This window comes from Bactrocera dorsalis, chromosome 4, assembly GCF_023373825.1.
Source record: "Bactrocera dorsalis isolate Fly_Bdor chromosome 4, ASM2337382v1, whole genome shotgun sequence".
Classification (NCBI taxonomy): Eukaryota; Metazoa; Arthropoda; class Insecta; order Diptera; family Tephritidae; genus Bactrocera; species Bactrocera dorsalis.
In genome coordinates this window covers 69,465,170-69,609,348 of record NC_064306.1, presented here as the reverse complement: position 1 = coordinate 69,609,348, position 144,179 = coordinate 69,465,170, and the positions used below count along the sequence as shown (strand labels likewise).

Sequence of the window (144,179 nt, the reverse complement as noted above, 5' to 3'; positions counted from 1 at the left end):
ATTATAAATATTATATAACCACTTCAAGCGATAATAAATATGTGAAACTGTGTAGATTTATTTCCATGTGGACACTTGCGGTGACCCTATAGGGAAAGCTGGTCGTTCAGAAAATTAACAAGCATAAAAATATGACTACTTGTTACAACTGAAAAGTACAGAAAAATAATTGTATAAATCTTAGTTAATTTTGATAGGTACGGTAATAGGAATTATAGGCCTTATGTTGCTGTACGTATATAAGGAAAAGGTGGGTGTTTTGGAGATACGAAACCTTAGTCAAGCCCAATGTTCCATATTTTCCCTTTGTGGGGAGTGCTCGAATCTTACTTGTTAAGAAGCTTGAATGAGTCTAAAAGACGGCTCTCATCAGCCTTTCTGATGCATTAAAGACTTCCCTAACAATAGCACTGAATGCCATTTTACGCATCGCACATGTGGACATTGCCAAATGCGCTCAGGGAAGCTGAGTATGTGAAGGGATACGAACAAAAACCACCGAAATTCTTACCTCTTTCAACTGTAATTCCCGAAAAAAGATATCACAGCCTCACAGAGACTAATCGTGACGACTTTTTCTCGTGGCATTAAGCTTAAGCAGGTTGGAAGGGCAGTTTTCTGTAAGGGGGTCATCTTAATTTTGGACTACTGGAACACTATATTGTTTTTCAGGAAGAAGTGGACTTTAGGTAGATGTAGACGTACTGCTTTTAAGGAGGTGAATATTTACTCCGACAACAGAGGAGCAATACTAGCGCTGAGCCCGCTAGATGTGTGCTCAAAGGTAGTCAACAAGTGTCTACCCTTACTAGAAATGATATAAAGCTACTTTATCATCAGAATCGCTAGTTACTGCCGAGGAGATAGCTAGAGAGTTTACATCGGAATCGGACCGAGTTGAATCTCCAATGTCAAGTTGGATCAACGGACATTGCGTATGTTTACCAGGCGCCGGTCGACAAACCGTTTCTATGCAACTGCAAGCTCATTTAAGCCTAGAGCAGAACACAGGAGATCTACTGAACTACTTGCCCTCAGCAAAGTATATCTTTCCCCAATCTTAAAGGTTTTTACTGAACTAAAAGTCTTAAGTTATAAAGGTGAGGTGGACCTTTGATGAACCGGGAGGCATAGCCGACACTGGCATTACCAGTCTAAACAGATTTATGATTGGCTCAAAACACTTCCAAGTCCAAGTGAGGTTCCTGTTAGGATCACTCTCTGAAAATATCTAAGAATATAGGAATAGTGTTCCCTTGAAACACAAACCGTCAAAGTTTGAAGGTGTTCCTGCAGGGTCGCTGTGTTCTACAACATAACATCTGCACTCGAATTTCTACAACATAACCGCAATCTCAGCAATAAATCGGCACTTGAAATCGTAATTACATACGAAAAGTTTCAGCATTGAATGGCAGTAACACACACATATACACTTGTTTTTGGACTTGCTTAGTATATAGCCCTTTATCAGCAAAAACACTAATGCACACACACGGACACACGCGCTGGCGCAGAAACATGTAACATACCGTCGTAAAGCAATAAAAAATGCAATCAGTGAACAAGTGCACAACAAAATGAAATAAACTGATAAGCAACAACAAGAACGCATGAAATCAAACGCCACTATAATGGAAAAGCCAACAACAAAAGCAAAAGCAACAGCAAAGCCAAAAAGAAAAAGACACAGCACAGTCTGAATGCAATAAAAATGTTTATGATGCACATTATGAGTAATACGGCAATGCGTTGCGGCCAATAGCTGCCACGTTGATGCATGTGATGAACCCAACGCACGGCTGGTTGGGCAGATGGATGAGCAGCTGTGGCTGACTCCGTTGCTGTTGTTGCACAAATAGACAAAGCGCCAAACACTTGACGACACGACGCCACAGGCTATGCTGTTGCCCGTTGCCGATGCCATAAAGCGTTTGTTGCAAGTATGTTTTAATGAATTTATCTGCATGTTAAAGCACACACACCACTCCTATGTATGTGTGGATGTGCGGCACGACATTGGCGCGTTTGTGTGTTGCCGTTGCGCCCATCATTAGAGATCATTAAATGTTTGCAGCGGCCATAAATAAATGCAATAGCCGCCGCGGCGCAATCGAATGCCTGAAATTGCGAGTACATATTGAAATAATAAAACGAAAGTTATCAACTGACAATGCCGCAGACAGCTAACAACATTCATCACACACAGCACCAGCAACACCCAAGTCACAATGGGCGGCGGCGCGGTGCATGCAACAAAGCGGCATGCGGTTCTAATGCCCTGGTGGGGTGGGGTGCAAACAAAACGCTCAACGCGTCATCAACAAAATCACCAACACCATCATTGACAGCGACATTAACGGCAGCTAGCAAAAATAGCAGTGCCACCAATAGCAACAACAACAATGACACTGCTATTGGCCATAATATTATTATGGCTGCCGATGTGACTCAACGTTCGGTTGCTGGACTTATCGCATATCGCTGTTTGTTGGCAGGCATTGTTGTTGTTGTTGTTGCTATTGGCCTCATCAAATGAGAATAGCAACAATTGTGCTGTCATCACAACATCACTTCGAAACAATACAAATGCCAATAACTATGGCAGCAACAACATTGGCACTTGGAGGTCATTGTTAAGCCAACGGCTGTGCTTAGCAGCAGCTTCACAAGCTGATAGGGTTAATTTCCATTCGAGTACACTGAAAAAAATTGTCACATATCGGATGTACATGTATTTGAGAATATTTTCGGAAAAATTTGTGTTCTTTCGACGCATAGTTCTAGAGATATGAGCTTATTAGTATGAATTATTTAACTTCGGGTAATCGGCGCCTTAATTTGAAATGCGTTTGTTTGAAACCGACTAGTTTTGGTAGAGGCCGTTCCTAGCTAACGAACGAGCGGCCAGTAATCTCAGAGCACCTGGAGAGTCAGGATAAACATTTTCGCGCGACGTGTTTCTGTGAGTGGTGCAAGCCGAAAATGCAGCGTTCGTTAGAGCAGAGGTACGCGATTAAATTTTGTGTGAAACTCGGTAAATCTGCAACAGAGACGTTTGATATGATCAAGCAGGCTTACCCAGATGTTGCTTTAGCAAGAAGTGGTGTGTTTCGGTGGTCGAGGTCGCTGTTGAAGACCGGAAGAATGAGCAAATCCAAAGTGAAAACGATGCTAATTTTCTTTTTTTTCATCAAAGGCATCGTCCACCAAGAATTTATTCCTCCTGGACAAACCGTCAACGCCAAGTTTTAGAAGGAAGTCCTCAATAGACTCAAGCGAAGAATCAATCGGATCCAAAAAGACATCACAGCCGATTAGAAGTTGCACCGCGACAACTCCCCGGCTCACACCGCCTTTCTTGTGAACAGCTACCTAACCAAGGCCGGCAACCTAACACTTCCGCAGCCGCCCTACAGCGCAGATGTAGCCTTTCGGACTTTTACTTTGCTTCCATGCCTGAAAGAGGATCCAAGCAGCATGCACCTAGGCTCTCAAGGCTATTCCGGAGAATGCCTATCGTGACGTCTTCAATGCTTGTATATCGCTTTTAAAGAAATGTAATGATTGGTTCAATAATTTTTTTATAAACCGACTCAGTTCTATTACTTTACGGTCAACCCACGTACTTGATTTGAGTAAGCGTGGTTCAGGTGAAGCCCTCCCTCTTACATTTCTTCTTCCGACACTCCATCCATATGTTCAATGAAAAACTAAAAGGACATTAATTGGTTTTAAATTAGAATATATGTGCGTCCGATCTTTAGGTCCTAAAACATTGTTATGACATTGATCCCAATTTGTCACGAAGTATTTGTTTGCGAGGTCCAAATGTCTTCTCCTAAAAATTTCTTCACTGATCAGAAATCCCACCTATGGTACCCGAGATCCAGAAAAAGGTTTTAATTTATTACGAGAGGTCGTGTTGAGAAGCTTCTGTCTTTAAAAGGACTATCAAGCGAGCACTACGGTGGCTTTTCTTTAAAAGAGAAGCCTAGTGACCTCGAAAATAAGTACAAAAATACAACATGGAATAACAAAGCTCTTGTTTCCCCCATAACTCTCAATTCTCTCAGTGTATCCCCAGTGGATTGCTGCGCCACCATCTTGACACATTCCGACAGACGCAACATTACTTGGCTTATTGCTTGGAATAATGATGAAAATTAAATCTTGCCATAAAATTCTATGCGAAAATGTATACAAAATGCTTTTTACACATTCACACATATACACACACACATACCAAATAGCTAAATGCCACATTCCACGTTCCAATATTAGCACGCACTTTTGGGCAACAGCGAACCTGCCACCGCATGCCACTTGAGCCTTTTATAAGAGTTTATGACGCATGATAATATTCGCCACATTGGCTGTGCTGACACTTACGGCTGTCATAAAATGCCGGAGAATCAAAAATTAATACAACGAAAGGGTTAATATTTACACTGCGCGCAATGGATAAGTATTTTGTGCAATAATTGCGTTCAAGCAGAAGGCTGAGCTGCGCAAAAAGGAATGAGTTTGATTACCGGCGGTGATGTGGGGGAGAAATTTGACAGCAGCAATATATATAGTGTGTGGCAAGGACTTAAAGTATTGCTTATTACGTGCTGATGTAACTAGCTCTCAATTATTTGGGTAACTCCCACTGGAGACCAAATATTCAAGCCAGTTAGCTCCCTCTTCAAGCATACAGTTTAAGAATACATACATACAAACTTATATATTGTTCACCCACACATTCCATCACACGAAAGCCTCGTAAAGCTCTGCTTTTATGACAAATAAAGTCCGCGAAAATTAAATTTTCCTTTAACCATGCTGCTGCCGTGTGAGAGAAGTGGGTGTGAAATCAAATCGCTTGCTTACGAAACCAATCGTTTTTGGATAGCAAATTTTGTGGGCCATAAAGGACCTGATTATATCCCACTCCGCAGTGTTGCTCATGCTGCAAGCGTTGTTAGACTTAAACTTTATTAACTATAATGGCCAATAATAATAATGTGTGGCAGCTAGCCCAATAAAACTTACGACATTCCTTCTTCGTCGGCTATAAAGTCCAACAAGGAAGCAAATAAATTGGGGTCTATGGCGAAAGAAATAAAGTTTAATCAGTTGTGACGATATGAAAATGTTGCTTTAAATAGCACGAGAAATATGAAAACAAATCAAGAAGACTGTAAAAGTACAGTTATAAACAATTATTGAAGCGATTGTTACATTTTGGGAGTTAAAAGTAAGAAAAAATTGCCTTGGGTTTTATTGACTACAGAAATAATTGAGGCAAATAAGGTAATGAGACATGGGACATGCTCTTAGATGGATCAGAGGCTTGCAACATCTACTACAAAACTAGTTGTTGTGGATAAAATGCGAATTAAAACTGAATAATTAAGGATTTTACCCGGCACCCAGATAAAAATGGCTCTGTGTACAGAGTCGATCGGACTTTTCCACTCACTTTATCATGTTTCCACTTTCATTGCGTAGAAAGGATGTGGGTTATAACTATATGTTTATATTGTGTACAAAGACTGGTCAGACCTACACGCCCGACGTTCCGATCACATTACTTCATTTTTTGTCCAATTGATAGTGAATAACAGTTTGAGTGTTTCTTGGGACTAGCTATTCTATGTGGAGTGAAGGACTGCCGACTGTAAATAGTATGAAACATTCAAAACATTCAGGTTGTTGACAGACGGATATTTTAAAAAAGTCAGCTTGTATGGTTTGTACTAAGGAATTGTACGGTGCTTACTAGTTAGTTCTCAAGTAAAAACGATTGTAGAAGAATATTCCCTGAAATTTTTTAACACAAGAAGAGTGTGTATTTCCCTCAGCTAAATGAGAGAATCATTGAGTAGATATACCACTCCCCAAAACTCGACTTAATTTTCCTTAGTTTGGTAATGGCGACTCACGACTGCTTGGATAATATAATAATATTTCCTAGTTTTTTTAATTTTTTTCAAATAGTTGTAATCGAAAAAAACCGTCGTTCAAATTTTCGAGAATTGTATCTCAAGGACCTGTGTAAAATTTCATGAAGTTCGGTTAAGTAGTTGTCAAAAAATCATGCCAACTGACTTCAAGAACAGAGTTTCGAGAAAAATGCAAGGGCGCACTTAGCTAGCCTCGAGCGCACAAGTTCTCAAGTCTGTATCTCCAAAACTATTACGGATCAAATTAAAAATTTAAGACACTATTCTAAGGGTGTTGGGGAATTTAATATGACAATAAAAAATTCGATTTTTGAAACCCGTAACCTCTTAAGAAAATCATTTTCCCCAATGAGAAGAAACTATCGATTTTGGTGTCAAGAATATCCACAAATTATTCATAAGCAACCATTGTACAAGTATTCACCTAATATGACAGTTTGGTGCCTGTGTTTGGTCTGGTGGAATCATCGGTTCGTTCTTCCTTCGAAATGTAGCTGGTGACTGTCAATGTAGAGCTGTATAGATCGATGATAGCCAACTTTTTGTAGCCGTAATTGGAAGAAGTTGATCTTGACAACATCTGGTTCCAATAAGACGGCTCTACGTGCCACACAGCACGTGCAACAACCAAATTATTGAAAGAAAAGTTTGGAGATTGGATTATTTCAAGAAAATGTCACATTAAACTGCCTCCAAGAAGTTGTGATTTAACACCATTAGACTACGTGTTGTGGGGTTCTTTGAAGCCATTGGTCTTTAGCAATAAACCAGACTCTCTTCAAGCTTTAAATACAATAAACTCGAATTTTAACCAATCAATGGCTGTTTTTTTGACAATCTCTTTAAGTCGGGAGCTAATTTTGGAGGAAAATTGCTTTAATTGAGAACAAAAATGGACCACATAGATAGAGGTTATACCCTGGGAAATTTGATCATCTTTTAAACTCAACACTCCATACATATTTACTATTGTAAATATGCGAATTTTTGATTCTTTAGCCCTTTGGTGTGCTTAGCTCGAATAATTAATAACAGGGTAAATGACGTAACTTTCAATTATGAAATGGAAAAGCCGAAGCCAATCAGCCCAGATTGAAGTATTTTATTACGCATTTTGCCTAGCGCAAATTTGAGATCACTTAATTATATATATTGACATAAATGAAATACTCATAAAAATATATATAAACGAGGGAATCAGTGTATTAGTACGACTGAAGCCAATGAATTCGTAAATTCGTTCCGTAAAAATAGGTTCACATATCAAAGCACAAAATTGCCGACGGCCAAGGCTCATTAGCTGGAACAGTGCCAACAATGAGCACACACACACAGAGCCATACACTCAGCTGGTGAACATAAAATGGGAGTAAAAAGGCCGTGCTGTAATGGAAACCGTTTGGCAACAACCCTTTCAGCGAAAATGAAGGCAGAATATTATTTGTGTTTTTTGCTTTTTTGTTGTTTTTTTTTCATTCTCCTTTATATTGCATTCAATTTCATTTCATTATTTTGAGACTTTGCTTTTTATTAAATCGCCATACGTGGAAGGTATGTAAGAGAACACACACACATATGTAGTTGTGTGTGTGCGCGTGTGTGTGTGTGTGTATTCTTGCCTGTACGTACCGGTATTTATCCCTCGCTGATATTTCAATTGAGCCTCTCGCCCGAGGTGCACCAGGCAATGGAGCTGGGCAACCGGTATCGAGCGGCAGGCTGCATAGCATATGCCCGGAGGGTTGACACCACTACAATAAATACAATTGGAAACCGCCTGTCACTACTGTTTGGTGCTTTTTATTTAAATTTTTTTGCTTGCCGGATATACTGTGTTTGTCACACGCTTGCATGCCACATATGCACATATCGATGTACATATGTGCAACCCCAACTACTACAACGCACGACTAATAAGGGCAAATTATGACAGCGGATAGGCCCTTACACATTAATTTTGCTTCGTTTTTTGTGCTTCACAATTTTTTACTCCAATTGCACTCGCCGTTTTGCTGTTTTTTGTCACGGCGCGCAGTGGAAGGGAACGAATTTCATAGTTGCTGTGACAGCGCTGAGGCAAGAAGTCGCTGTGGCATGGCGTTGCACGTAGCCCTTCCCCTACACACACGCCTGTTGGCAGTGTCAACTGCTCGCGAATATATAGTGTACATATGTGAGCTGCAAACTTTATATTTATATGCGCTTAGTGTGTGTTATTTCGTTTGTAAATACACATTACGCCATGTCCCTCTTGAGCCGGTGACTATTCGCATGTAATTCGAGCCGCCCGCCTATTTGCGCCGCGCCGTGCCAATCGTGCCGGCCCGTGAGGTTTTTGTGTGCCTCGCTGATGGCTTTGATGGGCGTGTTCTCGGCGGCCGGGACCCATTGCAATTCGCAGCTTGCAATGTTGCACACGTCACACTTGGCGGTAATGAGCGGAGCGGGCGCGGTGGCAGGCGCTGCAAATGGAATTATTAAAACGGCAAAAAAATGCTGCTTTTATTAGGAATTTATTTCCGACTTAAAATATCGGAATTCCTGTGCGCTGCAAAGTGCAACACTAAGCGCATGTATGTATGTGTGCGTGGCTGAGTAAGCGCCTAGCACTTGCGCCCTGCCTCTTTCGTCTCTTACTGCAAAGATCTTCTTCGGCCGCCGCATCGCTGGATTGGCTGTACGTCTGCCCTGCCTTTTTGTCACTTTTTAGCTTTTGTTGTTGTTTTTGTTGTCGTCGTCGTGGCTTTGACTGCAGCTTTGGCTTGTCCATCTCATTGTCGACGTTTGTCCTTTGTCGCTTTCCCTTGATGGTCGCTTTGAACCAGGTATCGCTTAAGTGTTTATGTGTATGTGCATGTGTGTGCGTGTGTTTGTTTAACTAGCAGAGCTTCGTCGTGTCAAGTTCAAAGCATTAAATAACTTGGCACATTGCATGACAATGCTACGGAGCCAGTTGAGGCAAGCTCTACATACAATATATACTTTTATATACGCGTGCGTGTGTGTGTGGATAAATGCAAGCGCACATCCCCAACCACACACAGTCAGCTTTTATCCACTAATCGTCCCGCTTCGCTGCGGCTGAAACAAAGGCAAAAGGAGAAGCAATGACACTGACGAAGCCAGCAAGCGAAGCAAAGGCCAACAACCAAGAGGAAATCATTCACACACACACGCATATCAACGAATGTATGTATGTGTGTACATGCCACCTTTTATGGCAATGATATAGAGGTCTATATGTTGCACATTCATAAGCGCAAACTTCAGCTCTCAAACACACACACACACCGACTGAAGTGAGCAACTACTTTCGCAAGTCTCTATTAGCTCATTCTGCTTTTACATATGTATGTACCCTCGAGTGTATACTTTGTTCAGCTTGTCAATGACAATGCCCTCCACTATTCACTCGCACACAAATAATCATATATACTATATATAGCATAAATATCTGTTTTCACTCGGTTATTCGAGTACTTCTGTGCTTTATTCTTATTTGCACGGCAATTGCAAGTGAATACACGCGCAGGTAAACAGTCAAACACACACACATGTACATATGCATGTGAACTCCTCACCTAAGCACATACACACATATATACATATGTAAGTACATATGTGCGGAGCAGCGCAAATAAAGTGCAGAAAGCGCAAAAATTAATGTAATAAATAATAACAAAAATGGCTGCCATAATGGCGCATTGTAAGCTGATATGCCATGCCACAACTGCTTAGTCACTAAGTAGCACTCACTTATGTTTACATACATATGCACATATAACTACAACTATTTACTTTTGCTTGGCAAACAACAAAGGCATATTTACTATTCTATTCCTCTGCCGCGTTACATTGTTGCCGATGGAGAAAGTCACTTCACTAAAGCTGGAGCTTAATTCTAATATTTCATAAAGCTCAAATTTTGTAATTTTAGTAGAACCATTATTTTTCAATAAAATTTTGTGTTTTATAAATTTGACATAAAAATTAAAACTAGAAACCCTCAGATACACATAAAAACGAAAAAAAAAAATATTTTATGATTGCAGAAGAGTTCAAATAATTAAAAAAAAAATTCTTGGACAAAGTTCGATTTAATAATTTCGCATAATTGCCATTCATTTTGTTAATGGGCCACTTATATTGTTTAAAACTTTTGATACCAACTTCACACTAAAACACCGGTCTCAACGATAAACTCTGCAATGTCACTAAATTTCGTTTCAGCAAGAATGCTCTTAGATGCCAAGCGAATACTAGGCTGCTATATATATTTCTGGACTAGGCAACACTAAGGGTTGCCAGGGGCAATCTGACATTTCCAATGGAAAGTTTGACATTTTTTAGCATAACATCACTCAGAACGTTTTGTCATTTAATCGGGAATTGTTTTATTTACAGGGAATTAAAAAATTCATCTCGGCCAAAAAATGGAATTAACTCATGAACATTTTCGTGCGATCATTTTTCACAACTTTCGACGTGGATTATCACGACAAGAGTGCATCGATGAACTAAAATATTTGTATGGCTATGAAGCACCATCCTATAGCACTGTGAAAAACTGTTACAACGAATTCAATCGTGGCCGACGCTCGCTCAAAGACGAATTCCGTGAAGGTCGTCCAAAAACAGACGTTGTGCCAGAAAACATCGATGCCGTACGTGAACTGATAATGCAAGTCCCTCATGAAACATACCTTCAGATAGATGCCTATGCATTTCTCCCACCAGCATACATTCGATATTGCATGAACACCTGGCCGTAAAAAAGGTTTGTTCTCGTTGGATCCCGCACAATTTGACAATCGCTCAAAAAAAGGCTCGTGTGGATTGGTGTAAAAAAATGCTGAAAAAATACGATCGCGGTGCTTCAAAAGACGTTTATAAGATCGTCACAGGTTACGAATCATGGATCTATGCGTATGAGCCCGAAACAAAACAGCAATCGACCGTGTGGGTCTTCCAAGACGAGCCAAATCGAACGAAAAAAACCAAAAAAAAACCATTTTCCTAGATAAATATACCTATTTTCATTATTAGGCCAGAAATATATATAGCAGCCCTCGTATATAGTATATCTGTTATCCCAATTATGGCATTTTGAGGCATTTCGAAGGGCATACTTAAAGCGTTGATTTTGAATCTATATACTTTCATATAAATACAATTCCTTTTGTATCAGTCCGAATAATACCTGCACTTCACCGAAAAGCAAAGATCTGAACATTTAATATCGAGAAACATTTATATTAAGGGATATCGTATGCTTTGGGAGGATGTAGTCCTGTGTAGAAGTTCGCGCAGGTGAGAAAAGTTCTCTGATCGCCATTCACTTGGCTGGAAAAAAAACAATTTTTTCTTCGTTTAATAAATGAATTAATTTTTAACAACTTTTGAGCATATCAAAGAGCAAAGCTTAAATAACATTTTGTAAATCTTTCGTAACAATTTTTGGAAATTCAGCCACCAGCAGCTGGAAGCACTGCCCAAAAACGTCTGCTGCGGTTGTCAGCATGACAAACCAAGCATTCATCTGAAATAAAAAAAAAATTGCATTGATTTGTAGATGAGTAGAGGTCGTAAATAATCATATCATTTCGAAAAACAATAAATTTTTAACGAAGTTGAAAACAAAACTGTAAGATTTTAGAAATAATTTTACCAAAAATGGCCTTGAAAAAACTTGTCGTAATCGGGAAAAAAACTCTACAATCAATCTCGTCATCACATTTAGAAGAACTGTGCAAAATTTCAATAAGATCACTTACTAATTTCTGAGAAATCGTGACTACAGGCTTCGAGTTATTTCGAGAAAAACACGGTCAAAGATAAAAGTAGCCAACCGATTTAACCTGCCGCTCCACTAAAGGTTCTATCTCCTACAATTTTATTGTGATTACCTTAAAATTTGGGAATTTGGGAAAATATTGTAGACATATCAGAGTATTAAAAAAAAATTTAACTTCGTTGATATTTCTTAAACAGTTCAGAATTCCACTTTCGAAGAATGAAGAATGTTTATAAGGGCTTGTGTAATTGCTGAACGCAAATATGCATTAGAAGCGCTAAAAATGCGAAAAAAGCTATGGACCCAATTAATGAAAATATTGTCTAAGTCCGATCTGGCAGCATAAACTAATTGACGAAGTTGTCTGATTATTTTATTGCTTAGAAGCCGCTTGCTCAGGCAAGAACTAATAAATCTATTAAAATGTAATGACCTGAGCCAGGCCAATTCGTCTTAAACTCAGAGGTGTGGGGAATGCAGTAAACTACCCCGCCAACAACAACGATTTTAATGTGCACATAAAAGCACGACTTAACTGTGCAGACGCTGTATAATCACAATAACTGCAACGCAAACGCAAACACGGCAAAAGCGAGCCACAGCGATTACTGCGATAAGTACACGAGTGAGTAAGACTTTAAGCCGCGAACGATGATGCGCACATGCCACAACGCGACTTTACATGCACACGACTGCATACCGACATGCTTGCGGTTACCTGACAGCGCGGGGAGGTGATCGCCGGCTCGAGCTTTGTAAGCAATAATTCACGCACTTGGTGGCATGTGTGATTAATCGTTGTTGCACAAATATAAATCATGGTTTGGGGATTTTTTGGAGCACTCACTCACACACATGCACATACACACATATACTAAATCGTTATTGTATGCGCGCCTTAATCGCATTTTGACTGCAGCCGCCCAAACACATTGACAAAGCCAAAGCGCCACACTGCAGGCCGAGTGCGTGTTGCATTTAAATAGCGCGCTGTGGCGGCAACGGTGGCGGTGGCTGTTGGTGGCACTGACAACATCACCGCCGCATTAAATCCTATTAACTGTGAATTTATGGCCGTGCAACCGGCGTGTGCAACACAATAAAACGACGAATGTCTGCGGAAAAAACGTCAAATCCCATAACAACAACAACAACAGTGCCAGCACCAACCAAGCGAGTGTCGCTCGTTGATTGTGGCAATAGTAATAACACTTTTGATTTTTAGCTGCCGCGGCAGCTGTGCGGCAATTAAGGCTCACTAGCTGCCTAATTGTAGTAAATGTTGCAAAAATTATTACAGTTTTTATGATGTTGCAACTATGGCAGGCGCTGCAACGCACGTCATGCTTATGTATTACATTATATATTTCATGTTTACATGTTTGCCGTTGTTTTATGCGCTTGTTGCAATCATTCACGATCGTTAATGTTGCACTTGAAACGTGCAACATGACGCTAAACGCCTTGCCATGCGTGGATTTGTGCGTTGAATTAATTGCTCGTCAGCCAGCGCCAGCCACGAAGCATCCGCAACGCTCTGTGCGCTGCTTGGGTAGTGAACCGGTGTGAAATATATTCATTTGCCGCGCGGTATTTGTTTTGAGCCATTTTTTATGTCCGTCCATAACATATTAACAACATTTCATGCTATGCTGAGCAGGTTAATTAAAGCAGCTTAAAATGTTCGTGTAGCTAAGCAAATACTTAGCAGTGTGTACAAGCGCATTAGGGTGGGCCAGTTTCCAAAAGACAAAAAACAAATTTTGTTGTTGTTGGTTAAGCGAGAATACAAAGTAATGCACTGAAGTATATTTGCAGTTGATAAACATCAATTTTAAAATTTTAAGAAAATTCGAAAAAAAAAATTTTGAAAAAAATAAAAATTGCTCTCCTTTGAAAATTTTCGATCTATATGTTCCCAAAAAGTTGCAAGTCCGGACTTATAATTTCATTATTATATTTTCATATTTCGTAAGTCATGAGACCAAAATTGCTGCCAAACGTCAGCCATCACCTGATTGCTCTAGTGACCTAACCTCAAAACTGCTTTTCAGGTTCCTAATTCAGCTAATATCGGGCGCCTTTTTCATGTCATGTCAAGATACATTTGCTCAATGAATAAGGTACAGTATAATGTGCTATTGACACCTTTAGGCCGCAAAGTTGTTTCCCATACACAAAAATCGTACTACCCTAATGTTAATAGCAATGTGTATAGATTTGCAAATATGCATTAAATATTATTATTAAATAAAATTTTATTTGCGTTAGTCACGCAGTTCATTTATCCAATTTTCGCTAATTTCTGTGTCATTTCATTCGAAATTATTCCACTGAATCGAAATTGGTTTTATGACGCCATAAAGTTTTTTTATAGCACTAGATTTAACTACATAATTAATCCATATATAAAGACTTGCATGTCGGTATGTAAATATGATTATTTAATAATTTGCAGTAATTGATTTACGTTTACTTAAATTCAAGCTGGTTGTATAAATAAAATTATGCCAATGACGATATAAAATGGTGGTATATACCGTTAGTAATTATTGCGGTAGATATAATTAATGCGCTTTCCAAATGTGTGCAACGACTCTATGGCAAGTGATCTCAATTTTTTACACAATTTTATCCATAGCTTGACCTTTTTGATGTTATACAAGTACAAACTCAGAATTTTTTCAAATAAGAGCGCTATTCGTGCTGCTTACAGTAACTCAAAATATGCATCCCGGCCAAAACAGTGACTTAAATCACGAACATTTTCTTGCGGCTATTTTTACAACTTTCAACATGGAGTAACTCAGCAACAGGGCATCGAAGAACTTAATACACTTTTTGTCAATGAAGCTCCCTCAAGGACCAGTATTTATCGAGGGTATGGTGAATTCAATTGAGGTCGTAGATCACTCCAAGACGACATTCGTGATGGTCGTCCAAAACCAGGAAACTAAACAAACTGACACGCAAGATCTTCATGTGACCTAACGTGAGATAGAGACAACTTTAGGCAAAAGTGTGATTAGCACACATTCAATATTGCATTAACATTTAACAGTAAGACAATTTTTCATGTTGAATGCCACACAGTTCTGTCAATAGCTCAAAAAGAAGCTCGCGTCGATTGGTGAAGAGAGATTATTAGAAAATTCAGTAACTGTGATTCAAAATACGTTTTTTTTATAATAGGACAAAGCATCGAAAGCCGGAGTGTGGAATTTAATCATCTAAGCCCAACCTACTCCCAACTCAAGATTCTCCCACGGAACCATCAGATAAGGTATTACTTCGTGGGAGCGTCAACACATTTTACGTCTCCTCTATAGCACGGACGGACTGACGCCTATTCTGCTGTTTCGTCGTGCTGGAAGTTGCCACTTTGCGAATAGTTCTCTACTTCTCAGAGAAGTGACACATAAGTTCAAGCAAATTTCGACTATTAAGCTACCACCTAGTGCTGTTTCTAACTTAATATTTGGGTCAGGTGGAAATCTAGGTCCCCCCCTTTGTTAGTTATCCACGTATGGATGTCAGGTATAAGTCTGTGAGTCCACCGCCCTTTAGTTGAGGTTTGCCACCGTTGTTGAACTCGTGAACTCGTCTCCATGGATGTTTATGGGCGGAATACTAGCTAGTACTTCAGCTGCTTCGCTGAATATAGTTCGGAAAGCACTTGTTACTCTTATTGCTGTGAGTCTATGCACCGCATTCATTGGTCTGGTATAGGCTTTTATGTCCAGTGCCTGTTTCCATACCGAAGCAAAGCATAGTATTAATAAGATCATACCTTTAGCGATTAGAATTCGATGGCTGGAGAGCACGTAGCCTCTATTTGACATCATTCTTGATAGGGTATTGTAAATTTTATATGCGTCTATGCCACCATAATAAGTGATGAATCGTGGATTTATTCGTATGAGCCTGAAAGTAAATAGCAGTCTACCTTGTAGGTGTTTCAAGGTGTGCCGAATACAACAAAATTTTTTTCGCGCACGAAGCATTTCCAAGCAAGCCATCAACCAGAGTAACGCTGAACATTAAATGCTGAATGGTAAACAACCGATTGTTGGCTAGTTGCCTTTCAAGAAATCAGGAAAACGAACGGCTCAAGGCTAGCGCTCAAAATATACTGAAACAACTGCATTTTTGAAAACTCAAAACATCGATTTGATAAGTCATCCACTGTTTGGTCCCGACTGGGCACCGAATAACTCCTTTTTATTCCCGTGTTGGTCAACGTTTGCCGACACCTGAAGAGGCGTTTGATGCGTTCAGAACGAAGTTTTTAAATTGGCAAAAGTGTTTGAAGAATAACGGAGAATATTCTGAAAAACAAAAATCGATTTTCTGTGATTTGTATTTGTTTTTGTTCTCTATACCCTATACAGCCTTCGTGTCATTATAAAATATAATATTTAGGAGTATGTTTTAAAATCAACTCAGCCTAACATAACCTCTTGACAACAAATAATAGACTACGAGATAGAACGACCAGCAACTCAGACATTTCTCTATTATTATCCATTCTATTTTCAGCTATTAGGGTGGCAATAAATTTCTGATTCAAATTTTCAATGTTTCAGAATTTTCGTGTAATTGTTTTTTGGAGATTTATAAACCTGTAAAGCCTTAAAATTTAGTTTCTACCGTATGCTCCCGACACACAAGCGGCGAATTTCTCACAACAAAATAAAAATTATTTGAGAAATTCCCTTAACGGTGAATAAAGAATGTTAAATGCCTACGTTCCAGCTGCTTTTACGCCTGATTGGTAGCCAGCAAAACTTGCAGATCATGGCGTGGAGAATACCCGCTTATATGCTTACAGCATAAATCACATAATCAAAGCCAACAACAGCACCGCGGCCTTGTCTGTGCTTGCCGTTAGATTCGCCACACATATCAGGGAACCTTAACGCATCAGCATCCGACACGGCTGTTGCAAGTTTATTTGTTGGTTGCAAGTTCATGTTGCTGTTGTTGTTATTGTATTGCATGCGTAAGGCGTACGCACGCATGTGACAGCGATTGCGCAACAGCAAAGTCGATATCAAGAAAGGTGGATGCCGCGAGCAGAAGGGTAGCGTGCATCAGCCAAGCGCAGGAAGGAATGATTAACACATATACACGTATATATATATATGTATATATATCCAGTGCATTGAGCGCTGAGGGTCCCGAAAAATCGATGCGACCGAAATCATTCTAATTACGCATGTCCGTGGCCGCGGCATCTCAGCCGCCAGCAAATTATTCAACTTCGCCCCTCGTCATGCGAGTGCTGCGGAGGGCTGTGGCAGCGCATTGAAAGTGTGTGGCGCAACCAATCGCCATTGGTCACACTGAATATTAGACGAATTTTGATGGCATTAATTTGACGGCAATGCACTGAAGCGGCGGACGGACAGCCTGCCTATAACTCATAAGCCGTTCGCAGGAATGAAGCGAGTCAAAATGCGTGGCAGCGCTGTGTGGCAACTATTGGTGGCTGCAGCGTGCGTATGCAGCTAAATCCGGTATTATGTGTTGTTCCTTTAATCCTACATATAGCCACATATAAATACACATATTTATCCCTCGTCGCTCTAAATTGTGCGTCGTTGTCGTTGCAGTCAATTTGAATTCTTCACACTGCACATGCGAAATTTTCACTGATTTGCTATGTGCCACACCCTTCTCGTCCACAAAACTAAATATCTAGTTGAGACATGTTAAATAATATTGTGTGTGTACGCGTGTGTGTTTTTGTGCCGTTGTGTGCGTCGCAGTTAATAAGTGATGATGAAGTTAATAACTGCTGTGACTGAGGCAAAAATTAGTTGTTGCACGTACGGTAAACGTGGCTAATGTGCATTTGATATATTTGCACGTAATGGGTGCACATGTCTGGTGCAGGCACCCTTCTCATCGCAAGTGATTTTCAGTTTGGCTGTGCACTGCAATGAATACACATATGCATGTGTGTGTCGAATTATTGTTATTCCTTTCTGTTAAGCTATTAATGACAGATTATTTGATTTTGAGACAAAAATACGTAGGTATGGACTATTATATAATACTATATCAAATCGTTGAGTCTAACATGCACCATTCCAGCACTGAAATCTTGAAATATCTATACAAAATAGATTGAAAAAACTTGCAAAAAATTTCCTTGTAATCGACATCATACATTAATATTGTCGCCTTCACCATAGTCTCTTTCGACATTATGCACTTAGCGCTTCTCGCAATTGTCAAAACGCTTCTCAAAACGATGAGTTTGAACTCATTTAGCAATTTTCATATACATTAAGAAAAAAAGCATCCGAAAGTTATAATTTAAATTCTTATATTATATTATATATTTCAAAAAATAAGTTGGTAGGACTGTCCTTAATTACTATGTCAAATATAAGCGCGATCTGTCAACCAGTTTGTTTACAGCAACTGCTTAAGTCAGTACAACTCAGGAATTTTTTAATTGATAAAAATATCGAACAACGAATTTTGTATTTCTAACCAAATTTGGTATGCGGAATCATTGCGATTGTTGGAAAAGACTTACGGTGAACCAATTTTATTAAAGGTGAAGGATAAGGATGGTCAGGCAAGTTTAGAGAGATGGTAAAAAAGCTCGATATCTCTCTCGTGTCCGCTCGAATGAATTTGGTGGATATTTTGGATTTGAAACGCTTTCTTGTTCGACTCGTTCCGAAAAAGAAATTTTTTTTTCAAAAAGACATGGGTTTATGAGATTTACATGGAATGGAAGGGAAAAAACGAGCCGAAAACAAAAAAACACACTAAATTCGCTCAAAAATTAAGATGATGCTCATTGTTTTTTTCGAAATTCGTAGTTTCCTGCATCATGAATTTTTCCGGAGGGACAAACGGTCAAAAAGGAGTTATATGTGGCCGTATTGAGACATTTACGTGAGAACAACCGCCGAAAACGGTCGAAATTGTGGAAGAAAAATTCATGGATTTTACACATTAATGATAAAGCATCATCGCATCGGGCCACGATTGTGACCGAAGTTAAAGCCAAAAAGTAATGAATACCATCGATCATCCACCATATTAACTAGACTTGGCTCCGTGCGATTTTTTCTTGTTTCCCAAATTGAAATTGCTACTCCGTGGAATCCGTTTTCAGTCAATCGAAGATATAAAACTAAATTCGTAAAAGAAGTTGAAGGCAAAAAGTGCTTATGAAAAGTATTTCGGGGACTGGAAAAATCATTGGCACTCATGACACCTGGGATCTGGGTGGGAATTATTTTGAAGGCAAAAAATAAATATTGACGGTACTTTTTTGTCAAGTGTATATTGTTAAATGACAGCTCTTCCAGCATCTCTCTATTTTTGAAAATAAAAAAAAGTCACACGGAGCTATGTCTGCTGAATATGGAGGCTGCGGCATCGTTCCAGTATTGTTTTTGGCCAAGAAAGGGCCGAAATGGAACGAAGTGTAAACTTTTATTCAACAAAAAAAGCTTATAAAAAACATTACAACACGTCTAATCTTAGCGGTTGCTACAAAGCAAACAAAGTAAGGAAAGAATACAACTGACTTTAGGATCATGTAAATCAACATAATAAGATTAAAAATTTTGACAATTGGACTCTCTAAACTCGAATCATTTTAAAATTCCAGTTATTTGCTGAACACACCTCGTATATGTATAGTTTCTAGCGTCCCCGTAGTTTTCTTCTGGGGCTCACAAACTTCGTTAAAATTTAATATAATTTGTTCAGGGTATTAAACGAGTTTTTAGGATTGACATTTTCGCTTCAGATTCTTGTGTTTTGCCATTTCAGTAGAACTTTCTCTTGGTCTAGAAGCTTCGACTTCTTTTCGTGGAGACGATGTAGTACTATCTAAAATATTGTTGCTTCTTTGATCATCCTAATCTTTAGTCACCTTTAATAGCCTCCAGTGCTTTCTTGGCTTCATTTTATTTTACTTTGTGGGGTTTCAATACACTGAAGAAATGTGAAAATGCTCCAATTTTCTCAAAACTCATAACGTAAATAGTTCAAATTGAAGTACATTCAAGTCGGAAATTTCGCGCTCAGAATTATTACTTAACGTGAGGGTAACTGGAAACCGAATGAGTTAGCAAATTGGTAAAGCATGGGAATAATTTTGATTTTTTGCGATTTGTAAACGAACAGAAAAGCAAAGAATATATGTAAATCCATATAAATAACCATAGAAAATTCACATCTTCAAAATGTGAGTCGAAAGAGGAATATAAGTCAAGGGAATTTTGCAATATTGGCTAGTTTGATGAAACAAGTTTCATGCAAAGTAAAATATTATTGGGAAAAAGTCCAACCAACTAATGGGATTATACAATATACTCGTCCTAAACATATAATATTTCATATTGAGTGTTTTATCGTCATCTAAAATACAAAATAACGTAGCATCACTTTTCATAAGTTTGCAAGCAAAGATAAAACGAAAATGTGTGTTTTGGTTATAAAATGGTTATATATTGGTTATTTATTGGCTATATATTGATTATATATTGTTCATATCTGAGAGCGGAAGTTGAAAATTTTTCATAAAATAACATGTAATATTTTGTACTGAATCGTCAGCTATAAAAAACTCAACTTTGAATTTTTTTGATGATACGTTGTTTTGCATTTTAATTGACTATAAAGTTAAGTTAAGTTAAAAGTTGTCTGAAAAATTTAATATTAAGCAGATTTTTGCTCTATAAGTTCTTTTATTTTAAAGACTACAGAAAATTAAATATGTGTAAAACATTTCATTTCAGTATTACACAAATATATACAAATAAACAAATATCTATATTTTTTGTAGATTCTTCGAATTAAGCATTTTATTATTTGCGCAAATCTGGAGCGCAAACACGGCAGCGCTCAATATCAACAAAGAGCAATCAAACAATGGTAGCAAATAATAACAAACATATGTACATAACAACAAGAGTACACACACACACACACAATCAAAATAAAAAAAAATAGTAAATCTAAGACGGCTTAAGCAGAAATGAGGCAAAAAATAGAAACAAAAAGAATTGACATTCTAGGAACGGAGTCTCCAAAGGCGTCTGCAGAGCAGCCAAACCAGTTTCGGTCCAATTGTGCGTGTAGTATCTTCTTAATCGGCCGAGTGGAACAGGTAGTTGCGACGTTAACTGCGGCGCAGGCGCAGACACTGATTCGAGGCTCTGTGTTTTGTCAACCTTTTTGGTGTTGTTTCTAAGACACTTCATTTTTGCTTCGGGGATTCTGGAGTAGCTAACGCAGCAAGCAGCAGCAGGTAGTTGAAGCAGATCACAGGCAAACACAACAAAAGAACTATGGGCAGTGGATAAAAATGAGGAAGATGCGTAGGCGAACTCAAATTGCACAAATGACGGATTTCCAACAATAAAAAAATAAAAATGTTTGCTTGAAAGTGTTATTTGTTGCTAAATAGAAAAGAGCAAATGTCAAAAGAAATATGCTATCTTACAAATCAGGGTGTTTACTGTTTGCGGAGGCTTGTTTGCTCCGACTGAATTCATATGAAACGTCTATAGACAAGAAAAAGTTATATAAGACAACTATTTATAGACAATTTTAATGCAACACTGCAGCTGGAATGTCATAATTACAAATTTTTATCAAAACAAAAAACTTCTGTTGACTGCTGATTTGAGCGTTGCATGCCGCCATCTAGCTATACGCGCACATCCGCTTATTTGCAACAATCTGCGCAGCGCCAGAGGCAAACCTTCGACTTGCACGCACACATTGACGCACTCGTTCACCCAAAATGACCTTCAATAACTGCCATCAACAGGAAATGCGTGCGATGTGCGCTTTAGCGTCCATAACAACAATAACAGTGCGTATCTTCAAATGCTGCAACAGCGACATGTCTGTTGTCTGTTCGATTGACAAAAATGTTGCATCGTGCGTAATCAGTTAGGTTGTTTGCTCACCGCGATATCTGCGAGATACATTTGGTTTGAGCGAACCACTTGGCCGTCGCAAGTATACTAACATTTTCGAACTCTAGTATTTCCCCTCGACTGCTTGCTCGAAAAAGTTGCTTGTAGCGAACATGTTGCTAACAGTTGCTGTTGAAAGAGTTATCAGAAATGTTGGTTGACAGCGGTATCGCGTATGATTTTTAGTTAGAGATAACGGTAGAGACATTGAAAAAATAATTCCGCTATTTGTTTGCCTAATTCTCTCGACTTTAACTATTTACGTTTTCATGGTTCGTGATTTGGGTCATAGCGTTATTCCATCACTGATTAGATCTAGTCTCAGTCCTTGTCCCGTCCATCGCACTTCTTGGACGGCGGTATGTGAGCCTTTATTTTCACATCAACCAGCTGAGCTGACCTTCCCAATTAAGGGACCGGACCATCTAGGTGAATGCAATCAAATCGTAATCCTGAATGCGTTTGCCATAGTCGTCATCAAAAGTGGGTTTTCTCATTCGAGGCTGTTGATTAATTTTCATGGGGAACGTTTTTTAGGTGTCGGATCCCAAACTCAGCGCACAACCCTGAGAAGGGATGGTTCGCCTTCTCACTTTGGCTCGACTTTAGACGGATGTTTTTTTGGCTACCCAGAGGATAATTGGTTGAGCTGCTTGAGCCATAGGTAAAACAATAATTTATGGCTACTCCCAAGTGAATGGCGCTCCTTGCGTGAACTACTACATATGACTCCATCCTCCATAGTTTGTGGTAGTTGAAACCGTTCGCTTCTTGATTTTTTTGTCCTACATTTTCCGGAATGAAAAACTTTCGGGGACTCGGCTTGTTTGGGAGAGTGAAGACAGCCTCCGATGAAAGTGCAGAGTACTATCTACTAGGAAAATAATACTTCACTTTCGATATTCTCTTTGGTATAAATTTTTATTTCCGGTATGTCTACTATAGAAACCTACAACAAACTCTTACTCTAAATGCAACAGATTTCAAAAGCTGCTTGGCCACTGTAATGCTTTTAGAATATGTTGTTTAACAGAAGCCAACTTCAATGCGGCGAATTGAGAAAAAATTGCCAGAAAATTTCATTAAAAATACAACCAGCCAACAAACAACCGCAACCAGCATTTGTCACACAACGCTCGCAACATGTTGTGGGCGCTTGTAGCTAGCAACATGTTGTGCGAAAACCGGTTTCTTGCCGTCTCCTCGAACAACCAAGCACATAAATGCTCCAACGTCGTTTATTTGGTCGCCATCGAACACAAAGCTCCACAACAGTGGACGCCAACAAGTAGACGCTACCAACAAGTTCGAAACTTTTTGCTTTTGCTTTACTTTTAGCGCTATACTCGCATGCGAGTAGCGACTACAATTTGCCCGCCATCCACACAAGTTGGCGCCCGCGCTCCACCAACGACCCTGCTATCCACCGCAGCTGCTAACAACAATCCGCGCTGTCCACCAGCTGCTTCTTCAACCGGTCTTCTTCAGCACCAGCGCCAGCTAACCAGCCAACTTCGTTGCATTTTCCAATTCGGTTCGCTACAACGTTTCGGCGCAATTCGCTGCAAGTTCGGTTTTGTATATGTTGCAACATTCGTTGCCTACGCCGACACACACTGTTCGTTCGGCATATCAATTGCGCTTTGCTTGACTGCTTGGCTGACTGGTTGACTGGTGTATTTCGGTTGTTTCGCTGTCGTTTGGCTGACTGGTCGTGGTGGTGTCTTCTCGTATAGAATACATAGTTTTTAAAATGTTTGTCGTTGCAGCCAGTTGCTTCAGTTGGTCGTGAGCGGTCGTTAGTTGATGACGTTGAATTCAGTGAGTTTACGTTTCTCGAATATTTTTGTGTGTGTTCAGCTATTTCATGCTACGGAATTATTTGTCGTCGTATTTTACGTGCCGAGCGTAGAGGAAAAGCGTGTTTTTCCATAGGCAGTCGAGAGACTCACAAAGCTACCAAAGCAATTGCGACGAAATTCGAAGTTATCTGAACGTGCGCGGCAAATGCTTTAGCGACGGCAAAATGTATTTGCGACAAAGTGTTGTTTGAAAACAGTTGACAATTTTCCGATTTCGAAAATTGTAGTTATGAAATTGGTTGAAATACAAAATTGAAGCCTGTAAAATAATTAAAGTGTGTTGTTGTCTGGAATTATTCAAGTAGATAATTTGACAAAGTGAAAATAACCGTTTACGAATTTTAAAAAATATTTTTTTTTTGGAAAACAGTAACAAAAAATTGGTGTAATTAAAACTCGAAAATATAACCAAAACTAATTGGATAAACCAAATTCGAGTATTACAATCAAAGTTATGCCCGATTCAAAGAAGATTTACGAATATTGATGACATAAATTCAAAACAATCTGAAAGAAAATCGTAGATATTTAAATAATATTCAACTTTGAAACTTGAGATTCTAAAACCTCTTTATTTTTGAACGACATTTCATTGAAAATTTGAAAGAAAGTGCGAAGTACAAAAAAGTTCAACAAAAAAGTGCAAAGTGAAAATATTCCGAGTGGTAAAATCTTGTATCCTAAGAAAGCAAAATCAGTTCAAAATCCGATAAAGTGCAAACAAGTAGAATCCGCAAGAGAAACTGCATACAAAGCAAAATAATCAAACCAATTATAAGCAAAGCAAAAATACAAAAGAAAAATAAACAAAATGCCCAGCAAAAAGGAAATCAACTCCACCCTAATGATGGCATTCACTGTCACAACGCTGCTTGGATTTATAAACGCGCAAGCAGTGGGCTCCAAGGATCTCTTCAGATGCCGCCAAAGTTGCTATCAAAAGGTGAGTTCCGCACGACAATGATAGGGCACAAAAAGCAAAACGAAAAAATCAAAGAAAATGCTTTTGTAAAATAGAAAGCGCGATAGCTGAGCTTAAGCGAGCTAAAGGAAATTAGAGTAGAATAGAACTGCAAGGCTGAAAGCAAATTGAAATGGAAAATCGCAGAAAGGGGTTCAAACAAAAGTGCTTTAAAAACACTGAAAGAGAAGAGTTAGTGATTGCGGGGCTTCACTGGAAGGCTTCAACACTTATAGAAAGAAAATGTATATAAAGAAAAATCTATAGCACAGAAGTAGCGCTATGAAGTCCGATTGTTAGAAATATTCATTAAGGAAATCAGTATAGTTTTTGCACTTCGGTGCATTTCTTGCATGAAGGGTATATTCGCAAACATTAGGACTTCAAAAAAAGCCCTTTAAATGTAACCTTAAAGGGAAACAGAACAATTACATAATATGAAGGTATATAATATATAAAACTTGTGGGCACAGAACAGATGACAGATAACAGAAGCAGCTCCAGCGCAGCGCACAGCACCGAGCGAGTGACAAGATGCGCCAAATGGCAGTGTGTAGGATCCGGCCGACAGGCAATTTTTTCACTTTCTTGTTTTTCATTTTGTGCTGCGCACAAGCTTCCTTTTCCTTAGTTAGCTGTCGCCACTGACTGACATGACATTTGACATTTGAATGGGCCGCAATGCGTGGCACGGTCGCTTTTCGCAAGCTTTGTGCCTGCTTGAAGCCAGCTTTCAGCTTTGTGGCGGCAAATCATAAAAGCCTATTTATCAGCGCACCGCAATGGGGCTTAAAGAAATCAATGAGAATCGATGTATGAAGGTATTGTTGCTGCGTTTGTGTCGCGTAGATGAGGTTTGGAATACTTAAGTAAGGAGGCACGTTAAAGACGCTTCATGCTGTGTGGCAGCTTTGGTTATGTATGAGGTATGTGCGTGTTTGTATGTCTCTTGAGAGTATTCTAATTTGATCACATTAAAATGCCTTTGATTGGCATTTGGACAGAGAAAATTTAGAAATTTTTGAGACGAAATTAAAATTTCAAAAACAAAATTCGAAAAAATTTAACTGAATTGGTATGCTAAAATGAGTAATTTAGAGTTATTTTTTCAATAAAACCATAAATAGTTTTATTACAAAGAAAAATTGAATTATTTCGAAGAAAATGTTGTAGGGAAAATCTCTAAGCTTTGACATATCGAAGAAGGGCTTGAATACAGAAAAAAATAAAAATTGAAATTTCATACAAAAAATCTCTCACAAGCTTTAAATTTTATCCAATCCATGGTAAAAGTGAACTTAAATATTTATTTTAGTACAAAAATTCAATTGTTGCAAGTACATCAAACTAAATAATTTTTTTTTAATTTCTGTAAAAACAATAATTGTTTCTTTGTATTGATTTTCGTTTGAAATTTTGTTGCAATAATTTAAAATTTCCTTAACTTGCAAAAAAATGTTAATCATTTGTTGCAACAACCAGCCAACCAATTGTTGGTTGGAAAAGCAGTCAAGCTGTTAACGAGCCTGAAAACAAAATGAATTTCACTGCAAAAACAAATGAAAATAAAGCAAGCCACACCTACACACACCGTTACATGGGTCTATAAACCGTTATAAATCAACACCCAATACAAAATGATATGCAACACACAATTTTCAATTAAATATGCGTTCTTGCAATATCCTGCGCTTGAGTTATTAAATAAAATTTACAGCGTTTTTGTTGTTGTCGCTATTAAAGCCAACTCTCATCGGCATACCAACACAGGCACACAACATAAATATGTATGATTCGCCGTAAAAACAATTAAAATTACGCCCTCATCTACGCTCACGGCCATTTGACAGCACTGTAGGTGCCACATACATAATTCCGGTAACAAAAACAACCACAAAGTTGATTATGAAAATCATAAAAATTAAATATACACGTTGGTGTCAAGTCAACAAGCGCTACACAATCATAAAAACTGAAACAAGAGAAGCAGCAACGCATAAAAATTCGCTCTGTGGCAAGCGGCTGAAATGGCAAGCGAAGGCTGCTAGGAAGCTAGGCAGCTAGACAGGCAGGCAGTCAGTAGAATGTCCCTTCGTCAATAAAACCACAGGCGAGCTGGCGAACTACACATTCATGACTTTGCATGTATATGTGTGTGTACGTGTGTGTTTGTGCGCGTTTGTGTGTGAATGTGCGATAAAACTCATATTACAATTTGAAATACAATAATTTTTATGATGTGGCATAATAAATTTGCAAGTTTCGTCGTAAGCATTATTTCGTGGTCGGAAAGCTCTAATGCCTTTGCTAAAGAATTATTTAAGAATTCAAAATTTCGTAATTTTTAAAAAATTATTTCTCAATTATTTTATTGAAGAATTTCAAATAATTGTTGTACAAGTTTATTACTTTGTTGCTGATACGCAATAAAACCGCATGTGGCAAATTACACACCGAAATAAATAAATAATTTATATGCAATAGCAACAACAACTTTTTATAGTCTGCCCGCCAGCGCGCTTATCAGTGTTTTATCACACAACAAAAGCAGCAATAATCATAAAAGTACAACAACATGCACCTCGACACACTGTAGTAGCGCGGCACAGTGAGTTCACTGACTGCCTCCCGTGCAACCGCTCGCATTTCGCCGCTGCCGCTGATATAGCACGCTTGCGTTTTGCCCGCAATGTTGCCAGCAAGCGCAATTCTAACGGTTGCAGTCACTTATTTGCTCCACTCTATTTTATTTTTATATCCAACTCATAAATGTTTGCCCGTATGCAGCAGCTCCCCTCCGCCATAAAGTTGTAAAAAATATCTAAAATATAAAAAATAACGCTAAGTGCCCCTGGGAAGGGGGGTCTTTGTTATTTGTGCTAATGAGCGCGCTGCTAAGCAACCCTAGCTGAAGTTGCCAACTCGAAAATGGTTTTTTCGAAATTGGACATAAACTGCTGTTGGGTGTTTTTGGTTATGAAGTGAGTTTTCACTAATGTTACATGGCGAATTTTTGCTATTGTTGTTGTGTGTTGTCATTAATGGTAAGAAAATGCTGATGTTGCAGGCAATCAACTTGAGTAAAGTTTCTGTGATTAATTCTCTACATTTTGAATGTGTATTTGCATGTACGAATGTTGCCACAAGCACAGTCAAATTAAGCTAATCTGTTACTAAGTATTCTAATTATCTTATTGTTGCTGAAATTAATGCTATCGATTGTGGCATGTCATCGAAATCACTTTTCGTTGACATTTCTTGCTGTGCCGTGCCTTGTCCACTCCAAAGAGTCCAAACAACATCTTCCTGTAGTGCCATCGCTTTATCTCTTGCAACAAGAGTATTGCTCGAAATCCGAGTGCCAACAACTGTGTAAAATTTCACACAAACAACAGCAACGCGGTGTAAATTTAACACTCAACACTTTTTCGGCGCAAATTTAGAATTTTCAGCCCTTCTTATTGACCCCTGACCACGTGCAAGAGGCGTCTTATCGATTTCCCAAGCCTGCACTTAGTTTATGACAGCAAAAATAGCGCCTTTAGAAAAAGAAACACACTTACTGCATGTTGCAACTACACATATTTCATGCTTATAATGACTAAATAGCTGACTTTCGTTGTTGTCACTGTAATTACAAGTTTACTGTTGTCGAAAAATAATAATTTTTTGTTGCTGTTGTTGTAATTACTTAATGATTTCGTATGTAATTTGTCGGCAACGCGCTGTCAGCAAGTTAAAATATTAAGCTGCAGTAAATATACATACATATATACATATGTACATGTAGGTGTGTGTGACAATATGTGTGTCTGCCTTCGTGTAATCACTTTCGTACGAGTAAGTCAACGCTTAATATTTTTGTGAACTTCGTATTTGTTGGCAGCACAATATTTGATTTGTCGCACGCACACACACACACACATGCATGGCAGCTCATAAATTTACAAATTTATTTGTTCACATGATTATTTATTTAGGCGCACCAGCGTTTATTTGGCACAACACACATGCACACATACATACATATGTACAAATATTGGTGTCAACTGGCTTGTTGCCGCTGCTGCAGCAAGCAGTTTGTACATTGCACTTTGATTGCCTGGCCCGCTATCACTAGCAGCACAGCTACAAATGTGTCGAAAGTGAGCGCGAAGCGAGCGTTCCGGCTGACGAAAGTCTGTTGGTCTGATTGACTGGTGACTGGTGAGCGCTTGCTATCAGCTAGTTGCTGTCATGTTGGTGCACTTGTTTGACTTTCAGTTGCTGCTTTGACTATCTGCCTGACTGCTTGTTTGATTTGCTCCGCAGTTTGCTAGTTTGCATTGCGATCCACCGCTATTTGCCCTCGTGTCGCTGGGACTTTCTTCTAAGCACACACACACACACAGGCACGAAGATGTTTGTGTTCATGCATAACTGTGAAATTATCGCTGCCGCTTTGTCTCAATATCGTTTTCTGAACAAACAAATACTGCCAAATGCCTTGAGCGCTCAATGTGGCAGCGCGCAGTACGTGCCACACGGTGGGAATTGCTTAGATAAATGGCTGTGTGTGCTTAGGCGACATTATAAATTAATCGACAGTGCTAACTGACGCGAGATAACAGTAAATATTGTACGCAAATAAACATAATAAATTATAATTAATCATAAGTAAATAAAGTTGTGAGGGAAAAATAAAATTTTTTAATGAAAAAAATTATTTTTTTAAGAAAAAAAATTGTAAAAATTCGACGAGTAAATGAAATGATTAATGGCAAGCAAATGATATAAAAACAATCAATTATAATTATTAAAAGTAAAAAAAAAAATATTAAAAAAAAAATATATTTAAAATAAAAAAAATATTAATTAGTCCAATTTAGGTCACAAGCCTATGTGCCTAGCTTCCACCACCCCCACTGCAATACTTTCTCAAACTAATTGCAAAACTTCTAAATAAAAATTGCTGCACTTCTAGTATTGCAACCAAATTTCGCATAACTTTCATGCAACATTTTTTAATTTCACGTTTTTTTTCGCAAAGTCATCAGCAACTTTTTGCCACCCGCAGCGTATTTGTGTTTGCACTGCACTCGAAAGTGTACAACATGACGCCGACGCTGACGCTGGTTGCATGAAATCATATGCAACATTTGCGCTGCAAAGCCATAAATTTTTTACGCTGGCATTTTAAAGTGCGCACTTCAGCGGGCGTAATTGGAAATTACGCGCCACAATGTGTGTTGCAGCACATATAATAGCGCGCTTTTTGCACCCTCGCGCTAATGTTGCCCCACCAGCCATGTGGCATGTGTATGCACATATGTGGCTCAAGGACATTTTAGTGGTAAAAACGGATTGCCTCGCAGCCTTTATGCTGCTGCACTTTTGCATGTTGCAACAACAAAAAATTAAATCAGGCATTGAACTGTTAATTATGAGGCTGTTGATGATGATGATGATGCCGATGACATTGATGTTGACGCTGTTGAAGTGTTAATGGCAGCATGCAAATTGCAATTGAAAAGCCATTTCGAGTTCAAAGCAAACACATTAGCGAATTTAATTGTGCGGAAAGGCGCGCAATAGTGGAGCTGATTGTGGCAAGCGGCGCACGGGATTAAAATATGGAAGTGTAATATTTAAAAATGACAACTGACAGTTGTGGAAATGAAATTAGGAATAAAAAATTTTTAAAATAATTTTTGGACTTGCAAAAATTTGTTAATTTTTTCAGACACTTTGTGGTATGAATGTCTGTTTGACTATATTTTTGCCTGCTACGTTAGAAAATTTAATATAAATCACATGAAAATACTTAATAACTTGCCACAGCGACAATAAAAGCTAAACTAAGAAATGTTGCAACACGTTGTTGCCACAAAAATTGCATCAAAACTCAAATAATACTAAAATTATGAACAAAATCTCAGTACTCGCCTTTTATAGGTACCGCAAACAACAAAATTATCTCAAAATCAGCATTTTATGTATTTGTTGTAATCCCGGCAATACTCTATCATATTCTAACACACACATACAAACATTTATTTGCATATAATTTGCTTATTACCCAAGCAATCCACGTTGCAATACATAATCTTGGACTTTATTGCGACTTTCATGCCTGTCAAGTGGCAAGCAAAAAGGTGCGGCTCATCAGCGCTGAAAACAAAACGTCAACAACAACAACAAAACAATGCTGCATAAGCCTATTACAGCCAACCCTGCGCGCCGCTGTATATTTTGCTATTTTCTTATGAAAATTAACTTCATTTAAAGTACACTCCGAGAGTCATACGTTGCCGTGTGTCTATCTGCAACATGTGCATGTGGCACGGCGTGAATTCATTTCGCAATGCGTAAATTGAAAAAGTAGACACAGCGGACACAAACAAGCAAATATCAACGTCGGCAACGCCAAGTCTGCGCTTCGATTTAACTCGCAGGCAGCGCGCACGAAGAAAAAAGTTTCGCGAAAAAAATTCTAAAAAAAATCGAGCAATGCATGCATTCATCATAATGCGCGCCGCAGCAGGAGGTAGTGCATTTGCCTATTCGCAAGCACACGGTGGCGGGGCGGCGACGGAAAAAACTCAACGAAATGGAAAGGAAACTGCTGCCCAACTGGTTGCTTGCCACTCCAACGCCTAAGCGCATATGCAACATTACGAATGCAAAGTTTGTTGGCTGCCACATGTGATTAACATGTCGTTCGGGTGCGCCAACATTGCCGTCGGACGTTGAAAATTAAATGAAAATTGTAAATAGTTTGTGTTCTGCATAAATTTAAAAAATCTATAATGACTTCGAGACTTTGTTTTTTTTTTTTTGGTTGCACTTAACTAGAGTTGCCTTTGATTTGCGCTGCTGCTGCGGAAGAAGCCAATTAAGCGCACACTCATACTGGTTGCTGAAAAGTTCAAACTCATATGCACATATGTTTGTGTGTGAATGTGTGTGTAATTAATCACATGTGCGTTTAGTGGCATGAGAGTTCTGCAGTCGCTTTTGGCATTCGGGGCATGGAAATGCCGAGTGGACAAACTCGCGACAGAGACGCAATGAGTTTCACTCATATTTCTTATATTCAAAATGAATAAGATACCGTTAGGTCGAGTAAAAGTGCTGCCAAATTCACTAATTTAAGAGATCGAGCATAAAATATTGAAAAATATGTAAAAAAAATAAATAAAAAAATAATAAAAAATAAAATAAATCTGAAACAAAAAATTCAAGAAAAATAATAATAATTAAAAATTTAAAGAAAAAATTAAATATGTGAAAAAATGTAAAAAAAAAAATCTACAAAAATATCAAATTATTATTATTATTGCTGTTAAGCATTCAAGTATTCAACAGGCTTAACCTCAAAACTTTTTCAAATAAATTTCTCTCTACATATTTATCAACTCAAAATCATCAAAGACGTGACAAGCTTGTAATAAATATAATAGCTTCACAATAAAAATTCAAGTAAAGGTCAACAAAGAGTTATGACCAGAAAATAGCGCGGGGTCAGCAACTAAAATCCCTTATTTACTAGAAATATTAAGAGCGCTTTATGCTTAATCAAAATATAACATTATTAACGGTAAATCAAAGGTGTAATTTTGAAAAATTTACGACAAGAAGAGCGAACGCACATTTCCTTAGCAAATTACGAAGCGTAAACAGCGAAAAATTAAATTTGAAATCACTTAACATTTGCTTATAATTTATTGGCTGCTTATTTGTTGCTTGCCACTAGCGGTGATTGTAATAAAATATATATAAATAGACAAATGAGAAATAAGCAAAACATAAAAACAAGTAAATGGAGGCCGCCCACGAGCTGTTGGCATAGTTGGCAAGATGGCCAAAGCGGGCAGTGGCTACAGTGGTGCGCGGTGTGCTGGCAACGCAAAACCATAATTTTTTTATTTATGCTTTTTAGATATTAATTTAAATTTTTGAGCTAATTTTTAGAAAAATATAATTAAAAAAAAAATTTTCAATATTTCACAGAAATTTATTGGCTTAATAGCAATGAAACAAAGTATATGTATATATATTTTTTTTAACGTGCCTTGTTCCACAAATCATTAATTTTATTCTTTTTTAATTTTCAAATCCTTCACACATTGACTTCTGCAATTTTTCTGCTCGCCACTAAAGTTCCTCACAAAATGCGTAGGCGGCCTGCGCCGCTGGTGTGAGAATTGTGCACATCAACACCCGCTGCTCAACAGCATTTGTCAAGTTATTTTATTTTTATTTATTGGACTATTTTATTTGATTTCTTTCGAAGCTTTTGGCCTCACACATTACCAACTACAAATATTTTATGTGCGCCGCCGACCTCAGACACACTTTCGCACAGCACTCATTAGCCGAACGAGCGCTAATTCAGCAAGAGTACAAAAAAATTTAAAGGTTCCGCTGTATGCTCATTAGCCGGGGAAAATGTGGGGTGAAAATTACGAAAAAAAATCATAAAATTATCCACTTTCCATACGACTGTTTAATAATTTATTCAACGCCCACCAGCGACCTGCTTGCCATGCCATTTTTCGCGCACGCAGCTTCGCGTTTTTATAGCGAAAAAGTAAGGCGAAATTAAAATCGGCGAAAACGAGCATAATAAACAGCAATGAGATTGGCATTAAAAAGGAAAATGCGCTTAAAATGAGGCATCATTGCTGAAATATGCAGCGCGTGGTGCGTAGAGCGCGGAAGAAGTAAAACCAAGCGTGCCATCGTCGGCGAAAATCGCGTGCCGTACTTTTGCATGCCGCGGGCCAAAATGCGTGTGTGTGGCATAGGTGCAGCAGCAGTGAGGAGTTACAGCCAAGCAATATTTGCACTCCGCGCTGCAGCATCGATGCGCTCGGGCTATACATACATACATGTATGTACATATCGTATATACTTAAATTGGTACACGCTAGTAACTAGTCGACTTACTTATGTAATTGTAAATATGTGCACGAAATTACGCGGATATGAAAAACAAGGTAAAGCAGAATATAAAATAATCAACTGCGAGCGGAAATCCATAGCAGCGGCGGCTGTGGCGAGCTCCCTTAAAACTGCGGCACAGCGCGATTTCGGTAAACAAAAAGCAATTCGAGAAAACACGCTAGAAAAACTTCTTACGTGCACGGTATACATGAACGGTACAACAATTAAAATGCGATCAAGCTGAAAATTAAAATAAATTCCATGCATCCATTGCCGAAAGCGCGAAATATGCTTGTGGTACACGTGCAGCAAACACACACACGAGCATACAAAAATATATGTTAATATATGTAAATTAAAGCGCGAATTTGTGTATTTCGCTGTAGTTTGACTGGTTATATTGAGAAAATAATAATAATAACTTTTTAATGCATAATAAGTAGGGCATTTTGTCAGTTGAATGAAGCGTCGGCTTTTTGTTGTTGCATTTCTCGCTAATTTATTACAACTGCGCGAAAATTTCATAAAAATCACTAAAGCAGAAAAATTTGATTTTTATGTTAAAAAAATTGCTTTTCTCCGCTTTGAAGTAACCGTTAATTTCAACTTTAACTGGAAACACTAATTTAGCCAATGATGGTTTACTTGTGGTACCATGAGAAGTAGGTGGCCCAATCGTAGATTTTAATATAATACGAGTATGCTACATATCGTCTCCTAAAATACCAAACAACGTATCATCAAAAAAATCGAAAAAGAGTTTCTTATTGCTTACGAATCGCTGTATCATAAAACATTTATGTATGTATCATAAAATTTTCAGCTTCCGCTCTCAGTCATAACCAATATATAACGGATATATAACCAAAATATAGCCAATATATAATCAATATATAACGGATGTATAACCATTTTATAACCAAAACTTAAAATTTTGTTTAACTTTGAGTAGTTTTTGTGACATCGTTTTTCCTTTGGTTTTAAACCTATAAAAAGTGGAGTAACTTAATTTTTTTTTTTTTTGCAATTTGGTATACATATATTGATTCAAGAATCCAAAATTTTCTTCAAATATTATTGATCACACCGCTGAGTTCGGCTTTACTGAACATATATCGAATATGTTTCAATTCTCTTCAGAGAAAATTTCTGGTTTTTGCTCAGTGTGTGCAAATTGTACTGGAAACTCGAGTTCATTGACCATTTATATGCTAATAATTAAAGAATGCTCATAAACTGGGAGTTTAACAGAGCGAATTCTTCCATAAATTCGCCCTTATCACTATATGTTTAGTGTTTACGAAGATATGTCGCTTACAACCAACGTACGTCAAATTAAACTCAGAGTTTCAAATAAATAAACTCATTGAACACAATAGTATAAACTCGAGTTTAGGCAGCAAACGGGATATACTCCTCGAGAGTCCACAAAGTGACTTCTGACATATTTCCACATCAAGCAATCCATGTTTATTTGCTACTCATAAACTCGGAGTTTAACATAGAAAACTTTCCCTTAAACTCTACCTAAAAACTACTTTTTTGGTATTTATAAAGACATATTGCTTTCGAGAAAAAAATAGCAAACTAAAACTAAGAGGTTACATGGTTTCACGGGTTTAAAAAATCGATTTTTTTATTATTTAATACCTCTACAATATTGTCCAAAATGTTCAAGTTGATCCGAATTATAGTCTCGAAGATACAGCCTTGAGAACTTGTGCGCTTGAGGCTACCTAGAGTAAGTGCGCCGCCTTTAGACGGCTGTATTTTTGCAGTCGGTTGGCACGATTTCTCGAGAACTACTCAACCGATTTTCATGAAATTTTACACAGGTCTTTGAGAAAAAATTCTAAAAGACTTGGACGAAGGATCGATTACAACTATTTGAAAAAAAAAATCACTGAAATTGTAAATTTTTGTAAAAAAGTCTGCCAAAAATACAATTTTCAGTTTTTTTCCTTCGTCCAAGTTCTGAGTTAAGGTTTTAACTAGAACACATGTTCTTTCGCTTTTGATTATGATGAAAGGAGTTATCTTGCCAACGCGGCACATCTTTTTCCGAGTGATCACCGGAAATGGCATCGCAATGGTCGAGTTTAAAATATTTTTTTTTCCAAAAATGTCAGAATATCTTTGCTAATACATAGTGTATGTTTGTAGCAATAAAAAGTTCTAATAAAATATTTCATTTTTTTATGAAAAAAATATTGTTGAAAGGCTGTTATTTACCTGAGGAGACCCATGTCACCCCTTAAAGAAAGTGTAGGAGAGTTGTATTAATTTCTCGATAAATAAAATGATTTGTTGCAGTATTATCTGTTCTAAGCTCTGCACGCTGCTTTTAATTTAATATTTTATTCTTTGTATACTTACGAGTATATCCCTTATGCTTGTATGTAAACCTTTTCTCCTTTTTCGAAGCACATATACCCTTGCAGTTCATTCAAGCACACTCTCATATGCATTTACTGTACATTAGTCCTGTACGAACAATCAATAAACGATTGCATTACCATTATAATTATTATTATGCTTTTTATTATAACGATTTTTGTTATGACAATACAACTGACTTTAAAAAGAAAGCAAAATATGAAAAGTAAACAACAAAAAAGACTCATTATTATGCCGCATTGTGCACAACGTTCTCGAACGTGTAGCCAAAGCATATGGACACTCGCCATTCAGAAGCGCTTGGTAGTCCAAAAATAGCACAAACAAAAAATTATAAAAAATCGAAGAAAATAAAAATAAACCAATACTTTTGTCCATACAGACGGACTCTACGAGTGTATTCGTGCGTTCGATATTTGTATTTATCCACAATATTTTCATGGCTTTGTTTGCCTGATTCTCATTGCTTTTATTGTTCTCCCCATTCGTTATCTATCTAAGTATGTCGTAAACGTAGAAAAAACTTATCAGAAATCGTATGAGCACGCGTTTTGTTGGCCTTTTAATAATCATATTCCATGAGCTTCGCTTCGTGCGACGGTGGCTTTGAACATTTCTCCACGCGCGCTCCCGCCTGTGTATGTGTGTGTGACTAGTCAGCCAGCATGTGCTGTAGTGACAAGAAAAAGTAGCGCTCAGCCACTAGCAGCTCACTACTGTTGCATGCTTCGATCTCAGATGGAAAGCAGAAAGAAGTGACGAGCGCCGACGAGTGAAGCGGCGGACAGACGGATCTTAGTACTTTTTAATAACAAACATTGCATTTTAACTGCCACAAAAGCCATTGCTAGCTGGTAGTGCTGTTGTTGGGGCTTTGTTGTTGTTGCTGCTTTGTTGTCTGCTATTTTGTAGCGCCATAAAAGCCAGTAAAGCAGCCATTTGCTAGTTGTGCCTGGCCGGGGCCACTGTGCGCACAGTCCGCGGCGTGTTGCGGCAGCGGCAACATGATTATTGTCATGTCTTTGTATGATTATTACCGACGTTTGATTGTCATAATGCGAAGCATAAAATTATATTCAGCTTGTACGTGTCGGGAATGTATGATTACCTGCAAATACTGGTTAAAGCCGCGTGGCAGAGGAGGGCGGCAGTCTAGGTAGTTCATCTATTAAGCACTATGAAGTAGTGTGGGGCTTGTGTGCCGCATTTATATTTACTTTTATTGTTGTTATTACTATTTCTTTTAATCAAACAATGGTAGCACACGCATCCATAACTTAATTATGGCGTTTTTTCACTCGCCATCAGTTACTGGCTTCGCTGGAAACGCTCCGCGCATAGCTGAATAGGTAATAGTGTTGCTACGTAAGTGCTTAACAGAACAACAGCAACAAAATGTAGCGCCATAGCCATTATTTAGCTATAACTGCTCTCTTGTGATTTCTTTTTTTCGATATTTTTGCAAACCCTATTCAAATAGCGATTCTACAGCTTTAGGGTGGCAAGCATATATTGGTTCTAATTATATGCTCTATTCTTGCTTATGTTAGTGGCAACCCGTTATTAACGCCATTTGCGGCATTTCCGCTTTGGAAGCACTTTTCTTGCAGCGGAAGTCAAATGTCTTGCTGCCAACTTTCTACGTGCTTTTGTTTCCCAGTGCAACTGTGTGTGGCACAAACACGTTGTACCGTTTAAATATACGTTAAACCAAAAAAACGTTAAAAAGCGCGTGTGGCTTTAGTTAGAAATAAGTAAATTTATTAACATTGATTTGAATATTTAATTTTGTAATTTTTCATATTTTTTTATTTTTGCCCCAACTTCCGCTTTTGGTGTAATATTATTGTCACCTGACTACATAAAAGGCTTATTTGCTTTTATTACTTGATATGAATTTGAAAATAAATTTGAATATTTTAATGGCATAGATGACATGAAAAGCATAAAAATTAAGAAAAACTTAAAATAAAATTTTAAAAAATTTGGAAAATTAAGAAAAAATTAAACAAATTAAAAAATTTACTTTAATTGAAAAATGCAAAAAATAATATACAAAAAAATTATAAAATATTTTATAATTTTTTTTAATATTTTTAAAAATTTCTAACAAAAAATTATTTTCTTTTTCAAAAAAAAATTTTTTTCTGTGCCTAAAAACAATCTAAATTTCTAAAAAAAAATTATTTAAAAAAGATCCAAAAATGTATTTAAAAAATTTTTAATTTTAAAATTTTTAAATTTTTTTTTTTTTTTAAAAAATTTTTTTTTTTTTTATTAATTTTTTTTTAAAATTAAAATTTTTTTTAGAAATTTCTTAGATACTTTCTTTTTTTATTATTTTTTTTTTTGTCCGAAAATTTAATTTTTTTCCAATTTAAAATTTTTTAGAATTGTTTTTTTTTCGAATTATTTCTATATTCCTTCTAAACCCTTAAAAGTCAATCAATTCGAACAATGAAAAAATAAAACATTTCAAAACATTCGTGAATTAAGCTACAAATAAGCGGCTTAGCAACACCTGCAAAGAGGCACAGCAAAGAATGTGGCATGCTTATTGATATGCCACAACAAAGCACCATTGAATTATTTAAAGAAAAGCAACAAATGCTTGAAATCAACCACCGCACTTGAAAGCGCTTTCATGCAACTCAAAAGTACACACACACAACTCTCTAAATAGAGCGACGCAGGGGTGCAAAACCCCGAAATTTGTCAAGGCGCTAACGCCAAGCCAGTGCTGTTTCAAACGCTTCAAAACTGATACCGTTAGCAAAAGCCTAAACTAGACAGCTTGACATAGCTAAGCTCACACGTAGAGGGTGCCACTCTGCTTGGCTGAGTTGCGGCTGAATGGCGGCTGAGCGGTGAATGCCTTTGTCAGCGCCACCACAAGAGCCATGCGGGCATGCCAAGAATTTTTTGCCAGCAGAAGCGAAAAATCAACAGCAGGGGCGGTAGGTAAATAAACCGTACCGTACCGGTAGCACTCGCAACGTCAGACTTGCCGACTTTGCTGCGTGGCATGCAACCCCAACTCCAAATAGACGAAAATGCAAAACAAAAAAGTCGTCATTTACTCCAACGCTTGTCTGTATGACAGTGCCGCTTTGTCGTCTTGTCATTGGCACTGAATTTTCCCAAAATTAATGCAAATTCCGTTGTAAATTCCTGCTTTGCCACCGCCACAGCCGCCGCCGCTGCCGAAATTTCACGTGTGCGATAAAGAGCCGATTTGCATGCCTTAATAAATGAAATTCTTCGCGTTGCTGTTGTGTTGTTTTCGTTTAGTTGCTGCTGCCACTACTAAAATTGCTTCATTTGTTGTGCTTGTTGTTGTTGTTGTGCGACTACCTTGCCTTATCAACACCTGAAACACGACGCAGTTGCCGTGGAGGGATGGGCTGCGGCGACGAAGGTCAACTTGACAGCAACGAGCACAACAAAAACCTTAAAGCTAGCGCGCAGTCAACAATAAAACGGCAGCAACAACAGCAACAAAGCATAAAAACGATTAGCGCCGCGTCTTAAAAGACACTGCCGTGGCGAACGCGATTCGTCGAGGTTGAGAGAACGCTTTGTCCAAAGTGCTGCTGCCTCGCTTTTAACTGCGGCTTCAACTGCCATTCACCTCACTGTCGCACAGTTGTTGTTGTAGCTGTTTAATTTTGTTTATCGCGTGTATTTTTTGAATTAAGGAAAAAATATAAAATAAATTAGAAATTATTACGCAGCTTGTCGCAGAGCGAATGCGGAATTTTCTCATGTGTGCCGCAGCCCTGTGTAGTTGTTGTTGTCGGAAAAGTCTTAAGTATGAGAAGAATGACAGCAATTTGCATTTGTTGCAAGGAATTATATGTGAATTAGCGTAAATTTTAGTGTGAATTTCTGTTTCGGCAGCGAGAGTGAGGAAATGAAGAAATAGAGTTTTATTGAAAGCCTTGAGGAAAGTCTTACTTATCGAAAGAAGTTGGCGGAGTTGGTGAATGGTGGGTTGCACCATTTGGGGGCAAAAAAGCAATTAGCAAAAATTTAATATTCCATATACCCATACATGTATTTCTATATTTTCTTTATAATTAAAAATTAATTTTTGAAAATTATAAATTTAATTTTTTTAAATTAAGTAATACTTTTTTTTAATTAAAATTAATTATTTTTTTTTTTTTTTAATTTCACTAATTAGTTCATTTTTCTTTCTATAATTTTTATGTTATTGAAAAATGAATGTTTGAAAGATTAGTTTTTTAAATTATGTTTTTTTTTTTAATTTCTTAAATTAAATAATTTTTCTTTTTATACATAATTTCTAAATTATTGAAAACTATTTTTGAAAATTAGAAATCTGTTTGTTTGAATAAATTAATTAATATTTTTATTTCTTTAATTGACTAATATTATTTTTTATTTTTTTTTTTTAATTATAAAGAAATCTTGTTTTTAAGTATGATTTTAATTTTTTAAATCAATTAATAAATTTTTTTCTTTAATTAATTAATTTTTCTTTCAATAATTGCAAAATTATTGAAAATACATTTTAGATAATTTATAATTTTTTAAATTAGTTAAGTAATTTTTTAAATTATTTAATTATAATTCGTTTTCTTTGTATATTTTTTATATTAATGAAATTTGAGCTTTTGAAAATTGCAATTTTAATTTTTTAATTAATTAATTAATTTTTTTCTTTAATAAATTCATTTTTCTTTTCACATTTTCCTATATTATTCAGAAATAAATTTTTGTAAATTAAAAATTTAATTTTTTTAATTAATTTATTATTATTTTTAATTTCTTAAATTAACTTATTTTTGTTATAGATTTTCTATATTATAAAAAATACGTTTTCGAACATAAAAATTTAATTTTTTAAATTACTAAATTATAATTTTTAATTTTTTTAATTATTTAATATTTACTTTATATTTTACATATGATAAAAAAAAATCAAAATTACAAATTTAATTTTATAAATTAATTAATTTTTTTTATCTTTGTTTAATTAATTTTTTTTTTTTCTGTATTACTAAAAAATAAATTTTTAAAAATAATAAATATAATTTATAAATTAGCTAATTAATTTTTCTTTTTATATTTACAGGTAAAATCGAATGCAATCATTGTAAATATTCAGCTTTTTACGTGAGTTGTAAATTAAGCCATAAATTTATGAGGAAACTAAAAGTTTAGTTTTGAAAAAAATATTAATTTTTTAAAAATTAATTTCATTTAAATTAATTTCATTTAAAAATTTAAAAAATTAGAAATTTTATTTTTTTATTTAATACAATTTTTTGCCATTAATTTTACAAGCCTTGCAACAGCGCTTTTCGCTTAAAGTTGTCACAAAATGTATGCACGCATTCACACATATACGAACGCATGCTCGTGAAAATGTAAAAAAGGCGCAACAAATTGTGGCAACATTAGTTGCAGTGCAAATAGAAAACCTGGTTACACACTTAAAACTTGCTGAGCTGCAACGCTAACATGAAAACTGAAGAACCAACTTTGTACGTAATTATATAATTCACTCAGCGCACACAAACACACACACAATCATATATATAATGCCACATTTGTGCGCTTGTATGCACTTGCATGTGAGTTGCGCACAATTGCAGTTGGTTGCCACTTTGTCGTCATGTTGCAAACGCTGGCTCACACAATTCGCACACGCTTCATGCAGAACAACCGAAATGTAATTAGGTTGTGGCGCTACAAAGACCAAAATAGTAGAAAATATGCTGCGAAAAAAATTTAGTCAAATAAATTTGCACAAAAGTTGCACTAACCCCCTTTTGCCCCCCTCTCCGCAAAGTTCTTGTCAATTAAAAGCAGGCACACTTTTACAATGTTTGCGACGCAGGCAAGCGTTAGCATGTGGCATGCCACAATGAGCACGTGCTCGCAACTAGGCTGCCTCTGTGCGCCACACTGCAGTTTTTCTCCATATTTGTGTTGCATTCAATTTGCCGAAATTATGCAATTTAAAATTAAATTAAAACTTATTCTTTTTCCATTTCTGCAAAATAATTCTCTCTCATAAACCGCCTTGCGGCAAGTGCGGCGCAGCGCGCAGAAATTCGCTGGAATTTAGGCAGTCGCGCTTGATGACCTTCAATTGCTTCGGATTCGCTTATTTAACTGTGAATTGCCAGTCAATTGATTTAAATTGCCTTTTATTAAAAGCCAGTGAACTGGAAACTTTTTGAAAAAATCAAAAAATTCGTGGAAATACTAAAGTTGTGTATTATCAATGAGAGCATGCGTTGATGGCATGGAAATTAGCTTGAAGCTTAGAAAAATAGCAAATATTTTTTCAGGCACTTATGGAATAAGTGGAGTAAATACGTGATTGGCTATATTAGAGAATATTCATATTATAAAAAATATAATTTTTTGATATGAAAATTAAAAAAAAAAATATTAAAAAAATTATAATTTTTTAATAAATATTTATAAAATTTTGAGCATTTTTTAATATTTTTAATATAATTTTTTGAATCTGCGAAGTAAAAAAAATTGTGTTCACACTATTTTAACCAAAAAATTTCAAAAAATAATTTTTTCCACAACATTTCTTATTATAATAACCGTTAATTGTAACAATTTATTTTAACTGTTCCTCTTTTTTTGCTTCTTTGCTCTTTAAATAGCAAAAGCGCGCTTCAAAGCCAGCAACTTCACCACGCACTAGCCACGAACTCAGCCTTTCTTTCTCTACTTAGGCATTATTTATTATTCATTTTTCTTTGTAGCACGTGTATACATGTATTTGTGCTCATTTTAATCCTTTTTCGCTTGCTGATGCATTGCTATTTTAAATTTTACGCCATAAAATATTCATTGCTTGCTGGCACTCAGTCGTTGCTGTTGGAATATTTCATTTAATCTCAGTTGAATGATGACGATTTTTACACTACAGACATTTGTGGCAAGCACCCGGTAGGAAATTTGGAGTAAGAAAATAAATACTTGAGAGATGCTGCTCTAATATAGTAACTTTAGCAGCAGTGGAGTTCCATTACTTTGAGATATGGCATTAATTAAGAATTTTCTAACTAAAAACTCGCAGTGCCGAGAATAATGGATACACTTATATAATATGTTGGCTCTAAAAATGTATATTACTCTCGGAAAAATTATTGCTTTGGCATCAAAATTATTTCAAACTCTTAAAAACAATTCCAACATCACCCATCACCTACAAAACTCACATAGTCACACATACATATACACAATTTGTAGATGCCCATTTCCACATGTATTTGCTCGCATATCGCTATGCATAATTTATTTGCTGTGAGCGGCTTTTTATTGCGTTTTTAATGCAGTCACCTTACCACACACACTCTCACCCATATACACGCTTTTACGCTCATTCTCACACGGCTACAGCGCCTCATTGTAAATGCGAATTTAATCCTGTTTAAGCCAGCGCATTTTCAGTTTGACTCGCTTGTGTGAAAGCAAATAGAACAAAGCAGCGGCAAAAAGTTCGAAAAAGAATTCAAATATGTAAGCTGCCGACCAAACGCCTCAAATATTCATTGCTCACGCATACGCATCAACACACGCGCAGCGCCTTGTATTCGCGTATATCCGCTGGGCATTATGCTTTTTCGGCACACTTTTAGGCGCAGACGCGTGGAAATTAATTTCAATGCTGATTTCAATATTTGCCTAACATTTTTTGCATTTCCGCAAAAGTTTTCTGTTTTTCCGCATTTTTAGTTTTTTTTATATTTTTTTTTCAACCAAATTTCCATTTTTTAGTTTTTTTTCTTGCAAAACGCTTGTTTTCTGCCGTCAATTTTTATGTTTTTCCTTCATTTTCTATTTATTTGTTTACGAATGGTTTGACGCGTATTATTGCGGATTTGCAGACGTCAACGACATTTACTTAGCCAACATGACAGCGCACACAATGCGGATTTTCCGCTAGAAATATATGTAAGCGCTTGTTTCGGCCAAAGCCGACTTGTTATTCCCGTTAAAACTGTGCACAATTAAAAAATGCACGCGCACGCAGCTAACGGTTAATGGAGAAAACAATGGCTTTTGTCAATGGCAACGTATTTTGAAATAGATTTTAGGAAACTCTTATACGCAAACATACAAACATGGATGGCTTTAACTGTGTTATCATATTTGTGGTTTGTATGAGAGTCCAAAAACTTGTATTCAAATTTTGGTTAAAAAAATATTACTTTTTTTGTGAAAAGAAGTTTGCAAATATGAAATGATAAAGTTGAAAAAATTGTAAACTTCTAGTTGACACAACAATACATGTATTAGAGCGGGTTGACTTACAGGAAGCCAAAAAATCCAAAGAATTGCGTATGCATGAAAGATTCCACGGATTATTGTGAAGAACTTTACTCAAGAAACTATCGGTGTAAAAGCGGTTTCGAGCCAGGACTTTTAAGACAAAGTTTTTTAGGGATCATAAAAAAACCTTTTTTTTTTTGTCAATTTTTTAGATTTTGTAATGAAATTTAATGTGTATGTGCATTGTGATAGTCTATTGCTCATTTGTGGGAGTCAGTCAGATCGGAAAACTATATCACATATATCCCATACAATCGATTACTGAAAACTTTGAAACTTCGCTTAAGAATCATTGGCTCTTAGATTTACAAAAGAGGAATGTTCCGGGATCTTAGGTCTATTGTGCCCTCTCCTGAATCACAAAGACTCTCCTAGCCCCAGCATATGGCTATGTTGTATAAGTGATTTTTCAGCCTGCAGTGGACAGTGTAGAATGCGACAAGTACCATTGCCTCTTGGCAAAGTTCTTCAGAATTAACCGTGGAACATTAGAATAGAAAAAAAATTGACCCGCTCTAATATGCATATACATATAAGTATGCATGCTCATATGTGCTTTGATTTAGCTTTTATTGCACAGCAAAAACTTTTAATATATGTTAAATTAAATTCACCTTTTCGGTATTTGTTTTGCAGCTCTTTAAGCGAGATATGGCAGATTCACTTTTTCGTTTTTCTATTAAAATATTTTTCAAATAAAAAAGAGAATTTATTTTTGTGAAAGATATATCATTTTCTCTATTATTCTTAGAAAATTAATTAAAAATATTCCATACTTTGCATAACAATTTTCATATCAGTGAGTCTTTGAAAAGTATTAGTATATTTTCTTATATTTTTGATACATAAACACTTTCTTAAAAAACATTATTAAAAGTAGTCTTTGTTCTTTTGTAATATTTTTCGACTTTTAACTTAAGTTACAATTTTCTAGTCTCTTTTATATTATTTTCTAATTTTTTAAATTAAATATCTTTTGATTTTTTTTTATAATTCTTCGATTTTGTTGACTCAACTCTCAGTTTTCCCAAAATACCTTTACATTTGCTACATTTCTTTGCTTTTTACTTCTAAAGCAACAATTTTTACCACCTCTTATCTATTTAACTGCAAAAGTTCTGCGCCGTGCCACTAATAAAATACTTAAATACGAAAAATTCCAGTGTAACAGTGATAAAACGCGTGCGGCACTGACAAAAGCGCCGCTTTCATTGTCACGGCAATGCGATTTTTATGGATTTTTATGCGCCAATTTGAGCTTTAAAGTTTTTCATGCGCCACCAACAGCAACAACAAGCGACGCGAACCGTTGCAATTGCAGTTGCAGCAGCGTAGAAGCAATCGAGCTTGCAAGGATGGCTGCTGAGCGCGCGATGAGCATGCAACGAAAAGCCAATAAATTTCAGGCGCCACCCACCCATGTTGCAACGTTTGTTGCACTGACTGGTGCTCAACAGCCAACAGCCCACGCTAGCACTACCCTCCACCCTCTGCTGCAGCGTTTTCGCTGCCATTGTGATGAATGTTGCTTGCTGCATTTTACTTTTTATCCGCGCTGCTGTGCTCTTCACCTTCTCCATTTTATTTTTATCACCACTTTTTTTATTTTTATATATTTTTTTATTTTTTTTTTCGCTTGCTGCCAACTTATTTGTTGCGTAAAAATTTTCCAGTCTATAGGTTGCAACGCCTGAATGGTTTGCCGTTGCAACATTGTACGCTGCATATAATTTCAGGCGAGTGTGATTTGCTTTCGCTGCACTTTTTGTTTCAAATTAATTCCGTTTTTGTTTTCATAATGTTCTTTTGTGTGATTTATTCGCTTTTTTTTATTGGTTTTAGTATTTTTTTTTGTTGTAAATGTTATTGTTGTAAATGGAGGTATATTTTATTTCACTGCGGCCAAAGTTGAATGCCATCAACTCAGCTGCAGGAAAAGCCACTACTTTTGCATTATCATTGTGGAGTTGCTTGTTGAACTGTTATTATGTCGATTTCTTTTTTTTTTTGTTTTGTAATTTATATTTTGCCAAAGTTTTTATACTTTTTTATATTTTTTTTTATTTGTTTTCAATGAAGTTGGAAATTTCCAATTAATTGTTGGATCAGATAACACATTTTTCATACTAAATACTTCTACATTTATTTATTCAAATATTTAGTAGAAAAAAATGCTCTAGACTATTAAAAAGAGTCTTTGCGTGATTCAAAAATATTAGTCGCGAGTTAAAATGAAAAAATACTCTTCACAATTCGCTCAAGACTTAAAAATCTATATGAGCTCTAGGGCCGCATGGATATAGTTAAGTGCATAAAAATCCAAGAAATGCGAGGGTTAGGCCATGTCATTCGCACGGAAGATGATGCTCCAGCGAAATGTTGCTTCAACTGCAGACGCATGTGTCGACAATAGAAGCAAGAGCGTCCACACGTCCAATGGAAGGACCAAGTGCAAAGCGTTCGGTCAGCACCTGCGATGTACAACTGACGTGAGCTCGCAAAAGACAGAGGCAACTGGCGTAGCTTTGTGTGCTCGGCTCAGACCAACCAAACCACTGTTTTGTAGTGCCAAAGAAAAATAAAATTTTACATTTTTTTTATTGAAACATCGCAAAAAACACTCGACAACTTTCAAATGCTTTAAATTGCATATTAACCATAATTACAATATTTCCACGAATTTTCATGCATTTTAAGTCAATAATTTGTGGAAAAATGATAAATAAACTGTCAATAAAGCTAATTAATACTTTAATTGCTTTTGTCTGCAAACAATGGGAATTTAATATGCATGAACGTTCACCGAAAAAAAGCGCATACGGTCAACGCGCATAAAGAAAAACATTAAAATGCCAATAAAGAACCAGACAAAAGCGAGAGGCGAAGAGATAAAGGCAATTCAATCAATTGAATTGATTAACCTGAAATTTATGACTCACAAAAATACAACAACATACATGCAAACAAACAACTACACACAGCAGCGAGCTGCAGCCGTTGGTGTTGCATATGAAATAGCGGTACAAGCGACAACATAACGCACGCGTGAGTTACGAGCCAGGTAGCAGTCACCAAAACGCGCGGCGCGAAGAGGCCACCACACAGCAAAAGGCGCTTTAATTGAGACTTTCGCCAGCGATGGGGCACGAGATGCAGTAGCCGCGCCATAAACGCGTGGACCCAAGGTAGCTGCGATCACGCTCGCCGTAAACGGCAGTTAAAAAGCGTAAAAGCAACGTGCGCGTGTAATTTAGATAAGCGCGACGTCGAAGCGTTGGCTGCAGCGAGAAAAAAGACTGTATATGATAATATATGTATTAAACGCTTAAAAAATATATACATATAATTTGGTATATTTATGCTGGCGCAAAGCTGCGCGTTTAGTGCGGCGAAACAAGTTCCGCGCGCCGAAGAATTATGATTAATTTATGTAGCTCGAAAGCCTGAAATATCTGTAGCAACGGCAGCGGCGATATTACACAATTTACGCGCTTTACAGTTTGTACTATGCACACGTGTGTATGTGTGTGTGTTGCAGCCATTATATTTTGATAAATATATTATTTATCATATTTGCCATGTGATGCGGAGGCTTAAAACCATAAATTAGCTGTCAATGAGCGTAATGGCAGTGTGCTTTGTTGTTGCTGCTGTTGTTGGTGGTTGTATGTTTTTGTTTTAGCGTACAGCAGCTGGACTGTGGTTGAGTTAGGGCTAAGTTAATGACGCTTACTCCCGGTTAGCATGGCCGCAGGCGTTGCGGGGCAGGCTCATTTGAAAGGCTGCTTACAATTGTATAGAGCTCAGTGCATATAAGCATATACATACATACATATATGTATGTGTAAATGAATTTTTTTGCTTCATTATTTTTTCTCACGTATGTAAGTTGTAATTTTGTTCTTATATTTATTTTAGAAACTATAATTAGCGCAACCTGCTGCGTTGTTCTATAAAATATTTTTATCTCATTAATCCAAAAAGGTATCAGACCAGTTGTAATGACTTCAGCGAGCCTATTCCATTCTTTAAAAGCTTTCTGTAATAAAAATTCATTATTTTTTTAGCTACCAAAACATTTTGGCTTAATATGCGAAACATCTCACAATAAAAAATGAAAATGATTGCTCCTATTTTGCTTCAGGGCGAATTTTCCCACGTGAATTCCAGTTCAGTTTCTGTTTTAGAACTCAGGCTGCTTGTGTCCGGTTGGCGTGCAAAATTTGATTCTATCATGGTGTAGATACTTACAAATATGTATAATAGTGCCATAAAGCCAATGACTAGCAGAAAATTAAGTACAGGCTGATCAAATTCTGGCGTATACAAAAATAACTCAGTGGGAGTATGCCCAGTAAGAAAGGTGTACTGATTTATGTGTACTTTGAATATACAAACAAAATATTTCGTGTGACTTTTTGTAAACAAAATTTAGCTTAAAATTAGTTTTAGAAATCCCCACGAAACTAGTACTCCACTAGTACCTTCCAAACTAGTTCTATACAAACCAGTTATAAACCAGTTAGTTTACCAATATTTACATTTGTTAACATTTCGCCATGAAACTTATACTTCACTAGTTCATCGCAAACTAGTTCAATATAAACCAGTTATGAACCAGTTAGTTTAGCAAAACTTACGTGTGTTAACGATGCTCAACGAAACTAGCACTTTACTAGTTCTTTACAAACTACTTCAATAGAAACCAGTTACGAACCCGTTAGTTTACCTAAAACTCTGTATATCAACATAGAAATGTTAAAATACTCTTTTACTGATCACTCACAGCACTAGCATTGCTTGTTTTGAGACATTGATAAGTCTGCCTGACAGGCACAAAACGCTGGAGGCGCAGATTAACTTACATACTAAGCACTTCGTTTGTTGTGTCCTTTGTTGCTTGCACTCTAAAAACGCACACATTCGTAGACATACGTGAGACTGATGAGCCGCACTGTCAATTTCGACTTAATGAATTGTTCGCTCTGTTCGTATTTAATCCCATGTTGCTTTTTGCAACACAATTTCTCGGACAGAGCCTACAATTGTCCGGGCACTTTGTCATCATTACGTTCGCCAAAGAAAAAAAAAGAAAAACAACAAAAAAAAGAAAGCAGGAATAAAAGACAGAATATGCTCGTAAAGAGTTTTAGCAAAATTGTGGCAACAAGAAAAAAGTACCGTAGCATTTTCAAATTCGCATTCTCAATGCGAGCACAATAATAGCACCGAGGGCATTTTCGGGTAATTTCTTCCCAGCATTGACGTGCCGTGCATGTGTGCGAAAATGTCCTGACGATAACATATTTCACGCTCAATTGAATTTTGGCTTAGACACACACACACACTGACATACACATTGACACACATCAACGCCAACAAATAGGCTATAAGCTTGTTTGTGTAATTTTCTTTGAAATCAAGCAAATGTAGGGAGCAAAGCGGGGTGACACAACATAATGGCAGACTTCTTTCACTTTTCTTCATTTATCCATTTCATTTGTGTATGTTGCACATACATATTCTTGCTTTTGTATTTCCCATTAATGTATGTGTGCCCCAGGGAAGCACTTTGTATGCAGCGCCTGCTTGCGGAGTGCCGTTGCACTTTTGTATTAAAATTTTGTGCCTGAAAAAATGCAAGGCATGCAGTTCTTTGAGTTGGCAGCCTTGTTCTTTCATCTTCTCATTTCTGCTGCTGCTGCTTCTATTGCAACGCCAACAAAGGGCGCACAGGACTAACTAGTATTTTACCTCTCTGCCATTTGACCTCATAAATTACGAGCTCAGACAAATAGCACTAAACACACGTGCACATACATATATATTTCTGGGTATTTTTGCTGAGCACAGCAGCATGTGGCACATTCATTCATTCATGCATCTGCTCAGATGGCATTCGGCGATTTAATGTTGGAAAAGTGATTCATTAATGCATAATGGCATTGTTGACATCAGCGCTGAACTGGCTATGGCACATAGCTGTACTATATATGAGGATATGTAATACATATGTAATATGTAGTATATATGATACATAGTACATATGAAATACATTGCTCAAATATTTGTAGAAAATAGTATTATAGTTTTATAAACTCGATAAGCAATATAGTGTCTCCTAAAATGTAAAATAACGTAACATCATTTTTCATATGTTTGCAAGTGAAGGAAAAACGTTATAATAGAAACCACTCATATTGAAACATAATTTGAGTTTCGGTTATAAAGTGGTTATATACCGGTTATATTTTGGTTATTTATTGGTTATATATTGGTTATAACTGACAGCAAAAGCTGAAAATTTTATGCTTTATATATACAATATGATGAATAGTGAGACGTAAGCAATAAAACACGGAATTTCGATTTTGTTGATGATACTTTCCTTCGCAGTTTAGGTGACGATATGAATTTTAGAAAACATTAATTTTGAAAAATTAACATTTTTTTAATGATAGGGCCACAAAAAGTCATTTCCAAAAATTTTGTGTAGGCATTTTTCACTTCGAGGGTTTCCAAAACATTTCTCAAAAATCGTATTACTGCTTTTTATATGTATGAGCTTTGTAAAATTGACCTATCCTACACTCCCTCACTGGCAAAAGCCAAGTAAGCCTATAACCTACACCTAATACTACATCAACTGTTCGTGGTATGCATCAACCCAACAGAACCTCTAAGAAACCATAAATTTTACAGCTCAAGCTGAGCACTAACTCAATTCTCGAATACTAAAAGAATTTTTTTCGGTTTTCAACGACATCTCAACTACAGAACTGAACCATGGCACTCTCAGAAAATAAAATAATTAATTATCTGTTTGAGAAAACTATAATTATCAGCACTAAACTTTTTCAACACTAATTCTCCTGAAGTTAGGTTAAACACGGAGAATTTTTTTGGCGTTAACTTGAGAAATATAGAGCTCCCAAAGGTACATGCTAAGATTCCTCTTTGAAAGTTGAGTAAAGGCATTACTAGCACGCTTCTAAGAAATTAAAAACGAAAGCGAATTTTCTGAAGATTTGTTTGCTACTCTCCACTAGTGTTTCCTTCGAACCAACAACAAACCTTCAACTTACAACATTTTCTCACATTAAAGCTCAACTCAAACTGCGCTCATTACTATGCTTCAAGCGTCAACAATAACGTCGAGCAGTCTCAGGAAAGAGTAGAGTAGTAAAAAGAAAAAAAACTAAGAAAAAAAACATAACAAAGACTGCCGTTGCAGCTGGCTGCAGCTATATGAGAGGCGGCGCTGGCCGCTACCGAAACTGCAGCGGCAAATCTCCGGTTATGACCGCCGCGCAAGCTCCTGGCTAAGCCATTTCAAAAGGCTGAAAAAAAGAAATTTATGGCGTTGCTATTGAAATTATTATGGCTGCGGCTTTGTGCGAGTTGAGCCTTTTGTTGGCGTGCGTTGGCGCTGCTGCAAGCAGCATACCTCAAATACTGAGGCAGGTTGCAATAAATGCCTGACCCGAGCGCTTTGCTGACTACCAATAAAGGTATTTCAGCCGCTTCCTTTTTTCTGGTCTCCATTCGAAATAATTTCTTTCAGTTTCTGCCTTTAACTTCTTCTGAGAGTTATATTACTGTCATTACGCGCGCGATTATCTAGCAAATCAATGCGTTGACGCAGCGCTGGCACACATAAAATGGTACCACACACACATATCGTTGCATTGAAATCACTAAATCGAAGAAAAGGAGTAGCACATATCTTTAATATCTTTATGAGCGCCGCTGCAACTCGTGTGGCAGCCATAATTCAAGCCGCACCGTTGCTGACCTTTGCATCTCCTCTGGAAATCGACTTGGCAGTTATGTTACGGTTGACAATTGCCACCATGTTCGCTGTGTCATGCCAGTTTTCCATGTAGCATACTTGCAACTTACCTTACTCATTGTGCTGCAGTAGTTTTCCCTCATAATCATTGTCATTCTGCCTTTGTGCGCCGCTACTGCTGCTTCTTCGTGCGCTTTTCATTTGCCTTTCCTTTCTTCAGTTGGCGTTGCCGCAGGCGAATGTGTCGTCGTTGTTCACTGCGGTAGGTCATCAACCAAATGAGTAACAACAATGGCAACAGCACAAAAAAAACAGAAATACAAAAAAAACTATAAAAAAGTGACAACAACAATGCGTTGTGCATATGTTGCAGCACTAAACGTTATGTGTTCCAATTGTTTTGGCGCAGCGCAGTCATCAGCAGCACTTTGTATTGTCCAACTTGCTACATAGGGGCTGTGGCACACTGCGTTCTTCTGAAAGGGCTGTTTCATAGAAATTTTTTTCGATTTCGAATAGTTCCCGTTGGATTTTAAGTTTTTACCCGCTTTGCTACAGTTTCAATTTCAACTTTTCCTAGGTGAGATTTATAGCAACGCGCCGCGGCAGCAACTGTTTCTAAATGCGCTTATCCCCAAGAGCACTTCATACCTTTCGACGCTGCTTTTAATCAGTTATATTTTTATTAAAGTATGTGTGTGTTTGTGCAATTATTTATAAGCTTGTCTGCTCGCATTTGGTAATCATATTTTATTAAAATGTTTTCTCTGCTTTTAAATTTTTTTGTGCTTCACTCGCTGAAGCTCCGCTCGAAATGCGCGCAGATGTGCGGCAGCCAACAACTGCACACGCGCATGTGTGTGTGTACGCCTAGCTGTCAGCGTTGAGGTAATTGAATTTATGCAAATTTCACTGTTACTCACAAACAAAAGGTGAAGTCGTCGCTGTGGCATGGCATGGAAGCTGGTGTCTGCCGGCTCATTGAACAAGGTAATCAATGTTAGGCCGGATGTTGCATGCATGTGTCTGTCGCGCTGTTGCTTAGCAGCTACTTTCGCATGGAAATTTCTAAGTTTTCCATTATACGTATGCGCTGTGGAAACCCGGTGTGCATTGACATTTGTCTTAATGAAAATTTCTGATGCAAATAGGAGTTGGCAGCTGTGTTGTTGGGGGTTTTCAAAAGGAATGTTCATTATGAAAAAGTGAAAAGTTTGCAGGGTTGCTGGGTTGAGGCATATGTGACCTTTGTCTCTTGTCAAGGGCAAGGTGATGTATGGGATTTGAATCAGAAATTGCTTTCTTATGCTTATGTAAATTTTCATCTGCTTCCTGGAAAAGCTGACAGTAATAACACATTCGTTGTTATTTTAATGATGTAGCTACTTATCAATACTATATAGCTGAAAAGAGCTAACGAATTATCATAAAATAACTATAAATATTGGTTTGAGCTGTCTTGTGGCTGTCAAATGTCAAGCTGTTATAGTTTAAACGAATAACTATCAAACATCCAATCATGCAAAGCAGTTGCTCGTTAGTGAGAAAAAATCCGATAGATGGCGAGGCGTTCAAAATGTGTCAAAAGCTTTACTTTCTTACTGATTATGTTTATATATTAACCGAAAACTATTTTAGTCAAAAAAAAAGATTATGATATGCGGCTTTCTAACGGCTTTAAGCAATAGCTTCAACCATTTGGGCGTCCAATCACAGTTTCCTCATACTTAAATCTTCAATAGCGTCATCGCGTGTTGGCCAGCATATTTTTTACATATTTCATGCTAATAAAAATCAGTTGAAAGTCACAGCATGCTAGCGAAGACGGCAAAGTTTTTAATTAAAATTAATTTCAATGCGCGGAACGGCAAAAATATGGCGGTCGCTTCCTGTACAGCGGCGATTCGATGAGGTCGCTGGCTTTATTAGAATCACGACGCGGATTTAATTGTCTGCACTCAGTACATACATATATATTTATATTATATATAAAATTATATATAAAACCCCTCATTGCTGCTAATTTTATCTCAAGCCCGCTTAGACTCGCTCATTACTAAATTGATGTATTAAAATCCAGCTAAAACAGAAGACGCGTCATAAATCAATTTGATAGTTGTTGCTACTTGTTGTTGCCGTTTTAATCGCGCTGACTTTATTCCGTTGAGAAACTACAATAAATCAAACGCAGAATAAAGCTGGAAAAATAGAGAAATCCAGCAGCTGAATTCGCGCTATAAAAAACGCTCAAAAACAAAGCACAAGAAAAAATGCCTGAAAAGCAGCAAATTTGTGAAGAAGACACGCGTGTGGACAGCCGCGCTGAGGTAAATGCGTGTGCGTGCAAAGAAGGCGGTACTCAGGCGGGTCGCACAGCCAGTTCCCGGTAGGCGCGCATATAATAGACGATATGTGGCTGCCGTAAGGCACCTCGGCACCTTTGTATGCCCCTTTTGGTCGTCGATCAGCAAGCGCTAAGCTCACCAACTTACGGCAAATAAATATGCGTGTGAGTGTGTGCGTGTGTTTATGCTTACCAAAAGATACCAAAGCGAATTGAGTTGTTAAGCAGAATGATGTGTTGCCGCACCTAGTAGCCATACTTGGCGATAGGCAACAATACAAGGGCAATAAAAAAGAGTACAACCAATTAAAAGTAGTAAAACCGTAAAATGCAAGTTGAGGCAGTGAAAAGCTGACACAACAACAAAAGCAGACATTCAAGAAAAGAATTAAAATTGTAACGGCAGCCGTGGCTTAACCCCTTTTGGTCTCTCCAAACTCAGCGGCTGCTTCAGCCAACGCTGCCACCAGCGCATTGTAAATCATTTGCTTCGCGGCGTATCATGGCAAAAAGTCAAACGGAAAATTAGGCAATAAAACTGTAAAGCTGCAGCGACACACTCAATAAAAATGTTAAAGGCCACTAAGTAATAAGCGCAGGCTGACAGATTGGCGCATTCAAATTGCCGCAATTTAAAATGTTACACTTTTTTTTAATCTGCTCCGCTTCACCGCTGCACCGCTGCTAATGACAGCGCATTTACACTAAATGCGGGAGGGCCAGTGTGGAAAATTATAATTAGAATAGCGAAGCAAGCGATATTTTGTGTTGCTGATGGGCGACTGATGGGATTTTGCTGTTTTCTGTGTAAATTTAGTCGCTCACATGTTGTTGTTGCTGTTGCTACGGCGCAGTCTGCTACGTTGTGTGACAAATAAAGAGATCTGCGTATTTTTAGCTGCTGGCAGCGCATAGTTTGGCAGTGTCAACACTTGGCTTTACTTAATTAATATAAATCATAAAATTTTCACTTTAAAACATTTTTGAGTCTCTTGGTATTTGAAATTTATATCGTCATCTAAAATGCAAAACAACATATCATCAATTACATCGAAATTGAGTTTTTCATTGCTTGTGATTCACCACATCATACTACATAAGTTTATGTAGCATAAAATGTTGAGACTCCGCTGTCAGATATAACCAATATATAACCGATATATAAGTAATATATAACCAATATATAACCATTTTATACCCGAAACTCAATTTTTTTTCAATATGAGAGGTTTTCATTATATCATTTTTCCTTTGTCTGTAAACTTATGAAAAGTGATGATACATTATTTTGCATATTTTAGCTGGCGATATATAATATTTCAAAAACATATTATGTATTATTGATAGTTTTCAGAATCTTATATCTCATGTATTTTATATTGTGATTTCTTGCATTAATAGCATTTTCAAAAAGTCAAGTATGTGCCCTGTTTGACAATTAATTAATAATTATTTTTCTTTTTCTTGCAGTTTGTTCAAGATTGGCATCACTGTATGGACTTTGAGGATTGCAAAAATGTAAGTTTATAACAAAAATTATTTATTTTGAGTATGAAGCGGTTAAAGTAGTCAACTGAGCCATGCTTGCGGTTAGAAAATAGGCGAAATTGTATAAGCAGTTTGGAAACCACTAACAAATCGAGATATTGTATGTACTCGTATATATATTTGTTCGGTCCAGTAAATAAAAAATAATAAATATAGAATAATTAATTGCTTTTGGTCTAAAAAAATATTAATTTTACTTATTCAATATATTTTTTTTTAATAAAACACAAAATAAAATCGTATTACAAAAAATTATAAAAAATGTATCAATACTGTTTTCTACATTTAAAAACAAAAAAAACACAATTTTATTAAAAATTTTTTAAATATTTTAAGAATTTTTTTAGAACAAAAATATTTTTTTTTTATTTAAATTTTTTTTTAATAAAAATGTGTTATCACTATTTTCAATTTTTTTTGAACAATTTTTTTTTTTTCAATAATTACAATTACTATATTTTTTCAATATTTTTCTTAATAAAAATGTATTATTACTATTTTCAATATTTTTTCATTGAAAAAAAAAAAAAATTGTTTAAAAAAATATTAAATATTGCAATAATTCATTTTTATTAAAAAAATATTTTCTTAAAAAAAATATTGATTATTTATTTATTATAATATTGTAATAATACATTTGTTTTAATTTAAAATTTAAAAAAAAATTAAAAATAAAAACAAAACATTTTCTGTTTTTTATGATTTTTATCTTTATTCGCAGATTTACTGTACATTTTTTTTTTTCAATAAAAAATAGCATTTATCAATATTTTTCCTATTAATATGTTTTGAAGTTAAAAAATATTCAATATCGTTTTGAAATTTTTTTCAAAAACTTGTCTTTTTTATTTCAAAATTTCGGTATATTATGCTTTTTTCATAAACATTTTCTTATATTAAAGTTGCCTTTAAAACTAGAGTACAAAGCTGGCTTGTTTGACTAGTTTAACCTTTAAGTTCAGAAGCACGAACAACGCTCAAAGCAAATTAATTAGCATTTCAAATATTATAAAAAAAAAAAAAATCAAAAATCAATTAATTAGCTTTTGTTAGTAGTTTTACGCTATCCGAAACAGCATTTCTTTAAAATATTTACATATTTATTATAATAATTATTACATGCATTTTAACTAACTATCATGCCACACAAGTACATAAATGTCATACTTAGTTGTTATTATAACCTTAGTTGTCATGAATGTCATCGCATCATACATTTACTCCACAAACCCCAGCATCTCACTGTACATTTCTTATACCCACCATATTTTATTTCATATACTCATATACTCATTTATCACTTATTATGCCTTAGACTCACTCAACCTCAGCAACTCTGTCACACTAGCGCTATCCTTCACTCTCTCTCTCTCTCTCTTACACACAATCCACATAATCCCTTCATGTATGTATAAAGTTAGTTGTAGATATGTGTACGCCTGTAAAATTGTATTATCCTTAAAAATCTGCTTGCACTTTCCGCGAAACTTTGGCATTCCCGCGAATGCAACGCTGTCTTGTCACTTTGTGCCACAGCTGTTGGCGCTCAGCTGTGCTAGCTCCCAAATGCGAAAACGTATGCGCCGCGTTAGTTGCATTTAATTAAGTATTTAAATTTTAACTACCTTTTTATTATGCTTTCGTCGTCTTGCCGAGGCCGCGCACTGCCTGCAACACACTCCGACGCCAACTCTGCGACTTTTAACTGCCTCTTTACACAAAATCGTGGCGTTGCATACAGTGTTGCTGCTCTCCGTACAGTTGTTGCTGCATACTCGCATTGTAGTTACTATTTACAAGGTTGCTTAATTTAATTAGCTAGAAGGTAGTTGCGGACCAGCCCCATTTCCCGCCCATAAGCTTTTACTTCCGCTAGTCGCTCCGACTTGCGGCTTTGTTTAACTTTTTCCCCCCGTTTACACTGCACACACACGTACACATGCAGGCATACACTTGTATTTGTGTGTGCTTAAAGTTGTGTGGCAGTGATTGTTGCAAGCCAGCCTACTAACTCTGCTATACTCCCACTACTCACTGTATGTATGCGTGTGTGTGTGTGTGCTTACGAACTACCCTTTTTCGCCATATTTTACGACTTTCGTCAGTCGTGACTGAAGTGCTGTCGTAGCGCAAACCGCGGCAGCAGGGGATGTTGCAAGCATTAGGCTGCACTTTGGAGCGCATAGTTGTTGTAGGAGTGCTGTATGTGTATATGTGTGTGACTTTAGTGCATCGAGTGCCTCAAATATTTAACATAACTGTGTACTCACACAAGGATTTTTCTATTTTTCGCGAAAAGTATTGCAAATAGGCGAATTGTGTGAAGTGAAGTAAGCGTGCTTTCGGTGGAAAAAACGGAGTAGATAATGAAGAGCGGCCAACAAACTGCCGCCTTTTGTTGATTTTCTTCTTTCAAGCCTTTTAATTAAACTAATTAAAATCATGTTACGCTGCGGCAGCTATCACTGTGAGGGGGCGTGTGCAACGCAAAGTAATCATTTCACTCCTCACGCTCATAAATCAGCCAAGCAGCGTTGCATTCGTTTTTTGTGCGCCATTTTTTCCCTTCCGTTCATTTCATTTCGACTTTCTTGCGCTTTGTTGTCGGGTATCAATTTCATTGCCCTCTAGTTTTGCTGCTTTTTTTGTGTTTTGTTTTCATTTATAAAGCTAATAAACCTTAAGTGCCGCAGTAGTGCCTTCGGAGTGACAGAAAATGGGTAGTGAGCGCGTGTGTTGCAAGTGTTTGTGCCTGTTTGTCGCTTATATGTATTATATGGTAAGCGCTCAAGTGTGCTTGTCGTTCCTGTTTTAAGTTCTTTCGCACTCGGCTCACCTGCCTTGCGCTAGGCTAATCAAGCGTTGTGGCAGCCAGGCAAAAGTCGCCGCATCATGCTGCTTTCATTAACCTTTGCATTCATGCTCACTGCATTATGCTCTTTCTTCTACAAGTTTTTCGCATAGTTTGTGTGTGTGTGTGTATGTGTGAAGTTTTTTGTTAGTAAAAAGCAATTGACACTTGCGCCGCAGGCATATTGCAACATAAGTGACGAGTGGCGTCAGCGCAATAGCAGTTTGCAGCGCTGTTGCAAGTAGGGTTCGCATACGTTTGCATATGTGTCCAAGGCTTATTTGCATTTCGTTCGTATGTTTGTGTGTGTATATAGGTACGATCACCTTTTGTACACTTCATTTTGTTTTAATCGCTTTGTGGCGGGTAAAAAATTAAACATCAAAGGGAAAACGCGCCGCCAGAGGTTATTAGGGATTAAAGAAACAAAAAAAAAACGCAAAAAGAGAAAAGAGAAAAAAGCTATTTTATTAAATAGCAACATGTTGTAAGCGTTTAAAAACAATTTAGAAACAGTATTAATGCGAAGATAAATAATTTTTCCATAAAAATAAAATAATTAAAAATTAAAGCGAATAAAAAATGTATAATACAGTCCATAACGTCTCCAAAAATGTAAGACAACGTATCATCAAAGAAATCGAAATAGAGTTTTTTCTTGCTTATGATTCACCACATCATATTACATATATGCAGCATAAAACTTCCAGCTTCCTCTCTCAGATATAACCAATATATAAGTAATTTATAACCACTATATAACCAATATATTGGGTATATATAACCATTTTATAACCAAAACCCATATTTTTTAATTTGAGTGATTTCTATCGAAGGAGAAACGCCTGCCAACTTATTAAAAGTGATGATTATTTTACATTTGAGGTGAGGATGTGTACAATAAAGTATAAATACTTGTATATACAAAAATTATGTTTATAAAATAACTTGATTTTACTTAAAAAAACTATTTTATATTTTTATAAGGGCCTAAATCATATATATAATATGATATAAATTTTTTTTTATTTTTTATTATTTTTAAAATAATTTTTTACAATTTTCTAAGCTTTCCTGCTACCTCCAAACAAATATTCAATTTTTTATATTTTTCATTTTCACTACTCACCTCCACATATCGCTGGCATTATTTCGAAAATAAGCAATTTTAAACTGAATATATCAAAAGTGGCACGTACAGCGATTTCTCACGTGCCGCCATTGCCGTCATAAGCTGTCATAACCCCAAACTATAAGGTGATTCATGGCAACAGCCCTTTAAATAAACTCTGGCAATTTTATTGCCTATATGAAATTTATTTTTTGGCAACATTTCATGGCTTTTTTCAACAGCTACACACAACACCACACACACACATGCATAACAGCGGCTGTGTGCATGGGCATGCCGGCCATTTTTCAGTGCTGTTGGAACTGTAGACGCCATAGTATTTATGCCTAAGTGGCATATATTTTATGCCAATCACACACACACTTACACTGTGGCATGTGTTATAAGACTTAACGCTGCAAAGCTGGCAACACAGCACAGCAGGGCTTACAGGCCTATACTATATACACACAAACATGTATGTACATTTGTATATATGGAAGGAAGCACACATATGCGGCTTTACACTTTTCCAACAACACAAAACAAATCAATTTTCTGTCGAATCGCTGTTGAAAAAAAGTTGTGGAAAATTGTGTAAAAAGAAACAGCGAAAAAGGCGAAGCGATTCAGCACAAGTTGTGCGAAAGAAAAGCAAACCGTAATGCAATTTATTTATTATTGTGGCATGCTGCCACCAGACAAAGGGCAAAGCGCAAACCGCACAGCAGAGTACGAGTGATGGTCGTGCGGAAAACGAAAACAGAAAGATAAATACTGTAAAGCGGAGGTGGGAGCTTCGAACTGTCAAAATTATTCCATTTGCCACAGTAGCAAGTAAATGGAGTGAGCCTGCCACACAACTTCAAACATACACATACTTGCAACATACATACATATATGTAGCTACAGCCTTCTGTCTTGCTACCACTCATCCGTCGATAGTATGGCAGTCGTACGCCGTTCGACGGCTCGATCGATTGTCGGCCTATATTTTTCGGCTTTTCGCTTTTCGTTGTTTTTCCGCCTCGCCATTGTGTGTTGACATAATAAAATATGCATTTTTCCGTTTTTGCAACAAACGAAAATGAAAACGAAAACCGAAAATGTTGCACAAAGCAAACGTTGCAACATATACATAACGGTGCAAGGACGCACAAACAAGCCAACAATGAGCCGCTGCACAAAACTAACTTACAACATCCACTCACACATACATATACACGCAGTCAACTGCATATGTGTAACGGCACATCGATTGCAAATCAGCAAATTGAAAAAAGCGCCGCAAAGTAAACTCACGCCGACAGGAAGCAGCCGAAAAACGCGCAAAAAAGCGACAGAAGAAATCGCTGCTGCAGCGGAAGGAAAGCGAAGTAAAACGAGCACGAGAAAGTCGAGAAATGTCAACACGGAAAAAACAAAAACAAGAAAACTGTGCAAAATTTGGGTCAATTGAAAATTTATCGACCAAGCCGATTGCCAGATATGTGCCAATACATTCACACACACATGCAGACTTACATGTGGCAGTCACAACATGCCGCGCGTCACCGCTTTTCACCATCTCCTGGCTTGCAACCCAACAGCGGCTTACTTAGCATACACACTTATTTGAGGCAGTTATGCAACAGCGACAACAACAACAACTGCTGCGCTTTATTACAATGCCCCAGCAGCGCTGTTTATGTCGATGGCTGCCTCGTTGCTGGCAAGTGGAGCGTGTGTGCGGCAATATCGCCGTGTGTCGTGCTTTGTTGGCGCGGCCAGTGGATTTGTGGCAAACGGAAGTCTGCTTGCACTGTCATGTGCAGCGCTTTTCTTGCTTTTGCCAATTTTTTCTGCAAATGCTAGCGATCTGCTCTGATTCGCCAGCCATGTGGCAAGGACATGGCTATTTATTGTGCTTAGTTGCATGCAGCTAATGGAAAATACCGAAATTAGCTGAATTAGTTGCTTTGTGGTCTAGTTGTCGCTTACTTATGCAATTTTCAAAAAAAAAATATTGGAATTTGAAAACTGATAACAGTAGATAACCGAAAATCATACCGAAGTCGATAGTCGATCAAGGACGACGTGTTAAAATAAATTTTTTGTTTTCTAAAAATTTTGAAAAATTTTCGAAAATTCAATTTTTTTGGTATTAAGTATTAAATGACATGTAAAATAAATTTTTTTGTTTTCTAAAAAATTTTGAAAATTTTTCGAAAATTCGACTTTTTCGGGTATTAAGTATGAACTGTTTATTAGTTGAATTTATGTAATGGGAAAGGAACTGGACTTAGATCTGATCGAAAAATTATGTTTCTCAAAGCCGTACTGGAATTTCCAAAATCGCTACAACTACAAAAACATTTGTTTTTTAGCTTACAAGATTTGTTTGGATTTTTTTTCAAATTTTATTTTTTTTTCAAAATTTTTATTTTTTTTTTTAATGTTTTTTTTTTCAAACTTTTTTCCGGCATTAAATATTACCGATAATGTGTTAATCATGTCGACTAGTTTCAAAAATGTTCGAAAATTTTTAATGCTGACCATTTACAACAATAACAATGAAGGTTCTAACTAAATTTTTTTGATTTGAATTTTTTTTTACTGAAATAAATTTCGATTTTCTCGCTTTAGGTCAAATTAAGGTGTGAAAAGATCGACCGAAGAATAAACTAATGAAATTTTGGTTGCCACAAGCAAATATGTAAACAATTACAGTTACATATACACATAAACACGCACTTTACACTTGTTGTTTATAATAATTTTACCTGATAAAGGGAAGTGTTATATAAAAACTGGGTTAAATTCATTAACAGCCAGCATAAAAAAGCTACACACCAAAGAGTAGCTGCTAAGCACACCCCTGTACATATCTATAAAAATAAACATATAATAAATAACTCTTATATACCAAAAATTCAAGCGAGATTTTTTTAATTTTTCAATTTTTTTTTAAATTTTTTTTTAAATTTTTTTAATTAAAAATTTTCGGGCGAGATTTTAATTTCTTTTTTTAATTTTTTTCTTTCGAATAAAAATAAATACATAAAAATTATAAAAATTAATTTATGCACTTATTTCTGCTGCTTGGACAATTTACTCTAGTCTGTATTATATTTTCGTTTAATTCGTTTTGCCGCTTCGGCGTCCAGTCTGTTTTCTTTGCGCCATATAAAAATATAGAATATTTGCTGTTCATAGCTGAAATAAAAAATGCCGTGCCCCATCAATTTTCCACAAAGACATTCTGCAGTTTGCTTAAAGATTTCCAATATAAATCTCTGCTTAGCCGCTGCCAGTTGTGCATTGCTGCAGCCAAGGGCCACAGACCGCAGCAGCACCACAGAACCTATAAATATGCAGACTTAGGAAAAACACGCACACCTACGTCTGCACATACATGCACAAGCTGTGTTGCATGAGAGTCAAAAGAAATTTGCACATAACTCTCGTACGGTGGCCCATTGTAGGGATAAATATCCTGGCATTTCTTTGGCCAAGTGCACTAAGCCTTGGCATATACGGTGGCACTAAAGCTCAGCAGCGAACATATGGTTGTAAATATTTATATATATGTATATATGTACTTATGTATGTATATCTGTGCAGTTACTCGCACTTTTACTTCTGATTGTTATTGCTGTTTTTGCTTGTAAATCCTACAAGGGAATAAACTGGAAAATAATAATATGAAATACAAACGAAGTATATAAGCGGGCAAACACCCACACACACGCAAGTGGAGCCATGTGAAAGTAGTTGTAAATGTGTATACGTGCGGCACTTGCACAAAATGCGACTACGTGTGCGTACTCGATAATGAAGGAGTGTTGCAAGGACACAGCTATTGGCGTGTTGAACAACAGCAATGATTTTTGCGAACACAAACATATAAATATATGTTTGTTTGTATGAGATCATGTATGGATATACTTATGTATGTGTGTGCACCTGTAACATAAGTAGAAAGCATATTGTGAATAGCTTATAAGCGCAGCAAATGAGAGCTGGAGCATGCCAGGCACCTCGTAAGCCAATACTAAGGACCCTACTCCGCACAGTGAAGGAGTTTATCGAAGATTAACTGGTAACCAACGCTAAATGGTCAAGTGTATGCTTGAATAGAGAGTTGTATATAAGATTTTGGGTAGTAGATACTTGAAAGAAATATAAAAAGTCACAAGATTTTAAAAATCTGTAAAAGAAATGTAAGAAATTTTAGTGTAAAAAAAAATTATGTGAAGGAAATGTATGCTACGGGATCACTACATAAGTTATGTAAAGACAAAATATCAATGTATTTAATTTCAAGATGGGCAGGCAAACGAAAATATTCAAATTTATCTAATGATCCCTTCAAAAACTCGTAATTAGAAAAGCAATTAATCTATAAGATCTATAAAATTCTAACAGTGACTTGTAACTCTTTCGTAGAACATTTCAAAAACATTTTCTTACCTTCACAAGCATTTTCAACATATTCTCAGTTTTGAAGTACAAAAATGTTCACAACTCCTGAAAGGACGCATAAACAAGCCTAAATTGTCTGATGTCACAAACCTAACAGCCTTTGGATTAACATAAAATAAACGGGATTCAGCGATAACTACTGATAAGCAAGGAAATCCCAACGAAAAATATCGCATTACCAAAGCAACACTCGGCACACACTCACACAAAACAAACACACATTAACATGACATTGAACCTTTAAAACCCAAACGTAGAACACAGAATTCTCAGAAATTTATTGATTGTAAAAAAACGTCGAAATGAAATCGAATATAAATGCAGAATGAAATTCTAAGCATATCGTTTATCCCCGACAACGCAGCCAAATAGATTTAGATTATCACAACAAAGTGTGCTGGACACAGCAGACGCACGGGAAAATGTTCATGGGAAAAATGGGTAAACCAATACAATGGAAAATTCTTATTGCGCATAAAGGAACTTTGTCATACCCGGGAGTATATAGTACATATATCTATATATGTATGTGTGTGTGCGCATGTTGTAAAGCCAATAGCAGTTAGTTGAGGGCGTTTGTCGCACATAAAATTCAATTTCGATTTAAAGATTTTAATCGAAAACGAATACAAGACAAGCGAAATGTAAAAAGAAACATGTGTGTATTGAAAAATGGAGAAAAAAAGGAAATTCAAACGCAAACAAACAGAAAATTCAATTCGAGAGAAAAAAGGTGGGCAGAAAAAAAGAAGAAGCTGTCACATGATAGTCTGGCTCGCCTGCGCTTTGCTGGATGATTAAACAGGTTTGGATTGTGGACAGAACATATGGTTAGGGTGATCAGGAGATAGCGATGTGCTTGATTGCAACGATCTGGCGACAGATTACGTGTGTACAACATATGAACTTATGTCTGTAGAGAATTTTTGGCTTTAAAATGATGCTGAAATCGGTGCCGGTTTTGCTGTGTTTTGAAGCCTTTAGTTGAGAACAACATTACTCACACTTTTTGCTTAAAAATTGTGCATTTTTGAGACTAAAAATAAAGCTTGAGCTACTCTCTTTCAAACGCCTCTAAAATACACCAAAAGCAATTAGTACTAAGCACAGTGTAGCCAAATAAACACAGTCACTTGCAGGCGGCTGTTGGAGCCACTTGAGGGCATCGCTTCATTAACGGTACACAAATATTTATCTATGCACATAACTAATTTAACACATATGCAAACAAAATATGCGCTTATCAGCAGATAAAAATAATGGATAACTTCATAATATACGAGAAAGAGTGAAAGTGATTTGTTGTTGTAATCACCAACAGCGCTTTGACTGATGAACTTAATTGTTTTTCAGTTGTAAGCCCTTTTAACACTCCCACACTTCGCTGTGCACACAAAAATAGAGTTGTGTGCCACATAAATAGCAGAGTATATGAATCTATTTATGGTATGTATATAATATATATCTTTCATATACATAAATATATGCATATCTGAGTCACATTTGCTTTGGTGTATAAATAAAGTGCTGCTTCTATAAAAAAGAGCATACAAAGTAGGGCAGAAGAGTTGCACACGCATACACAGGCATGTCGCACAGCGCAGGCATGCCGCCACATAAGTGCATACACACGTATATTATGTATATGTATATAAAAACATGTGTATAGTGGCTGCAGATAAAATTTTCCTAATGGCGCGTGACTTTTCAAGCAAAATATGCTTTTTGTGTGAACAACGAAATCTTCTTGAAGTCCATAAAAAATTAGTACTTTCGAGTGTACAATATGAATGTTAATATTTTTTATGCTAATGACAGCATTCACATTGTTGCCACATTTTCAAATTATGCGTAGCACAGTAAAATTGGGGTTTAGTGTTTTCGTAGTTATCTGGCTTCAAGCTGATTGCTTTGAACAGCATAAATATTTATTAAATATTTTAGTGTATTCACTTTGTGGCGAGATAAGTGGAAAATGGTCGAGCGAACAAAGGTTTTTTTATCAGTGTTCAAGTATCTTTTCACAATTATGCATAGATAGAATGAAATATTTTCGAATTATTAGTTAATATACAAAAAAATTTGTATGCATCGAGGAAGAGTTATATAACCAGTATATAACCAATACATAACCGATATATAACCAACTCATAACCAATATATAACCACTTTATAACCGAAACTCAATCTTCGTTTCAATATGAGTGCTTTCTATTACATCGTTTTCCTTCGCCTGTAAACTTATGAAAAGTGTTTTACGTTATTTTGCATTTTAGGTTACGATATAACCTTAAACATGATTTTCTCATACATATGGGTTTATTTCTACCCAAATACCTACCTATTTCCCCACAACAAGCTGCCTTTACTCTCAAACAAACTTGTGGCACGTACGTCCATATCAAAAATGCGTATCGCAATCAACAAATATTTACACAGAAATACATAAGAAAGGCAGACGACGACGAAGTAGAAGAAGAAAACAAAAGCCGCAAACCATATTGACTTCCGCTGCAAAGACAAATAGTTGAGGTACGGAGTCTAAAGTGCGCTTAAATTTCAGCTTATTTGTAAGTAAAAGTTGAAATGCTTTATTTACAAGTAAAAGTACGTGTTGGCAGTTGAAAAGTGAAGGCAACTTGCAACAACAAGCACGACGTTAATGATTCCATTAGAACTTATGTTTGGAATTTCCAATGAGCGGCAGCAGCAACGGCATTACAATACAAAAGCAGTGTAAATACAGAGCGGGCGCAGCCAACATAATAACAACAATAAATAACAATATTGTAGCAGTGAAAAGTGTGACCCCCAAAGGGTGTGAGTGGAAAAAAGTTTCACGGAAAAAAATCGGAGATGTACATTTAAAGTGGGTATTTAGGCAGCGAAGTGTTAAAGACGCGCTGAAGTGGCACGGGCGCGAAAGCAAGGCAAGTGGCAACAAGCACATATTCGGAGGTACATACATTTGTAAAAATATATATTTATATATATTTATAAGGACTGCTTGTAAAAGTATCTCGGTCCAGCGGCACTTGAGGCACGTGGCACTGTTGCCAAATGTATTTCTGTTGCCTGCAACAACAGTCTTTTTGTGGCGTTTAAGCTTCAGCTGGAGAGCGTGCAGCATACAAAACTAGTTGACTGCTGGCCGCTTTGCAATGTGCATGCTGATGAGCCCTTGCAGCCATGTATGAGATTGTGGCATAAACAAACACTATGTATTTCTGTTGAGCGCCGCGTGTGGCATGTAAACAAAAGCAGCAAAAAGTTGAGCTATAAAATTGCAAAGCGCGCCTATAAAAAGATCATTGTTTTTGTACAATTTTAAACAGATATTCTCGAAAAAATGTTTTATTTTTCGGAATCACTTAAATAGCGGTACTTGTTGACAGCTATACGTCAATGACTGCCTGTCAGCCGGGCAATTAGATTTGGAGAAAATGTAAATATTCAAGACTTTTTAATGCCAAAAGGGGAAAACACGCGAAGTGGGGTTCACCTTTAACCACATTAAGATGTGTGTGTGGGTATGTGTGTATGTATGAGTGCATGTTTGTGGCGGGCTGTTATGTATAGCTCGCGCTTGTAAATATTTGACATGTAAATCAATCGACGCCTGTATTTCATTCACAACAACACAAACTCAAACCTCATACTTGCCGTTACCCGTTGTATAAGTGAGTATGTTAGTATGTGTGCGCGCCGCCGTAGTAAGCAATAATTAGTTGGGCGTTTCAACGCCTAGATGCAGACAACAAAGCTTCAATTATCTATGTGTATGTATGTCATACGAACACATATAATCCGAAAACAATTAAAAGTATTGAGTTTACATTTTACTTATAGTATTCAGGAATGTTTTTGTTGTGGCGATGACGCGTGGAGTCAAATTTCCTAATCTACGCAAATGTGTCCCATGAGTATAGGGTGTGGAAATTGCTTGCTGTTCGTTTTGAGTGACAGCCTGCAACAGTTTGAAGGGCGGTGTGGGAAGATATTTGGAAAGATCTTCAATAAAACAGGCAAGAAACCAAGATGGCGGATTACAAAAGAATTAAAAATAAAAAAATTAAATGAAATAAAATAAAATAAAATAAAATAAAATAAAATAAAATAAAAATAAAATAAAATAAAATAAAATAAAATAAAATAAAATAAAATAAAATTCAAATTTAAATTAAAATTAAAATTAAAATTAAAATTAAAATAAAAATAGAAAAATAAATAATATAAAAAATGCAAGAAAAAACGTTAACTTCGGTTGCAGCCTTCACAAATAAAAAAATGTCCATACCAGATCTTGATTTTGATCGTTCGCATTGTATGGGAGCTATTTTCTATAGTGATCCGATCTGTGCAATTTCTTCGAAGATTACATAATTGCCCTAAAAATTGATACATACCAAATTTTGAGAAGATATCTCGTCAAATGAAAAAGTTTCCATACCAGAAATTGATTTTGATCGTTCGGTTTGTATGGCAGTTATATGCTATATAGCTCCAATATGAACAATTTCTCCTAAAATGTCACTATTTCCTTAGACAATAATCTGTGATAAATTTAAGGAAGATATCTCCTCAAAGGCAAAAGTTCTCCATACATGCACTTTTTCCAATCGGTCAGTTTATATGGCAGCTATATGCTATAGTGATCCGATCTGAGCAATTTCTTCGGAGATTACATTATTGATTCAGAGAATAACCTGTACCAAATTTTGTGAAGATATCTCGTCAAATGAAAAAGTTTCCGTACCAGAAATAGGTGTTGATCGTTCCGTTTATATGGCAACTATATGCTATAGTAATCCGATCTGAATAGTTTCTTCACAGATTATATTGCTGTCTCAAATAATAATCTCTACCAAATTTTGAGAAGATATTTCGTCAAATGAAAAAGTTTCCATACAAGCACTTGATTTTGAACGCTGCTATTGAGAACAAAATAATAAATTAAATATAATGTTACAACAAAATTAATTTTTTTTTCGTAAAACTAAACAAAGCAAAACATATAAATCTCGAGTCACCCCTAATCACTTTATAATTATACTTTCGATTTTTTGTTATTTTTTTTTGGCTTTGGAAAAGCATACTCCCATTTTACCCACGCTTCAGTGCCCCCATTGATCCCATCACTCAACGGCAATGTGGCATGCAACCACAAAGTACACACCAGTCTTTGAACTAACTATTTAATAAACAGTTGGTGGCACTTTTTCGTCAAACAACAACAACAACACAAACCTACAGCCAGCTCAGTAGACGGGATGCCCAAATATTGAGGCAAAGGCATGTGAGCGGATCTTTCAACACATTAGTGTCAAAGCGCTCGACATATTTATTGATCCTGTGCGCATGTGGCACAGCATCGAAGCGTGTTGTCGGAGCAAACAAAATGGAGCAATCACTCGATTTTCTAGTTTCGAAATGCAGCATAGAAATAATAAACACAAACGCACACAAAAAAAGAAAACAGAAAGTCGAGAGAAGACAAGAAAAACGCCAAAAGTAGACTTCAGTGATGGACTTTGTTGTTGTGGTTGTATGAGGGCAGTGGCAAGCGGCAGTTAATATGTTTTTATATACGCTTATGGATCTGCAGTTGTTGTGTGGATTGATTGCTGGCGTTTTGTTTATTCTTCGCTTCTTCTTCTTCTTCTTCCCGTCGTTATTAGATTCAGGCGCTGCAGCAAACGAAATGCAAATGCGTTGCCACTAAGTGCAAGCAAAACAATGATCAAGCACAGCACTTGGCAAACAAAAACAAAGCAGCGAACTTGCAACAACAACAACACTACCGTGATGGCAATCAAGGAAATGCAGCAAGCAATCATTTGTTCTTTGCTTCGATTGCGTGTTGTTTTTGTAGCCGCTGTCCATCACTGGGCGTATGAAATTGAGGTATGGCCAGATACAATGTAATTGCAGCTGGAAAAGCACGGAAAGTATGCAATTAAATTTTTCATTTGTTAGAAAGCAACATTTTCGATGGCGGCGATAAAGGGTGCTGGGTATAATTAAAGATTACCACATATTTTCTTTTATGTTTTGATGAACAGCGCAGGCTGGCGATAATCTGCAGCGCATTGATCGAAGATTATTATGTAAGCGCTGTTGATGTGGTACAAATGTTCCGCTGTAAGATCTCACTTTTTACATTTTTATTTTCTGTGGCATATACAAGTATTATCGGATCAATGCGGCTTTTGCTCTAGATTTCGCATTTCATCATACATAAGTGGCACGTTTGAAACTATTTTTAGTTTGAAATATGGAACTTATAATTTGTTTAAAAATCGCTGAAGCACTAAAAATGATGGCAGGTGTGTTGTAATTTTCTCTTTGAATGTTGCTTTATGAAATTAATTAAGTGAAGTTATTCGAAAATATTATAGATAAATAATAACTTTCTAGATTTAACGACAGAAGAGAATATTTAACCTATTTTCTCTTAATTTAATTATTAATTATAAATTTGAAGTTAATTTTTAATTAAATTTAATTTAATTTATCTTTTCAATTAATTAATGTTGTTAATTAATGTTAATTAAATTATTTTAGAAAAAAGGAAATTCAGTTTAATTTTTACTTGATTAGATTTTTAATTATAACTAATTTCCAGTTAATTAAAGTTAATTACACTTAATTTAATTTATTTTTAATCAATTAATTTTTTTTATTATAAAAATAATTTTAGTTAATTAAAAAAAAAATCGTAGACTAATTATAATAGCTCTTATTTCAACCTTGCAACAATATTCCTTTCACCTCAATTCGCGCAAATTTGCTGCAAAAAGTTTAAAAACTCTTAAGACTAGAAGTCAAGCAACAGCGTATACCCCACTCATATGTCAATTTCTTAGTGGTTTACACATGCGGGACGCAGAAAGCCAAAAAACCGCAAAACCTTGGTGAACCCCCTAAGAGTATGCAATTAAAATGCGAATCAATATAATTAAGAGCGATTTAATTATGTCAAGGAGGCGACAAGAACAAAGCAAATAAAATTTACATTTTATATGTGTGTATATGTGTCTAAAAACATTTAAAATATAATAACTAAGTATGTGTGTGGCACGTTTGTATGTGAGTCAAGTTGAGCAATGACAATTTTGCTTACTGAAATTGGCCTATTTAGGCCAACGCAGCGCCCCCAAAGGAGGTTTATCGTCGAAAGCAGCTGCAAAAATCTATTTTATGACAAACATTTTACACTATATGTATATGTATGTAAATTTATTTGAATGTGTATGTGTGCGTTTGAATATTTACTATTACACGTACAAGCACTTAATTAAAATTTCATGTCATGGCTTCAATTTCCACTCATTCACAAAATTACTCCCCACAGACTGGCTGACTGGGTCGCAGCGACAGAGATGAGAGAGTGATGAGTCCCTAGAACACACACATACACAGTTACATACACATACGAACACATTTGCGTACATATAAGACTTAACGGGCACAAGCCTTTGCTTTACTAAAATGTGTATGCTTAAGAGCACATGTGTTAAACTACAGTGCTTTAAAGATAGCAACAACAAAAATGCAAAACATATGACTACAATTTGCCTAAAATGCTCTCCAGCGCTTTGTTGTTGACAATTTAAACTCCACAGCGCCGCTGAGCCCAGCATAATACTTCTTCAAACACACACAAGTGCATATAAATCTCATACATGGGTATTTATATGTGTGTGTGCGGCCCTCGTATGGCCACTTGTGCACATCCTTTTCCTCTGCTGCCAGCGCCGTTGGACGGCTGAGAGTGCCACTTATGTAAAATCAAAATCACTACAACTTTTCCATAAGCAGCACTCAGTTCTGGCTGTGTAGCATGCCGCACGGCATTATGTAGATGCCAAAAAAATGTAAACAAATTTTGAGCCATAACATGAAATGTCAGTTGTCATATGATATTCTTGGAAATTGCCTCAAAATTTTCGGAAATTCTTCAAGCACATTTACTTGTCTTCTTTTCTGATTTAAGGGCGACATATCAAGAAAGCGTGTGTGCCTGTGTGTGTGTGAGTGTTAGGATTGGCATGTGGTCCATGTTTTCTAAATTTGTATTTTTAATACTTAAGTGGTATCAGGCAGCAGAGAAAATCGGTGTTTCGGGGCATAACTTGAATCTTGCTTTTTACGAACTGCGAAAGATTTTTTCCTATTTTTTTTTTTTATTTATTTTTTTTAATTTTTTGTACTAATGGCACTTTTATTGGCTAACAAAAGACTGATGATACTTTTTTTGTCCAACTTACAACACATCTTTAATTTTTAGATACGAAAATAATTAAAGCATTTTTTTTAAAATTCATATATTTACAATTGAAATATATATACACTATTTTCTGTACATTATAAGACGCTAAAATCATCATATTCATATTTTTTTACGTTAATCAATATTGAACTCATACTCATACTCGGATATACATTTTTTAGTTATATGCCTTCGATTTTTTTATTTCAACTTTCTCGTCACAAACATTAAAATATTTTGCACACATCTGTACAATTCATTGTCATTTTTCAGATCAAACTAATAAACTTCACAAATCACTGCAAGATGCACAACACAAACCTCTCCTTATCGCATCTCACTCACTTAAACTGTTGTTGCTTGCAGTTCCGCTATACAATTAATCACTCTCTTTGTCTCAATTAAAATTTCCTTCACTTCGTAAGACAACACACATAAGCGCATTAAGCCAACGACCACAGTTAGGTCAGCACTTGTCGGTCACACTGTGAAATGCGCATTTAATCGCCGCACTTGGCCTCTCCGTTGCCAGCTGTCAACGCCCCATTTCAAACCCCTTTGGCCAATGTTATGTCACTCATAATCATACATGTGCATGCCACTTGCCATAATTGCCACTTGAGGCGACCGTGCGACAATCAGTCAGTCCATCTGCCATTCATTCACTTAGCCAAGAAGTCAGGTTCATCATTTCTCGCTTCATTACGCCCTACGTGCGCTCATTACACAGTCGACTGCTACCGTTCTCTCACCACTCACCGCCTCCTCCGTGTCGGTCTCTTGCATTGTCATTAATCACTGCTCTGCATAAATTGTCATATATTCATGTGAAATCATAAATCGCTCATCATTCGCCTCAGTCAAACACACACATACACACATATAAACACATATAACAGCAATGCATTCTCATTCCTCCCGTTGCTATTCGTATTCAAATTCAATTTACCAATTTTGCATATTTATAAGCCACTCGGCTCTGCGCGCAGTTAGTTAGCTCTGCAACAGCAACAACAACAACAGCAAGTAGTGCTAGTTAGTAATTATCGAAATTTATAATGTAAATATTAAGTGAAAACAGCTGTATGTGTTTGTTTTAAATTAAATCAAAATAATTTAGACAACAAAAGCAACAAACAGCATGCCTTGCGTGCGGTGAGCACACCTGGTAGCCAAGCGCCCGCATATATGTACATATGTATGTGTGTTGGTAATCCGTGCATTTATTGAATTAAGTTGGCTGCGGTGGTGTGATGCATGAAATGAATGAATTCCGACCAACTACCTGCCCATAATTACATTTATCATAATTTATGCATATTTAGTTTGTTAATTAGGCATTTAAATAATGTAGTAATCAATGCACAAACACACCTAACCTAACACTGACAGGCGAAACAGCGAGCGGCAGCTTGTTCGTGTGTCGATTCGTACCTTCCTTCACACGACAACACAATGCTAATGCCAGCTAATCATGTTGAACAACAGAGAACAACGGAGAACAGCAGCAAATTGCCGAATTGGCCATGTTAATTAGACAAGATTTTGTTGGTGAAGAAGTAGCGGGAGGAGAAGTAGGAGCCTCGCGTATGTGTAGACAGCGCTTTAGGTGTTTACCGTTGGCATAACAAAGCAGATTTGACATGATTTTTGTTTTCATTAATTTGCATAATTTTATTGCTGATTGGCGAATGACAAGAAAAATGCGATTTCTGCTTTTCAAAGCAGCCGACGGGGAACGATTGCTGGTGAATTTAAAAGTTATTTAGAAAATACATAGTAAATGCATTCATTAGAACTTTTTTCTTTTTGTGAACAGAAAATAAAATTATTTTGTTGTAATACTTTCTAGTATTTCAAGTTAATTTAAACCTTCCAAAATTGCTTCTACGAGTAATGCTATATATTTATTACCATACAAATAAATGGTTTTAAAAAATATTTTGGTTATTATTTTGGTTATGAATGCATTTTTAAAAACAATTTTACATATTTTTAAGATATTATTATTGTTTTTCATTTAAAATTTTTTTTTAATTTTTTTATATTCAATAATGTTTTTTAATTTCTTTTTAAAATTAAATTATTATTTTTGTTTTTTTTTATTTTTTTAATTTTTGTTATTTTTTTTATAATTTTCCTATTTTTGTTATTTTTTATAATTTAATTATTATGTATTTTTTAATTTTTATAATTTTTTTGGATTTTTCTCTTTTATTATATTTATAATTACGTTTTTTAATTTTTATTATTTTTTTAATATTTTTTGTAATTTAATTAATATTTTTGTTTTTATTTGAAAATTTTAATTTTTACATTTTTTTAATTTTTTCTATTTTTATTATTTTTTGTTAATTTAATTACTATTTTCGTTTTTAATTATTACAATTTTTTTAATTTATCTTTTTTTATATTTTTTTTATTTTTTTATTAATAATTTTTTAATAATTTAATTATTATTTTGTTTTTAATTTTAAAATTTTTTTTATTTTTCTATATATTATAATAAATAATAAATAAATATTATTTTTGTTTTTACTTTCTAAATTTTTTTTAATTTTTTTTAATTTTTCCTTTTTGTTATTTTTTTAATTTTTTTTTATAATTTAATTAATACTTTTGTTTTTAATTTTCATATTTTTTTTATTTTTCTATTATAATAAATAATTTTTTAATTTTTTTATAATTAAATTTTAATTTATGTTTTGTTTTCACGTCGGAATCCAAAACGATTTTCTAGATTTATTTCAATATTTAGCTCTAGTTCGGAGCAAAAAAATATGAATATTAATAAAAAATACTAATTTATTTATTTATGTTATTAGTTTATTTATTAATGTTAATACTATTATTTTTAAAAAAATATTTATTAATGTTATTATAATATAAAAGAATGTTTTTTATTAATATTAATATTTTTTGTATAAATATTTATGCTTTAAAAATTTTTTTTCTCAAATTCCATTGAAATAATTATCACTTGAAATTCACAAAAATTACAAAATTCTGTTTTCATGTCAATGGCGCTTGTCACATGCCCCTCCCTACTCCATAACCATAACAAAGCTCCTGAATAACTTTTTGATTATTTTTAAAAGCCCCTCAGTTGCTTAGCCGCTAGCCAAACACAACAAAAACACACAGAAAAGCATGAAATATGAAACCGAAAGCATGAAAATGAATTTGTGTAGCTTTAGTTTTCGCAACAAATGACAAATATTGATGTTTATCTTACAAGTGTTGACAAGCGACGCAGCATGCTCATCATATTGACATGTTCTATATACATATATATTTACTACGTATACATAAACCATACAACATATAGTACATATTTATAGAGCGCAGTTTTTAGGAAAAATTAAAATTTTTTTTTGCCCGGAAAAAGATTTACAGGAAAGCAAAAATATGCTTACAGCACAAACATAACTATTTTTGGAATAAAAAATTTATTAATATTTTTTTATTTTTACAAAGCTTGCTGCTTATACTAAACCATCTTTAAAGCTCTAAAGCAAGCATGCGCACTTTTTTTAATTAAAATACTTATAAAATTTTCATTATTTTTGACAAATATAGCTTTGCATGCAACCCTGCATTTTATGCCACAATTTCCTTTATGTTTTCAAACCTTTTTCCATAAGTTCGCACAAAAATACCTCTCCTGCAAGGAAGCTGCTTTCTAAAACCTGCTCCTGAGCACCCTTTATTTTAGTGTAATGCTCGCTTTTCACTTTTTGCTTTTTGTTGTGGTACAGCTAATCTTATTTGTACACTCACTTTAGAAATGCATTTGCGAATGAAAAGCCAAACACACACACACAAAGAATGAAACTAGTATAACTAATTTATAAAGTCGTATGCAATTTCATTTAAAAATAGTGAAGAATACTATATAAATAGCGATTTTTTAAGAAAGAGAAAACGAAAACAAACTTCAAAATTTCTTTCTTTTCTTCTTTTTTTACGTTACAGATGTGCATCACACCACCTAATATCAATAGTTATATCCCAGAAGCGTTCAGTTTTCTGGTGAGTGCCAACTAACTGCTTAACTTTTTTATGAAATTTCACCAAAAATGCATATACATACATACATACCAATACAAGTCGCTTAGCTGCCTTTTACATACATACTGACTAGATTTAAATACGCTTAGTGCTTTTACTAATTTACTTCTGAGGCTGTTGGCTTTAATAACAGTAGAATAACAGCGCTGTTAAGGAACTTTACAGTGCCTTTCTATCCTAAAATTCGATGCTTAATGACGTTACAGTTATAAGCAGTGCTTTTGAGACTAAAATATTATTAAAATTAAAAAGCTGGTGCTTAAAATTGGTATAGTGTTATCTTTACGCTTATTTCTAAGCAAATTTTTTTAATTAAATTAGATTTTTTGCAACAAAATTACACTTAACCTCAAACATACATAAGTCATTTTATATAGAACAATTTCTGTTCTTAGCTGTATTCATAACATCGAATCGAATGCTTATAGGTAATTAAAATAGAAGAAAATATTTGCTATATATCGTCACCTAAAATGCAAAACAACGTAACATCATTTTTATAAGTTTACAGCAGAAGGAAATGCGATTTAATAGAAACCACTCTTTTTGAAAAAAAAATTTGAGTTTTGGTTATAAAATGGTTGTATATTGGTTATATATAGGTTATGTATTGGTTATATACTGGTTACAAAGTGGCTATATATAGGTTATATATTGGTTATGTCTGAGAGTGAAAGCTGAAAATTTTATGCTAAGCAATAAAAAACTCATTTCCGTTTTTTTATGATACGTTGTTTTGCATTTTAGGAGACGATATGTAGATCTTTCCAGTATCATTTCCACATCTCCACTCAGAACTCATTTCATCGTCCATGTTAGCTCATGCTTAAGTCCACTGTCGAAGTATAAACATATGACTATTATTTGTAGTTGTATTTGTTATTTTAGTGACAGAAATTATTGTCCAAATTTATTTGAGGACTACTGTACATAGAGTTGATAGCTGAGAGTCCGAGACCGTTCTCAATCCGCGTGCGTTGCGGTTATGTAGAGTCGACTAACCTGAGAACGGCAGTGTGCCTACTTCTAGGAAATTAGTTTTCGCCTGCCAGAACTCATCTTAAAATTTCGAAAACAGCTTATTTTATGCTTTTTTTTTACATATCTAACATTCTACGTGAAAATTTGTGTGCATTCATTGCTTGCAACACTTCATCTTTCGGCATTATAAAAAATAATGAGAGCAACAGCATGTTGCGTGCTTCTCTTCCTACTTAAAAATAATCAAAACAAAGCGAAAAACAGTCAAAAACACAAGCCTTTTCCATGCAGCTAAGCAGCATACTTACAAGCACACATGGCAGCATTTTGGAGCAACACTTGCTGCCAATTTACATTCGGTACATAGTCGGCTTGCCGCACGGTTTTCCATTTACATTCGTACCTTTATGGTTGCGCACATAAGTATTTTGGAATTTATTTTGCCTCGCCAGTCGGCGGAGCTTTCCACTTGCCACACAAAGCGACGCATATTTTCATAAAATATGCATTATGCACTTTGTGCAACATTTCGCTGCGCGTGTTGTTGTTGCAGCTGGTTTTTTTGTGAGCTATACGAAATTCGCTGCATAGTCGAGCAACCGAACATGCATAAGTGTGGCAAGTCTGTGGAGATTTGTTTGTTGGCGCGGAACTGGCAGCGGCGAAAGTGCGAAAAGGTTGCAGATAAAAGGAAATTAAAGCGGTAGTTTGAGCAAAACACTATTTAAATAAAATATGAGTGTGCAAAGTAAAGATAATAACGCGTTTTTTGCCCCTTTGGTTTTTGGAAAAGCAGCAAGTCTGTAGACCGTTCTCTATTCATGAGAAATGTTAATGCAAAAATTATGAAAACAACAACTAAACACTGACAACAACAATGTGGAGTTGGCGAAAGCAATTAGACAATAATTTCAGTAATACTTTTAAGCTATCTTACAACATAATTAGCGTGTTGCATAGCACATGCAAGAATTTTTGATTAAATTGTGGCAACTTTGGCGAAGTTTTTAGCTCAAAATTTTCATTAAAAAATTCTTAATAATTCCAAAGAGTCTTCTAAAAGGCGTAGCATAGATGTGGCATGCCACAAATTGTGTAGAATATGTAAGAAATGCCGGCATGTTAATCGTGTGTTGCAGTGTTGCAACATTTCTCGCGCTTGCGAGGCTTTAAGGGGTATGTAGGTGGGTGGGTGGCGTATATCCAGAACATACACTTAAGGGAAGCATGTTGCAGGCGGCTGCCGCAAACAAAATATTTAATACAGTGCATATACTTGCAACACACTTTGCGCTCTTACAAGCGGCGTTCGTGGCAGCACATAGCTGCTTGCCTAAACGGATTTCTGCTGGAAGCGCATACTTGGCTTACAACTTCTTAAGCTGCAACAACTTATTTCCATTTATTTTGCGTATACTTTAGCGCTCAATATGTTTTTAAATATTTATGTTTGTATCTATGGCATAGCATACTTTGCGGCGTCGCTGTGTGCATGTGCCGGTGTATGGCTGTGGCATGTTGCCTTCAAAATGCGAAATTATCCAGCGCTGCTGTGAGTAGTAGCAGTTCGGCGAAGAAAAATCGAATACAGTTTTTGTTGCATGCTGCATGTAGTGTGCACATGCCGCGTTATTACAGGAGCTAGCGCACAGAGCAAGTGTGTACACTTGCCACACATGTAGCAACATGCTAACTCAATTTTCATATCATATTAAATTCTAGTTGTCAGAATTTTTGAGTAACAGCAGCTGCCACATGGGCTTGCGTCATGTTTGCATACATCTAAGTTTCATTCTGTGTTCATGCATTTATGCAACACATTCCTGTAAAAGCAAGTTGCATATTAAATACTTTGCGTACGTGCAACCAAACGAAGAAGCGGGATGTGTGTGCGTAAGTCGCGAAGTTGCCACAAAATTCCAAGTCGATGTCAAGCTCTACTTATAGCCGCATAAGTGCACATAAAGTGCGTTGGCTTGTTGAAAGTTTATGCATGCCACAGCAGCTGCGCAGATTCATCAAAATTTCAGCAAACAAATATGTGCAACACTTTGAAAAGCTTTGCAACGCCAAGTACTTGTTAATAAACAAATATTTTAAAAAAAAATTTAATCAATAACATCAAAATACACATGCCACCATGTAAAAAACAAACACATTTGAGCGCCACAGTTACTGTTACTGTTGCTGCATGTTGCAAGTTGCAATTTGCCACAGATTTCATTTTCGCTACCGAAAATTTGCTAAAATGCAAAAAAAAACGCCTTGAAAAAAGTGAAACACGGCAGCTACAGCATGTGGCAAATTGTTAAACTGCGCCACTGTTGCATGCCGCACTTATCTTATCTGCAGCAAAATGTTGTACGTTGCGCCCCAACGTGCATTGTTGCCTTACTTGCTTACCGCTCGCAAATTGCCCCTCCTACTTGCCCAAGTTGCGCAACACAAATCTTTGGCTACTGTGCAACAGCTACTGTACGGCCGGCATTTGCGCATGCTACGTCATTTTTTCGCTACTTTCGCTGCAGCAACATTTTTATTGTGCTGTGGCATGACAAACTAATAAAGATCGCTGCTATCGATGCCACAAAAGCTCTGCGAGAAAAGTAACTACCGAGAAAAGGCATGCATTTGTGCAACATCTTATCTGCGTCGTGTTGCAACCTCATCAGCAGCACATTTAGCCTTATTTGGCAGTGTAAACAACTGCGAATCGCATACACATTGCTACTTGCAGCATGCAACTTTTCTACCTTTCACCCACCAAAGAGAATTTATCATAATTTCCTTCGTGCCACAACACTCACGCCACCTACTTGTAGGTGCACAATAGCTGCGTATGTGCCATATGATTAGCAGGTAGATAGGTCGACAAGCATTTAAAACTATTTGTTTTCAGCTGCAAGAAAGCCACACACAACAACAACAACAACAATTATGCTGCTGCGCTCTGCTTGCAACACTTATCGCCACGAACGCATCGCTTGTAGCAGGCAAAACAAGCCGCTCTCCACCTCTTAGTCCCGCTGCCGCCCTACAGCTCATGCCCCGTGTGCGCGCTGTTGCCGGTCGTGCAACAAGCAGCCAGCGGTAATTTGCATAAAATGGGTTAAAACGGGTTAAATGCCATTACGCTGCGGTTGAACTTTGACTCTGCCTCAATTGCCTTGCTGCGCTGCGCTGCGCTTGGCTGCAGCAATCAACGAGCATCAGCAGTTTAACCGCAAAAACAAACAACTTGCCACAAATTAATTTCAATTACAATGCGCTTTACTCACACACACACATACACATATATATACACACATTCTGATGGAAATTTCTACAGTCGACTCCTCCGCCAGGCTGCCAGTTGCATAAGCCTCACCTCTGCGCCCCAAGTACGTTCGATTCTTGATCTCTTCCTTTTTCGTGTGCGCTCCTTCGACATCTGCGATCTTTCGAATTTTTATTGCTGTTTTACCAAGCGCGGCGCTGCTAGTTTTAAGCCATGCCTTTGCTTTATTTCCAGCTTTTATTACCGTACTGTGCGCTTCATTTGCTAACCATACCTTCTCTCTTTGTCGTTTTCTTTTTTGCAGTGCTGGAACAATTGCGATCAACAATTGGGCCCCTTCCCGCTCAACGTGAATTCGGCGTTGCGCCAGGGCTCGCTGGTGCTGACGACCATCGCTTGGGATCAGGCGATCACAAATGCATCGAAGCAGTGTCTGGTCACTTGGGAGGTCTCCGGAGGCGGTCTAATGGGCAATCTATTGACTGATAGTTCTACTGTTGAATTATCCCTGTGGCCAGAGACAGTATATCACGTGCAAGTTACGTGCAAGCATAAGGTAAGTGCACTCGAAAACAAAAACGAAAACAACAACAACGGAGTAATCCAAAATTAAGAGAATAAAAATAGAGATCATCTGAAAATAAATGCGCAAAGGGCTTAACTAAATTGAAATTGCAAGAGGAAAATAGTACTGGCAGCTTCTACAGTTTAACCAGACGCTACGCTTGGCGTTTACCCGCGACTCTGGATGTGCGCGTGCATTTACAACAGAGCTTCGTTGAAGTCGCTGATAGCGTGGCTAAAGATAATCAGCGCTCAGCGTAGAACTGGTTCCGCGTTGCACATTGTCTAGCGCTTTTGTTGTTTACACGATTTCCGCGGCAGTTTCGCTGTTGTCCGCACTTAATTGCCACACGCGTGCACACACACACACACATGCGCCTCCTAGCGCTAGAGTCACAATGCGCTTGCAAACATTACGGCGACCATTTATGGCCGGGTGTGAAAGCCACACTAATTGTCTAATTACATCATTGCAACATAGCTGTTGACAATTGCCACGCCGCGCCGCGCCTGTGCAAACATATGTGTGCGCGCCACTCACTCTGTCTTTCAATAGTTCAATACTTTTTCAAACTCCTTTTCAATTTTTTAATGATTTTTTCAAAGCTCTATCGTGTCTTGTAGCTTGGTGCGCTGCAAAAGTACACAAAAGATCGCATGATCACATGCGATCGATCGGGCGTTCGTCTGCGGCTTTCGCCACCAACAGCAGCAACCAGCAAGCACACGTGTTCAATTGTGGCGCGTCACATACGAGTACATACAAACATACTTATATGATGTTTTTGTAGTTTTTATTTGCCCGCAGGCGAAAACAAGAAATCGCTCGGTAAGTTCCAAGCTAATTTGGCCTTTGTTACGCTGAAAGCTGGAGTGATCTCGTGAGTTGCTTTTTAACTCGCACGCAGACTGAAGGCTCAGCTTGGAACCCTGTAGAAATTTGAGATTTTACACCAGATGCTGTTAGTTTCCATTGTGGAACTTGCTTTGATCAAGTGAGCACCTCTTAGAGGACTATTGTTACTATTACAGGTTTCGAGCAATCAGAACATAGCATGAAGGTTAGAAAATGTTTTATTCTGAAGCAAATGCTTTCCTTGAGCTAATAGGATCCATTTATGTGAATATTTTAATGAGTCAATAAAGTGGGGTAATAAACTCGTGCTTATGAGTAGTGTTTAGGGTTAAACTCGAGTTTATGCGACATTACTTCTTTATATTTGTGACAAAATGTTTGATTTCCCATCGTTTCCCAAGTAAACAAAAAAGTAGTAATAAACTCGGAGTTTATGAGAAGTGTTTAATGTTAAACTCGAGTTAGCGCGACATTACATTATTATATTTGTGATAAAATTATTGATTTTTTATCGTTTTCTGACTAAAAAATAAAATACTAATAAACTCGGAGTTTATGTGTAGTGTTTAATGTTAAACTCGAGTTTATGAACCATTAACTTTTTTATATTTCGGACAAAATGATTGATGATAATTTTCTAATTAGATGAAAAAATAGTAACAAACTCTGAGTTAATGTGTAGTGTTTAACATTTAACTCGAGTTTATGCAACATAACTTTTTGTTTATTTTAAAAAAATTATTGTTTTTCTATCGTTTCCAATTAAATGACAAAATAGTATTAAACTCGGAGTTAATGCATAATGTTTAATTCTAAACTCGAGTTTATAAATTATAATTTTTATATTTCGGGCAAACTGATTGATTTTCGAACGTGCCTCTACAATTATCGCTGTCCACCATTATGAGCGCTCACAATTTTCCACCTGGCCTTACGACTTCCTCATTTGCCGTTGCGTGCTTGCCTACCGGTGTGATTAGTGGTATCCAAAGGTCCATGACATGACACGCAATTATGAATGATTTGCTGCATTCTTTTCCGTTGCTCATGTTGCCGACTTACTGACGTAAATTGTCGAATCGGCAACAACACGAATCTGTCGGCGTCGTTGTTGTTCTTATTATTGTTAATATTTGTACACTAATTGACAGTGTAGAACAAAGTGTACAACGCGAAGCAAAAATATTGATCGATTGGCATGTTGCAAGCAGCGTTGGCAGCCGGCTGCAAGTGATTTGCTCGCATGTTGCATGAATGTTGCAAGTACACATGCGTGTAGAGCGCAACAAGCGCTGAGCGTCGCTTCGTTGCATTTGTAAATTAATTTGTTAACATTTTTACAAGCCTTTTTGCTGACAACTGAAATGACAGGCAGGCGAAGTGCAACGGCCAGCAGGTCCCTTATGTTCATATGTGCAACGAAGAGAAAGATTCGCACAATTATTTTCAGCCATATTTATACAAGCAAATTGGCTGTGTACAATCCTTTTCCAATTTGGTAATCATATTAATTTTTTCTCTCTTCTATCTATCTTTCCAGGAGACGGGCGGCATGCGACGATCTTACAAACTGATCGTGGACACGCAAAAGCTGAGCGACATCAATGTCCATGGCATGCAAGCGATCACACTGGAGACCGGTAACATGGCCAGCAAGGAGGGCATGATGCCGCATTTGTATGGCGCGGATAGCGCGGTTGATATCGGCGGCAACTCGGGTGAGACCGACTCACGCATGCGCATACTAAAGGACAGCTCCAAAGACTTCCTCAGCCCCTACAATCCAAACGCCAATGTAGCAACAGCCAGCAGTACCAGCAGCAGCAGCACCAGCTCCAAAGCGCCCGTCACAACTTCAGCCACCACAAAGTCAAGCGCCACCAGCACCTCGACAGCACATCGTACGGACGATGTCGCCGCGCCCGCTGAAGGTGAAAATTCTATACTGCGCAACCGACTCGTTGACGAGCGGCCGTTGGCCCAATGGGTAGCGAATTTCTTAGAGCAGCATCCCGCATGCGGCAAATATGGACCGCTCGTGCTTTTGGTGATCGTCGTCGTCTTGTACGTGTATTTGCGACCGCGCGTGCGCAAACACATGGAGGCCGTAGCCAACGCCGTGGACCGCGAGGTGCTCATACACAAAGAGATGCTGCCCAGCCAAACGCCACAAGCGCTGCGCATGTCAGCGGCGTTGGCGGCGTCGCATGTGGAAGTGGCGGTGGCGCCCAAGCAGGAGGACGCGCTGGCAGCGCGCAGTGCACCCAGCGCCTCAGCGTCAAATCCGCAAACATTGCACGTGTAAGGTGGGGCGCGCAAGCGTATGCGAGCGCAGTGTGTTGATGGAGTGTTGTAAATAGTAAATATTAATTAGATATATGCATTGTAGGGTTTTTTGCTAATTCATAATTTATTTATTAAGCTAAACAAATTCAATATGTACTAGATGTGATGTGATGTACTAAATGCTAAAGAATCTTATTTCGTTTACCTACATTTCGCCTCTGTATGTACATAGCATAGTCTTGGTGCGGTCTTGCTTTTGAGCGCAGCGTTGCATTTTTAGCCACATATATTGAGATAGTTATATACATATGTACCATATACTTATATACATGTATATATATATGTGTGTGCAAAATTGTAGTATGAGCATTTCATTTTGTTGTATATGTATAAGGCTTTGCTCTCTCGCGGAGAGTGGGGAGCGAAGAACTGGACGCGCGTGTATAGCAATATTAGTCTTTAAGCGTATATATTACATACATAAACAGCACAGAGAGCGGCAGACAAAACAAAATAAGCGCAACAGGTGTGCGCCTGCGCCAACAGTCAGTTGACACTTCCTGAAAAAGAAGAAGATTTGAAGATTCTTTAATATTTTTTAACAAATTTCGGTGAAAAAAAATGTTATGCTCAACTTTCGCTGTCCGCAGCGTTTGCCACCTGTCGCAAATAAGTACTAGCTTGTAAGCTTAGCGAACTATTAGGCTTAGTAAGTTATGCACACACGCTGCCATGACAAATATCGGTGTGTGTGTATGGACTTTTCGCATTTTATTTTTGTAAATCGCAACTTATGACGAGTCCAAATGTTAACGTTGACGTTTAGTTGTCGTCATTTGGTGTTTCAGTGTCCCAAAAATTAGCTGAGTGAGCAACCAAAATGTTTGTATGTATGTTAAATTTCATTTGACACTTGTTTGGCGCATATGTGTGTGTGTGTGTTACGTCATTAAGAATTTTTCTAGTCTCACTTATGTTCGATTATTGTTAATGTTACCACACTTTTTCGAAGTTTATGGAGTAATAGTAGTGCTGGATTCGTAGACAAATCATTTTTTTATTGCTTTAATTAAAAAATATTTTTTTTTAATTATTTTTATTTAAATTTCTTAATTAAAATTTTTTACTTTTATAAATTAAAGTGATTTTTTTTTTAATTATATTTATTTAAAAGTTCTTTTAAATTTTTTAAATCTTTTTTAATTTTTTTTTAATTTTCTTAATTAAATTTTTTTTTGTTAATTATAATTAATTTGATTTTAAATAACTTTAATTTTTTAAAATATGTTTTAATTTTATTTTAAATAACCTTAATTTTTTAAAATATATTTTAATTTTTTTTTAATTAAATTAAATTTTTTTTAAATACATTTAAATTTTTTTTAATTAAAATTAATTTTTTTTAATTCCTTTTGGATGTAAAAATTGTGAATCGGTTTTGTTGTAAATAATAAATTAACTAGAGGAAATTTCTTCATTTTAATTTGATTTTTATTTACTTAGCATTTTTGACAATGAAATATTAAAAATGGTTTACACGATGAAATTTTTGTAGAGGAAATCTAAAAATAAGAAAATCAAATAAAAATAAGGTAGACTTAATACCAGTGAATAATTTTTTGGAGCCTTATTTCTGCAGGTGTACAATAAAAGATTTAAAACTGCTCAAACGTTCAGTCTGTTTCGAAACCTTTTTCCAAAAATGAAAATATCTTTCAGCAAATTTCCAAACGAAGAAGCTTTTTTAAGTTAGGATTTTCGCTTGCTTTTTGAGATGAGTTTCGTTAACCTTTGCAATACCTTTACCTAGCAACCAATTTTCCAAACATTATATCTAATTTCTTGCTCAAATTATTTTCGACCTCTTTTGTATAACCTCAAATATATAAATATCCCTATAACCATATAGTTAATATGCTTAAAATTGTAAAAATGTGAAATGCAAATGAAGGAAATCAAAAATATCTTCCAAACCAAGCAAGTAATCCCAAAAGTAATTAAAGAATTCAAGCGCGTAAAAATTGGTAGACGATAACAAATCAAAGAATAATCAAATAAGTTAAAATTAAAAATTATAATGAAGCCCAAAAACAAAGTTAAAGTAGAAAAGAATATTAAATTATTGCTAGTAATAAATATAAGTAAAATAAAAATAAAAAGAAAATATTTTTTGTAAATAAAGAACAAATAATAATAATAATAAGCAAAACACAAAATACAAACGGTAAAATGCAGACTTTGTAAATACTTAGTGTTTAGTGCAACAATTACAACAAATAATTAGACTAAGTGCATACTGGAAATCTGTAATTTGTATAACTTAAAACAATTAGTTACTAAGCTTAGTCGCTAACGGTAGCATGTATGTCAGTATGTATGTGTAACAAATTAAAAATGAATTGCTTCACTGTGCGAGCGCCAATTTTCCAAAAACAAAACATGTAAAATACAAATAAATATATATATTTCAGAATTAGTAAATTAAACCTATATGAAAAAGAAAATGAATAAAATTTCAAAAAATAATTACAAAAATATAAAAAACTGCGTGTGTTTTGAAGGAAACAAGCAATCACAAAACTCTGTACAACAACAAACGCTATATTCGCATAAAATCTTTAGTTTACGAGCCACTTGTTTGAGTAGAGATCTTGGATACTTGTTCTCAGCTATTTAGTGTTTGACTTCTTTAAGTAGCGATCATGGATTCTCAGTTATTTAGTGCTGTGAGCAGGGGCGTTATCGTGGTGCAAAAGCCAATTTTTGTTCTTCCACAAATCCGGGCGTTTCTGGCGGATTACTTCGCGCAAATTGCGCATAACTTGCAGTTAAAATTCTTTATTGACCGTTCTTCCCTGTGGCAAGAACTTATGATGCGCCACGCCCCTGCAATCGAAGAAAACTGTCAGTTACGATTCGCGATACTTTTTGAATACACGTTGTAGTAGAACTTCTGAGCTGTGCTGTAGGTAATTTTGGAAAAAATCTGGAGATTTGGGGGTTAATATAGAGCAAATCACGGAATTATGTTTGCTGATATTCGGAAAATATTAATTTTTACTATTAAAGGGTTTTGAAGGTTTCCACTTTTCTAGTTTAAAATTTGAGTGTGAGTATACTTTTAACACTGAAATAACCTCAAAATTCGATAGAACTTTTCTCTATTAGAGTTGTTCGATTATGCCTGGCCACGGCATTATAGCCTTGCAGAAAAATTACAACCAAGTAAAGCAATTCAACTTTCTAACTGCCAATTCTCACAAATGATTCAATCTCTTCCACCTTGACGAGGAATCAGCCATCGGAACCTAACTTCAAATTCTTCATTTTCATTTTTCAACCAATAAAAATAAGTGGTTTTAGTTCAGCATGGTACTCGAATACTTTCCATTCGAGCCGTTCCCACGACGGTCGGATATACGTAACCGGAACGGATCCGAATTTTTATCCAACCAAGGACTCTTAAGTCGGTAGAATTATGCGTTGTATGCGTTATGCGGTATCAGTACTGTTTTTTGGACTTGTAGGAGACTACTGTATTACTGACTGGTTAAAAACGAGTAATTCTTTCATATTTCCGAAAATATGTCAAAAAAATAAGTTTATAGAGTCAGCAAGGGTTACTCAGAACCTAATAAACAAACTTTTTGAAACTGCTTCTCAAATACAGTACATGCTGTGTGTTACTTGAGTTTTTATTGTCAGAAGCTTTTTCGTGCTCCAACAACAGCTCACAAATCTAGCAAGTTAATGAATAATAATAAATAAATAATAATAAATTATTCTGTGAAATTTTGTAATTCATCATTTTCATTAATTTTTGAAAATCATCATTAAACTCGTGTTCGAAGTTTCGTTTCATTTTCAACGATTTTCGATTTTCTTAACCCTAGTCTTACACTGTGATTTTACTCAGTTGAAGACGTGTCCAATAGATTCAATATTTAGAAGCCATCAACGAAGGTAGATGTTATATCATATTGAAGAGCAGTTCGTAGTTCGGTTGCGGTAAACTTTCAGATTCTTTTTTGTGTGACCAAATGACGTTTCGTGAGCTGCCTCTTTGATCTATGCCTCTATGTTCTATGAGGAAAAATGCATTATACCACGGATACCGAATATTTGTATATTCAAAGGCAGTTCCTTGTGAAAATTTAAACAAGTTCCTGTACTCACATTTGGTAACTCCTATATTGGTTAGTATAGGAGAATTTCTTCTATTCAATCGATTTTAATGACGCCAGTCGAACCCTCCTCTTAAAGGGCGAAGTGTTAACCCATAAAATCACGAAAGAAAGTAAAATGTTGCTAATTCCAGTAGTCCCATTTGACGCGATTTTAAGCCAGAAAACACACACAGATACACATACAAATAAATTACAACTTGCACTTTACACTTTTTGATTAAATTATCAAATTAGCGATTTCTACGAAATTCTAAAATTCCCAGGCAGCGCCTAATAATTCTGATTCGATTTAAAACTATTTGGCTAACGAGTGAAGCGCGACTAACTATGATTACAGCATATGCAGTTAAATTGAAGTTATTAAAAATTACAAGCCGCAAAAAGCCGTTAGTAAATAATATGGCTTAATGAGCTTAAAAGGCTTTAAATTAATTTTCAACAATTTCAGCGGCTAATGCAAACAACTACAAAAAAGTGCGCTGTGTTATTTTTGGTAATGGCAAAAAATGTAATGCCAAATTGCCGTTGATACTAAATTAAATTTTAATTTATTAGCCATTTAATGGCGGAAACAGCAACAACACTAACACGCGCTTGTTCAATATTGATTTGTTGGTCGCGCTTAAACAAAGGCGGCAGTAAATATTTTCGTTTTAATCACGCTTCAGTTTTTTAGCAATTTTAGGTTTAGAAATCCACTTAATTTTTTCATAAAATTTAGTTGTTGTTTTTATAATTAAACAGATTCTAAATACATTGAAATTTACAAAAAAAAACTTTTTTTTTGCGCACCCCAATCATTATATTTATTAAGCTTTTTGTAACTAATTATAGGAATGCTGTTGCTAAATAGATAAGTGTTCGCATGACACAAATTTTTTTATCTCATGATAGTTGTTGTGTATTTTTTACTGTGAGCGTGATTTGTATATATTTTTTTGAGTTAAATTTTTTTCGTTTTAATAGCGGCAATGTGGCAAAAACAATTGTAATTAGTAGTTATTTATGGAGTATTGTATGTAATGCATAAATGAATAAACACAAATAATGAGTAATTAAAGTAAGCCTATAAATAATGCCAGCAAAACAAAATAAATTAAGTTAAGAACAACAATGTGACAAAATATTAGCTATATAGTAGGGCTTAACGGCGAAAAAATAACAAACAGTTTGTAGAGTGCAGAGGGTGCTAGGAGAGCGTGTGTATAAATATGTATTCGAAATCAAAATAAGTAATTGAATAAAAGTGATTAATACAAAAATTAAATTAGTTTATTTTTTCCCTTTTTCGAGAATAAAATTATTAGGTAAGCTATGAAAACATTAAGTGATTAAGTAATCCAATAAGTGGAGAGGTCATAGGATTATTTCAAGGCAAAAAAGTAATAAAAAAAAATTAAAAGCAAATAAGAAATTTTTAATGAAATCGAAAAATGTTTGAGAGAATATTCCTAAAAGCAATGGGCTAGCCAGGTTTCAAGCAGCACCACATATTGGCACATCAAGTATGTGATCTGCAAACAGGGAAGGCACACTCTAAGAGTGCCAATGTGCAAAGTGCCGCCTTTACGAACCAGTAGGCACTATTGGCTCCTAATTTCTAAACTGTGTCGAATCATGCTACTCAACTTTTCTTTGACCTTCGTGAAAAGCCGATGCTACACGGTTTCACACCTAACTCAATCAATATTCTCAAATTAAAGAAAATCTCAATGCACTTGATTCTTCAAATGTTCCAAGTATTGCTTTTCTTTGATAAAGGGTGATTTTTTAAGAGCTTGATAACTTTTTTTAAAAAAAAAAACGCATAAAATTTGCAAAATCTCATCGGTTCTTTATTTGAAACGTTAGATTGGCTCATGACATTTACTTTTTGAAGATAATTTCATTTAAATGTTGACCGCGGCTGCGTCTTAGGTGGTCCATTCGGAAAGTCCAATTTTGGGCAACTTTTTCGAGCATTTCGGCCGGAATAGCCCGAATTTCTTCGGAAATGTTGTCTTCCAAAGCTGGAATAGTTGCTGGCTTATTTCTGTAGACTTTAGACTTGACGTAGCCCCACAAAAAATAGTCTAAAGGCGTTAAATCGCATGATCTTGGTGGCCAACTTACGGGTCCATTTCTTGAGATGAATTGTTGTCCGAAGTTTTCCCTCAAAATGGCCATAGAATCGCGAGCTGTGTGGCATGTAGCGCCATCTTGTTGAAACCACATGTCAACCAAGTTCAGTTCTTCCATTTTTGGCAACAAAAAGTTTGTTAGCATCGAACGATAGCGATCGCCATTCACCGTAACGTTGCGTCCAACAGCATCTTTGAAAAAATACGGTCCAATGATTCCACCAGCGTACAAACCACACCAAACAGTGCATTTTTCGGGATGCATGGGCAGTTCTTGAACGGCTTCTGGTTGCTCTTCACCCCAAATGCGGCAATTTTGCTTATTTACGTAGCCATTCAACCAGAAATGAGCCTCATCGCTGAACAAAATTTGTCGATAAAAAAGCGCGAAACACATTTCGAACCGAACACTGATTTTGGTAATAAAATTCAATGATTTGCAAGCGTTGCTCGTTAGTAAGTCTATTCATGATGAAATGTCAAAGCATACTGAGCATCTTTCTCTTTGACACCATGTCTGAAATCCCACGTGATCTGTCAAATACTAATGCATGAAAATCCTAACCTCAAAAAAATCACCCGTTATATATCTAGAAATCAAACAACGACTGCCTTTGAGTACCTACATATATCACTCTTTGTATTGCTACAAGTTTTCACCGTTGTCGGATTCAGTGCTGGCATCTGGCGGTCACCCAAAGGTCCAAATATATTGGTACCTATGGCCTATTATAGATCGCTTGTAGATGATTATACATGCTACTAACACGGCTCTGAACTTTTTCACTATAGTACCACTTGGATAGACGTTTTTGTAAAAAAAAAATGGATTCTGTAGGTGGAGAAGAGGTACAAAGTGGACGAACTGCATATTTGGAGTATTGGATTCATACATTTATAGCTCTCGATTTGACAGTGTTGAATCATTTGTTTTAAATGAAATGGGCTTTTTAGAATTAAATGATCGATCTGGAAAAAATTATTTTAAAAAGGTTAAAAACTTCACAACAATCGCAAGTAATTCTTAGTTCCGTGGTCCTCAACCATGAAGTTCATTGTCTTTTCTATGGTTGTTGCCTTCGCTCACCCAAGGTATTTGACTTCGAGAAGAACTGTCGACTTCGCTAAAAGTAAAGAAAATAAGAAAAAACATCAACTTCGGTTGCAATGGAACTATAATACCCTACCCAAATACAAAAGATTCCTTACAAGAACCTGATTTGGAGTGACCAGTTTTTATGACAGTCATAAGAAAGTGATTCGATCTGAACTATTTCTTCGAAAATTGGATCGACGGTTATGACTAAATCGACTCAGTTTGTCGTTGTTGTAACGCGTACATAATCCCAGTAAAGATGGTAAGGTTGGTAGATAAGTTGTAATCGATGTCACCCAACGACAGACCAACGATACGTGCTGTTTCTACGGGTTTGGACCAAACGGAGAAGGTTGTCAGATCTATGAGGTTAGCAGGGCATGCAAAGAGGAAGCCAGTGTCATGCGGGGATTCATTGCATGCAGTACATATGTTTGATATGTTAGGGTCTATTCTGGATAAGTAGGAGTTGAATCTACTATAGTATTCAAAACGAATAAGCGCATGGGTCGCTTTCGTTTCTAGCGGCAACTTGAGGTCTTCGCCTGCAATAAGTGGTGATTTGACCCCAAGTATGCCTTTCTCTAAGAGGAAGTCAGTAAAGTTGTTGATGACTATACTGTGAATGGCGGCCGGTGCTTGCCGGGAGTTAGTTGCGCCGAAGTCTGGTCGGCGTATTGTCTGATGTCGTCGACGTTGTTGAGGAATGACCTCTTGATGTTCCTAAGAGGCAATTTCGCTCTAATCAGGTGATTGCAGGGCTAATTTCTGCGAAGCACCCCAGCGGGAACTGCTTGGAGAGGATATCATTATGCTTTTTAACTGAGAGCATATGGGGCTCACGATGCAGGTGTTCGATGAGATTATCCAGAGGCATCTTGTCGTAGTTAAAAGTGGAGTGTTCTGACATGATTGCAGCTTCCTCGTCTGCGCTTCACTGCATCCAGGCGACCATATTGGTGCGGCGTAAATTCGTTATTCTAATCGTTTAGGTATAAAAATGTATAAGGTTCGCGACAGTTTCTTCTTGGTGTTACAAACATATTGGTAAAGCTTATTGTACGCTGTTCAGGGTATAGTTTCAGAAAGATCGTTGACCTTGCGAAAGGTAATTATGAGAAATACGGCTCTAGATTTGGCTTCTCTTAAACGTCTTGAAAATGTTTTCTCGTAAAACTAAAAAAATTAAACTTTTAACTGGAATCCTAGCCAAACTTTTAACAAAAAGTATAGTCTCACAAGTCGCGAACAAATAAAACGGACTTTGAAAGGATGACTTAAAGTCGAGATTGACGGTAAAACTTCGAAGAGATGTATATGTAAGAAATTTTAATAACTGTAATTTTTATGAAAATAAAATTTTTCGTCATAATTAATAATCAAAACTGTTGAGTGGAAGTTAAAATTTTAATTACACAGCTCTTGGCACTTCCCTCAAATTTTAAAGTGGATGCAAATGAGTCTAATTTCTTCAAGTAACTAACTCCCCTTCACATACTAAACATGATATTAGGCAACTTTTGCATACATTTTCGGTCAAATTGTTTGTTTGTTTGCGCCATCGCCACGCTTTTGACAGGCGGCAGTGATTAAAAGCTCATTATGTCCGCGAAATTAAAATGAAAAATTCAAAGCTCTGCAATAAAAACAAATAAAAATTCATTTGCCAGTATGTATGTGTATATGTTGAGGTGTGTGTGTGTGTGTAATTCGAAATGTATTCACATTACTTAGTTATCACTTGGCAATGTGGGCATTAAAGTAATTTGCATAAATTAAATTTCCACGCCAAATGTGAGGCGAGGAGGAGTGGCAGGAGCCGCAAAACAACAACAACAGCAATAATAACTAATGCAATAAAAACAAAAGGTGGAGCAAAGCAAAACAAAATTCAACTAAAAAGCGGAAAAACATGAAACTGCGAGTGGGAAATGCAAAATGCGTTCGTAATGAACGCGAATTTAATCAAAAGAAAATAATCTGAATATAAACAAACCGCAGCGCAGCGCAAAGCTAAACACACACACACATACACAGCCAACGGTTCACAAATATTTAGACAGCAAGCGTTAACGGTACAAACAAATAAGTAGCGCTGCTGACGAGTGCCGACAGGATGCTGTCGAAGGCGATGAAGACTGACAGTCGCGATTCGACAGCAATAACAGCAACGCCACAACCATAATATTGCAGAAATAATAAAAATAGAGAGCGCAACGCTTCTAAAAATGCAAATGAAAATGAAAATGAATATTTTGAAAAGCCATCAAAGCCAGCAACAACTACTTATGTACAATATATACACAAGCCGGCGAGTGGGGGCACGTTTTGCATCAACTAGCTAGCATTGACTTGCTGCTGTAGGCTGCTGGCCCTCTTCCCGCTCAGCCGCGGCGAATACGCAAGCTCGTTGTTCAAGTTGCGGCTGCGTCGCTGGCGTTGTCGGTTGGATTTGCGGCGCTGGTGGTGGCGGTGGCAGCTTGTTGGTGGCATTCATTAAAGTCTCGTTTACAACCGAATGAAAATTTCAGTTTCGAATAAAAATGGCAGCCACAGCAATTGAAGTAAAAGAAATAAAAACGGGAAATCAGAGGAGCCATCATTCAATTTATGGCTTGAATAAAAGCGATTTGCCCAATTGCAGCTGTGAAACTTAAGTACATACCTACTTATGTTGCTGCCACTTGCATTTAACGTGATTAGGAAAAGAGGGAGCTTTAAAGATGCAACGCTGCAAGTTTTACGACCTCGGATTGAGACAATGTGTGGTTGAGGTCTGAGAAAAACGGGTCTGCTGAGTTGAGTATTTCTGCCATTAAGATTTCATTCGACGTGCTTACCAAGCAAGAGCCAAGAACCAAAGCCCATAGACCCGACTAGTCATAAACTAAAACTTAACAATCCGCAGTGCAACAATTCTTTTTAGGTGGACTTTTAAATATTTTAACAGTTCTGACGACAGGTTTTTTCAAGTTCGAGTTGATAAGCGTTTAGCCACAATACGCATCTAAGCGAAGTTCTTCAACATATCGCAGATTTGCACCCACGCCCCGACGGGTAGAAGGACGATGTGACCAAAGATGCCTTCTAACTATGAGCGCACGAATTCATGACGTCCGAATGAATGGAAACGCTCCAGCTCTAAAAGTATTAGACGCAGTATTCGGCGAGGGAAGCAGATGAAGACATTCACTCCATTGAAAAGAACTGGTGGAGAAGGGTGGATACACTGGGAATTTCCTGTTGGCGCCAAACAACGAAGAGGAAGAACGACTGACACGTTATTGTAAACTCCGCTATAAGCACGAAAGCGATGTCTTTGCCAATAAAGACGAAAAAGTTTAGGTGTTATTTCTGATATTATCCGAAAAGTAGGTGCATGAAGTTTAACCTCGAGTCGGGCGGCAGATAAAATTTATGCGAGTCTATTCAGTAGCTAAATTCATCCGAAGCTTTCCTTCCTGAGCCATTATTGGTATTAGAAATAAGGTTGCTGGACTTGGAAGCAAAACGAGATCCAACTTCGGTTTCTAACTGATGAAGCGAAGGCTGAAATAATATAACCTCAGGCTTTCCTTTAAAATGTTTCCATCCACTTTTATGAACGACAAAAGCATCGAGAGATTGGCTGCTCTTGAGATCGCATATAAATTCGCAGAAAGTATTTTTAATTATGTGTTAAAGAGTATTACTGCCAAACTCGCACCAAAACCAACATCCAGTACAGTTTCTTTTTATCCCTACGTAGCACGTACTTGAATGGAATGGATTTTTCACCAAGTATATTCGAACTTAGGCTAGTAGGGTGGGTTATACTGGCGAGCTTCACGCCATACATAGACCTACTGGGTTACCTAATTTTAGGTGAGCAATTCGTCACACAGAGCATCTACGTTTTTTGCAAACTTTAAGAACGACTTGACGTGTACGTCTGAAACTTCATCCGGTCCTTTGAACGCCGAAGCTCTTGCATACTTGAGTCGAGTATTAGATAGTGCTGGACAAAGGTAAGGAGGGTGTTCCAGCGTCTGTGTCATGTCAACCTCTCTGCATATATCGTTATCACTTTTACCCGTCCGGCTCGCTTGTGGAGCAAACAGGTTGTGATAAAGACATTCTCTGACGTAATGTAATGAGAGATTATTTCCTTAATTGCTACCTGGCTGTCGGCGTATATATTTATCCAAGCCTGAATTCAACTCTAGCAATAGACTCCCACTCTATTGGCCATTTTGGCCAATATGTGTAGATCTTGTAAGTTCCGCTGGTTTGTCGCAGACACTTGCGCAATCCATCTTCCTCTACAGTGACTTGGAACCTTCTCTCCCAAATAAAGTGCATGGGTATCTGGTTTAATTTATCCAGCAGGCCTCTGCTTATTGAGCTATGCCCTAAGGTCCTTGTGGAGAACTCACCCAACGCTGCCTATCCTGGAGGTAGGTTGAGTTGATTCTATTGCCGTTGAAGTAGTTTTTAGCGCTCCCGTGACCTAGTAAACTTAATAGGAAATCATTAACATTTTGTTAGGAGTGTTTACATCGCTTGTTGATTAGAACCAAAGAAACGTGAAGGTAAAATCTCCACGTTTGGACCTTATAAGTGGAAGAATTAAAAAAAACGCTATGGAGTTCGCGAAAGGTGGAAATTTAGGTATTTAAGAATACAAGGACTGAGCAGTTAAACGAAAACAGTCTAGTTTATCGTTAACCGATTTCCTTTAAACAATTTTCATGGAGACAGTTTTGAACGGAAGAATAATGGCTCATACCAAAAGGCATTACGTCGGCTTTCTTTGACTGTTCATTTGTAAATTTTTCCAGAAATTGAGGCTTTGTAAAGAAGATCCGAAATTACGGACTGAAAAAGTCTAAAAACCAATTACAATTTATGAACCAAAAAGCCCAAATCTTCAATAAAAAATATTCAGACTAAAATTAACCTGCTTGAATTAAAGCATCCTAGAATTGAACCCTCTTCGAAATCGACAACGTACTTGAATTATATGAAATCGGGCAGGTGATGTGTTTCCCATCTAAAACTGCAACGAACTAACAACCGCGCTCGAAAGCTCGCTCTTAATAACGGGGCGGGCGGTTAGCAGCAGCGCCCTTCCCTCTGTTGTGCGCTTATTATCGTTGTTGTTTTAGTTGTTTGGGGGTTGCTATCTGTGTTGTGTTTGCTGTTGGCAACTAAATAAAGTGAAGCGCAACGCGTTTTGTATACAGCGAGCGCGGAGAATGCTCGCCGAACGCGGCATGGTGTATTTTTCTTTAATTTAAAATTTTGCATTTTTTAATTTAGCAAAGAATAGCAAGGATTTATGTGATTTTCTATTTATATTGCAGTTGTATTTTGTATTTGTATTTGTGTTTGTATTTGTTACGTTGAAGAGCCACTCAACGCGCTCGCATTGAAGAGGCGCATTGGAACAAAGGCGCTGAATGGGTGGCCGGGTGGCAAGCACTCAACTTGCAACATTTCAATGCCTACTTATATAATTCAGCCGGCAACAACGCCGCTGCTGTCGTCACCAAAATACACGGCTGAGTGGGATTTTACAGGATTTCGCATTTGAATAAATCGACAGGACAATACGCCGGCGAGCACACAAAAGCAAAAGGCAGAAATGATGCAAATGATGAACATGCAACACAAGCAACACACGCACCAGCACACACACAAGCGCGCGAACTAGTTGGCCGAGCGGCAATAAAATTAAATAACAAACGAAAATGGAAGATAGAAAAAGTGAAAACAACAACAAAAAGTTTGAAAAAAATTGCCATAAAAGCCTTTGTGCGCACAACCGACCGCAGCAGCCTCAAAGTCCCTAAGCAGCGCGTGCAACAGCAAGAAGAAGCATAAATAAATACAAAAACAATAACAACAACAACAAAAATAACAATAAAACAGCTGAAATGACATGCAACAAGAGCGCGGGGTGGCGGCACAAAAGTTGCGTTTAAAACAAAAATCAAAATAAATCCAAAGAAACAACAACAAAATGCGGCGAATTAAAAAAATCGCAAATTGTGTCCATTGGCGCGGCGAAATAAGCGAAAAATCGCTGCCTGTTGACGGTTTGATAAGCGGCTGATGCGACAACAACTCTTACAATGCTAAAAACTACAATTGCAACAACAATTACTGCACAACAAAAAGAAGAAAAAACATAACGGCACTTTTTATTTTGTGAAGGCAATTGGCGAGCGGCAGCTGCTGCCGCCATGCAACAGCATTGTCGATAGTTTTCCAACGTGTTGAACGCACGCAAAAATGAAAAAAAAGATAATAATAACAACAACGCAGCAATGTGGGCGCAAAAAATGCAAATGAAGCGCCAGCGAAGAGCGGAAATGGATGCAAATGCAGGAAAATCACCGCAGAACGGAAGCATTGTGCGACATGCGATGTGCAATACCGCATGCAACGTTTCAGATTTTCAGATTTCACTCACGGTTGCGAAGGCAGCGCGCACGCGGCAATTAACTGCGAATTCTGGCAAGTAAAAAATCGGGATTTTTCGAAAACAAAACCGAATTTCAGGCGCCGGAATATTTCGGCACTTTCAAATGCGTCCAACTGGCGTTTATGCACACACACATCGATACACACGCACACATACATAGATTTTCCGCCACATTCATGTATGTGTGCGGCAATGGTGACCACACGCATGCTGCAGCAACACTTTGGTCATCACTAGCGCGTGGGCTTATTGTGCAACACAGAGCCACATGCCGTTATTAGCCAAATTCTATGCAAACCAATTTTCCCCGAAAAAAACAGCACAAAAAAGCTTAAAAATAGCGCATACCAAATTAACCGATTGCTGTGTTGCACAGTGTAGTTAGGCGATTTGCGGCCGCTGCCCACTACAAAACACTCGCTGAGCCCACAAAAAGGATTAGAGCCGCGTTTTTGTGCTGCAATTTTTGTTGTTTGTTTACTTTTTCATGTCGCTTTGTGTTTTTGTGTCTTGCTTGGTTTTTGTTTTTGTTTTTGCTTTTGTTTTTGTTTTGCTTGTTCGCCGCTTAGCCAATTTGCATACTGCATTTGAGGCGATCGAAAATGTTATTGAATTGCCACAAAGCCCATTTCGTTTGTAGTCGCATTTAGTTCGATAGGATTTGCCATTGTTGCGGACGCCATTTTGGCAAATGATGTGTCCTGCGCCACTGTGATAAGCGCGTTGCCGGCTTTTGCCGCTGAATTTCATTTTACAACAGAAGCGCTTCATTTATTTTAAATTATCATAAGTCCGAGGGGATTAGTTGAAATTGCAGTTTTTTGAAGTTCCGTCGAACTCTAATGGGTAAACCACATTGTGTGTGGTTATAACTATTGCAGAATAGTTGTAAAAAGTATATATTATATATAAGCGCTAGAAAACAAATTTAAAAGATCCATAGACAAACTTTCATTTTAGGTAGGTTAAATTAGGTTAGGTCGATCCAAAGATCGCATTTGGACTGCTATTACCAGTCCTTTGTGATACCATAAAATTAGAACTCCTGTAATTTGTACTACTTTCCTTACGATTTCCAGGCACCATATCTTTCAGTGTTTTAATATATAGTAAGTATTCATCAGTTGAAAAGGTAGAAGGTCATCCAGAACGAGGCTTGTCTTCAACGATCTCTCGACCGTCTCTGAAGGCTTTGTACCTTCGTTTTTTAATAAAACTGAATCACCGTAAGACTTTTCCGCACGAAATTTTATAAGAAACCCGAAATTTTAGACAAATTCTTTATTAGGTATTTTTATCCATTGTAAAAATAGCAAGGCACTACTGAGGTGTACCGACTTAAGCAGCTGCTGTAAACAAACTAGTTGACAGACCGCTCCCATATTTGACATAGAAATTAAGAACAGTACTACCAACTTATATATTTTTGAAATATCGTTTACCCGGAGAATTTAATTACATTTTCCGGATGATTTTTTTTCACAACGTATAAACCAGTAAACCGCTTTGTGGCCAATAAAAATTTGCTTTGGTGTTTGGTTTCTGAAACTGTGAGTTCCCAGGTGTTTAAGCCTTTACCTGGCAAACGCGGGACCATCAAGGAGATTCTGAGATGATTTCACTTCTTCTTCCACCTAAGATTTTCAGCCTTATAGCATGGACATTGATAGGGTAATGACTTTATTGAGGAAAAAGAGCTCACTGGATCGTTTAAGATCGATATAAGGTCAAAGGGATTTTCCGACAGGACATGAACAAATGACAGACCAGCGCTGGATAAGACAGGCATGGAGAAACGACCACCAACCCGTTCCACTGATATCTGAGCTAGGGTCCCTTCCTTGTCTGTTCATCAGCTGTAGAGTTGTCTGCGTATCACAATAGTCAGGAAGTTCGAAACTGAATTTGATAGTGAGATCCTAAGAATTTACCTCTCCACTAACCTTCCCAACAAGCTCTGAATCATCCATAAAGCACCGCTAGTATGTGTGTATAGGAAAAGCCGCCAGTGTTTTGTTTGGCAAGTCAATGATCCCAAAGATTCAGCACAAAGCCAAAGCGTCTGAGAATTTCCGAATGTTCAGACATGTCTTAATTAAATAACCTAAATGCTCGCAGTCTGATAGCAACTTTCAGAGCCATATACCTTTCGGCGATTTGATTTTGGGTTCTCTAACCGTCCTCTGCACCTCCGTCGATATCCATGTTACACCATTGAATCACAAAAATCCAACCAGTATGAAATAGTCGGTAGAAATATACTATAAAGATCGATTTTATCTCATTATATCGTCACGCAACCACTTGAGAAAGAACTTCAAAGTTCCTGGCTTCAACAAGCAAGCGTTCAACAGTGACTTTGAAAACTTAAAAAAATACCCTCGACCTACAATAATATTGACGAGCTCAGACACGTATGCCAAAACCATTTCTTTACTTCGAGTTTCTGCGAAAGGTAATGAAAATCGAAAAGGAATAATATATAATATAATAATACTTTATTGTGATCAAAGTGGTTTATCAATGGTATTCACTGCGTTTTTGGCTTTAAATTCGGTCATAATCGTGGGTCGATGCATTATTATGGTATAAAATCCGTGAATTGCTCTTCCTTAATTCCGGCCTTTTTGGACGGATGTTCTTAATATAAATGACAAAAAAGCATTTGATGGCAAATCTAGATCCACAAGCCACTCTAAATTAAATAAATCATAAATAGAAATTTAAGCAATCAAACTCGGCGATTACTAGTTACTTTATTCACTCGACTCGTCTAAATATTCTTTTTGTTGTCTATTTTAACGCGCTTACCGAACATAAAACTCGAGTGTGGCGCGTAATCACCTGCCATACAAAACCTCAAGTCCACTCGTCCATTTGAAGCGAATGTAAAGAGACCACTTGATACAGCAAATAAATTTCAAGTGGCCACAATTTGTTTGAATGGTATTTTCATATCTTCAAATTGATAGTACGGTAAATATTTGTTTTAGCGCTAAAAAGGAAAAAGAAACAGATACAACGGTCATTTCCAGTATCATTCGCAGCAGATTACACATGCATACATACGTTAATATGTGAATATTATAGTGAACAACCTAGGTGCATATGTAGATATATGTAATTATTTATATATCTGCATTATTTTTTATGAACCGTAGTATTTATTTTTTTAATTTATGCACATATTGTAATTTAGCATTCAATTTGCCGCAACTTTTTTTTTTTTCTTTCATGGCAGTGTATGTCTGCAACACCACAGAGAGGTGGTAAATAAAGTGAACTTTGAATTACTCCTAGAGTGGTTCTTCGGTAATGGGTACTACACTACACTTACTGAATTAAATTTAAAGATTATGATCCCCGAATGCATGTTCCACATCCGTGAGGCAAGCTCTCTTTACTAATTTCAGGAACATTATTTAGTCAACTAACTAAGAAACTCAATCTACATTTCATTAATTTCCATGCTTCATCTGATGATTTTGGGTACTAATATATCTCCAGCTGTTTTTCAAATCTCTGATCCGCTGCAAAATTGTACCATGGGGCTCGCTTATGTTCTTACAGCATATCCATATGCATTTAATATACCCGGTGGGGTCTTATGTACTTTACACATGTACATACATATAAACAAAGTGTTGTTGTGGCAAGTTTAGCTGTATGTGATTTTTTTGATACAACAAATTTATTCCGAAACGATCATTGGTTACAAGAGTACTTTGTAGGATCCCCTAGGGGCCACCATCAAAGCGCCAAAGCAAAAGCATCTCAATGGCAGGGAGCGGGCTTCAGAGCGCGGACGTTGAGTTTATTGCAAAATAAGCAAATATCAGCTTGCCGGAATACACATGTGTGGCAGTGTAAGCTAGGGTGGCACGAAAGTTTCGAGAAACGCTGAATTTCTTCAATTGTGGTTGGAAAACTAAAAACTAGATTCACTTAGTTTCAAATACATTTAATACGGTGAGTTAGAAAACCAAAAAAAATGTATGTATTTATGTTCATTGTTTGCTTGATTCTTTGTGAAATTCTCCATTACGATATTCAATACCTTTTGCCGTCCCACATCCCACTAAAATTGTCATCCGGTCATCAAACTTGTGAACTTTTTATTAATCAATTCTGGGCTCTTCTGATTGATTGTCCAACTGTTCACAATATCCTCCAGAATTAATCGTGCTACTGTTGAGCAAAGCCCGAAATAAACGATCCCTTTGAAATCCCACCAAACAGATAACATAACCTTTTTTGGTACCTTTCTGCCTTAGAAAGGGTTTGAGCTGGTTCATCCTTTACAGACCATCCAATTTAGTACTTTTCCATTTTACATGCTTGCAACCAACCCACTTTTCGTCGCTAGTAATAATCTGCTTCAAAAATATACCACTTCTTTGACCTTCCTTAAGCAAAGCACAGTCGTTAATGCGACGAAGCAAATTTCGTTCTGTAAGAACATGAGGAACCCATACCTTAAACTCCAAAATTAGTCCTAGACGTGCTTGTGAACGGTCGTGTTAAACAAATTGAGACTTTCATCAACCTCTCGAGTTGTTATTCGACGATTTGTATTCACCAAGGACTTTATTTTATATAAATCGGCTTCAAGAGACCTTCCAGGACTTGGCGGATTCACAAAGTCCAAATTGCCGGAACTAAATTATATAATTTTTTCGGCATTGACATTCGGTGTTCTCCGTAAACACATAACCTTCGTCTTGCTAGACTTGTATTTTTGCCCTTTTGATAATAAAACAGTAAACTTTGCTGAAAATGCTGCTTTCCACCTTAGATCTTCGATATTCCAAAAATTTTAAAAAATATATTTTACAAACAAGCCTACTATATCAGCTGTTCAATTATGTAACGGCAAAGCGGTAAAACTGACGAGAGCAATACAAAAAGCTTCGTCAGAAGCAGGAAGACCTCTTCGAGCCGTTCGATACCAACCAAGGTTCCAGAAAATAATTCGAGCTGCAAAACTGAATAGAGAAGTTATAATTTTCTACAAGAGTGTACAACTGCTGAAGTACGCCGACGACATTGATATCATTGTTCATAAAAACCGCTTTATTAGTTCTTTTCTCTAGATTGTATAAGGAAGCGAAGCAGATTAGTCTGGCAGTGAACTAGGGCAAGGCGAAATATATCCTGCCATCAAAAAAACAGTCGTCTCACTCACACTGTTGACAACTATCAATGTGTTTTAACGTGAATACCTGCCACTAGTAGACTTAAATCCACGGCACTCAAAAAGTACAACGGATCAAAATCAAAGCGTTGATCAGCGCCCCAAAGTATAAGTGCATGCACAACACTATACTCTGGGAACCAAAGCAAAGTGCCGCCCCACACTTACACTTTGGTACCAATCAGTTCGGGTGAAAACCAAAGGAAAAACACCCTAGCCACCTTGGTCGGGTACGAGGCCTACCTAAACCTCTGCCGTACTTTGGGTCCGGCACCCGGCCGCAGTGCGACTCCACATTGGACAAAAGCCCTTCCTGCATTTAGGTCTAAACCACAGCCACCACGAATCTCCCCAAAGGGCCGAACCCAATGAGCAGATTGGAGCGAACTCCAAGGGCATTACTGCTCCCCGTGGTACCATGTTTTAGTCTTTGGTATGACCTGTAGACCACAGTGTTACCTGTGATCTACTGCCAGTCGGGGACCCTAAGAACTCCTAGGAATTCCTAAGGACCCGGCTGTATAATGTGTTGTTCGTCATTTCATTTTTGTGTTTGTTATATAATCGCAAACCCATTCAAAGAATATGATAATCATTTCGATATAGCACTTTTCTGACACCTCATAACCATGCCGACATTAAAAATCTGACCTGTCAATGTCGGACATAGTGCATTTGGATTTTAGTCGCCTTTTACGACAGGCATGCCTTACCGCGGGAATATTCTCAATCCCCCTCCCCGCAGGGGGCGTCACTGTTGACAGTCATAACTTCGAAGTCGTAGATAATTTTCATTTATCTTGGAACCACTATTAACACCAACAACAATGCAAGCTTCAAAATCCAACGCAGAATAACCCTTGCCAACAGGGTGCTCTCTCGACGAGCAAAGATCAAACAATTCACTGCTGTTGTTAAAGAAAAAGAAAAAAGCGGTTGGGTGTGAAGTTGGCTGCGAAAAAATTCAATAACTTCAACTATTTTCATCAAAAGAAATTACATAGTGAACGACCCAATACTATACTAAAATATACTTGCAAAGGTGCTCTCCTTTGTTCTCCTTACAATACAGTACTTAGCTTTGCAGACTGCTTTTGGCTTTCAGAGCTGTCAGATCAGTCCAAAAAAAGTAAATATGTCAGAGAACTCAATTGAATATGGCGTAAAACCGACTTTTCTACATTTCAGAACAATTATCATAATTCTTTAAAATTAAATAAATGTTGCAAATCACAACCCACAAAACTTTTCTTCAACGAAATTTACGATTAAATTCAAAAATTATTATTTCGCTTTCTTTCATATTATGATTTCTTAAAACGTCACAGACCAGTTGCGAACAACCTTAATGTGCATTGAGCGACGTCTATGCGTTTGCCTGCTTATGTGCAGCACTATGGAAATTCACTATCATTTAGTTGTTGAAATTGCTTTTAATTTCGTTTATTTGTTTTGAGATATGTTTATACATATGCAAATGAAAATACGCACATCGCTAAACACACAGGCGGCAGCAACAGCATGTAGTGCGTGTGTGTGTGTGAGTTGGCATAACATAAAATCGAATCGACAAGAGAGCATGAAATTGATAATCCCAACATGGCCCGCGGGCGCCATCAATGAAATAAACTCAAACGAGATGTTCGCCACAGCCACAGTAGCTGCGCGAGCGGAGCGTCGAGAGGCTGGGCGCAGCGGGCAGCGGGACATTCAGTGCATTGCAATTCGATTCCTGCAGATTCGTACGCTTTCAATTTGTTATTCAATTCCAACTAATACGTTTTTGTTATTGCTGTACTTATATACATGCGATTTTTTTGCTATTGTTGTTGGTATATTTGCCATATTTGTTGTTGTTGCTTTTAGTTTTGTTAGCGGTTTGGAGCGCAGTGAGCGGGAAGGGCGGGCTAGCTCAGCGAGTTTGCTTTCATGTTTTGCCAATGCGGTTGAAAATTGTTTTATACACATTAGACAAGCCACCGTATGCTAAAATATGCTCTCACACACACACACAGGCAAACACACAAGTGAAGTTCGCACGCACACTTGCACTGAGGGGCATATGAGTTTTCAAGGCAATAAAAAAATAAGGCAAAGCCCCCTCAAGCCACATTGCTGCCACAAACGTTTATACATATGTACGATATATATGTATATATATATATATGTGTGTGTGTGTTTGCGTGTGAGTTCGTTCTCGAGCCAAGCGTTTTGCTTCATCACGCCGTCCGTCCGCCCGCATCACTCTATGTCATGTCTGCCACATAGAGAAAAACACAAATTTTTATAGCCTGCAGAGGTGTAATTAAAAATACTGCACTCGCCCCCCTCCACTTCGGCCGCGGCAAGCAGCAGCGAGCAGGTTCAATTTCAACAAATACATGCCAACAAAAGTACACACACACACACGCGCTGTCATAAAAGTATGTATTTATTTGAGTAAACATGCCTGTGATATGTGTAATTCCACGCACACACACACACGGATGTTAGCATGTATGCTTGTGTGTGTGCATTGCAATTTAGTTTAGTATTTCGCTTTCTGCTTTTATGCTGATTTGTTTGTCTGCTCCTTTTTTTATCATTTAGAAATTTCAATTTGCCCCAGCACTCGTCGAAATCGCTGCTGTTGCGCCTTTGATTATGCAATGATTTTTTGCACTTTTCCATTTATTTGCATTTTTTTTCATATTTTTTGTTTTGGAAATACTTTTTTGCCATTCACCATTATTGTTGTGACTGTTTCGCTTAATTCTTTTTTGTATGCATATGCTTTGTTGTTGTTTGTTTTGCTGCCATTTAGCGTCGAAAAAATATGCAATTTTATTTGTTTGCCGTTTTCTGCGCAGATTCTCATTTTCACATCAACTGAATTTGCGGTGTTATGAGAGTGAGATAAGAAAAAAGGAAAACAATATTACAAATTGTAAAAAAATTATTGAAATTGCGTAAAAAACGAAAGATTAAAGTAACAAACTTTAACTCCTGTTGCTGGTGAAAATCCCATCATTTGCTTGCTTATGGTTATGGATTATGGTATAGGAGACAAATTGTGCTAACGTAAATATCAAACATAAAATTTGGAGACCTTTTTAGAATTTATATGTTTATGGATCGCCTCAATAAATGATAAACTTTACGAAACGAAATCAAAAGTTTGAGCGTTTGATATAAGAAGACATTGACGTAGTTCAGCGAAATAAAAGACAGTGGCTACGCTGGCTAGGTCAGGTCGTCCGAACGAATGAAAACACTCCAGCTCCGAAAGTTTTCGATTTGCTGTTGAAAATACCAAACGGAAAAGGATCTGGCTTCGCTTGGGATCTCCAATTGGGGCCACATTGTGAAAAGAAGAAACGAGTGACGCGCTCTTGTTAAATCGACTATAAACGCGTAAGCGCTGTCTACACCAGTAAAGAAAAAGTGTAAGATCAAAAGTGATATTCTGATAAAAAGTCAGAAAAATACTTCAAAACCACAGTAAGAAAGGTAATGCGAACAAGGAATAACAACACTAAGTCCTAAACACAGTTATAGCAAATCTTGAAAGACGAAGAATAGCAAAGAGAAATGCCACAATGTGTGGCGAAAAAATTTTGATATGTTGACGTTCTAGCAGAAAAAAGAATAAGACATACAGCAACAAACGAACTATTCACCAAGCAAACGAAGCAACAAACATTCCGGGCATTCGGTTAAAAGCGCTCACAACAAGGACAGTGGATAACACGACGGCCGAGCATGCCGGAGACGGAAACATAAAACGTAATCTTGTAGTTAGTAACAGCTGAAAGCGGAATTAAAATCCGGTGCTGGCAAATGGAATTGCTTTTTGGAGAACTGACAAAGTCGCAGTTGTTAAATGGCGGCAGCGATAAACGATACTTCTTCGCTTCCAGTGGCGAGAGAGTAAGAAAAATTGTGAAAAGCATTTGCAGTTACCCACGCGTTTTTATAACCAAATTTTATATTACTTTGTTTGGGAGAAATTTGGATGGATTGAAAGAGAGAGTATCTCGCATTGGATGCAATATTGCTAAAGTTCAAATTTGCAATTCTTCAAACCAAACAAACAAAAGAAAGCATAAAGCTTTAAATTATGGAGAATAGCGAAGGTAATCTTTAACCTCAAGATAGGTAGGAGAGACTACTCGTTGACCAAGTCCGTCCCGCCAATCAGTCTCACATCCGTCATGCTAAAATAGATGACAAAGATTGTGGGCAACCATATAAGATCGGAGGTGCTGAAAATCGCACCCCTACACGCCAGTCAGTGAGAGCAAGATTTGTCTTGGCACTACGAAAAGCTTCCCACAAGGTGGGGTACTATCCCCCCTTCTATGGAGAATAATAGTAGATGAGCTCCTTGAGTTGTTCACTGGCAATGGGATTCGTTGCCAGAGCTACGCCGATGGCATTGTCATAACGGCGCGAGGCAAATTTGAGAACACTTTCTGTGACATACATAGTTCAAAGGGGTTAAAGTCTAGCAAAGGGATAATCCCACACGGTAGGGCTAAATATTAACCCGGCCAAAACCACCGTGACCCATTTTACTAAGCAAAGTCTCTTCCGGGCTTGAGGCCCCTAACACTCGGTGGCAGGGAGTTGGAGGTGTCTAAAGAGATCAAATTTTGATTGGCTTCACATTAGACTTAACCTTACGGATGGATGTAACGATAATGTCGTCTCAAGAAATGAATGTCTTAGGGGAAAACACACCCTAACCCTTCTTGTGAGAGACGGCGTTACAAAAAGGATCAACTTTACAAAGATTTTTAGAGTTATTCTCGGCAGCGGGACAGACTGGAATGACTCCACGCTCGATCTACTCCTGAGAGGCACTATCCAGTGGTAGACTGACGGCAGTCAAGCGGCACTAAAAGCGTTATCAGCGTACGAAGTTTTTTATGGAAAATTCATAAAGGCTTTTAGTGGAGGAGCATATAGGAAGACTGAACCGCCTATCAACCACCTGATCCTGGTGCCGAGACATAAAGGGGTAGGTAGTTAGCTAGGAGGGTACAATCTCAGTTAGGCGGTCAGTTTGTATGACAGCTACATGCTATAGTTATTCGGTATCGACAGTGCCGTCAAATCAGCAGCTTCTTGGTGAGAGAAAGATGTCTGCAAAGAATCAGGGCAATAACTCAAAAACTGAGGGACTACTTCGCGTATATACCGAGTGCATATATATAAACTGCAATTTTTTTTTAATTCTTGAAATAAAACTAAATTAATTAGTTGACAAATTATTTCATCAGATTTTAGAAATATTTGTGTCGGATATATTTTTGTTAATGATTGCCAACGGTTTGAATAGTTTCATTTAAGGGGTCCCATTGGCTTGTACCGCCGAAAAAATCTCCAATTCATAGGAAAAATTAATTAATTTAAATACTTTATGAATTTTCCATAAAAAATGCTGAAGGCAACACTCAAAATCGTCTTCTCGCAGTGGTTAGCATAACAGACTACGGATTTACCTAAAACCAAATGAAATTTCATCGGTTAGTAGATGAGTAAAGGTGTCGTTCTTCGAAGGATTTGAAAAGATATCGAATTTTTGGCAAAGTGGAAATAGAACAGTATAGTTTTAAACCTAATTTTTCCACAAAGTGCTTTGGGAAAAATAGTTGGAATCGAAAAAAAAATCTTCGAACAATTACGTGGTCGTCTTATTTAGAAGAGCTGTGAAATATCGCTTCAGTATTTTCTGAGGAATTTTACCCACCGACTTTGAAACCGATGTTTCTAAAAAAAACAAGATCATAGATTGAAGTAGCCGGCCGGTGTAACCTGACAGGCCACTCTTCCAAAGGTTCTTTCACCTACGCTTTTATTGTGAATGCCTAGGAACTTTGAGCAAATATAATAAAATAAAATAAAAATTTGAAATTGCGAAGCCCACGTAACATATACATACATATGTATATGTAGTATTGAACAGAAACTAAAAAAAAATATTTTTTTGAAATTTCGAAACTCATATACACATACATATAAAAGAAGAGATTTCGGAAGTCACAAATAATTGTTTTTTCGTAAGCTTCATTTACTTTTCAAAAAAAGTGATTGTAAAAAATCACCTCAATTTTGAAAAAAAAATACATAAATCACAGAATTCGCACCACCCTAATGTTCAAATGAGTTTATACTTGGTCTCCGACAATGCGCAATTTAATCCACAAAACCCTTGTTGCAGCCACATAAGCCGCATGAACTTCGAATTTGCAGCTAATCTTCTTTGTTTGAGCTAATTTTGAAGCAGTTCAATGTGTTTTATCAACTATTTATTCCTTTTTCGGTTTGCTGACGTTCAATCAGCTTCCTTTATTTCATTAAATATAATGTTTATTTAATTTATTTTGTGCGCAAAGGCATAAAGGATGGTGTTTGGCTTCCATCAGCAGGCTTGTTGCGCTTCAAGGCGCACAAAGTCTTGACGTTAATGTGCGAAGTGACCCTGTAGGAAACTATTTTATAGAATTTAAATTGCTAAAAACGATTTTCAAACATTAAATGCTGTGAAAATATTTATTAAAAAATAAAAAAATAAAAAATATTAGGAACATTTTTTAAGAATTTTGTGGTGTCCTGTGGACTCTTTGAGACAAGTAAAAAAAACTATAGTCTAGTGTTAATGACATTATTGAGTGTCTTCATATTTTTTTTTATACTTTTTTGAATTTGAAGAATTAAATTTTAAGAAATATATTCTCTATTATCTTAAATTCTTCTTTATATAATTCTTGGCACACAATTTCCTCAACCAAAATCACCATTAAAACAAACCGAAATTTATCTGTTGGATTTCTCGCCGGCCCGCGCATCTTCAACTTTCGTTCTGGCTTCATCTCGGCATTTTTGGAGTTCAAATACTTTTCGAAATTCTAGACGAAATTCCGTGTTGCGCAAAGCAATTTGGCCTTTTGCAAACCCTTTTGACCAGCACACTTCCTGATTTGCTGCCGCGCTGCCCACAGTGCGGCCAACAACAACACGGCTTAATAGTGCTACATACCACATGCCGCATGCCACATGCCACGTTTGCCTTGTTGCAACGGCTGTTATTCGCAAATTGCTTGCGCACAAGCACTTAGCAGCCAGACGTCGGCAGCGGCAGCGCCAAAGCTGAGCAAAGTCGAGCAGCGCAGCACATTTAGTGGTCAAATGTTGGTTGTAAAATGTTATTGCTCGCACATACAACAACAACACGCACACATGCACACTATTTCAGCAACGGCTGCGCATCGTTTGAGGTCACGTACAGGAAATTTTTCTTATCGGCAGACAAATTTCATTGAAATTGCTCGAGTGCTACTACAAAACTGTGAGCGGCTGTTGCTGCTGCTCGTGCAACTCATATGTTGCTCCTTATTTTGTGCACAGCAATAACCGAAATTCGCAAACAACACACAAGCACATACGCATTTACAATGTATAAGTGTGTGCGTGTGTGTGTGAGCAGTTTGTAAGCTGTTATTATATTGGTGTTTTGCTGATTTTTTGGCCATAAAAGAAACATAAAGAAATGAAGTATGAATTTAAGATTTACTCTCCGACATCAATAAGCTTAGATTGGGATTGATTTCTTCGGCTTTGATTTTTCTGCTTTGCACAATTTTCGGCAATTGTTGCTGCAACAAATCGATTTCGGTGGCAAGTGCTTGTGAACAATCTCGTTGAACTCCAGTTTTTGGTTAAAATATTGCTCCAATAGAATTTTTTTGTAGTTTGTATGGTCTCTATGGTTGATTGAAGGCGAAAAAGAAGCAGACTTTCGAAAGAAAACGGGAATATTTGAGTTATTCATTGTACATTGTTGTAACAATAACAAGAAAATGACGATTTAATCTTACAATTGATGAAATTTCTGGCATGTCGCTATTTGAGGCATACTACATATATGCTGTTCTACATACATAATTAAGTTCTCACTGTTTTTTTTTTTTTGTTTTTTAATGAAAGTGCAACTTTATTGTTAAAAATGGATTTTTCGGAGTACTGCCCATCGTTTGTCACAACTTTTTTCCATCTGGTCAAACGGTTCATCTTGTAATGCTATCGAAGGATCAAGCAATTTTTCAATATCGTCTTGTGAGTGGAACTGCTTTTGAGCCAGACCATGTGCTATCGAACAGAAAAAATAGTAATCGGACGGTGCAATATCTGGAAAATATAGCATGTGTAGTAGAGCTTCCCATTTAAACGTTTTAACGGATTTGGCAACGTGAGACCGACCAAAATCACTTTTTCATGCCTTTCCTGATATTGAGGTCATTAGGAAGCCAAGCTCCTTGTTTGTGAATCATTTCCAGCGCATGAATTCCTTTCAATGGCTTCTCAATGCTGAAACAAGGTTTGAAGGTTTTTGGCCTTCCTTCATGTGGAACGAAACCAACGTTCTTTCACTTCAGGCAGCACCTCCGAAAACTTTGTGAAGTTCCCGATGTGCTTCATCAGCCAATTTCTTTGACTGAAAGAAAAAATTCAACATTTCTCGCAACGACGATTATTTGGTAAAAATCCGACATATTCGTGCAGACAGAAGCAGTGGACACACAAGCAAAGTCACCAATGTGGAAACGTGGTTTCTTTATCAAACATCTAGGCTAAGTTTATTATGTTTTGGTTACTTAAAAATCAATCCCCACTACCCATCAAGTATTGATAACCTGCGGAAACTGAATTGCGCACTAATATATTTGAAAATCCGAAGGTTTTATATTACCTACGATTTCCGAACTTATAAGACGTCGGTTTCAAAACTCAATTAAATGGTGTACAGAACTTCATATACAAGTCCCGAAGCGGTTTTTCCAAACTTATAAAAGTGTCAGTCAGCTCTTCACTTGGTTGAAAATAACGAGCCAAACCGGTTCCTTCCAAAATCTCTTCATAACACTTGTTCCGTTAAGCATATATATTACTAATAGGGTCATCATGAACTACTTACTTATGGTATTATTTGGTCCTCTTCGTTCGGACAAGACAATTTTTCTTATTGCTTTATTAATATTACATTTGTATCCATGTCAAGTGGAGCCTGGAAATCACCGATTATTAGCACTTTATTAGGTCAGGGACTAGACGCATACCCCCTGATATAAATAAATCGTTAAAAATAATTTTTTCTTGATGCTATTGAAGGTATAAAAATACATACATTGTAAATTTATTTTCTCATAAACTACCTTGGCCCTTACACGTAATGTCCGAATTAACCTAGAAGAAAATTTTATATCGTGGGTTGTTTTAACAGTCACGGACCTCTATTCTTCATCTAATCATTCTGTTCCGGTTTTGGCAATTGTTGGTGTAAGCCAGCTAGTCAACTCTTGGATATCATTCCATATGCTTTTGTGAAGTACGGAGAGGAGATGATGTTTTCCAAAAAATCAATAACGATCGCCTTTACCGCAACTTGAGCAATTTATATGCAAGCTGGAATAAATTTTATTATAACCATTCATTGCGTCGAATATTCTCAGAGTTGGAATGTTTCCGCCCATACGTACGATATGACCTAGCCAGCGCAGCCTCTGTTCTCTTAACTCGCTGAACTTTGCCAATGTCATCGTACATCTCATACAGCTCACCTTTCCATCGAATGCGACATGCGTCGTGGCCAACGCGCAAAGGACCGTAAACCTTTCTCTCGAAAACTCCTAAGGCCTACTCATCCGCTGTTGTCATCGTCCATGCCTCTGCACCATATAGCAGGACGGGAATTATAAGTGACTTATGGAATTTCGTCGACTTTACTTCTCAATTGCCTATTCAGTCCGAAGTAGCACCTGTTGGCAAGAGTTATTTTGCGTTTGATTTCCAGGTTGACATTGTTGTTGCTGTTAATGCTGGTTCCAAGATAGAAAAATTATCTACAAATATGAAGTTATGACTGTCAACAGTGACAGGAGATATTTCGTATTGCCCTCGATCATTGTCAGATCCATCTGCTTCGCTTCTCTTTCCACTCTGGAGAAAGCAGAACTAACGGCGCAGCTACTGAGACCAATGACATCAATATCAACGGCATACGTCAGCAGCTGTACACTCCTATACTCTTGTAGAAGATTCTCTGCTCTTAATCTGCTCGATTAAGATCTGCAGCTCGAAATATTTTCTCCAAGAACAGATTGAAGAAATCGCATGAAGGGAAGTCGCCTTGTCTGAAACCTCGTTTGGTATCGAACGGCTCGGAGAGGTCCTTCCCGATCCTGACGGAGCTTTCGGTGTCGCGTAACGCCAGTTTACACAGCCGTATTAGTTTGCTCAAGCTTTAGAAGTCAAAATCGCCGTGTTATTCATGACATACGACTTTAATGAGTGGAAAAAGTAATCGCTTTCGTACTATTTATTCAAAGCTTCCTTCCACCAAACTATTTAACCTACAAACTTGAAGCCACAGAAACATTTAACGCCGACTGGTCAAAAATATATTTCGATTTTACTTTCATTGCTAACTTTCACTTTCGCAAATAAATTTTATAAATACACAGAATCTGTGTTAACTTTTCGTCTTTAGTTGCGACCAAGAAAAAGAAATTCAAACCAGCTTTCGCCGAATTATCCTCTTCTACTTGACTAAGCTTTTATTAATTTGGTTTGCTTTTAAGGCTTTTCATACCGAAACTGTTGTCAAACAAATGGAGGCTAAATGAAAATTTGAAAATAATACCAAAAAGCAAGTGGCACAAGGAAGTGGACGGCAGAAGAAATTCATAAAAGAACGAAAAACTGGCGCATAGAGAAAGGAGCGCCGCAAGCAACGCTGCAATAAGACTTGGTACATACAAATATCCCGTGTTGCAACACGCCCGCCTATATCTAAGCGCTGTGGTGCAGCAGAGTGTGTTGCTGCGGCATTGTCAAGGGTGTGGAACGGAGTACTTTCGTTCTCAATTCGGCAAACAATTTGCAATCAGCGTGGCGTACGGACAAGGCAAAAACCAACATTTAAGAAATAGTGAAAGCTAGAAAAAAGCTCATGAAAATATAATAACGGACATAGAATTTTAACTTGTTTGTTGTTTGTTGCATAAACTGTTTATATTTATATGATTGGCTTTGAAATGCTAAACTGAATATTTAAACCACGAAATAATATTTAAATAAAATTAAATAAATATGGTTCAGTGATAGTTTAAAGAGAAACTATTTTGATTATTTGTAGTTATTAAGTGTCTATGAATTTTATTAAAATCTTTTAAAATAAGCCCATATTGCACATAATGCATTTAATTTTTCTTTAGACTACTCTTTTTCCAAAAATATGAGCTAAGTCAAATTTTATTGCTTTTTACTTAAAGACTCAGATTGAAGTTCTTAAGGCTCTGAAGGCAATTATTTTTGTAATTCCCGAACAGATAAACTATAATATTTAGCCTGGCGTTACATAGACATCAAAATTGTTATAAAATGACATTTATGGCGAATAAAGCTGAAGTCCAACGGAAAGGCCTGCAAAGCTAAGGATTTGTCCTTAACACCGACTACAACTTTGGCCATATATACACCTATAAATATTATTGCATATTCGGAGGGACCCATTTAGGTTCGTCAAAATCAAAGAGAAGTAAGTAATAGAATCGTATCTTAACGCAATTTCGAATTTCTTTTTTTAAGATACCTTAGGAGTCTTTAAAACTGGTTTCCAAGGTTATTTTTTGACTTTTTTATTCGTTACCATCTTTATGGGGTATTCTAGTCTAATTATTACAAAAAAAGTTATTTTTTTTCCTAATTCGATAGTTTAGCTATTCAGAAATATACCCTTAAAGGATTTTCCAAAATTCAAATGTTTTCTGAAGTTATATTGGGATGACAAAACTTTAAACGGAATTTTCTGGAAACTACTTTTTTGAGGACATGATATTTTAGGGGTTACAAGGGGGTACGGGTTTCACAAAATCTATTTTTTTTGTTTCATTCAATTCTACAACTCCTCTGGAATATTATCCTAAATTTTCCGTTGTAACAGTTTTGGATATACAGCCTTAAGAACTTGTGCGCCTGGGACTAGCTTGGCTAAGTGAGCCGCCTTTAAACGCATTTTTCTCGAAACTGTGTGTTTGAAGTCGGTTGGCAAGATTTCTGTTGATCTCAACATCAAATATAACGGTTATTCGAAAGTTATTCAAAACGCGTATTTGAGTTCGTGAACTGTTAATAACTAAGACTGAATTACAAATTTTTACCCTCAAAGCTACTCAAACTGCCCCCCTTCTTCACTCCTGCGAAATCGAGGAAGAAAGTGATTCAAAAATATCACGCACGATTGAATGATACCCAAACAGAGCCGAGCCCAGATACAGTATCTCGCACTAATACGAGTATACCAAGCACTCGAACTTTAGTCAGTCCCCTCCAACACACAGGCAAATTTTTGGTAAATAAATGTTTGTAGGCCTTGCAGAATAATTCCTAGAGCATGCTCTTTACGAGACCTCAATATTACAGTTTTTGGCCTCATTCAACTTGTTGAAGGCACAAAATGTCAGAACAGTGCGAGCGTCATAAAAATACACGCTGTCGCACATAAAACGAACATGGCCGCAAACGAGAGCAGAGCAATCAACTAGCCGAAAAACGAATGTTGCAACTAGCAAAACACGCACACAAACATAATTTATATGTATTATGTGAATGTGTATATGTGTGTGTAATATGTATTTGCTATGTTTACGATTGCTCGGCCTACACTTTTCCTCGCATAAATCTGTTGTAGCACTCCTCCCATTAGCCGTTCCATGGCGTGGCAGGTCAACTGCCGAAAAAAGCAAAATGTGGCGAAGAACCTTGCAGAAACAAGGAAAAAAAAGAACTAATGAAAGCAAAACTGTGCGCACAAAATCCATTTATTCGCACTCAGCCGCAAATTCTACTTGCCACACTCGCCTTCTCACATTCTCGTATTTACTTTTACTTTCGTTTTTATGTTTATGCCTTCGCGCAGATAAACGAAATAAAAATCTGTTTCAGCTTTCGCTTTTAATGCGCGCTATTTCGGACACGGCGTCCCCTAACGGCGCGTGGCCAACTCTGGCTGATTGTCCCACATTTGGCTGCAGCGGCTTTGTTTTTGCACACTTGCCTCGGCACGGCTTTGCGCCGTATGCTCCTGCTCGCTTTGTGGCAAATAAATTTGTTTTGTCTTAAATTAAGAAATTGTATTGCAGACAAATGTGTTTTTCCATGATGCAATTGTCTTAATGTAACACTTTGCTGCTAATATCTTTGCGCGGGGGTGTAGGAATTGCAGAGAGGTGGAGAAGTGCGCCGAGTGGGCGAGAAAATGATTATGGGAGCGCAAATGAGATAGCGCGGAGAATTTACTAATGTGCAAATGAAAGCGAAAATAAATTACTTTCTCCATACTATTTATTGTAGAGACTTCTGTTTATGAAAATAATTGTAAAGAAATAATCTCGGAAAGCCCTCTGTACGATCTTATGAGCTTTTTCTTGAAGCTTCCCATTATCTCCGAGTAAGTAGGAGTAAAGACCAAGACAGTTCATCTAGGAGGTTATATCCAATTGCGAATTTCCAAAACTCGATTTTTTCATATAGGGGATGATCCATTTCGGGATTCTCTATTTACAAAAAAACTTCAAATTTAATGGGGAATTAACACTCCAATCGAAAGAACATCCTATGTCTCAGATGGTCCATTCCTTAAGTCCAATTTTCGATGACTCGTTCCAACTAAAATTTAACGGTGTCATATCACACAATCTTGGTGGCCAATCCACCAGCCCAAAACGTGAAAATATCTGCTCACCGAAGTATTTTCTCAATAAATCCTTTGATTGATATTTTCACGTTTTGGGCCGGTGGATTGGCTAGCCGTTTTGTTAAAGCTAAATGTCGCCATGGTCGCGAGCTTAAGCATCAAATAGTCGGTTATCACAGCTCGATAATGATCGTCATTGGCGAACACTTTCTTACCAGTATCATTTTTTAAGAAATATGGACCGATGATTCCACCGGCCTACAAACCACACCAAGCCGTTGTTTTTTTCTGAATGAAGTAGTAGCTCTTCAGGTTGCTCCTCGTCTCAGATTACTCTTCGTCTTCAGATTGCTCTTCGTCTCAAATGTGGCAGTTTTGCTTTTTACATACCCATTGAGACAGAGATGGACCTCATCACTGAACAAAATTTGTCTCTAAAACGTCGGATCTTCGCGTGATCTGCCAAAGGCTATTGAAATAATGTCTCTTCTGGAATCACCCGTTATATCGAATGTTCCAATATTTGAGAACTTTTGAACTTAGTGCAATCGGCACCCAAAGCTCAAAACGCGTTTTTCTCGAAACACTGTTTTCTGCAGGTGTACAGAACTTGTCCGAAGAGGATTTAAAATTGACGCGGTCTACGTAGATGTATTTATGAGGTTAATATTGAAGGAACAAAATTTATGAAAATAAGATCTTGACCAAACTTGCTTTAAAAATAAAAATTTTGACTAGTCTACCAATCATATCAGTTCTAATAATATTTGTTCGGTTTTTTGTATTTTAGATAATTTTAGAGTTCTTCCTTTAAATCGATCACGAGATCAAGGGAATCCAGAATTGTAGTGTTCGAATATCATTATGAAATCGATACTTATATTTACTATATGAACTGTGATGCAGCTGCTGAAACTCAAAGTCATGCTCAAAGGCTTCAGTTTGTTAATGAAGGGCTAAAATGTGCCTAAGCTTCCAACTCTTCACAGAGAAGATAACTTACCATCCAAATCTCCGATCCCACAACAGTCAGGAATCCAAATTAATAGGAATGAATTCGGAATTCTATCATAGCTCAAAATAATTTCAGGAATGTTCCTGCTGCTACAAAAATACTGATAAAACATTATTTATTAGTGCGACACTGCCCTCGAAAACCAGCATCGAACCGACATTCAATGTCAACTTACTCTCCAGCAAGCAATATTGGTCCATACTGTATGAAGATCAACGGAATATGCTCTTATACTGGGTAAAAATTATGTCACGTAACAGAACTTCGGAAACTAAAGTCCGAATTTCAAGTTTTGAAATTATGCCATCCAAGGGCTGACACCAATGCCAAAGAAACTTTATAAAAGGATGTTTCATCACTCCTACTATTGGCTACACTATTTATTTTACACCATCCTACCTTCTATAGCAAAAGTTTCAGATAAACTTTCGAAATCGCTGTTGGAAACAAAACAAACAGTCGCCAAAATTACGAAGAAACAAAAAGAAATGCACATCAACAACAAGAACAACAATAAGTAGAAGCAAATACGAAGAACTGCTGCCCAAACAGCAATCAACAAAAATTACTACAATCGCAGCTCCGCTGGCATTTAGGCGACAACCGGACGAAGCAGTACAAGTGTAATATAGGGTGATTTTTTAAGAGCTTGATAACTTTTTAAAAAAAAAAAAAACGCATAAAATTTGCAAAATCTCATCGGTTCTTTATTTGAAACGTTAGATTGGTTCATGACATTTACTTTTTGAAGATAATTTCATTTAAATGTTGACCGCGGCTGCGTCTTAGGTGGTCCATTCGGAAAGTCCAATTTTGGGCAACTTTTTCGAGCATTTCGGCCGGAATAGCCCGAATTTCTTCGGAAATGTTGTCTTCCAAAGCTGGAATAGTTGCTGGCTTATTTCTGTAGACTTTAGACTTGACGTAGCCCCACAAAAAATAGTCTAAAGGCGTTAAATCGCATGATCTTGGTGGCCAACTTACGGGTCCATTTCTTGAGATGAATTGTTGTCCGAAGTTTTCCCTCAAAATGGCCATAGAATCGCGAGCTGTGTGGCATGTAGCGCCATCTTGTTGAAACCACATGTCAACCAAGTTCAGTTCTTCCATTTTTGGCAACAAAAAGTTTGTTAGCATCGAACGATAGCGATCGCCATTCACCGTAACGTTGCGTCCAACAGCATCTTTGAAAAAATACGGTCCAATGATTCCACCAGCGTACAAACCACACCAAACAGTGCATTTTTCGGGATGCATGGGCAGTTCTTGAACGGCTTCTGGTTGCTCTTCACCCCAAATGCGGCAATTTTGCTTATTTACGTAGCCATTCAACCAGAAATGAGCCTCATCGCTGAACAAAATTAAAGCGCGAAACACATTTCGAGCCGAACACTGATTTTGGTAATAAAATTCAATGATTTGCAAGCGTTGCTCGTTAGTAAGTCTATTCATGATGAAATGTCAAAGCATACTGAGCATCTTTCTCTTTGACACCATGTCTGAAATCCCACGTGATCTGTCAAATACTAATGCATGAAAATCCTAACCTCAAAAAAATCACCCGTTACAATCGCAGCTCCGCTGGCTTTTAGCCGAAAACCGGACGAAGCAGTACAACTAGGCGTGGCAGGGGGCAGTCGGCGAAGGTAGCCAGGAGGGAGAAGAGTAAATAGTGAAATACTCGTGGCAAGTGTAATAGAAGACGAAAATGTTGCGCTAATTAGAAGCCTGCTGATGACGTGGCAGGACGGGTTGCAAGCGCCGCGGTGCCAGTTGCCAACTACAAGTAGCCAGCCACGGCCCTCCACGCGTTTAATAAATATTTCTTTGTGTGCGCAATTGCGAGGCAGCTAATTAAAGTGCTGCTGGTGCAGTCAGCGTGACGCCACGCCCACTTGCCGACGCCCCCCGCCTTCAGTGGCGCGCAAGGATAACAATTAGTTGCATCATTAGTTCCATTCTGTTGCGTTCGCGCCAGCAAAAGATAGTCAACTTGGCTCGCCAACAATGGCACGGTAACAACAATAGCGCAACAACAACACAACAAACATACATAATCGGCGTATAACAACAATATTGTAAGTAATAGTCGCCAAGAATGGCGACACTGTTGCATTGCGCGCCAACAAAACTCGCTCGGCGCTGGAGTGCCAACTCTCCTGCTCTTCCGCGGAAGGAAGCTGCCGCGCAGCCGTTGTTGTATTGTGAAAGTTCTGTTGTTGAATGCGAAAAGCGCAGATATCAACAAAAGTAGTAAGTTTGTGGAAAAAGAGCAGACGAGAAGTTTTTTGGACGCAAAGAGCTAAATGAAATTTCGCGCGTAATTTAGTCAAGTTGTTGGTTGTTTCCGCTTGGCCAGGCGACACTTTAGCATAAGTGTCCTTTTGGCAAGCACTCTTGGTATTTGTGCAATCCACTTTTACTGCATTGTTTAATGCCGCTGCAGCAGCTGTTACAGCGTGCACATAAAAATCAAAACAACACTTTTAATTTATAAGTAAATTGTAATTGAGTGAAGTTCTTGCATAACTCTAATGGAAGCAAATTTTCTTCGACTTTAAATGAGCAGGGCACATTTTCTGAATTCAACCTTTATGCCGGGAATTTTATCCTTTTTGTATTCACGTCACTCAAGATCGTCATTTCTTCATTTTTATACTCTCGCAACAAAGTTGCTAAAGAGAGTATTATAGTTTTGTTCACATAACGGTTGTTTGTAAGTCCTAAAACTAAAAGAGTCAGATATGGGGTTATATATACCAAAGTGATCAGGGTGACGAGTAGAGTTGAAATCCGGATGTCTGTCTGTCCGTCCGTCCGTCCGTCCGTGCAAGCTGTAACTTGAGTAAAAATTGAGATATCATGATGAAACTTGGTACACGTATTTCTTGGCTCCATAAGAAGGTTAAGTTCGAAGATGGGCAAAATCGGCCCACTGCCACGCCCACAAAATGGCGGAAACCGAAAACCTATAAAGTGTCATAACTAAGCCATAAATAAAGATATTAAAGTAAAATTTGGCACAAAGGATCGCATTAGGGAGGAGCATATTTGGAAATATTTGTTTTGGAAAAGTGGGCGTGGCCCGCCCCCTACTAAGTTTTTTGTACATATCTCGGAAACTACTATAGCTATGTCAATCAAACTCTATAGAGTCGTTTCCTTCAGGCATATCCATATACAGTTCAAAAATGGAAGAAATCGGATAATAACCACGCCCACCTCCCATACAAAGGTTATGTTGAAAATCACTAAAAGCGCGTTAACCGACTAACAAAAAACGTCAGAAACATTAAATTTTACGGAAGAAATGGCAGAAGGAAGCTGTACCCAGGCTTTTTTTTTTAAATTGAAAATGGGCGTGGCGTCGCCCACTTATGGACCAAAAACCATATCTCAGGAACTACTCTACCAATTTCAATGAAATTCGGTATATAATATTTTCTTAACACCCTGATGACATTTACGAAATATGGGGGAAATCGGTTCACAACCACGCCTTCTTCCAATATAACATTATTTGGAATTCCATCTGATGCCTTCTAAATGACGGATAATGAAATCTCGATTATCACTTTATCATGCGAGAGTATAAAATGTTCGGTGACACCCGAACTTAGCCCTTCCTTACTTGTTTATATACAGATAAATCATTTTTGGAGACCAATTTCGTTATTGCTTGGCCTCTGCTGGGTTATCTTCGTATACTAATTTATCGGATGAACCTTTGATTTCAGAATTCGACTTATGAATTGTCCATAGTTTATTCTTTTTAAATACATATATCCGATTTCGCGACATTCAAAGTGGGGTCTCTTAAGTTCAAATAAATAAAATAGAAATAGTATGGAACTTTAAAACTACAGCATTGTCAAAAAAGTGCCTTAATAAAACCCTGGAGCAGGTGTGAACGGAAAGGCTCTGGAGGTTGTCCTCAAATCCGGCCAATATACATAATATATACCAGTAAGTGAAGTATGAGGCAATGCCTACGGCTATACTTGGAATCAGTCTCGGCGGCACCACGGGAATGGTACCATACTCGACCTTGTTAGTAACCTCGGACTAATGCGACCAAGAGCAAAGGTTCTGTTATCGACAGTTCCACCGCCGAAATCAACACACTCACCTGCGCAGCAAAGGGTGAAATACGACCAGCAGCTGGCCTCTTCTGTAGCATGCCATACACAGAAGGTTGCTTCAAACTGAAAGACTACAATTTAGTCTTTCAAGCCGAAATTATGAGCATAACCGAATGTATCAGGTCGTCTTCTGCTCTAACCAGCAAATCCATTAACTTTCAAGTATAGTAGCCAATCTGCAATTAAGACTATTTGTAGCTCTCAGTAGGTAACTCAGTTAATATTATCTGGATACTCGTTCATATAAGAATGAAGGAAATGAACAGGCAGACGAACTGGCCGGAGTCCTCTAAGCTACCCCAGCGCAATAAGCTCCTTCAAGGGTTGTTTGAAACAATGAACTCTAGAAAATACCTCAGTACTTGGAACACAACCAATCCAGGACATACCACAAAATTACATTAGAATAGTGGTGATTGACCAAAAAGCTCCTGCTTCGAGACAAAAGGGAGCTTAATAATAATGTAGGGATCATCACAAGGCTCATGGCTGAAGAGCATGAGCGGAGGAAGTTGAGAAGGACGTTGGGTTACATATGCGAATGCCCAACCTTTAGTTGATTAAGACGGGATATATTCCACGACTCCCAATACTCCAACTTAAGAGAATTGGGCAGCTGGGTGGAAGGGAATCCGATTTTTTACCAAATCTCTTGAGCTCTGGATTTCGTTTTTTGGGTTATCACTCGAGAGCACAATGGGCGTAATGAAGGTGTAAGTGTGGCAGCCTGCGTTCTGGCGCTCATGCGTCCCTCCTTTCAAACAATTAACCAACCTTAAAATATATTAACTATCGAAACAGTGATTTCAGCAGTCAGCATTGACGCGGCGGGATGCCTGTGAATGTGTCAGTTTTTCTTACTTTTTACATTTTATTAACCCAAAGATCGATATTTAAGTCGTAAAATAAAGTATAGGAAATTGCGTACCATAACATAGACTTCCGGTTTTTTTAAGGAACTTCTTCTAGGCACGCTCCATGAGCCAAAACAATCCAAACTACGGGTTATCAGGACTTTGCTTTCTGCAATAACTGATGATTAGACCGCTAAATGTTATATGTTTTGGAGTGCATGAGCCTAAGTCTGACCAAACATCCTTCGTACTTAGCTATAAGACTTTCGAGTTGACCTTGTTGGACCATAATCCTCACTCATTTCCTTCTTTGCTGGAATAAATATAAGATTACGGTCAACACTCACGATCACACAACCGTTAACAACCAATAAAAATCTTAGAAAATATTTACTAAATATCTCCTCCAAGAACATGATTTATGCTGCGTTAAAGGCCCTGAATGTTACGAAACTGCTTTAGTCCACAAAGTCAAACATTAGAACAATGCGTAAATTGATCAAATATTGACGCTATCATATGCGCACAGCATTTCATATATATTTGTACACACATACATACATATTTACATGTGTACAGAGCAAACTCCCACACGCTCAGCCAAATAACTGTTGATACAAGAGATTGCCCATTTGCTGGAAGGATACCGGATAGCCGCCCCTGAAACAACAAACGCACTTCGGAATGAGGTTAGTTTACAAGGATGTCGCACACAACAACAACAACAGCAAACGCGTCAGCAAAGCAGACAAATTAGAAAAACAAAATATTGACAGTGGGGGGCGGAAGACCCTTAAATGTTTGCTCTAAGCGGACGTCTGTGTGACGGCAAATAGCTGGAAAAATGGGCATATGCGCAGTTGTTGTTTTTGCGTTTTTTATTTGACTGCGCTAGATTGTTTTTGGTGTTGTTGTTGTGGTTTGTGGTATGTGAAAAATCAAGCGAGACAACACCTAAAACAACAAATCATAACACTGCGTAATGAAGGCAAACAAAACACTTAAGGACATTCGCCAAGCGCACGCACGTACACACTCAAAGCGTAAATAAATTGTATGTGTGTATGCATATGTTGACTCAAATACTTACACATGCATATGTATTTACAAAGCAAGTATGCAGCGTAAGTTTTTGTTTTTCTTAGATTTTCAGCGAAGTTTGTGTTTTGTCTAAAACTGACGAAGGTCGTTAAAGGACACAAGTTTGTACAAAAAACATACTTAGATCTCGCGGAAGGGAAGGAAATCGGAGAAAAGCGTGGCTTTGTATGCTCTACCGGAAGTGCTTGTAAAAATAAAAACGGGAAAAATGAAACGTTTAAACTTTCCGCGTTGAATTTGGTTAGTTGAAGGAATCGGTTATCTCGAAGGATGTTTATTCAGACGCGCAAAAGGGATGCTCATTTCACTTCTAGTGAAAAACTATGATAAACTCGAAATAAGTCTTCGGTTGCGGCTTGAATGTGTTAGGAATTCAATTGAGAACCCTGAATGCACCAGCAGCAATTTATAGTTACTACGTCTTTCAATCAAATTGATAGGTCTCGCTATTAGTCCAAAGTTGTGGTTTAGGTATTGGACAACCACAGGCTTTGTCCGGAAATTAATCGGACTGAGTCGATTTGAAAACATTTATTGAACCAATCGTTACAACTCTTTAAAAACTACCAAAATAGGCTCCTTCTGCGTCGATGCAACGCTGCCAATGCGATTTACAAGCATTGAAGCCGTCACGAAAGGCATTCTCCCGAATAGCCTTGAGGGCCGAGGTGCATGCTGCTTGGATCCCTTATGTCGTCTCAAAATACTTGCCTTTGATTGGTCTTTTTGGACAACGAACCAAAAAAAGTCCGGGGCCATATCAGCGCTGTAGGACGACTGCGGAAGCGTTAGGATGTCGGCTTTGGTTAAGTAGCTGTTCACAAGAAAGGTGGTGCGAGCCGGGGCGATGTTGTGGTGCAATTTCCAATCAGCTGCGATGTCTTGTCGGACCCGATTGACCCTCTGTTTGATTTCTTTGAGGACTTCCACGTAAAACTTGACGTTGGCGCTTTGCCCAGGAGGAACAAATTGATGGTGGACGATGCCTTTGATGTCAAAAAAGGCAGTGAGCATCTCCCAGGTCTCTCAGCACGGTCTTCATCAGCGACCTCTTCTCGGCCCTCCAAAAAGGCCTAGTGCGATCAAAAAAACACCACTTCTTGCTAAACTCACTGTAAGTCCAAATACAAAATTCTTCGAAGTTGCAAGTTATTTAGTGAGCTTTGCGTCTACAGCTAGGCTCGCCTATACCCAATTATAAGGTATTCAACTGATCATTGACCAATCGCGGTTCGCATTGTGAGGTTGAGAAACATACGAAAAGCTATTTTTTAGAGTTGTTTGGATGAAGACAAGTTATAATCATCCCAAAGCTTCCTTCAAGAGAATCCCACCCTTGACATTATGACTGAAAAGCAATAGTTCTTACATCTTCAGCCATTCAGAGTATCCGCCGGAAAGAGAAATATAAAACATTAGCAGGTTGGTGATGATTTCAGGATGTTTACTTATACTTGTGATCAAATTAGAGGCATATTCTGGAATCCCAAATGATTTGTCCCCAGGAGTTCAAGTCTGTGGTTCACCTTGAGGATCAGCCAATGAAACTATCCCAGTCTTGGCAGTCCGTTGCTAGACGCACTTTCCTTCAGTGACTTGGTAAAAGCGATGACTTCTTGGTTTACCCAAAACCGGTCGATCATGGTATTTCCATGAATTACGGACAAGAATTTGCTCATTCAGGTCCTTTAAAAAAACGCTTTTTATAATCGCAAACATTTGCAAAACTCCTTCCTTTAAAGTTTTCCGATTTCTTGCCTCGTGTGGCTATAATCAACCGCTTGATTGAACAAACACAAATAACTGGTTAGTGTTGGTATAAACAATTGTCAAATTCAGCAAGTCTGGGAGTCTTTACACAACATTTCTGAGCCAGCAAAAGTCAACACCCTCGCTATTTACACACGACTAAGCAAACCCTTCACCCTGCCACATGCCGGTTATAAATAGGCATTTGCTTTGACTTCATCAATTGGATAACCTCGCCCGTTGCCATTTATTTGTTGTAATGATGAGCGCTCTTTTCGCATCAACTTTCTGTAATTTCAATTCCGGTTGTTAAATTAACGCAACATTGTTGTCACGTGTGCTGCTCCCAAAGCTGTTGTGAGCTAAATGCTAGACAGATCTTTAGACAAGCAACTGCGACAATTTCAGAATAGACTGCATGCTCAGCAATAACTTTAATTGATTCGTTCAAAAAAGCGAAAGCAATGCTGACATTGAGTATTTGACAAAAGTGAGCACTTATGGGTACAAGAAGGTAGAAAGTCAAATAGAAAGGATTTGGCAGAAATCGAACTGGTTCTATGGCTCGGATTTTTGTAAAGTAGTTAGGTAGGTCTGCTGCCACCATGGTCTCAGTTAGCGCTGGATCCGCGACTTTGATGCACTTTTGTAGGATCTTATAATCTCAGTATTCAGAGAAAGTGGAAAACCTTTTCCGTATTCCCTTCAGCAGTTGCATTTCTGCCAAGTTGGTGGATACTGCGGAGTGGGCGAGCTCATCAGCCAGTTTATTCCCGGCAATAATTTTGTGATCGGGCACTCAGATAAGATGCGTTTGGTTCCGATAAACTGTTCAACCATTCTCTACACTCCTGGACAAGTAGCGTAGTAGTTGATCTGATAGGCAGAGATTGCTGTGCCACTTGACTGTCGCCAAGTATGGTTATACATTCGTTGTTATGGTTGCATTGGAGGTTTATCTTTATGGCAAAGATCTCTGCTTAAAATATACCCGGAAAACTTCCTATTTGTTTGCAGAGTTTGGTGCGTGGTTCTGCCACTCTTGAACCAATTCCTTCCGGCGTTTTCGAGCTCTCAGACTGTACTATGCCACAGCAGTAGCTCGAGAGTGGAACCATTCAATTCTGCCCCACTTTTGAGAAGAACCAATGGTATTACACCACTTGTAGGTCCTTCATACGCTGAGATGAGATTACCTTATCTGTGATAAACCCTTCAGCTGCGATTTGAAGTAGTGCGTGTGTGGGTGTGAGTTCAATCATGACTTCAAGTGCAGTCTTCGGAAATGTGCCCATGGCACCAGACATGCAGTTGCAGGCAAGCTTCGATAGTTGGAACCCTACCGAAGACTGCGATGTTTTTGAGTTTTTTCCTCCCTGAATTGGAATATGTTCATGTGGACGACCTTTAGTTCCAACAAGACGGTGGTAGATCCCAAACAATCAACGAAACAATCGATTTATTGAAGAAAGTTTGAGGTGAGCGCATTATCTCGCGCCGTTGGCCTATGGTTTTGCCTCCATATCGTGCTATTTAACACCGCTGGACTATTTCTTGTGAGGTTATGTGAACTCGCAAGCCCCAGTCTCAGCAAAAAGTGTCCAAATGAGGCATTGTGGTCTGATCTGAATAATCTATTCGGGCATGTAGCGTTGCTTTGGAAAATACTAGATGCTAAATGTCTTGAAGATATCGAGCCAAATAAAAGTGTTTTCTCATATAAGTACTTGAGTTGGATCGCTCAATTTGTTTGGCAGTTATATGCAATGGTGGGCCCATATCGTCATGGTTCGAACAAATTGTCAAGTTTTGTTTCGTAACATAAATTCGCGCCTCCAAAATGGAAAGTGAGGCTCAGCTAAACATCAAGCAGCGACCAAGAGGTAAAATTTTTGGATTTATATATAAAATATTAATAAACCGTGGCAACACTGGTTTGTAAAATCCTATTTTCGAACACCTTGATGCAATATTTCGCGTATTCACATGTTAGAAGCTTTCAGTAGTCGAACTCCTTCTCAATTCTAATGCAACGCGGTGTTATACACCAACAATAGCACCAGCTGCCTGCAATCTGTACGAAAATCGCTGGTGTGTAGAATGTGCTGCTATGCAAACTATACTAAATATTTAAACACAACAAGCTTCATAATAAAATATTGGGACTTAGCGGGCTTATTGCACATACACACTCACACATACACTGGGACTGCATGACACTAATATAAAATATTTTCGTAATTTGATGAAAACCGACAGCGCCAGCGGCACGTTGCATATTGCTAAAGCTGAAACTGATGCGAACAAATCCGAAATCAACTACAGCAACAATAACGTCGTCAGAAGATTGCTACGCTGCGAGAGTGGGGCAACAATGTTACCACCCAAAAAGCTAATAAACGCAACACATGTTGCTGACAAGCAGTAAATGAAAAGCAATAAATGGCAACGAAAAAATTGCAACCCAAACGGACGCACACCAACAAACATGTACTACGTAAGTATGCCGAAACGTGCAAATATTCACAGATTTACGCAAGTTGTTGTATTTGTTGTTGGGCGAATGTTGCGGCACTCGGGTGTTTCATTAATCGCGCCAAGGAAGCGAAGCGACAGAGAAGCCTGCGAAAAAAGTGCGGCAAATTGGTGCAGATCATTTTTATTATTTTCGCTTTCATTGTTGTTGTTGTTGTTGCTGTTGCTTTAATATGTTCATCTTATACGCGTTCTTGTGCTAAAATATGGGAAACCCATAAATCAGCACAAATGTTGTGATGATACGCCGTTGAGGCGTTATTGGACATGTTATAGCCGACACAATAGCAACAACAACAACATAAACACAACAAATGATAGCAATATAAAGGCAGTAAATACGCAAGATATGCAGCATTCTTACTTCTTACATAAGAGTATACATATATATATACTATGTATGTATGTGTGTATTAATACAATATTTTGTAGGAGTGTGTGTGTGTGTCGGCGGTTCAGCCTTTGCTTTATTTGCTTCGCCCTTAAACGTTTGTTTGCTTATTGCTTTTGTTGTACTTTTTTCACCTTATGTTGTTGTTTGTTTATTAAAGTGTTGCACGTCGATCACTGGCAGCTGACGCACACGCAACCGCCGAAGAGGATGCGTTTAGGTTCATTTGTTGTTGTCTGCTCCACATGGTCGCTTTGGCAAGCCGTTATCGCCGATTGACCGGACACAAAGTCATCAAAAGAAGTCACGCCCACGCATGCAACGGACTAGAATTGTGGGGAGAATCGGTAACAGTTGCTTCCAAAATCAAAAAAAAATAAATAAAAATTGGATAAAAAAGTTGATAAAAGGGCGAACAACTAATGGAGAGCAAATACAACTTTTATAATATTCAATAGCGCTATTTGTCATGCCATCTGCCGCTTTTGAACCATCTAATTCGAGTTTTTATACATTCAGGGTTTGTCCGGAAAGTAATAGGACTGAGTCGATTTAAAAAAAATTATTGAACCAATCGTTACAATTCTTTCAGAGCTTTCAAAATAGGCTCCTTCTGCGTCGATGCAGCGCTGTCAGCGCGATTTCCAAGCATTGAAGGCGTCACGGAAGGCATTTGCCGGAATATCTTTCGGAGCTGAGGTGCTTGCTGCTTGGATCCCCTCTGTAGTCACAAAAGAAAATGAAGGTTGCCTCTTTGTCTCGGGATCATACTCAAAGATCCATGACTCGTCACCTGTGATTACGTTATTCAAAAATTGGGGGTCACTTTCACACATGTTCAAATTTTCTTGGCACACTTCCACTCGCCGCAATTTCTGGTCGTCAGTGAGCACTTTTGGGACCATCTTCGCGCACACTTGCACACTCCGTCACAATGTCATGAACCACAGATTTTGATAAATTTAACATCTGGGCAATTAAACGAATACTTAGTCGACGGTCTGAGTTCAAAACTTTGCGCACACGAGTCACATTGTCGGTGTTTGTCGAAGTCGCAGGTCTCCTAGCACGGTCTTCATCAGCGACCTCTTCCCGGCCCTTCCAAAAAGGCCTGGTGCCACCGAAACATACCACACACCACAAAGATGCATCACGATCAGGAAGCCAACCGTTGAAACTATCAACAAAAATTGTCGAAACCGTCGAGTCAGACCATTATGTAGATATGATTCGATTGCTCAGGATCGAACTATTGCACAGAAGAACGTTCGGAACTGCATTAGACTGGATAGCAAATGAGGCTCGTTGAATGGATGACACACAAGCAAAAATGACCAGTTTCTGAAGCAGACATTTATTGGTCACTTTTCAAACTTTAAGTCAAACGAATGCCTGTGGTCCTGTACAAACTGAGACCAAGCCTGAATTTATTGTAAAAACGTTTTTATTAGAGGTTTGGCAAAATTAGCAGCAAGTCGTCTAGTATCAGTTGATCCCTTACGGATCCATACAGTCAAAAATTGGATCATCTCGATAAAGCAAGCGGTCAGCTTTATCCAATAGGACCAAATTGTAATATCACAGAACAACGCCAGATACAATTGTATTGGTTATACATAAGCCCGGACCTTTGAATTGGAAGTCTTTAAGCATCCACTCTGAGGTCCATAAAAGAAGCGTATAAAAATTGACAGCACCATAATTTTACCAATAAAACCACCACAACTGAAATTAATAAGGCAACAAGTTATCGAACCAAGCGGTATATTTGCCCAAAATTGTATCTTTCTAGATACATATGCAAAATAAAAACTTCAATAACAATAAATTTTCCTTTACCAGACTTTATATTAAGAAATTACACCGTTTTTCGTATAAAGTTATGAATATAACGAGCCTTTACCGCCATTTTTAGCGTAAGCGACAAAAACCAAATTTTACAGAAGAAGGTTTTTTTTAAATACTTTAACCATTAATGTGGTAGTAGTTTAAAATTTCTCATACATTAATGCTTTTCAGACATTTACATATATAATGAAAAAAAAAAAATAAAATTAATAGTATTTATGCTTTTTATGGCGCTTTACATTATTTTTGCTGTTCCAATCTAAGGTCATTTTGGCGTTTACGATAAAAATATCTATTAAAGTAACTATGTCTAAGGAACTGTATTTGGTAAATACATAAATACGTATTTTTGAAGGTTTTTAATGAAATAGTAATAATTATAACTGAAAAATATATTTATTTATATAAAATATTTGAAATATTTGTTAAACTTATGCTATGTATATACAAAATAAAGTTTTTCTTTAACTTAACACCACGTATTATTCCATCATAGTTGTTAAACAAAATATTAAGTGTAAATGAAACATATTTATATCAAAAGCTCGTAATCAGATGTACTAGGTACTTATACAAAATGAAGTAATTTGTTTTTAATGCTCCTTATCAGAATCATCATCATCCGTTTCAGCTAAAGCATCGCGTATGGTTCCATCATGGCTCATATTTAAATATTCTTGATGGTATCTGCTTGGTATTATATTTTTATTGCATAGCTCTTGTAAATCTTTGTATTTAGCAGCTGAAATTTTGAGCCCTTCAACGTATAAAGATGTGGGTCCTTTTTGGACAGTAGCTCTGTTTGCTCTCGATCTGATGATGGAATCCATATTAATTTCGTAATTGTCACTATCTTCAAAAAAACCGTATTTAAATCTAACAATAGGATTGTTTTTATTAAATTGAACGACCCTTAATAATTTAAAATTAATTTTTAATTTAGCTGGTAATAAAGCATGTGAAAAGGATTTCCAATCCATGAAGTCTTCATACTTTAAAACATTTACAATGTAGCTTTTAGGATTATATATAGCATTAGTAATAATAGTTGGCCACTCAGAAGGAGCTCATACTGTTTTATTACGAACAAAACTTTCAACAGTGCTGTGAATAGAGTCCACAGGCATCATTGCGGGTTTTCAAGAAATGAATTAACATTGATATCATCGCATGGTTTCGATTTTGCCCAGCACAGCTATCAGAATATAAATCAACAACGCTATGGGTACCGTTTTGCTCTAACATATTCAAATACTTAAAAAGAACTGTAACTATTTCATTACATCCCCTTTTCCCTTGGTATTCGCCCCAAACGTAACAATATCCATCCCTTGTGCCGCTTTCATATATACTTTCATTATAGAATGCACATTTTCTCGAGTAATATAAAGTCACACTTTGCCATGTGGAGTATTGAGGACTTTTTCTAAATCAAAGCTCACGCATAAGGAGTTTTGAGTCAATCTAATTTGCTAATTTTTTGGTCTTCTAAAAACAATTGCTTATATTTTTCTTTATTCATAATGTGATTTTTATATTCAGTGGTTTCTTCAAAAATATTTCTGTCCTCAGGTAATAAATTTTGAAATTCTCACAAAAAGCACATTTATCTTTCTTAGGCAAGTGGAATCCAATATTAAAATTTGTTTTGAAAATATTACGAAATACTCTTTTTGATAATTATTGCGGCAATAGTGGGATGGAACAGCAGGCAACATCTCAATGAACAATTTTAACTGTGCCACTTTTACTTCATCAGATTTATTATGAGACGAAGATTTTCCTGCCTGCGCGAGTGATATTCAGACGTATTATTGTCGCTTGCACAACATGAAATTGTGCGCAAGGCACTTAAGATAAAAAACGCTAGGTGTCGCTTACGTTAAGGTTTTTAAAAATGTATGTATGTACGATAATTTTAGCACTTGCTTTAATTTTATAACGGTTTCTTTTTGGAGATAAACATCAACAGGGATATGTCCGTTACGTCTTAAATTACTAGTTCTATAAAAAACTCATTTTCGAAAAAAATTGTCGCTTACGATAATTATGGCGGTATTGGCTCGATAATATGATCTTCGAATGCTCCAAATTTATCATAAGTGTTGTGTGCCATCAAGGGATTTTTAGTAGCATAAGGTTTATAACATTAAACATTTTTAATTTCATTAACTTCCAACCGCATTATGTGAAATTTTATCGAATTTATGTATTCTCTCCCGAGATTACTCGGCATACAAAGTGCGCTCTGAAACAATTTAAGCGGTTTATGTCGATAAATTCCAACAATCATAAATTTGTATTAGCCTCTGCCGGTTTCTTTTCCAAGTAATTGATAATCATGCATGTGTTTGTGACTGAGTGTGAGGCGACTTAAATCAATTAATAGGGTGTATTTATGTGTTGTAAATTAGGTAATTTTCTTTTATAAGGAATCCTTACAAAAACTTAAAAAAAAAATACAAATGAATTCAAAATAGTTCTAGCTTAAGGCGAAGTGACCTTTATAGGCTTAGCAATACTCTACTTACTACTTTAATTTAAAAACAAATTGTAAGTTATGCGGACTTAACGTGCCACAAAGCAGCGACCAATCTGGTATTTATAGGATGTTTTTCAAATTTCCCTCTAAATATTATATTTACCAGCAACTAGTAATTCCCGTACATTTCGTCTACTCTCTATTCCATTTTGTGGCCACTCTTCTAACCACTAACTGCTCCATACAACTTTGTAAGTTGAACTAAAAATAAATTATTCTTATCGTTCGCGCCATTCGCTACACCGGTCTGAACTGGAGACACTTGAGTGAACCACCGCCATCAGCTGGCTACCAATGTGGCAACTATTCAACTTAACTTTAATTGCCATTCATTTTACATTTTTTATGAATTTTGTTATTGCATCATTTGCAATTTATTGAAGGCGATTCACGATTGATTGGCGTTAAAATATTCGCGCAACAATAATCATGCCATTCTCCTGATGCTCAGACCTCGCCAGAGATGCTTTGAACAGGTGTTACACCACGCTGAAAATGAGGCAATAAAACTCAGTTCGCCTTTTCAGAGTTGAGCAGAATATTTGCCTCTTTTGCGCCAGGGTATGGATGGGTAGCGGCGTTGGAAATTTTCATCATTAGCCACACTTGAGTTAATTAGCCGAAATACAGGCAATTAAGCAATAATACTGGAAATAGTCACAGCCAATCGAAAGCCGTCAAGCGGCACCTGCCAACCTCACCACTAACAAATTAATTTAATTGTGTTGTTAACAAAAAGCCTTGCAACATTTGTAGTGGAAAACTGCGCGGAGGTGGGGAACTTCAAGTAGGCGAAGTTTCAAATATAACTTTTTGCGATTTTCAAAATGAAGGGGGTTCAAATGCCCAATATGAAAGTGTCCAAACGTTGTTGTAAACAATAAATATGCCTGGGGCAACATTGTTGCAGTTCGCTATAATATTGAGGGCTTGCAACGATTTCAAGCATACAATATGAAGCATTTGGACTTGTATCCGCCCTTACCGAACTTATTTCACAGTGACAATGATAATGAGCTTGCTAGGCGCGACTGAGGTGATGTGATCTCTGTCCACGTAGATGGATCGTAGGGCCTGAGCTTTATAAATTGCTGGGCAATCAAGAATCAGGTTTTGTGGAGTTTCCTGTTTCATTTCGTAAAACCGGCAGTTTGAGCAAAAGTGCTTCCTGAGTCTGCAGACAGGCTAATTCGTCGGCCAGCTCATTGCCGGTTACCCCTTTATACCCAGCTCAGTTGTACACGGTTGCAAACTGATAAGTGGCTCAGCCTTCCTGTACAACTTTCCACTATTAGCGTCACTTGACTATCGCTAAGTCTAGCGATACGCTGGTTCCGATAGTTGGGATGGATACTGAATTCTGTATACTGACTATAGCAAAGACTTCTCTTTGACAGATGTTTGGTAAGCGGTCCCGCAATGCATCCTCCAATGCCTTCCAGTGTTTTTGAAACGTCAGTGTACCTCTGTATAGTGCTGCCCCTCAGTAGGAGGTCGAGTACGGAATCACTCCACACTTAAATTCTTTGCAAAGTTTACCCTTTTCATAACGCCGTCCCTTGGAAGAAGAATTAGGCCTTCATTTGTTGAGACGACATTATTTTCTCTTTGTTAAAACCCTCTGCTACCATGAGCAGCATGATGTGTTTCGCTGCCTGTTTGATAACTAGATACAACACCGCTGAGCTCTAGCATAACTTCAAGTATTGCGGTTGGGCAAGTGCGCATTGGCCCTGAAGCGCAGACGCAGGCGAGTCTTTGCAGCTTCGATACTTGAAGGCCTACTGAAACCTACGTTGCCTTCGATGCCCACACAACTGACTCATTAGTGACAACAGACCTTAGGATCACGGTATACAGTCACCAGATGATACCTGGCTTGCGGCCCCAAATCTGCCGGCTAGGCATCTGCAATTTATTATTTTGACTGTAATCCCTCAATTCGAACTTTGTGTTATGAAAATATCGATACTCTTCTAAACTGGATTCGATCATTGGGTGATAAGAGTATTCAAAATCACGACTAGAGGTTCTGCTTAGACGAGTCTACGAAATGCAGTCGATCCGTATTATTTTTGTGAGAATTCCATAAGTAATATTTCGATACAGTCTTAGACATCGCAAAGATTCATCTGGATAAGAGAACCTGTAGATATTTGGACAATTTCTTTCGAAGAACCCCTTCCTTAACAAACAAACCTTTCTCCCTCCTTCTTACCTCTACTCTAATTAACAAAGTCACTACTCTTCCAGGCATGTCACTTGAGAGACGCCACTTGAACATGTGTTTTCATTCCGTTGCACAAAAATTAGGGTATGCAGCCAGTGGGTTGACAACGATTACACAGTAACCATGCCAAACATTATAAAACCCAATTTAAAAATGTTGCACTTCAAAATTTGACAGCCTTGCAAGTGTTGCAAGCTGTCACCAAACAAGCCACCAGGGACAACGAGAACTCACACGAATATCTTCCACATACATACCTGTATGTAGCTGTACAAATATTGCATGTGCCTTGAAATAACCGTTATTCAGACGTGCAACAAAATAACTGTCCATATTGTCAACGGCATGTGTGTTTGTACCGCTGTTTGCATTCATCAACTAGTTTGCCTGCGAACGCCTGCTAATATCGAAATAAATGGTTGGCAACGCATGCCCATAGACAAGCAGACAGATAGGCAGTTAGACAGACAGTTAGTGAGAGGAATGAACAAATGTACTTATGACCGGATAGCCGGTCATTTAGGGTTACGTTGCATGTTGGGCGCACATCCAGCCGGCCGGGCCGTTGGTTGCACGGTTGCATGTCAAATGGTGCCTACATGCTAGATACCGCTACAGCTCGTTGACGCTTATCTCTTGCTTGAGTAGCTTTTACGAGCCGATCGACTGACAATGCGAATGCGAATAGTTTTCTCTATTTTCTTTTCATTTTCGCTTCATTTCTCACCGTTGGCCATGGCTGATTGTCAGCGCTGGGCGCAACGCCCTTCCTGGTTCGGTATGTGGCACGACTAATAGATCTGTGGCAGCAACGCGCTGTGGCTAGGACAACTATTATGTATGCTTGCATGTACTAATGTGTATGTGTATGTATGTGTGTGTATTATGCAACGCATCACATGTTAATGTCACATTTTATTATCTGCGGCACACATTGACTTTATGTCCGAACGGACTAACCATGCTGGACTCCCCTATAGATACTTGTACTCATATGTACATACATATGTACCTGGATGTATATATTTGTGTCTGTAGCGTATCGGAGCGCTTCGTTGTCATTCGTAGCTGTCAATTTGACAGTTGATTTATGATTTGCCTCTGATTGCAATTTACGACTCGTTTCGTGTTGCACCAGCGCACTCGCACACACACGCGCGTGTGTTGCACGTTCAACAACAACAACAACAGCAGCGGTAATGAGACTACACTTTCCCCGCCCTCACCCACTATTTGCGTTTCGTATGATAGTAATTTGAGTATTTGTTGTAGTAAAGTTTTAATTGTTTTCCCTTTTGTGCTGCACACTTTTAAAACTTCCGCCCCGCTCCTGCCTCGCTTCTGTCTAATTGTGAGCGTTTTTATGCGCTCAACTAACTAGTCAATGATTGAATGCGAATGTGTGACCGTGTTCCATACAGTCTTTTGTATGTATATATATGTGTGTATGTGTGTGTTTTAGGGGTCCCTTAACCTTTGTTCGTTCAATTCATTTGTGTGTGGGCAGCCTTAATGGCTGCAGACATTAAATACGTGTTGTTTTCGTTGGTGCAGCCAATTAATTTGCAAGCAACGAAACAGCCAGCCGCTCATATGGGCATGCGTCAGTCGCAATGTTTTTTGCAGCCAGGTGTGGCATGTGACATTACTCAGAATATGTTTTTTGACGCATTTCTACATCGCTGCTCGCTGTGTTGATTCTTAAGTTTTCACCTTTTTGAAATATTTTTGACATTTTTTAGTTTTTTTTCTATTTTTTTGGGGGGGTTATAGGTCTTAGCGTTTGTCATTAATTACACTCACATTGGCAACGGCGAACTTGTTTACAGTTGTACATATCTGCCCAACTGGTCCATTTAAACCAAACGCCCTTTGACACACGAGATATGACTATTAGTTTATGTTGGCGTTTAGAAGGGAGTCACGGCAATAAAAATCATTGGAAATATTTCTAGAGTAATTTAGCAAATCTACTATTTTGTGAACCCACTAAGCTCTAAGGTTTAGAAACGGCTAAGGAGAGGATAGCAAGATCTCAAGCGAAATATGCCTAGGTTTACGATCATAGAAAAAGTGGAAAAGGTCAGAACAGATAAGGCAAAAATCTTAGTTGGCATTAAGAAAAAAAAGCAGGGGCCTTCCAATACTCGTTAACACAGTTTGGTTGGCGCTTTCCAAGAATCAAGCAAATTTTCGATTACGTCTTGTGAGTGAAACTGCTTCTGAGACAGACCATGTGACATCGAACGAAACAAATAGTAATCGGACGGTGCAATATCTGGAGAATATGGGCTAGGACTTCTCATTTAAGCGTTTCCAGGTAGGTTCTAACAGGTTTAACAACGTGAGACCGATCGTTCTCAGGCAGCAAGGTCACTTTTTCGTGCCTCTTCTGGTATTAAGGTCATATGAAACTCAATTTCCTTGTTTCTAAATCATTCTCAGCACATGTAGTCGCTTTGAAATGGCTTGGCGCTTGATTCCTATTGCTGAAGCAAGCTCTTTTTGCATTTGGCATGGATCCTCATCGGAAAACGTCTCCAATTCACTGTATTCGAAGAGTTTTGGACTACCTTCGCCCGAACGGACGTTAATATCGAAATCGTCGTCTTTGAAGCGACGAAGGCAATCAGGCATGTTGTTTTATTGTTTTTTTTTTTTCAAATTGGCCGCAGTTGTAAGTCGAAGACAATTCCGATCGTTTTGTTTTCTTCAGCTTTGTTGTATATATTTCTCTGTACCATAACCTAAGAGTTTTTCGATTGTGTGAAAGATTCTGGTGAATTAAAAATCTCCTCAGTTTAGAGCAATATTTGATATTTTCTTTCAAAACATGTCATTTTGTTAAATTTCAACCACTTTTTCAACAATAGTGGGATATTGTATAGGCAATACTTTATAGCAGCTTCCTTTAAAAATTTCTCAAAAATCCTTTACGAAATATGAATAAAAGTCTTAACTTTTTCTTACCATTTTTTTTCTTCCTGAGAGCTTTCATTATTTCTGCGCTCAAACATTCGTTGGATGATCCACTGAAAGGTAGAAAAGAAAGTTGGTGTAACTAAGTAAGTCGAAGCAGTACAGCTTTGATGAGTTGAGAATGGATAGATTTGCTTTTAGGCACCAGTTGTCTCGTTCGTTTCTTTTCGGGTGATATCTTAGTTAAATAGGTAAGTGTGGTCACAGGCACAATACAAAAAGTTCCCTTGGCAGTGAGACAAAGAAGTGCCCGTAGTGTCGAGAATGTTGCTGCCGCTAGCACATCTCTTGAAGAAGACCCAAATCAGTCTCTCACACGTTGTTCTCAAGCGTTGGGCAGCTCTGTGAAGTCGTTGTGGCGAATTTTGCGAAAAGATCGTGGCCTCTATCCTTACAAGATCAAGTTGAGGCAAATACTAAACCGCTTGACCACCAGAATCGTCGCATGTCGTATATATTTAAAATTGGACTGCGAAAAAACTTTAAAATGATACAGATTTTTATTGAAACATCATCTTTAGCGATGAGGCTCTTTATTAGTCAGACAACAATCCACGCGTACTCCATGAGTCACCATTGCATCCCGGAAAAATTACGCTTTGGTGCGGTTTATGGGCCAACGGCGTCATTGGGCCGTACTTCTTTCGTGATACCATGATTACACGATACTGTGAATCGGAATCGCTACCGCTCAATGATAACTAACCAGTTTTACCCGAATTGGATAATATAGACTTAGACCAACTTGTACAAACAGGACGGCGCCATAAGCCTCACAACTAATGTCGCAATCCATTTGTTGAAAACCAAGTTTGGTGAACGTGTTATGTCACGAAATGCCCCAGTCAATTGGCCGCCTCGGTCGTGCGATCTGACGCCGTTATATTATTTCCCTTGGGGCTACGTCAAGTCTATAGTCTATGTCAACAAGCCAGCGACGATTGATGAACTTCGTACGAATATTGAACGTGAAATTGCAGCAGTATCGGCCGAATTATGCTTGAAAACCATCGAAAATTGGGTTCAGTGTCTGGACTTATGCAAGCGTGCCCGTGGTGGCTATGCAAAAGAAAGAAATCCATACATAATGGCATCGAATGCACTTTCGTAGGAATAAAGAATTTCATTGATATCTCTAACCGAAACCATAATCACCTGGGCGGATATCTAAACTGGTGTCCCTAAACTAAGTTGGACCCAGAAACCTTAAACTACATGATCCAACCGTCTTCTAAAGCTCTGTGACGCACTCGTGAACTGTGGATTCACAGCGCTTCGGTGACAGTTTCATGCACTGCCTTCCGGACATTAACTCCACATCAAAGTGTAAGCCTTCGGACTAAAAAATACGCCAACTTAGAGAAGAGAGCAATTTGCCATAATTTAAGCATTTTATGTGAGTCTAAGGCCGCGCAGGTGAACTGGAATAAATGAGAAAACGGAAAGCAGCAAGAAAAGTTGAGCAAAGTAGAGTGCGTTGGTGCAGCAAAACCGTAAACTGTGCTTTAAGTGGTAGCGCAAGAACAACAACAACAAGGACAACAATAATTGAATGCCCGCAGTTAAATGGCAAGGCAAAAACAACAAACTATATAAAAATCACAATTTCAAATTAAACAGATATCTTTACTTGCAGCCACACACACACACACACAAATGCATACTGTACGAAGCACCGAAGGCATTTTCACTGTAATTGAATTTCAAATACATTGTTCCAACAGTTTATGGACACGGACGCACACACAGGTAGCTGTGCCACACGCGCCACATAAACAAGCACACAAATATTTATTCAGCTGTGCGCGCGTGTGTGAGTGTGCGTGTAATTGTGTGTGGGTCGTTTTGATTTTTGCCAACCTTTTCATTTGCTTCAGTGGCTTTCACTTAAGTGCGCTCAAATAACTTTCACTGTGAGCCACCCACCCCTCTGCGTCGCCACACGGGTATCTGCTTCCACCTGTTTAAATATTGATAACAAAGTGGCCAATCGCTCAAGTGAAAATTTACGCAAAATCGCACAAGAAAGCTTACTTTCTCGAACATCCCAAGGAGCGTGCTCGCCACTGCCTTCTAGGGGGGGCCGGGTGGTGCAGCAAGTGGAAAATTGCTTAGCAACCAGCTGGAAGCACAGCTAGTTGGGGCGTGATGGGCGCGGCGATGGCTTCTAACTAACGCCATTGACCGTCATCTCTGACTCTTGACTTTTTTGTTTCAATCTGCGGGCTTTTGGCATTCAAGGTTGCTGCCACAAGCATTAAACGCTAAGAAGTTTGAGTGAAATTGCTGCTTAGTGCGCGCTCGTAACTTTCTGCTTGTTGAGCTGGTGGAATTAAATGCTTGTTATAAAATATTATTATTTTTTTTACACAAATATTTATTTTAAATTCTTATCAATATTTACAAGCATTTTTTCAGGTATTTGTTGCGTTTGTTTATTTATTGGCGTGTTTACTTTTCGACTCCCTGAGAAAAATCATTGTTTTTGAAAATTAAATTTCGTCTGTTACAGTTGAGTGAATGTTCCGTAGGCCACACTCACACACACAGACTATAAAGGATGGCAGGTTTCGGGGTATCCTTTGGTCCTTTGAATTTTTCTACTTTCCGTGTCTTTTGGGTTTATTCCCATTGGCCATCCAACACACAGCTGTTGCCTTGTCAAATTTAACATGTTGCAACAGTGTGCAAACAAGCACAAACCATCACACATCCCTCGCAACATTTGCACAAACCGGAGTGTCTGTCAAAACTAGTCGAATATTTACATGTATGTGTGTGCAAATAGTTGAGGCGCGTGGTGGCAGTGGATACATGTACTACACTCTCATCTAAATATATAATATGCAAAACAGTTAAAGTTTGTGCATAAAATTGGAAACTTGTGAACTCCCACCAAAAAAATCCTTTGGAGCGTTGTTGACGTGAAGTGCGCAAATATTCACGCGCAAGAAGAACCGAACCGTTTGGGTTATGCGATGCTTGTTCGCCCATATGTTGTGGCATACAACATGGCGCTAAAAATCTCCAAGAGCTATCTAAAATTTACAAATAGGTTTGCTTTCCAGCCACATATGGTAGATACACATTTACATATATAATAATAACCCTCTTCGATTCGCCATTTCTTTGCTCGCTTATTTGGAGGTGTGCTCTTTTACCAAAGAATCTACATTTGAAAAAAACAACCAAGTATTCGATACAGTACTCGCCGGTGGAGCAAGCAGAAAGAGGAAGACCTCAGCCGCTTTGTTGTTCAGACGTGTAATTGCTAATCGAACTTCTTCTTGGTCGGGCAATGGAACGTCTGCTTCATCGTGATCGTTTGTGGAATCGCGTTCACCATCTCCTGGCGATATGCTACCATTCAACCTCCATAATTTTAGTATGCTTTGGGCATAAGTCACTAGATCACCTCGGGGAAGTCTACAGGAGTATGCTCCGGTCTTCAAACATTCCGTTAGTCGCGGGATTGTAAAGCTCTTCGTACTCATGCATTTCTTCTCTTCATTGCAACACGACACCTCTCATCTTAACAGCTGTTCTTTTGCTTTTCCAAAAATCAATGGTTCCCTTTGCAGCTGTACATAAGGAGCTTGAATACCGCTCCACAGTTTCCTTATGCCGAGTTGCTGACGAGTGCTCATAGTGAGCAGGAGTGGAAGTCGAGTAGAAAATCGTTCGGTTGCCTGTTGTGATTGCAGCTTCTCGACGTCGAACCTTCCTTGTGCTCGTTAACGTGCATTTTTTGCTGCACAGAGGCGGGTACGTATCTTGGCTGCAACAAGATAGCCGCAACAAGATGGCCGGAGCTGATGTTAGGACTTCAAACCTTACGCACGTCTATAACACTGGAGACGTATCTTCCGTCTGTCACAACATGATAGATCTGGTTGGGGGCTTTTCGATCCAGAGACAGCCAAATAGCGCGTTGAATTTTTTTATGTTTGAATCCAGTACTACAAATAGTCGGGGGCAACTCTCATAGAAAGCATCTTTGGTCACATCGTCTTTCTCTTCCGTCACAGCGTGGGCGCAAATCAGCGATTTGTTCAAGAATTTCGCTTTGACGCGGATTGTTTCTAGACGCTTATCCACCGGTGGGAATGCCAATACTCGGCGACAGAGTCTCTCTACCACTATGAGTTCCACACTGAGTCTGCGCTCCTTTAATTGGCCATTGTAGTAAATGCCACAAGGACCTACTCGTCTCAGTCCTTGTCCCATCCATCGCATTTCGTAAATGGCGACAGTGGCAGCCTTTATTTTTACGATACATAAAAGAGCTCGGCAGCGGCACCTTCTCAATTAGGGACCAGACATTCCAGGTGCCTGCCTTAAATCAGTATCTTTAATGTGTTTGCCGTGGTCGTCATCAAAAGGACGGTTTTTCCTCCGAGGCTGTTGATAATTTTTCATTGAGGGCGTTTTTACGTACTGGGTCCCAAACACAGCGCACAACCCTATTGAAGGATGGTTCGCTTTCTCACTTTAGCTTGCTTACGTTTCTTTGACTGCCCAGAGAATACTTTGTCCAAGACCTGAAGTTGTGAACTGCTTGAGCACTATGTAAAATAATCCTTTCTGCCCACTCACAAGTCAATGGCGCTCAGAGAACTTTCCTCACTTGCGTGAACTTCAACACATGACTCCATCCTCCATCATCTTTATATAGAGATAACAAAAGGCAATGGTTTCCCCTAAGCGACTTCTAGACAAATATGGATCAGTATAATAACTTTGGAATAGAGACTAGCATAAGCCGACTTGTCTTGAAAATCTTGTAATCGTATGGAAAAAATGGAAAATGCAATATGATTTTTCTTCAATTATTTAAGGTTCCCAACAATTAATTTCAATTCCTAGAAACGTCAATGCCAGGAATTTTCTGACCTACAAGATTCTTCGTAAAGTATCGATTTCATTAATATGGTTATAATCATGTGATAAAGAACTAACAAACCTTTCTTTTGGAAGCACAAGCATTAACTATATTGGAGATAACAGCCAGGTACCTCTATCATTCATCTTCTGAAGGGCATGAAAAAGAATATCTAAAAAACTGCCATCCCACATCAGACCAAGCTTGAGTGACTAATTGTCAACCACTTAAACCACTCACTTTTTCGACAGTGTCGTCCGTCGAGCGCCGTCTGCCGGCCGCCATACTCTTAATGAGCCACAAAAGCGTCCAATTAAACTCATTTTGTCAGCGCGCCAATGATGGAGTATCCACACAAGTATCACACACACACACACACACGACAACAATATGGGAAGTACGCGTGAAGCAGGACGAAAAAGTGATATCAAATTTCCACACACACACACACACTGGAAAGGCAAAAAATCAACAACAACACTCGTGTGTGCGTGCAAC

The 144,179-nt window shown here is 37.5% G+C and overlaps 1 protein-coding gene across 2 annotated transcripts; it reads left to right on the top strand.

Annotated features, from left to right (window-relative positions):
* The first annotated feature begins 23,366 nt into the window (after window positions 1-23,366).
* Window positions 23,367-85,665, top strand: LOC105225880 (uncharacterized). Of its 2 annotated transcripts, XM_049454516.1 has the most exons (5): window positions 23,367-24,515; window positions 55,799-55,846; window positions 76,550-76,606; window positions 81,208-81,459; window positions 83,864-85,665. In XM_049454516.1, the coding sequence occupies exons 1-5, from the start codon at window positions 24,384-24,386 to the stop codon at window positions 84,626-84,628; spliced, it is 1,254 nt and encodes a 417-aa protein (XP_049310473.1). In that variant the 5' UTR covers window positions 23,367-24,383; the 3' UTR covers window positions 84,629-85,665. The 2 variants fall into 2 exon arrangements, with proteins under 2 accessions (XP_049310473.1, XP_049310474.1); XM_049454517.1 differs by lacking the exon at window positions 76,550-76,606 and having other exon boundaries at window positions 23,369-24,515.
* Window positions 85,666-144,179: the final 58,514 nt, after the last annotated feature.

Bases quoted from the DNA above. Each gene is read 5' to 3' on its own strand.
- LOC105225880 (XM_049454516.1), top strand. From the start codon at position 24,384: ATGCCCAGCAAAAAGGAAATCAACTCCACCCTAATGATGGCATTCACT. The intron at 24,516-55,798 runs GTGAGTTCCGCA...TTTTTCTTGCAG, and splicing joins GCCAAAGTTGCTATCAAAAG to TTTGTTCAAGATTGGCATCA. The intron at 55,847-76,549 runs GTAAGTTTATAA...TTTACGTTACAG, and splicing joins ACTTTGAGGATTGCAAAAAT to ATGTGCATCACACCACCTAA.